This window comes from Chlorocebus sabaeus, chromosome 6, assembly GCF_047675955.1.
Source record: "Chlorocebus sabaeus isolate Y175 chromosome 6, mChlSab1.0.hap1, whole genome shotgun sequence".
NCBI classification, from domain to species: domain Eukaryota; kingdom Metazoa; phylum Chordata; class Mammalia; order Primates; family Cercopithecidae; genus Chlorocebus; species Chlorocebus sabaeus.
The window spans coordinates 1,272,597-1,395,393 of NC_132909.1; the positions used below are offsets into that span (position 1 = coordinate 1,272,597).

General features: G+C 44.5%; 5 protein-coding genes and 1 pseudogene across 6 annotated transcripts; 2 read left to right on the forward strand and 4 right to left on the reverse strand.

The window, feature by feature from the left end:
* Positions 1-6,839: 6,839 nt before the first annotated feature.
* LOC103235386 (uncharacterized) lies at positions 6,840-38,507 on the reverse strand. 2 transcript variants are annotated; one of them, XM_073015862.1, is made up of 5 exons: positions 38,213-38,507; positions 35,168-35,294; positions 30,837-30,932; positions 23,976-26,189; positions 6,840-7,600 (listed from the first exon to the last, which is right to left on the reverse strand). In XM_073015862.1, exons 1-4 carry the CDS (start codon positions 38,240-38,242, stop codon positions 24,559-24,561), a joined length of 1,884 nt encoding a protein of 627 aa, XP_072871963.1. In that variant the 5' UTR covers positions 38,243-38,507; the 3' UTR covers positions 6,840-7,600; positions 23,976-24,558. The 2 variants fall into 2 exon arrangements, with proteins under 2 accessions (XP_072871963.1, XP_072871964.1); XM_073015863.1 differs by lacking the exon at positions 35,168-35,294 and having other exon boundaries at positions 38,213-38,229.
* Positions 38,508-41,777: 3,270 nt separating this feature from the next.
* Positions 41,778-46,210, reverse strand: AURKC (aurora kinase C). The gene is made up of 7 exons (XM_007998281.3): positions 46,153-46,210; positions 45,659-45,704; positions 45,211-45,402; positions 44,753-44,891; positions 43,891-44,039; positions 42,238-42,412; positions 41,778-42,045 (listed from the first exon to the last, which is right to left on the reverse strand). Exons 1-7 carry the CDS (start codon positions 46,208-46,210, stop codon positions 41,875-41,877), a joined length of 930 nt encoding a protein of 309 aa, XP_007996472.3. The 3' UTR covers positions 41,778-41,874.
* A 2,089-nt stretch (positions 46,211-48,299) lies between these two features.
* Positions 48,300-75,874, reverse strand: ZNF264 (zinc finger protein 264). Its single transcript, XM_007998279.3, has 4 exons — positions 75,436-75,874; positions 73,395-73,521; positions 65,389-65,484; positions 48,300-59,700 (listed from the first exon to the last, which is right to left on the reverse strand). The coding sequence occupies exons 1-4, from the start codon at positions 75,466-75,468 to the stop codon at positions 58,073-58,075; spliced, it is 1,884 nt and encodes a 627-aa protein (XP_007996470.3). The 5' UTR covers positions 75,469-75,874; the 3' UTR covers positions 48,300-58,072.
* Positions 75,875-86,929: 11,055 nt separating this feature from the next.
* On the reverse strand, positions 86,930-88,834 carry LOC140711794 (small ribosomal subunit protein mS39-like; annotated as a pseudogene).
* A 6,642-nt stretch (positions 88,835-95,476) lies between these two features.
* On the forward strand, positions 95,477-103,884 carry DUXA (double homeobox A). Its single transcript, XM_007998280.3, has 6 exons — positions 95,477-95,543; positions 98,155-98,309; positions 99,178-99,289; positions 100,344-100,489; positions 102,508-102,613; positions 103,419-103,884. The coding sequence occupies exons 1-6, from the start codon at positions 95,519-95,521 to the stop codon at positions 103,487-103,489; spliced, it is 615 nt and encodes a 204-aa protein (XP_007996471.3). The 5' UTR covers positions 95,477-95,518; the 3' UTR covers positions 103,490-103,884.
* An 11,543-nt stretch (positions 103,885-115,427) lies between these two features.
* On the forward strand, positions 115,428-120,772 carry ZIM3 (zinc finger imprinted 3). Its single transcript, XM_038006321.2, has 4 exons — positions 115,428-115,442; positions 117,203-117,329; positions 118,614-118,712; positions 119,492-120,772. Exons 1-4 carry the CDS (start codon positions 115,428-115,430, stop codon positions 120,724-120,726), a joined length of 1,476 nt encoding a protein of 491 aa, XP_037862249.2. The 3' UTR covers positions 120,727-120,772.
* Positions 120,773-122,797: the final 2,025 nt, after the last annotated feature.

Consider the following 122,797-nt stretch of genomic DNA (forward strand, 5'->3'; position numbering starts at 1 on the left):
GGTCAAACTGTTTCTTTAACTTTTGAAAATTGTTCAATTTACCTACCCTTAAAGCCAGTAGATTCTAGGTAAGGCCTGGGGGCCTCTGGAGTTAGCCACACCCCCTTTTAACCATAGTGCTGTTAACCATAGTGCTCTTTGGTTATGCTGGAGAGTCAGTTCCTATTTGCACTTCTGCCTGGTGTGTCCTAGGCAGGCTGCACACCTAGTACATAATTAAAATCCCTTACTTACCAAGGTTTTCACCAAAAATAAAAGTTGCTAAGAGTTAACATTATAACATGTAACTGACACTACTAAAGAAACAATTTTACATGGAAGGAGTGTAAGAAAAGTAAATGTGTTTTTGGTTAAAAAAAAAAAAAAAGAAAAAGAAAATGATTATAAGAAGGCATGGGAATGTGGGCATTTTTTCTGCCTAAAGTGTTGAACGATTGTTTTAAGTAAGAAAAAAAATCTAAATATTTAAACAAGTTCTGGAAGTTTTATAAAAATTAATTGTAAGAGATTCTGTGTGTGAACACATTGGCTAAAGTTAAAGGGGTATTACTCAGTTTTTCCATAAATTAAACATTCATCTCAAAAAAAAAAAAGAATCTTACCTTATGGTTAAACATTAAAATTGGGTAAATAGGTCTATAAGGGTTTTTGTTGTTGTTGTTGTTTTGTTTTGTTTTGAGACAGAGTCTTGCTCTGTCACCCAGGCTGGAGTGCACTGGCACTATCTTGGCTCACTGCAATCTCCACCTCCTGGGCTCAAGCGATTCTCCTGCCTCAGCCTCCTGGAGTAGCTGGGACTACAGGTACCTGGCTAATTTTTGTTTTTGTTTTTGTTTTTTTTTTTTGAGATGGAGTATCACTCTCTTTCCCAGGCTGGAGTGCAGTGGCCCGATCTCCGCTCACTGCAAGCTCCACCGCCTCCCGGGTTCATACCATTCTCCTGCCTCAGCCTCCCGAGAAGCTGGGACCACAGGTGCCCGCCACCACGCCCTGGTAATCTTTTTGTATTTTTAGTAGAGGTGGGGTTTCACCGTGTTAGCCAGGATGGTCTCCATCTCCTGACCTCGTGATCCACCTGCCTCGGCCTCCCAAAGTGCTGGGATTACAGACGTGAGCCACTGCGCCCGGCCTAATTTTTGTATTTTTAGTAGAGACGGGGTTTCACCATGTTGGTCAGGCTGGTTCGAACTCCTGACCTCATGATCTGTGCACCTCAGCCTCCCAAAGTGCTGGGATTACAGGTGTGAGCCACCGCATCCGGCCATCTATAAGATTTTATTAAAAATTGGGTTTCACATTAATAGTACATTAATGTAAAGGTGAAATTTGGCTTATTTGGTATAAAGATCATACAAGAAGCATTATCAAATGTGAAATGGTGTTTTGTTTTCTTTGGATTATATTTGCATAAATGTGTTATTGGTATATGTTCCAAAATTATGGGAAACTCCTATAATTCTAATATGACTTAGTGTATGTTATTAATAATTATAATTGTTATGTAAAATTTTGTGTGCCACAGAACCAAATTTCCTTATCACTTGTGGCCTTAATAGTGGCTGTCCTGAAATTTTTTATCATCCATAGACAATTGTCTTGTTTTAATCATCTTTAGAAGATGGTTTATAATCAACTATAGAACTCCAGGCTGGGCGGGTGCAGTGACTCAAACCTGTAATCCCAGCACTTCGGGAGGCCGAGGAGGGTGGATGACGAGGTCAGGAGTTGGAGACCAGCCTGGCCAACATAGTGAAACCCTGTCTCTACAAAAAAAATACAAAAAAAGTAGCCAGGCATGGGGGCAGGCACCTGTAATCCCAGCTACTCGGGAGGCTGAGGCAGGAGAATCGCTTGAACCTGGGAGGCAGAGGTTGCAGTGAGCTGGGATTGCGCCGCTGGACTCCAGCTCGGGTGACAGTGTGAGACTCTGTATCCAAAAAGAAAAAAAAAGGGCCGGACACGGTGGCTCACGCCTCTAATCCCAGTACTTTGGGAGGCGAAGGTGGGCAGATCATGAGGTCAGGAGTCTGAGACCAGCCTGGCCAATATGGTGAAACCCTGTGTTTCCTAAAAATATAAAAATTAGCCGGGTGTGGTGGCGCAGGCCTGTAGTCCCAGCTCCTTGGGAGGCTGAGGAAGGAGAATCGCTTGAACCCAGGAGGTGAAGGTTGCAGTGAGCTGGGATCGCACCACTGGACTCCAGCTCGGGTGACAGTGCGAGACTCTGTTTCAAAAAAAAAAAAAAAAAAAGCCGGGGGGCCTGGGCATGGTGGCTCACTCCTGTAATCCCAGTACTTTGGGAGGCCGAGGCAGGCAGATCATGAGGTCAGGAGCTTGAGACCAGCCTGAATATGGTGAAACCCCATCTCTACTAAAAATGTAAAAAGTTAGCCAGGTGTGGTGGCACAGGCCTGTAGTCCCAGCTACTCAGGAGGCTGAGATAGGAGAATCACTTGAACCTGGGAAGTGGAGGTTGCAGTGAGCTGAGATTATGCCACTGCACTCAAGCCTGGGCAACAGCGTGAGACTCTATCTTGAAAAAAAAGAAAGAACTCTAGCAGGTGTTCTTAAATGCAGGTTTTCTGGCTGGGTGCAGTGGCTCACACCTGTAATCCCAGCACTTTCGGAGGCCGAGGTGGGCAGATCACGAGGTCAGGAGATTGAGACCAGCCTGGCCAACATGGTGAAACCCTGTCTCTACTAAAAATACAAAAAATTAGCCGGGCATGGTGGCAGGCGCCTGTAGTCCCAGCTGCTTGTAGTTCCAGGCTGAGGCAGGAGAATGGCGTGAACCTGGGAGGCGGAGCTTGCAGTGAGCTGAGATCAGGCCACTGCACTCCAGCCTGGGTGACAGCGAGACTCCAAAGAAAAAAAGCAGGTTTTCTGATAATTTTGGACATAGTGACATTAGAATAGAGGAAAAAACTTTTAGAACTCTCATAGAGAACGGAAATGTTCATAAGTATCAAACAGAAGTTAACTACATGGACTAAACTGAAGAAGTCTAATGTTTTTAACTTTGTTTAAAACATTGCTGGTCCTTTGTTTTGTTTTTCAGAGTCAAGGAAACTTTTCATTTGAGCTATTTGCAGCTTTTACTAGTTGAATATACTCCTGTGAACAAAATTTGGAAAGTATTTGTTTCTCTCTACCTGATTTCTCCAGAATTTGGAAACTAGTTGTGAGTATTCTTAACTTATGGCAATATAGTTATTTGCATAAATGCAATAAGAATCTGTTTTCCTTTATAACAGGACATAATTGGAGAAATTGGTTATTTTACCAAGGCTTTGACTAGAATGATGTGCTTTCCTTTAAGGAATCAAAGTTGACTTGTAGAGCCAATAAAAGCCCTTTGGGGAACTGGCCTCACACCTTGCCTACACAGTCCCTGTACAGAGTTTCTGACCTGTGGTTAAGTAAAGAATGTCACTTTCTCACAGTCCAGGAGCTCCACATTATCTTAGGACTTAAAAAGGAGAGGAATTTACCCAACTTATAGGTATTTGAAGGTACATACCCATGGCAGGGCTCAGCTTTAAAAAAGTCTTATCGGAGATTCTCTATGAAACAAAGTTCCATCAAAGCCAATTAAAAAGCCTATGTGGGCCGGGCGCGGTGGCTCATGCCTGTAATCCCAGCACTTTGGGAGGCCGAGGCGACCGGATCACAAGGTCAGGAGATCAAGACCATCCTGGCTAACGTGGTGAAACCCTGTCTCTACTAAAAATACAAAAAATTAGACAGGCGTGGTGGTGGGTGCCTGTAGTCCCAGCTCCTCAGGAGGCTGAGGCAGGAGAATGGCGTGAACCCGAGAGGCAGAGCTTGCAGTGAGCCGAGATTGTGCCACTGCACTCCAGCCTGGGCGACAGAGTGAGACTCCATCTCAAAAATAAAAAATGAAAAAAGCCTATGTGAAAAATAATTATTCTTGCTACACTTTATATAAATAATCAGACCAAGTATAATAAAGCAAAACAGGCTTACCCTAATTTGTCTTTAGTAAAAATGGGAAACTGGAGAGAGAAATATTGTATTTCAAGAACTATGGTATACTTGTTATTAAATTCTAGTCTCATTAGTTCTTTTTAAGTTTGTTTCTGTAATTTAAGCTAACTGCTTATTCCTGTGAACCAACATCTCTGATTGCTGCTCAGAAGAAACAAGAGGGATGGGTAATGTAAAAATCTGGATCAATATTCTAATTCTGGGCACATTATAATCAGCTAACAACCCCATGTCAGCTTAGTTCCAACAGTTGCTCAGTTCATGAAAAGCCTTCTAATTTAGTTTACTTAGAATAACTTTACTTATTTTGCTTTACTCTTGTGGAATATATTGCTGTTATACTCTTTGTGTAGGAATACAGGACAAGCTTACTGAATGTTTTCTTTTTATTCTTTTTTGTCTCACTCTGTTGCTCAGGCTGGAGTGCAGTGGCGTGATCTCGGCTCACTCTGCCTCTTGGGTTCAAGCGATTCTCCTGCCTCAGCCTCCTGACTAGCTGGGACTATAGGCACGAGCCACTACGCCCCACTAATTTTTTGTATTTTTAGTAGAAACGGGGTTTCATCATGTTAGCCAAGATGGTCTTGGTCTCCTGACCTTGTGATCCACCCCCCTCGGCCTCCCAAAGTGCTGGGATTACAGGCGTGAGCCACCACGCCCGGCTGGAAACTTCTGTTTTTAAAACTATCAGATCTGGTGAGACTCCTTCACTATCATAGCAGCGCAGGAAAGACCTGGCCCCATAGTTCAGTCACCCCCCACCGATCCCTCCCATGACACACGAGAATTGTGAGAGTTACAATTCAAGATGAGATTTGGGTGGGCACACAGCCAAACCATATCATATGGGGTCTCACTATGTTACCTAGGCTGTCTGTGAACTCCTAGGTTCAAGTGATCCTTCGGCCTCAGCCTCCCAAGTAGCTGGGACTATAGGTGCACACCACCATGCCCAGCTTGGAAATCAAATTTCAACATGAGTTTTGGTGGAGATGAACTATTTCCAAATCTTAGCATCTCCCTTACCTTATGTGTATAAGATGGGATTCACAAAACACACATAGAAGCACTTACATTTATTTGATTTTTAATATATGTACTGCTAAGGTGAGCACTTACTTGAGTTTTCAAAAATTAAAACCAGTAATTAATAAGGCTTGCCCATAAATAAGAAGAAACCAATCTTAAAAAAGAATTGCAAATAGTATACATAGATACCACCATCGCCTTTCAGACAGTAGAGCTTTGTGGTCTTCCCCTTGAGTTGGCTGGACTTAGTGACTAATTGTGGAAAGTGAAAACAGTAACTTGACAGGAGAAACCTGGCAGACAACCACCTAACCAAGTGATCAAGGTTAGCATCACTTAAGTCAATTTTTTTTTTTTTTTTTTTGAGATGGAGTCTCGCTCTGTTGCCCAGGCTGGAGTGCAGTGGCACCATCTCAGCTCACTGCAACGTCTGCCTCCCAGGTTCAAGCCATTCTCCTGCCCCAGCCTCCTGAGTAGCTGGGACTACAGGTGCCCGCCACCACGCCCGGCTAATTTTTGTATTTTTAGTAGAGACGAGGTTTCACTGTGTTAGCTAGATGGTCTCGATCTCCTGACCTCATAACCCGCCTGCCCCGGCCTCCCAAAGTGTTAGGATTACAGGCGTGAGCCACTGCGCCTGGCCCATTTTAGTCATCTTGACATCAAGTAACACCTACTATGATGATACAAGGAGGACACTTTGCCAATCTGATGTTCTTCCCCTTAACCCACAATTCTAGACTAATAATGAAAAAATAGACAAATGCAAATTAAGGGACATTGCATGATGAGTACTCCAGAAGTATGTAGATCATGAAAAACAAGAAAAGACAGAGCAACTGTCCCAGATGGAAGAAAACTAAAGCAATGAGATGATTAAGTGAAATGTGGTGTCCTGGACTGGATCCTGCAACTGCAGGACATTAGTGGAAAAACACTGGTGAAATCCAAATGCAGTGCGTAGTTCAGTTAGTAGTAGTAGTATACCGATGTTAATTTCTTAGCTTTGACAAATACGTCATAGACTTGTGACGTATTAACATGAGGTGGAGCTGCATGAAGTTATATAGGAACTCTGTAATATCTTTGCTTCTTTACAGCTAAAATTGTCAGAAAATAAAAAGTTTAAAACAAGAAAAGCAAGGAGAGACTTCTGGCATGGCAGCATAAGGAGCTCTGTGGGCCCACTCCCCAAGAAAACTGTTGAAAATTATTAAAAACAAAAATGAAAAAAAAAAAAAAACCAAAAAGGCACGTCTCTGGAGATAGTCCTAAGGAGATACATCAAATGAAAAAATATTTATTCAAGAGAATCTGTCCTTCTGTAAGAACTGTGAGAGTCAGTGGTATTTGAACCAAGACCATCTCTTTCCTTCAACCTTCCCAATTCAGTGATACGGAAACTATGCTTCACAGTGTTGCAGACAAGAACACAGGGCTCTCCCTCCCAGCTTCCAGACAGGGGGGCTGTCTTCTCAGCAGGGTGGGATGTCAGCACTTCTTATCTTGCCACCAGAAACTTGCTGAGGCTAAATCCATAGTGAGTGCAGCCCCAGAGGCAGGAGCTCCCTTCCTCCACCCGTCTAGTGTTGGTGAGATGAAGGCTCTTCCTTGGGCACCTTGATGCTGAGTACTGGGGATTCATCACACTTGCCCCACTGAAAGTCTGTAGTTGTGTACCATGACAGGGCAGCTGAAAAGACATGAGGCCACTGGCCACCCACTACCACTGAGCACTCAGTCCTCAAAGCAGGTATGTCAGAAGTGGACCATTTTTCTCACTCCCAGCTTTAGAGCCCAGATCCAGAGATACTGCCTGAGGGGACAAGCAGAGAACCTGGAAAGAAACATGTGGGGGTAGGCCAACCTGAGGTAGAACAAATATCAAACAGTTTGGGAACCCAAAAAGCCTGATTTTTTGTTTGTTTGTTTGTTTTTGAGATGGAGTTTTGCTCTGTCACAGAGGCTGGAATGCAATGGCATGATGTCGGCTCACTGCAACCTCCGCCTCCTAGGTTCAAGCTATTCTCCTGCCTCATCCCAAGTAGCTGGGATTACATTTTTGTAGTTTTTAGTAGAGACAGGGTTTCACCATGTTGACCAGGCTGGTCTCGAACTCCTGACCTCAAGTGATCCGCCTGTGTTGCCCTCCCAAAGTGCTGGGACTACAGGCGTGAGCCACCGTGCTTGGTCAAGCCTGATAAAAAGCTTTGGAGCAATTTATGCCTCTGGGTATTGTTGAAAGTGGTGTAATTCTGAACTCGCTTCTCAAACCACATCAGTGGTCTATGGTGGAAGAATCAAGAATACCCAGGCTCTCTGGTTACGAAGGTAAAAAATGGGTTCCAACCCTAAGATTCATCTGGAATCTGCTGCTTCCTCTTCAAGTCTCACTTCATAAGAAATCCTTTATAACCAGTGTTTGCTCCAGTCATCTTCTATTTTCATTCCCTGTAGAATCTGTCTTGTTCTCATGGAGTCAGGAGCAGAAATATATTTCGGGGCCAAAACCATGACTTTCAGTCTTGAACTGGAAGTTTCCCCTGAAGCCACAGGCTGGTTGCTGAGAGAAGAGAAAGGGAAATGGCCTTAACAGCCAGGGGTGACCCAACAGTCCTACAGTAACCATCCTATAGTAACAGTCCTACGGTAACAGTACTACAGTAACCATTCTATAGTAACAGTCCTACAGTAACCATCCTATAGTAACAGTCCTACGGTAACAGTACTACAGTAACCATTCTATAGTAACAGTCCTACAGTAACCATCCTACAGTAACAATCCTACGGTAACAGTCCTACAGTAACCATCCTACAGTAACAGTCCTACAGTAACATCTTACAGTTACAGTCCTACAGTAACTGTCCTACAGTGGTGCCAGGAGACCATGGGGATTTCGAAGCCTCATTATAAAATCCACTCAACATTCACTCTACAAATACTTCTTAGAGAAGCTGAGGGAAGGCACTTTGCAAGATGATGTAAAAGATACCGTGTTGAGCCAGTCCCACCTGGATTGTAGACATGTGGTCCAGGTAATGAGCCTCAGCTTGTATCAACCTTTCCCTTCTCATAGAGGCCTTTACGGAGCTCACTTTTTTTTTTTTTTTTTTGAAATGGGGTCTTGCTCTGTAACCCAGGCCGCAGTACAATAGCAGGGTCATAGCTCACTGCAGCCTCCACCACTTCCCAGGCTCATGTGATCCTCCCACCTCAGCCTCCTGAGTAACTGGGATCACAGGCCCACACCAACACACCCAACTAATTATTATTTTTTTTTTGTAGAGATGGGGTCTCACTGTGTTGCCTAGCTGAGTCTCCCAGGCTCAAGTGCAAATCTCTTAATCTAAAGTAGCGCCTCCTCCCCCAGCCAGGTGTGATGGCCTGTAATCCCAACACTTGGAGAAGCCAAGGTAGGAGGATCACATGAGCCCAGGAGTTCAAGACCAGCCTGGGCAACATAGTGAGACACCATCTCTGTGAAAAAATTTAAAAATTAGCCAGGTGTGGTGGTGGGTGCCTATAGTCCTGGCTACTTGGGAGGCTGAGGCAGGAGGATCACTTGAGCCATGGCGGTGTAGGCTGCAGTGAGCCATGATTGTGCCACTGCATTCCAGCCCAGGCAACAGAGTGAGAGAACCTCTTTCTTTTAAAAAAAAAAAAAAATAATAAAAATGTTTAGTCCCTCACCCCAATATTACTCTTCTATTTTTCTTTAGGACATTCATAACCATTTGAAAATATATTTTTATATCTTTACTAACTTTAAGTGAATTAACTCAACAAGTATTTGACTATCTTGTGATAAGTTCTGCTCTAAACAGTGGAGATACAGAGCTGGGCCTGCTGGTGTGTGCCTGTAGTCCTAGCTACTCAGGACGCTGAAACAGGAGGATCGCTTGAGACCAGCCTGGGCTATCTAGCGAAAGCCTGTCTCTAAACAAAAAAGCAAAAAGTCACAATGGAGACACATACATACCACACACACACAAATAATAATCCAAAACTCCTAAACAACATAGAAGGTTAGGAGTGTTGTGGAGATAAGACAAACTAGAGCAGATTAAGAATCAGTGAGAGTGGGATAAAACCAGTTGTGCAATACAGAGTAGTTGGGACAGGTCTAATAAGACAGTTAGTTAGGCCGGGCATGGTGGCTTGTGTCTGTAATCCCAGGACTTTGGGAGGCTGAGGCGGGCAGATCATGAGGTCAGGAGATCGAGCCCATCCTGGCTAACACTGTGAAACCCTGTCTCTACTGAAAATACAAAAAATTAGCTGGCTGTGGTGGCATGCGCCTGTAGTCCCAGCTACTCGGGAGGCTGAGGCAGGAAAATCACTTGAACCTGGGAGGCAGAGGTTGCAGTGAGCTGAGATTGCGCCACTGCTCTCCAGCCTGGGTAGCAGAGCAAGACTCCGTCTCAAAAGAAAAAAAAAAAAAAAAAGTTATGTTTTAGCTTGGACTTAGAGGAATTAAGGACTCGTCAAGTGGAGATCTGAGGAAACAGTGTTATCACTCAGAGAAAACACATAGGACAATGGAACTGACAGAGCATCCTGGGTGTTTGAGGAACACCAAGAAGCTTAGTGCGGCTGGAACTGACTATGCATGGAAGTTGGAGAGATAGATGGAAACAAATTGTGTAGTCTTTTATGCCAGTGTAGAGAGGTTGTCATATGTTCCTATGTGTTCAAAAATGTACCTGGGGTTTTTTGCAGTATGGTCTAGTAAGAAACTCAGACATGCAAATGATTGCCGGGAAGGAAAAATTTTACAGAGTTTTAGAAACAGTAGGCAAAACACATCCTGCAGGGCTATGTGAGAAGCACCAGGGTGGTATAGGAAGCAGAAGCAGAGGAGAAAGCAGAGCCCAGATCCTTTACTGTGTTTTCCACAGGAAAAGAAAGGCAGGGCTGGGTAATCAGAAGAGGATTTGCTAGTTTGAATAAAGTTGGTAGACTTTGGGGTCTAGGGGCTGTCCCTGTCTGCCTAGTACCTGGCCCTGGAGTCATTCGGGGGAAAAAAAAAAAAAATTGTCTCCTGTAGTGTAAGAGCCAGAGAGAGGAGATGATTCACACTAGGGGACTCTGGATTTGTTAGTATGCAAATAAAAGGCATGGTTCAGAGTGAATCATTTGCAATCTCTAAGAATCAGTTAACTCTAAATGACAAGGTCCCAAATTCCATAGCATCAAGAATGCAGAAAATAGAAAATACAGCTAAAACACTGAGAAATGGGTAGCCATCATGGGGTTTTGAACAGAGCTGTGATGTTATCTGATTTATGTTTTTTGTTTGTTTGTTGAGACGGAGTCTCGCCCTGTCGCCAGGCTGGAGTGTGATGGCGCGATCTTGGCTCACTGCAACCTCCTCCTCCCGGGTTCAAGTGATTCTCCTGCCTCAGCCTCCTGAGTAGCTGGGATTACATGCACGTGCCACCACGCCCGGCTAATTTTTTGTATTTTTAGTAGAGACAGGGTTTCACCATGTTAATCAGGATGGTCTCATCTCCTGACCTCGTGATCCACCCACCTCAACCTCCCAGAGTGCTGGGATTGCAGGTGTGAGCCACCGTGTCTGGACTGATTTATGTTTTAAAAGGATCACTCTGGGTACTCTATGGAAATTGGAATATGGGAGGGGCAAGAGGGAGAAGTCCTGTTAGGGAGCTCTGGCTCTTTTCAGATGTGCAAGGTAGAGGATAACTTAAGCCAATGTAGTGAGAGGGGAGGCGGTTTACCACAAGGTACAGATAACAGTAGATCAAGGAGAACAATGAGTCATTGAATTGATACAAATATATGGAAAAGTATGAATGGCTTTATGGGATGGATTGTTGTTTCTAAATCTATCCATTCCCCCACACGAGCTGCTCCAATGGCTCATCATGTTCACGATGATGCTGCTGATGTATCTTATATAAATGTTATACTAAATGTAGATGCTCAGTAAATATGATTGTTTTGCTGTAAGAGACTCTGGGCTAGGGCCAGAGCTTGGGTTCTACACAAAAGTATGAACTCATCAGGCTTCAGTTGCTCAGATGCTATACATTCTAAAGAAAGGAATGGCCCTTGGCCAGCTCCAGGAAGACAGTTCTCTTGAGTTTCTGGAATATTTTGCCTGGTAAGAGTAATTTTTAAGCCTGAGTCCATAGGCCTCGATGTATGGATTTGATGAGATAATTTATTCTAAGAATATTGTCACTGAAAAGGGGTCCCAATCCAGACCTCAAGAGGGTTCTTGGATCTTGCACAGGAAAGAATTCGGGATGAGTCCATAAAGTGAAAGCAAGTTTATTAAGAAAGTAAAGGAGCCAGGCATGGTGGCTCACGCCTGTAATCCCAGCACTTTGAGAGGCCGAGAAGGGTGAATCATCTGAGGTCAGGAGTTTGAGACCAGCCAGGCCATCATGGCAAAACCCCATTTCTGCTAAAAATACAAAAATTAACCAGGCATGGTGGCACATGCCTGTAATCCCAGCTACTCGAGAGGCTGAGGCAGGAGAATCGCTTGAACCCAGGAGGCGGAGGTTGCAGTGAACCAAGATCGCACCACTGCACTCCAGCCTGGGCAATAGAGCAAGACTCCGTCTCAAAAAAAAAACAAAAAAAAAAAAAGGAATACAGAATAGCTACTCCACAGGCAGAGCAGTAGTTTGGGCTGCTGGACTAAGGCTACTTATAGTTATCTATTGATTATATGCTAAACGAGGGTTGGATTATTCATGAGTTTTCCAGGAAAGGGGTGAGCAATTCTCAGAACTGAGGGTTCCTCCCCTTTTTTAGACCATAGGGTAACTTCCTGACATTGCCATGGCATTTGTAAACTGTCATGGTGCTGCTGAGAGTGACTTTTCGCATGCTAATGCATTATAATTGGAATATAATGGGCAGTGAGGACAACCTTGGTTTTGGCCATCTTGGTTTTGGTGGGTTTTGGCCAGCTTTACCACAAGCTGTTTTATCAGCAGGGTCTTTATGACCAGTATTTCGTGCTGACCTCCTAGCTCATCCTGTGACTTAGAATGCCTAACTTCCTGGGAATGCAGCACAGGTCTCAGCCTCATTTTACCCAGCCCCTATTCAAGATGGAGTTGCTCTGGTTCAAATGCTTCTGACAATATTCCTCATGGTGAATGCTGGATGTTACATGCCGGAGGCCCTGGGCCACGCTGCATGTTTGCTTTTTGCAAGGGCTGTGTGGCTTGCAAGGACCCTGCATTCCTATGTAAATGACTGTCCAGAAAAACCCCAGAAATGAATGCTTGAGTGAACTTCCCTGGCTTGTATTGTAACACCGACATGTTGTCACACCTCTTTGCTGGGGGAATTAAATGTGTCCCTCTGTGACTGTAATGGGAGATAACACCCAGAGTTTTGTGCCTGGTTTCCCGTGGACTTCACTCTATGTGATTTTTCCCTTTGGTGATCTTGGTCTATATCCTTTTGTTGTAATAAACTATAACCATAACAGCTTTTCTGAGTCTTGTGTGTACTTCTAACAAATCATGAAGCCTGAGGTTGTATGGGGGAGTAAACCCTGCATAATAGGTAACCTAAAATATCAAAATGATTAAGGCCATTCATCCACTTATCCATTTAGCAAATATCTGAATATCTAATACTGACTAGGAACTATGTGCATGGAACAATTAGGATAAAATCCATATTAACATCTGTGCTCTTTTGAAGCTGGAAATCTAGTTGGTGAGACAGTCAGGAGTCAGTAATCAAACCTAAATATATATGCACATGTATGCACACACACACACACACACACACACAGATATTTATGAAAGAATGCTTACGACCTAGCTGGGATGAAGGACAAATATGCACTACTGGACAAAGTGTGTGGTAGAAAAGCCCTATGGCAGGTGGGAAAAAAGAAACACAAAGTGAAAACAGAAAGGGCATAAATGCAAGATGAACGGTAATAAATTAGGCACCTCCCAGACCAGATAAAGCCCAAAGGATTGACCATGTAATGATTTGGGAGTTGTTTTTAGAGATGAGGTCTCACTTTGTTGCCCAGGCTGGTCTCAAATACCTGGGCTCAAGCAATCCTCCTACCTTGGCCCCCTAGAGTGCTGAGATTACCGTTGTGAACTACAACACCTGGCCATGATTTGGTTTTTATCCCAAGAGTTAAAGGAAGCCATAAAAAGTTTTAAGGAAATATAGTGGGGGCACAGGGAGGGGGAAGCAGAGCACTATTAAATCTGAGATGGTTCTCTGGTTTCAGCTTAGAGAATGAAGAGAAAATGTGGGTAAAAGGAGACTCAGTAATTGAGATGATAGATGATGATTGGATGGACTAGGAAGAGGTGGTAGAGTGGAGAGAAGTGGACATACTTGGGAGACATGTAAGAATTAAAAATGACGGGGCTGGGCACGGTGGCTCACGCCTGTAATCCCAGCACTTTGGGAGGCCAAGGCAGGTGGATCACGAGGTCAGGAGATGGAGACCATCCTGGCCAACATGGTGAAACCCTGTCTCTACTAAAAATACAAAAATTAGCTGGGTGTGGTGGCACGCACCTATAATCCCAGCTACTTGGGAGGCTGAGGCAGGAGAATCGCTTGAACCCGGGAGGCGGAGGTTGCAGTGAGCCAAGATCGCACCACTGCTCCAGCCTGGGGACAGAACGAGACTCTGTCTTAAAAAAAAAAAAAAAAAAAAAAGACAACTTTCTGATTGTACATGAGGGAAGGAGAGATTGAGGTATAACTATGCTGAGTTGGAAATTTCTAGCCTAGGTAACTAAACAGTGTCATGTAGTAAAGAGGGAAGACTGAAGTAGATCAAAGTCAGGGAGAAGCATTTTATTGATCTTCTTTACATCAGGTAAAGAATGAGGTATCTTTGAAACATCTATGTGAGGATAGCAAGAAGATAACTGGTAATTCAGGTCTAGAGCTGTAAGGATTGCTCAAGACTAGGGTATTCTGTTTTCAATGCCATCGAAGGAAGGAAGATAACTGAAGCCAAGGGCACAGATGCGGCCTGGGGAGAGGCCATATGAGGCAAAAGAGCCTTGGACAAAACCTTTAGGTGTTTCAACATTGAGTGGGCAGCTAGATATGGATGACTGCACAAAGAAGGCAGAGAGGAAGGGATTGAACGAGGAAAAAGATGTTACAGAGCCAAGGAAAGAGAACATATTTCAGGAATTATGAGACACAATCAAATTCTACTGATGGCCCAAGAAAGACAAGGACTTGTAATTTATAAGCATGAAGTCACTTCTGACCTTAGTCATAGTGTCAAAGTGGCATTATAGCAAGGAGTTCCACAAAGAGTAGAGGTTTGGGAAGTGGAGAGAAAAAAAGCAAGAAAGAGGTAATGGAGAAGTGAAAATATTACACAAAAAGGAAAACATCTCTAAAGAGGCTCCTCTGTTAAAGGAGGAGAGGGATGAAAGCACAAATAATCAAGTTGGAGAAACCCATACACACACAGGAAAGACCAGAGTGGTGGTGACTGACACTCAAGCAGAAGTCAGTTGTGCAAAGATAACTTAGAAAGGGTGAAAGTGACAAAAGAATATGCAGATTAAAAACAGGCTTGTAGGTGGCCATGATGATATCGAAGGCAAACGTTAGGAGGAAACTCAAGATTGCAAAGGAGGTGACCACTGCTTACGTGTGATTCCAGGGGATCAACAAGAGACAGAGTGAGAAGGGAACACTTCAAACACATGTCATTTTACCCAAGACCAGGGATATGGAATGGCACTGGGAAAGGCAAACAGGTATGTTGAGAGGCTGTACAACTGCAATGCCGTAGGTCATAAGAAAAGAGAGTTAATGCAGATGCCTGAGAATATCAAGAAAACAAATGACATAGGTAGGACTGGGAAATAATATACAGAAAGACATTTCTTGCTTCAAACCTCAAACAACTTGGAGAAATGACAGATCTAAAGTCTTGACTACTGAGATCACTGGGATCCCACCAACACATTGGTCCCTTGGATGTCTGGTTCCTAGTAATGCACCTAAACAGTCCTTCCTTGGCATCGATCCATCCTCCAATCCATGGTTCTATACCGTGTTGCCTGATGTACATACCCAGTACTCTAGAAATTACATGGAAATTACATGGTGAGGCCAACACATCAGGAGATACTGCCATTGAAGAGATACTTAGCTACACACACTTCCCAAGAAAGGGGCACACACCAGGCAGTGTAGGACCACATGTGGAAGCACGAGGATCAGAAAAACAGCAGGAGTTGGGGGAAAGCATGGGCAGGAACCTTTGCTGTGCTTTTGCAGGTAAGAATGGTCAAGACAAGATAAGCAAGCTAAGCAGGGTTAGGCTTGACTTTATTTATTTTTTTGAGACAGGCTCTCACTCTGTCACCTAGGCTGGAGTACAATGGTGCCATCATAGCTCACTGCAACCTCAACCTCATTTAATACTCCCACCTCAGCCTCCCAAGTAGCTGGAAGTACAGGCATACAACCACCATGCCTAGCTATTTATTGTGTATATATATATTTTTTGTAGAGATGGAGTCTCACTATGTTGCCCAGGCTGGTCCGAACTCCTGGACTCAAGTGATCCTCCCACTTCAGCTTCCCAAAGTGCTAAGACTACAGGCCTGAATTTCATTAGGGACTGTCCCTACTTGCTTAATATCTGACCCTGGAGTGGTTATGGCAGGAAGATAGTGGCTCCATGTGTGAGGCCTTGATAAAGGGGGTGGTAGAAGTGAATGGGCACTGAATTGTTGGGTTGCATATCAACAGCACATACCCAGGGGAGTCCTTTGCTACCACTTAAAATTAGCTAGTCCTGGGACGGGCAGTCTCTCAGGATCAGCAACGCCCCACTTGCCAAACAGCAGAATAGCCAGTACAGTGGCGCATGCCTGTAATCCCAGCACTTTGGGAGTCTGAGGTGGGAGGATTACTTGAGCCCAGGAGTTTGAGGCTGCAGTGAGTTATGATCACACCACTGCCCTCCAGCCTGGGCGACAGTGAGACCCTATCTCTAAACAAAGCCAGCAAAATAAAAACACATGTGAATACATGGATCTCCAATTAAAGTGAGGCAGAGTGGCTATGAATGTCCTTTCCAGCAGGTAAGAGCAAGGAGAGAAAGTATAAGTAGATAGTCTGTCTCCCAGGTCCACGCTCTTGACACTGCTCCAAAAGAGGCAAAAGAAACTGTCCATTTATGATTTAGCTGAGACCATCCAATTGTGAGATATGAAACACAGATTTTGCTAGGAGCAAAAATAATCCATCTCTTAGCAATCATTTAAAATCTTCAATCCTCAAAATTGAAATACATCACTGAGCATTGTAGAGCCTCCCCAGCTTTCCACAATGGAAAGGGAAGGCTGTCTGTGGGCCGGAGTCTGAGTACAAAGAGGAGTTACAGAGACCAGATTTCTCAAGGTCTCTAGCATCATGTCTCTCTCTGTAAGGGCCCTCTCAGCTGGAGCCAACTGCTCCCACTTCCTCCAAGTGAAACTCACAGACAGATCCATCAAAGTGATTAAGCCTGTAACAACATATTCTTTAATCTCAAATTATCCACATTTAATGATAAATTATGACGAACTCCATATTCTTCAACTATCTCTGTTGCAGCCAGAAGCTACAACTTTCAATAGCGAGAACAAAGAGTGGATGAGAAACTGACATACGTGCTAAGGAAAGAACACAGCATTTACCTACCCATCACGTTTGCCAAAATAAAGGCCAAGAAAGAGTGTATCTGCAAGTCAAACCACTTGAAGCCTATCTGTGAAAGATACTAGGCAGAGGCAAGATCCTTTCTCACAAGACTTCCTCTGTTCCCTGTCATCACTGAATTAAATCCTGGCCAGTTTGTTAAGTATTTTCACTGTGACTCCGATTTTTTTTTTTCTTGGTTACAATGGTTTACAGGTATATAAGCCTTCATCTCAAAGCTATGGCTTATTTTTGTTATAGAAAATTTTATTTGCTTAATGTTACAGAAACTTAAGCTAACTCAGCATTTTTCCATTTAAGTTACTGTGAAAAAGAGACAACACAGCAGGCCACAGACTGCTATTCTTTGATCTTGCAAGGTTCATCCTTGGCTGGAGTCTGGACTTTAGGTTTCGGGAGGTTTCCCATTGTTCCCAGTAATGAGAAGTAGCTCCATGTGCCTAAACTGTCTGTGCACATGTGGCTTATGCTGATCACCTATTCTTCTGGAGGTCTAGAACTGTGGTATGTGCTAGAAAGTGAGTCCAATATAAACTCGCAGCAATGGGTGCCCAAGACGACTTCCTGGAACACATCTCACACGTGTTGTTGTGAAGTCCCAGATGGAGCTTCAGTGAAGCACATCCTGTGTGATTTCATTAAGATTCTCGAAGATTGTGCCTGGTTTCCTCTGGACTTGGGTCTGAGCCTTTTCCTTTTACTGAGTTTGCTCTGGATTCTTTCGGTGTGGTAAATTATAGCCATTGAGTCTGACAAAATGCTGAGTCCTGTGAGTCTTCCCAGCAAACCACCAAATCTGGAAGAGGTCTTAAGGACTCCAGCCGTCATTCATTGTGATTTCTAAAATTGTGTACATAGGTCCATAAAAGTCCATGTAGATTATCTTTGAGGTCAAGGTATGCCATATATGGTGCCACCTATATGCACAGCTTTGTGGTAAATGCGCTGAGGGAACTGAAAATTGTAATAAAAAAAAATACCCTGCTGTGTATGGCCATTTACCAAAACACACATATATATTAAGGGTCTACTAAGGAACAAAAAAGAACGGGGCAGTGGTTGGACAGGGGGATGATAAAGGAAAAAGAAATGGCCACAATGTGTCTGGTTTGAGTAATGACAGAAATTAGGGGGATTCACTGATGTTCTTCAGGCATCTCAAACACACTTAAAACCACATGCATGCCTTAGCCCTTCTCTACTCCTTCTCCCCACCCTTTCCACACTTCCTCAAACCCAGACATTCTCCATCTTTTCTACAGTCACAATAGCTTATGCAGGCATTAAAGAGTGAGTCTGGTTTATCTCATTTGCTTGAAGGAATGGCCAAGATATACTGTCAAATAAGAATAGTAGATTATAAATAAATGAGCACAGTTTGACCCATTTTAGTAAAAATAAGTGACTAGGAAACAAAAACCTACCATATGAGAAGCAATGAAGTGGTTGAGGACATGGATTCTGAAGCCAGTGTAATGGCTTCCAATCCCCAAACCCAAATTTCCTAACTGTGAAACCTTTGACAAATTCCTTAGACTTTCTGTATCTCAGTTTTCTAATCTGTTAAAGGGCAGAAATAACTTTATGGAGCTGTAATAAACGTTAAAAGAGCTGATGCATCTAAAACATTCAAAACAATGTCTGATACACAGTAATACTTTATGTTTGTGTTCTCTTATGATTATGGGTGCATCCCTATGACCAAGGTCATGGCCACATGATACATGCATATAGGCTCAGTGAGTACAAATACAGAAAAGGTGTGGAAGGATGACCAATGGGGAATGACATGAGAAACATCCAACTTGGAGACACGGATTTAGGGAAACTCTGTAGATCATTGAGAGTAAAGTGTCTTCAGCGTGAATTAACTCACTCATGGGGTGAAGGACAAGTCAGAAAACAGCAATGATCACGATGGATGCTGGGAAGTAAAGCTGTTTTATAGACGGAAGAAAGACACAGACCCTACAAAGGAAAAAAGCCAGGAATTCACAGAGGCCAGGAAAGGACCTTCAAGTCAGAGATTTAGCAGTATGGAGGTCCAAAAAGAGAGTGAGGGGGTGAAAAGGGACCTTTCTGAGACCTGCTTAAGTCAGGCAACGGTGGTGGACGCCATTTAGTAGTATCTGGGGAGTAAAAGGAAATGTAAAGGGGTGCGGACAGTGCACAAAACAGTTACTCAGGGCATATGTGTGGAAGAAAGGAATAACCAGAACTTGATAGGCAAGGAAGGGTGAAATAGGTTGGAAATGAGGCTTGAGATCTGAATAAAGCTATAGATTATGGGAAAGAAGTTGGTTAATAAGGAGAAGTTAAAGACTAAACAAGAGTATGAAAGACAGAGGACACAGACAAATTTGGTTCGGGAAGGGTGCATGGCTCTAATAAAAAAGTGTAAGAGTGATTCTAGAAGAGGAATGACCCCTTCTCCATTGAGGATATAACACGGCTTACAGAGCTGGAGGATTTTACATACAACCTTCCCCTGGAGTATGTAACTCTGAATGCATACGTAGATCACCCTCAGTTATAAGATCTGTTGACAGAAATATTTAAGGAGTCCAATATAAAAGACTACAGGACTTCTACTCCTCCAGATAATTCAGGATTTCTATTCAAATATTGAGACAAACCACCAGAAAACCATGACTTTGGAATTTAGTTTTGTCTGTTTTCTGTGCCCTTTTAGTATTATAAACTAAGCAAAGAAATCAAAGATGTACAGAAGAACCAAATGGAAATTAAACAACTGAAAAATACAAAAACCAAAATGAAAATTCACTGGACAAGCTCAACAGTAGACTGCATATGACAGAAAAAAAAAAGAATCAGTGAGCTGAAAAAAAGTCAACAGAAATTAACCAATATGAAAAAAAGGGAAAAACAGACCAGAAAAAGGGGGTAAACATGAAAGCACAAGAGACCTCTAAGACAGTAACAAAAGATCTACCATTCATATCACTGGAGTTCCAGAGAGGAGAAAGAGTAGGGATGAAAAAATATTTCAAGAAATAATGGTTAAAAATTCCCAAATTTGGCAAAGGGCATAAACCTATAGATCAAAAAGCTGAAAAAAACCAAACAGGATACACACTCAAAAAAATTTCATGTCACACATCTCATAACCAAACTTCTGAATGCTACAAAAAAACCCAAAAAACAAACAAACAAAAAAACACTTTGAACGCAGGTTGATAAAAATGACACATTATGAACTAGGGAACAGCAGTTCAAATGGTAACAGAGTTCTCATCTGAAAGCACAGCGGACAGAAGGAACAAACATGTTTCTCAAGTACTAAAAGAACTGCAGACCCTAAATCCTGTATCGCACAAAAACATCCCTCAGGAATGAAGGGAACATAAAGACACTTTTAGAGACACCAGTAGACCGACTCTAGAAAAAAGGCTACAAGAAGTTCGCCAAACGGAAAGAAAATGTTAATAGAAGGTGGCTTAGAATTTCAAGAAAGAATAGTGGAATGGGTAAAGAGATCAACAAGCAATTCTTGCTCTGACTTTTGTAAAATATATTTGACAGTGGAAGCAAAAATTACGTTTTCCAACATGGTGCTCAATTTTGAAGAGGAATTACTTTAGACAATTATATTAACAGGCAAGGTAAAGGGACCAATGGAAGTAAGGTTTCTATACATCAAAGTGCTAAATTTTTCATACCATTAACTGTAATTATGTTACATATGTACATTATACTACTTAAAGCAACCACTAAAAAAATTAATACAAAGAAATATATTTTAAAAACACTACAAATATATCAAATGGAATTCTAAAAAACGTTCAAGACCAAAACACAAACAAACCAACCCAAAAAACTCAAGAAAGAAGCAACAGGAAACACAAAAAACCAAAAAACTAATCATAAAATAGTAGACATAACACTAACATAATTATTGTAAACTTTAAATGGTCTAAATACACCAATAAAAGACAGAAATATGCAAACTGGGGCCAGGCACAGTGACTCATACCTTTAATCCCAGTACTTTGGGAGGCTGAGGTGGCGGATCACCTGAGGTCAGGAGTTTGAGACCAGCCTGGCCAACATGATGAAACCCCGTCTCTACTAAAAATACAAAAATTAGCTAGGTGTCGTGGCAGGAACCTGTAATCCAAGCTACTTGGGAGGCGGAGGTTGCAGATTGCGCCACTGCACTCCAGCCAGGATGACAGAGCAAGACTCCATCTCAAAAAAAAAAAAAAAAAAAAAAAAGCCAGGTGCAGTGGCTCATACCAGTAATCCTAGCACTTTGGGAGGCTGAGGTGGGTGGATCACCCGAGGTCAGGAGTTCGAGACCAGCCTGGCCAAGATGGTGAAACCCCATGTCTGTTAAAATACAAAAAATTAGTCAGGCGTGGTAGCAGATGCCTGTAATCCCAGCTACTCAAGAGCCTGAGGCAGGAGAATCACTTGAACCCAGGAGGCGGAGGTTGCAGTCAGCCGAGATCACACCACTCCCCTCCACCCTGGGCAACAAGAACAAAACTCCGTCTCAAAAAAAAAAAAAAAACGCCAGGTGCAGTGGCTCAAGCCATAATCCCAGCACTCTGGGAGGTCGAGGTGGGCAGATCATAAGGTCAGGAGATCGAGACCATCCTGGCTAACATGGTGAAACCCTGTCTCTACTAAAAATACAAAAAAATTTGCCGGGTGTGGTGGCGGGCACCTGTAGTCCCAGCTACTCAGCAGGTTGAGGCAGGAGAATGCCGTGAACTCGGGAGGCGGAGCTTGCAGTGAGCCAAGATCGCGCCATTGCACTCCAGCCTGGGCGACAGAGTGAGACTCCGTCTCAAAAAAAAAAAAAAAAAAGATATGCAAACTGGATATAAAATCACAACCCACATATATGCTGTTCACAAGAAACTTACTCCAAATATAGTGATACAGATAAGGTTTTAAAAAATGATGAAAATGTATAAATCATGCAAACATTAACCCAAAATGTAAGAGTGACCACACAAATATCAGATAAAAACTGATAAGAGTATTAACAGGAGCAAAAAAGGACATTAGTTATAAAAGGGTCAATACACCAAGACTACTAAGCAAACCTATATGTGTATATATCAAACAACAGAGCTTTAAATTATGTGGAGCAAAAACTGATAGAACTTAAAGAAGGAATAGATAATTCCACAATTATAGTTCGGGACTTCAACATCCCTCTCTTGGCAATTGATAGAAATACTAGACAGAAAATCAGCAAGGATATAGGAGACCTAAATAACACCACCAACTAACAGGATCATACAAACATTTATAGAAACTCCACCCAATGACCAAGAACACACATTCTTTTCAAGCAGCTATATGAAACAAGACAGCCTATATCCTGGATCATAAGGAAAAAAAGTCAACAAATTTAACATCAAATGCAAAACAAATTAGAAATCAATAACAAATAGCAGGGAATACTCCAAATACTATTAAACAATATACTTCTAAATAATTCATGGGTTAGAGAAGATGTCTCAAAAGGAATCAGGAAATCTTAGAACTGAGTAAGATAATCAAAAACATATTAAAACTTGTGGGATGAAACTAACAGCACTGTAAGAAAAATGTATAGAACTTAAAGCTTATATGAAAAAAGAAAAAAGCCTCAAATCAATAACCTAAACATCCACCTCAGGAAACCACTGAGTCAAATACAACCAAAGCAAGTAGAAGGAAGGATACAATACGGATCAGAGCAGATATCAGTGAAATTAAGAACAGAAAGTGGAGAAAAATCAGTGATATAAAGTGCTATTTCTTTGAAATGATCAATGAAATTGACATATGTCTACCAAGACCGACAATAAGTGATACATTTCCAATATCAAGAATACAACAAGGAACGTAAGTACAGATCCTGCTGCCAACAAGAGGCTAAAAGGAAATATTTCAAAGAATGCTACAAATGAGAATATTTACATAAAATGAACACTTCCTTAAGAAAATCTATAAAAATTCATCCAATATGAAATACTCTGAATAGTTCTATACCTATTAAATAAAATAAATACATAATTAAAAAGCATCCAAAAGGAAAATCTCCAGGTCCCACTTGTTTGCTGGAGAATGCTACCAAACATTAAAGGAACAAATAACACCAATTCTACATATGATCTTCCAAAAAAACAGAAGATAATTCCTTCCAACTCATGTTAGGAGGCTAGTTATCATCTAGACATCAAAACCAAACAGTAACAGTTGAAGAAAAAAAAACTAGATTATCACTCATGAAATTAGAGGGAAGCTTCCTCAACAAAATACTAGCAAATTAAATACTGTAGCATAGTATACAAACAAAATTATACTCCATGAGCAAGTAGGGCTTATCACAAGGATGTGAGGCTGGTTCAATACTCGAAACTCAGTCAAGGTAACACATCAACTGACTACAGAAGTAACATGACATAATTAAATCAATCAGTGGAGAAAAAGCAAGTGACAAAATTCAACACTTATTAATAATAACCAAAAAATCCCAGCAAATTAGGAATAGAGAGAAACTTTCTAAACTTGATAGAGAAACTCTTTGGAAGAAACTTTCAACATCACATTAATGAGAAACCGAACATTTCCCCCCTAATATCATGAACAAGGCATGGATAACTTGTCACTATTTGTATTCAGTATCACACTGGAAATCCTACCTAGTGCAATAACATGAGAAAAGTAAATAAAAGGTGTACAGATGGGAAGCAAGAAATAAAACTGTCCCAAATTGCAAATGATATTTCTATGTTTAAAATCTTAAGGATTATTCCAAAGGAAATGGCAAGAAATGATGAGTTTAGGAAAGCTGCAAGACAGCAAAATAAGATGGAAAAAATAATGTTTCTGTATACTAGCCAACATCATATGAAAACTGAAACTTTAATCAATGCCATTTACAATCACGCAAAAAACTATGAAGCTATAAATCTTATTTTAAATGTGCAGGAGTTATACTGTGTAAACTATAAAACAGTAATGAAATATATCGAAGAAAATTTAAATAAATGAAAAGATATGCCATGTTCATGAATTGGAAGGCTAAGATGCCAATACTCAACATATTGATCTACAGGTTTAACTCAATTATATCAAAATCCAAGCAAGAATATTTGAAAAACAGAAAAATCAATCCTAAAGTGTATATGGAAAGTCAAAGAAACTAGGAATGCTAAATGAATTTTAAATAAAAATAAGAAAAAAGAAATCACATTACCTAATTTTGAGATTTACCATACAGCTATAGCAGTCGAGTAAACCAACAGATGGGAATCAAGAAAAATTCTGTTAAGTGTTCAAAACCCATTAAAAAAGGATTTTTTTTTTTTCTCCAAATCAAAGACTTAAACAGTCTTAAGTGGTGGAATAAAATGTGCGCATTCATGTGTCCTTTAATCCTTAAATATAAAAGTATTTCATAACTCAAGCCTTCATATTTCTCATAAAAACAATGCTTCTTAAGAAGAGACAATGTTGTAGAACAAAGACATTCAGTAAGTTTCCAGATCTTGCCTTACTAACTTTCCTGACGTGGGACAGAAACGTACATATGACAACAGTGTAAAAGAAGCAGTGTCTGCATTTCATTTTTTCTATGTCACCTCTTTTTATAAAAATTCCTGAGATAACACTGCACTGTAAACTAACTACAAAGATGGAGCTAAAGGTTTTCCTAAGTGCATAATAACCACTGGGTGTTTTTCCAGGATGAATTCAGATGGAGAATAAGGCTCGAAGCTGTGTGATTTTCTAATATGACTCCTTAGGTGAGAAATGACATTTGGCAACAGGAGGTTTTCTCACAGTGAAGACACTTGTGGGGTTTCTCTTTGGTATGTGTGATCAGGTGCCATGTAAGATGCTTCCTCTTGCAAAAGATTTTCCTCGGTGGTGACATTCAAAAAGTTTTTCCCCAATAGAAGTTCTTGGATGTTGACTGAGGTCTGCCCACTTGGAAAAGGTCTTCCCACATCGGTTACACTGATAGGATTTCTCCCAGTATGCATCCTTTGATGCTGAGTGAGGGATGAGCTGCGACTGAAGGCCTTTCCACATTCACTGCACTCATACGGCTTCTCTCCAGTGTGGATGATGGAGTGTCGAATGAGGTTTGTGCTCCAGCAAAATGTTTTCCCACACTCAATGCATTCATAGGGCTTCTCTCCACTATGAATCCGCTGGTGCCTTGTGAGGCCTGACCTGCGGTTGAAGGCCTTTCCACACTCCATGCACTCATAGGGCTTCTCTCCAGTGTGGATGCTGAAGTGGCGAATAAGGTCTGCCCTATTGCTAAAGGCTTTCCCACATTCTTTGCACTCGAAAGGCTTTTCTCCAGTGTGGGCCCTTTTATGCAAGATAAAAGTAGAGCAGTGGGTAAAGGCCTTTCCACATTCATTACACACATAAGGCTTCTCCCCAGTGTGAATCCGCTGGTGCCTCTTGAGGTATGATCGGTGGTTGAAAGCCTTCCCACACTCGAGGCACTCAAAGGGCTTCTCCCCAGTGTGGATGACATAGTGGTGAATCAGGGCTGCGCTCTCACAGAAGGCCTTCCCACATTCACTGCACTCATAGGGCTTCTCCCCGGTATGAGTCTGCTGGTGCCACATGAGGTATGACCTGTGTTTGAAGACCTTGCCACATTCGAAGCACTCGTAGGGGTTCTCACCACTGTGGATGATGTAGTGTCGAATGAAACCTGGCCTATCTCGAAAGGCTTTGCCACACTCTTTGCACACAAAGGGTTTTTCTCCAGTGTGGCTCCTGTTATGCAAGACGAAAGTGGAACGGTGGGTGAAGGCCTTTCCGCATTCACTGCACTTGTAAGGCTTCTCTCCACTGTGAATCCGCTGGTGCTGGGTGAGGTGTGACTTCCGGTTAAAAGCCTTTCCACACTCCATGCACTTATAGGGCTTCTCCCCGGTGTGGACCATGTGATGTTGCAGGAGGTACGTACTCTTGCTAAAGGTTTTTCCACACTCTGTGCATTCATAGGGCTTCACTCCAGAGTGAATCCTCTCATGCCGAGCAAGCAGACGTTTCTTGTTAAACACTTTTTCACATTCACTGCATTTAAAGGTATTTTCCTCTTCCTGAATCACTGGATTTTCACCTGATCCATGAGAGTCACAGTCACGGACATCATCTCCTAAGGAGACCTGATCCGGTATAACCCTTGAACACACACCATCAGCTGTCCCTAAACCATCATGTTTGGGGCTCATTTTTCCAGGAAGCTTCTCCTTTTGGGAATCTAACCCTGGTCTCAAGTGTTCTTCCTGCATTTCTGAAAACCCATCCTGATCCTTGGGTTGCCCCAACTGGGAGTCCCCTGAAGCTCCTTGTGTTAGTTGTCCCCAGAATGAGATTTCTTCAGACAAGGCTAGCTCACAGGTGGTAGGTTCTGGGTTCTCAGGTTTTCCTTTGTCACCTGAAAGAAATCCGATACACAAAAGGGCCTGTTAGTAATGTAAAAAGAGAAGAAACAAAATCACCACTTCAGTGAAAAAAATGAAGTTGTAAATGGTGCCTTTATGTCTGTTATATTTTGCCATCTTGAACCCCAGGTCTGTAATTTGTTTCTTTTCTTTTCCTTGGATTCCTGACTCCTTGAAAGGGAGACCAGGCAGAGAGACCAGGTGAGGGGACAAGGCCTAGGGTGAAGACACCGCCTCAATTCCAGACTGAATATTTATATAAAGGTAACTCATTATGGGTCCCTAAATAGTTTATCCTAAATAGATGACTCTGGCTGAGGTCTGGTGGCACCAGAAAGGCCAATCAGTGAGTAGAAGGTTAGATCTCTGAGCCACAAGATATCAGCTGAACTCTGGAAAAGGGACAAAGGCTGGAAACTTCACATGGCACTATGGGCAATATCTCGATCAATTGCGCTTGTGTAATAAAGCTCAATAAACTCTAAAAACCAGAGCTTCACTGAGTTTCCTGGGTTTGCAATGCTCTGTGTACATATTTTACACATCAATGCTGGGTGGGTAACAAGTCACCGAGAAAGCTTTGTGTTTGGAACACCCTCAGCCCCATATCCTGTGTCCTCTTCTAATTTGTATGCTTTGTCTGTAATAAACATAACTGTGAGCATAATAGACGTTAGAAAGTCTTGTGAATCTTTTTAGCAAGTTATGAAACCTGAGGGTGGTTTCAGGAAATCCCTGAATTTGCAGTCGGAATTAGAGTATTTGGGTAGACCTGACAAAGTCCTGGAGGACTGTGTCCTTCATCTTGAGTTTGGCTAATCCTGGGTAGAAAAAGATCAAGGCAGTTTTCCAGTAGAAGATACCCAGTGAAGTAAGTCCTACTGGTCACGAGAGAAAGTGGGAAAGACACTATAGCCTTAGGAGAGAGAATATGCAAATGAGCTATAGCGCATGAGAGGGTTGTGGTGATGAGAATCTAGGAAAGAAGAGGCACAGGGGAACTGATTCCCAACATCCTGACCTAGGTGACAGCTGTGAAGAGCAGTGCCACTCTCAGGACAGGGCTCATAAGGCAGAGGTACCACTCTGGCACAGACACGATGCCAACTGGGAATAAAGAAGAACAGAGAGCTCAGAAATCCCCTTGCACACAGATGGGGCTTTGGTAGATGGCAAGGAGGCACAGCACCTCAGTGGTGAGAGACTACTAAGGAAATAGAGCTAGAAAAACTGGCTACCCACATGGGGAATGGAAATATTGTATTCTATCACATTCTATACTCAAAACCAACTTCAGATTGATAAAGACTTAAATGCCAAATGGCAAGTTTTACAACTGACGATAAAATAAACAAGAATATCTTTTCAATATTAGGGTAACGCACCATTTTTTCCACAAGGCACAAAATCATTAATCACGTAAAAAAAAACATAAATCAGACTACACTATGTAAGGAACTCACTGAACAAAAGATACTTTAAAGAGAGTGGAAGGACAAAATTAAAAACTAGAAGAATATACCTGCAGCAAATGTAACTGATAAAAGATAGGTACCTAGAATGTATAAAAATCAAATAAAAAAGAGAAAGCCAAAGAAGTCAACTGAAAAATAAGCATTTATCACCAAATAACATCTCACAGAAGAAAATACAGACTGGCTCAGAATCGTGAAAGACACTAAACAACCTTACCAATGAGGAAAATGCAAATCAAGAGCACAAGAGATAATATTTTGTTTCCATTTGATCAGCAAAAATTGAGGGGCCTTATAGTTTCAAGTACTAGATAGGATATGGATCAATGGAAACTTCCAAAAATTCCTGAGAGGAATTTTTTGATATAGGCCCTTTAGAAAACAATGAGAATGATCTTGCAAACTAGAACATTTGCATAGTTTATAATCCAATTATGTCACTCCAGAAACATCAAAAATGTGCCCCTACACATGTGAAAGATGAACAACATATATAAATATCCACAGCATCACTGATATAAAAACGTAAACAATTAAGTGCTCAGAGAGTGAATGAATATATGAATATACTGTGAACCATGAACACTGAATTGTTGAATTTTCTTCAAGGATAAGGAAGTTGAGCATTTTTATGTTGAGTACAGAAAGGATGAAGTTACAAAACAAGCAGAATATAAGTGAAGAAAAAATGTCCATGAAAAGGTGTGATACAAACTCTTCAAAAAAACTGACCGTGGCCAAGGGCAAGACCTCTTCCATCAGGGGAAGAGAGAAGCTACCGATACGAGAGGTTGAGAGGAATGTGTAGGGACTGCTGATTAAACAATGTAAGTAGATGATACTGTCAACATGAAAACCTGCTGATACATCAGCAGTCACGTGCTGAGTGGCTGGGGAAATATTAACTGTCTGGAACAAGGTCTGAATGCTGGAGTACCCCATGCAGGACAAAGAGCTGACCAGAGGCACAAAGCAGATACAGAGATTAAGTTTTGGGAGTCTATTAACATGCCCTAGAAAAAAGATAGTAAGAGCTTAGAGTAAGAGCCTAAGGAGGCTGGGCGCGGTGGCTCACGCCCGTAATCCCAGCACTTTGGGAGGCTGAGGTGGGCGGATCACCTGAGGTCAGGAATTCGAGACCAACCTGACCAACATGGAGAAACGCCACCTCTACTAAAAATACAAAATGAGCCAGGTGTGGTGGCGCATGCCTGTAATCCCAGCTACTTGGGAGGCTGAGGCAGGAGAATCGCTTGAACCCGGGAGGCAGAGGTTGCGTTGAGTCAAGATCACGCCATTGCACTCCAGCCTGGGCAACAAGAGCGAAATTCCATCTCAAAAAAAAAAAAAAAAAAAAGGCAGAAGGATAGGTCTCATGGAGGTGATAGACGGATGAATTCAGGAGACATGCATGATGTGAAATCGAAAGGCTCTGGAGATAAGCTGGATGCAGGGACTCATGGAGGTGGAGGGGTTGACCTGTCTGAGGTTGGATCCAGTCCTCTAATCTGCCTGGATGGCAGAGCCATTCACTGAAACTTGCGAGGTGGCAGGAGCAAGCAAGATCACGGGTTCCTTGTTATGCATGTTGAGTTTTGTGCTTTCGGGATTTTCAAGTGGAGATGTGGCACTGAAGAAGGGACGATCTGGAAGAGACTCTGAAGGGCTGAATAGGGACTGCATAAACACTCAGGGTTGGATGAGCAGCTCAAGGAACCCATGCTCGCAAACGCCAAGGCTCTGCAGTGGCACCAATCCACACACCTGACAGATGGCCTCATGTCCTCAGCAGCCTGAGTGTGGGACAGAGGTCAAATGTCACCCTGAGGATTTTTGGAAAACAGGAGATATAGGAAGACATGGAGGAAGTACTGCTTCTTGGTGTCTCATTGACACTAAGGGAATGGGTGGAAGGAGAAGGTGGGAGAGGCTGATAGGCAGAATATAACTGGAAAGAGAACTTGGGAGAGTAAAACAGGCCCTGCTCCCCAGAGTTCAGAAGGAAATGTAACGTATCATCACTCATTAAGGTTTATATGACGTAACACTCATAGCTTACTTTGATAAGTCACTTACGTAACACGGCTCAGAATCTATGCAGTTTTATGCATTAATGTATCACATGATTACATCTTCAAACTGCCCAATGACATAAAAATAATGTTTTTCTTTTTTTTTTATAAAAATAATTTCTGGGCCGGGCGTGGTGGCTCACGCCTGTAATCCCAGCACTTTGGGAGGCCAAGACGGGCGGATCACGAGGTCAGGAGATCGAGACTATCCTGGCTAATACGGTGAAACCCCGTCTCTACTAAAAATACAAAAAATTAGCCAGGTGCGGTGGTGGGCGCCTGAGGCAGGAGAATGGCGTGAACCCGGGAGGCGGAGCTTGCAGTGAGCTGAGATTGTGCCACTGCACTCCAGCCTGGGCAACAGAGAGAGACTCCGTCTCAAAAAAAAAAAAAAATTTCTAATAGCATTTTTCAGGAACAGACTGAGTATAGTGGACTGAGTAGGTGCTCACCAGACCATCTGCTCTTCTCCTTGGACAGGCAGCTCAGCCACAATTCCTAGACTCATGGACCCAAGTACAGCCAAATGCCCAGTTCCCATGGGTGAAATGTGAGGGGAGGTGATATTTCTGGAAGTGGGTATGACGTCCCTTATTCCCTTAATTCTCTACCAGCAACAGGATGTCAGGACAACCTTAAAGCAATAGGTTGACGACAGAAGGACTCTAGGTCCTGAATAACTGTGGTACAGAGTTCCCTCCCAACCCACACAGACCTTGGTATGAGTGAAAAGAGTTTTCATATGTGAATCATTTAAATTTTGGAGTTTGTTGGATACAGCAGCTGGTGTTAACTTAGCCAAACTCATATACAAACTTCACTAGGGTCACAGAGTAGCTGACTGGCAAACCAGGTTTCAGGCACACAAGGTTGGAGCCCCAGGACCAATCTCAGTTCATACACCTCACTCCTCCCCAGGAGTGGGGACAAGTGTGACAGGGCTAGGAGGACGGAGAAACCACTAAGGGCTCCAAGGCTCCCAAACCCTTAGAGAAGCCACAGTGAGAAGCTTCCCAAGAGATCCCAGGGCCAGTGGTCTCTATCCAGTCTCAAGCCAGCAGGGACTCCGACCTCCCCAGATCTTGGCTCCTACCTGGACAGGTGTCTTGGGAGAGGTCTTCCTTCCTGGTCCATGGCTCCTGCCCATGTTCTAGGTGGCAGATCAGCTCAGGTTTGGGAACAGGACACCCTGTTTATGGAGAAAGAAAGTGGACACATGGATGTTGGTGAAAAGAAATAAAGACCTTCAATCCAGTCTGGGACTTCAGGATGGGGACCAGACCTTGGAATGAAGCTACACCTATCCATGGGAACAAAAAGTTAGCATGTGATCTGGAAACCAAGGGCAGGTCCTGTCATGCTGCCACAGAATCTCTGCTCCTAATAGTAAGTCAAAAACTAGTATTTATAGGCTAAAACCATGTCCAGGGGACTATGCCAAGCATTTAAATGCATGTCATTTCAAAAGTGAACAATATTTTTGGAATATCTTAGAGAAAAAGTGATACACTTTAAATATTAAATACTGATTCTTTTCATTCAAAACAAAGTATGTATCTTCATTGATCTAAGTCTTTTTTTTTTTTTTTTAAACATCCTAAGCAATGTTTTATAATGCTCTTCCTCTAAACCAAAGACTAAATGTGTCTGTTGCCCAGGCTGGAGTGCAGTGGCGCGATCTCAGCTCACTCAGCCTCCCGAGTAGCTGGGACTAAATGTGCGCACCACCATGCCTGGTTAATTTTTTTGTATTTTTAGTAGAAACGAGGTTTCACTATGTTGGCCAAGCTAGTCCTGAATTCCTGATCTCAGGTGATCCACCCTCCTTGACCTCCCAGAGTGCTAGGATTACAGGTGTGAGCCACCATGGCTAGCCGTTAAATGAGGATTCCAGTTGAGGATTTCCTCACGGTATACCCAGGAAGTCCATTATCATAATCAACACCATTTTGTTGACAAAGAAACCGGGCGCGGTGGCTCAAGCCTGTAATCCCAGCACTTTGGGAGGCCGAGACAGGCAGATCACGAGGTCAGGAGATCGAGACCATCCTGGCTAACATGGTGAAACCCCGTCTCTACTAAAAAATACAAAAAACTAGCCGGGCGAGGTGGTGGGCGCCTGTAGGCCCAGCTACTCGGGAGGCTGAGGCAGGAGAATGGCGTGAACCTGGGAGGCGGAGCTTGCAGTGAGCTGAAATCCGGCCACTGCACTCCAGCCCGGGCAACAGAGCGACACTCCGTCTCAAAAAAAAAAAAAAAAAAAAAAAAAAGAAACCCAGGCTCGGGGAGGTAAAGTGATTTGCTGAAGAGCACAGAACTGGTGAATGGCTGAGTCAATAAGGAAACCCAGGTCCTGCCATCTCTGTCTGTGCTGTTTAACCACAAAGCTCCACAACACTGCCCAGAAAGTGCCAAGTCAAGGCATGCCCCTGACAATAATCGTGATGAGGATGACGGTAACAGTATTGGTGGCAACAGAGATTGTAATGGCTCCCTGCACACAGCCTGGTCTCCCAGGTGCTGTTCTGAGCCCTTTTCATAAAATAACCCTTGACCCTGGCAACAGCCCTGGGATGTGAATAGGCTAAGTCCTCATTTGAACAATGAGAACACTGAGGCACAGGCAAGTTCAGAAACGTGCCCAAGGCCATGGAGTTTTTAAAGAGCAGAGCTGGGGCTGGACACCAGGGTTCTGGCTCCAAACCCTGCTCTCCCAAGCAATACACTATGGAGGAAACCAAGAGCACCAGAGTGGGTGGCAGAGGGTGGTGACGAGGCCAAGATGTGAGCTGGAGGATTCACTCTCAGGGACCAGTGGCCAGGGTGAGGGGCGGGTCAGTGATTCCAGACCCCAGCATTTAATGAACCATTCAAATATTTAAAAACTGAACGTCCTACTGTGATATGGTTACATAAGGATATTGACAGAAACTTCATATAGCAGCACAGTGGCTCACATCTGTAGTCTCAGCTACTGGAGAGGGTGAGGTATTAGGATCACAGTGAGCTATGATCTTGCACCATTGCACTGCAGCCTGGGCGACAAGAGTGAAACTCCATCTCAAAAAAAAAAAAAAAAAAATTCACAAAAGAAGAATTTTTACTACAAAAAAAATTCAGTGATGGTTTCACAAAATGAAGGTGTTTCATCTGTGCTGAGTAAGTTAAACTGGATGAGGGACTCATAGGAGTGGCTAAATTTTCCTTATTTGCTGAGGACAAGGATCCTGTGAGAAGAAATGGAGCACGAACACTGCCTGGAACAGGCCTGAGACGCCCAGTCAGTGCTCTGGGGATCTGGACTGGTAATTGTTTTTCTTTTTCTTTTTTTTTTTTTTTTTTGAGACGGAGCCTCACTCTGTCAGCAGGCTGGAGTGCAGTAGCGCGATCCCAGCTCACTGCAACCTGCGACTCCCTGGTTCAAGTGATTCTCCTGCCTCCACCTCCTGAGTAGCTGGGACTACAGGCATGCACCACCATGCCTAGCTAATTTTTGTATTTTTAGTAGAGACGAGGTTTCACCATATTGGCCAGGCTGGTCTCTATCTCCTGACCTCGTGATCCGCCTGCCGTGCCCTCCCACAGTGCTGAGATTGCAGGCCTGAGCCACCGTGCCTGCCTGGCCTGCTTTTCCTAAAAGTGACTCACTTGTTATTTTTCTTAGATTTCTTCAAAAATGGAATCCTTATCACTCTGGTAAATGGAAAATCCAGCGTCACTTGTCTTGATGGCAGGTAACCATAAAAAAGCAGCAATAAATCAAAACAACGTATACAAAAATTAGCTGGGTGTGGTGGCACCTGCCTGTAATCCTAGCTACTCAGGAGGCTGAGGCATGAGCAATGCTGGAATCCAGGAGGCAGAGGTTGCAGTGAGCCAAGATCACACCACTGTACTTCAGCCTAGGCAACAGAGAGACTCTGTCTCAAGACAAACAGTGCTGTTTGGTCCCTGTGAGCTCATGCTGCTTGTTCAGGGCTGTGAGCCTAAGGCTGCTCCCTCTGTAGAAAAGGAGAAGTTACCAACAGTTTGCAGGATATTGAGACTCAGCACTAAACCAGACTTTTCCTCAAATGCTAAGAAGCCAAGACGAGATGCAATAAAAGAACAACTTCCTTGGGGGTGTCTCAGCACCAGCTGAGGTAGTGTCTGTCCAAGCACTCTCTGAAAAAGAGCTTCTCAACCTTAGCACAACTGACATTTAGGTTCAGATAATTCTTTGTGAAATCGGGGGAAGAAGGATCTGTCCTGTGCATTACAAGGATGTTTAGTGGCATTCCAGGTCTCCACCCACTAGATGTCAATGTCATCATCTTCGTGTTAACCACCAAAATGCCTCCACATATTGCCCAGTGTCCACTGAAGCTCAACATCGTCCCTGCTTGAGAACCACTAGCTCAGAAAGACATGAACAAGGTAAAGGGAGGATGCTGTGGTGAGAAAGGGGCCTCCCCAAGATTCAGTGGTCAGGGAAGGGCTGGGTGAGGAGGCAATGGCGGTGCTGAGAAGCAGTGGCCATGTGAAATGCTGAATTACCCTGAGAACACTCATCAAACAGAACAGCAAATGCAGTCGCCTGAGGGGGGTGGGCACTGGGGGAAACAGCAAGAAGCCCAGCAAGGCTGCAGCAGAGTGACTTTAGAATCAAGACGACACGAAGGTGATGAAAGTGTTGTTTTGAATAACACCTGGTAGTACAGAAGGTCAAAGTCTCCTGGGGGCCTGCCTGACTCAACTCTTCTCGGAGAACACCCCACCACCCTTGACACCACAGACTGCGCTGTAGAGCAGATACACAAGCAACCAGGCCCACCCAGGCAGATCCTGCTCTGGAACTCAAAAAAAGAACTGCAGACGGAGGCCAGTCCATGCTGGGCAGTGGGTGAGAGATGGAGGTAAGTATGAGCTGGAGGTGGAGCAGCAGTTGCTGCCTCAAGCACGCTCCACAGAGGCCAGAGAAACAGACAAGAAATCTGGAGGGGAAGGAGGGGTCACAAAGAGTAAAACCTGGGGTTGTTATTCTTCCCTTAAACTCGCTGCGGCAGAAAAAACCATACAGAGGAGACAGTGACATGAGCAGACCCACACAGAGAAACTAGGACACTATCGTGGTGGTTCTCAGTTCCTACTTCAACCCTTCATAACATACAGCTGGAAATCCTACCTTTGGGGTCTGCAAAACACCCCATTTCCTTCCACCACCTTCTTCTCCTTTGGCTGGGAGCCAAAGAGTACACTATTTCTTGTCCAAAGTGATACAGGGAGACTGTTCAGGAAGAGGTGAGTGTAGAAAATGACTGAAGTTGTGGGAAGAAGGCAAGGCAGGTTTGAGAGGCCTTCTTGACCCATCAGGCCTGGAGTCAGGGGATGGAATGAAGAAGTGGCAGGTCCCCTGCATGGTGAAGCGGGGAAGGAAAGCCTTACCCAGAGATACCAGGAGCCCACAGTTTTCCAGCATCACCTCCTGGTACAGGGTCCGCTGAGCTAGGTCCAGCTGCCCCCACTCCTCCTGGGTGAAAGTCACAGCCACATCATCAAAGGTCACAGACACCTGAAATGTCAAATAGAGGTGTAGAGTTTGCCGTGGGACTGTCGTATGTGGTTTGCCGGAAAATGTGCAGCAAGATCAAGGCCCAAGTCACTGAGGACCTCTTGAGGGCCTAACTTTGTACCAGGCTGAAGAAGGAAGGCAGACATTGCTTTGGACAGATTACTGTAATGTAAAAAAGAAAAGCGTCCTATACAGGAGCCATCAGAGAATGACAGAAGACAATGGCAACAACTTGTGGACGGTGAGATGTAGACAATTACCGTTCGAGGACATCAAAGAAACGAGGAAATAATGACAATAATAGTAGCAATAATGTTGACAGCCACAGTGCCTGAGCCTCACTGGTCCAGCTCATGCTGAAGGCTTCACGTTCTGATTTAAAGCTACTACAACTCCCAAACTCTGAAGTCAGACTTCTCACGTTTGAATCCAAACTCGTGAAACTGACACTTGCCAGTTTTGTGACCTTAGGGACCTCATTTATCTCTGCCTCAATTTTCAGATTAATACAGAGTTCCCATTTTCCCAATAACAGACATGAGTTATTCAGAGCTTGATGGACTTTGAGATTTTATTAACCCTCCCACAGCCCCTGAAGTATTACTAAACACCACCGCCAATCACCTCCATGTCACAGTCACTGACCTGAGGCTAAGGGAGCTCCGCAGATTCTCCTAGTCTTTTGTGTTTTCTGTTTTTCGCTTGTTTGCTTTTTTCAGAGACAGGGTCTCACTCTATTACCCAGACAGGAGTGCAATGGCATGCTCAGAGCTCACTGTAACCTCGAACTCCCGGGCTCAAGCGATCCTTCTGCCTCAGCCGCCCAAGTAGCTCGAACTACAGGCATGCACCACTGCGCCCAACTATTTCCTTTTGGTAGAGCTGGGATCTTGCTATGTTGACCAGGCTGGTCTCAAACTCCTAGCCTCAAGTGATCCTCTCACCTCAGCCTCCCACAGCATTGGGGCTACAGGTGTGAGCACCAAGCCCAGCCAGAATTTCACATGTTATAAGCAGAGACAGAATTTTAACCCAAGTCCCTCTGCTTCAGGGTTTAATACTGTGACCCCAACAACCCTCCATCACCAAAGTGAATCTACAATACAGTTGTGAAGCATTTCTACATATTTTTGCTATTTAATCTACTTTAGTAGCTCCTGAAAATATCCCCAAAATGTGGGCAAAACCCTCATCACCAAATTCATGAGCGCCAAATGCTGGAGGAGTGGCAGTGCCTGGACCAGCTCATCCTCTCCCCTGGACCCCAGAGAGACTGCATAATGAACCATCAGCCTTTTCCTTCCCTGAGTCCTGCCAGCAGGTATCCCTAAGGCCAGTGTACTTCAGGACCAGGAAACTCAAGTGGCTAAGGATAACGCGGGCTGTGGTCACGAGAACCCCGGCTTATGACTGGCCAAAATGCCTCATGGGCTGAAGGCAGGATGAACATCCAAAAAAGACCACAGGATCTTGCCCTTCCAGGCCATGTCTCAGCAGGTGGGGATGGGGTAACCATGGAAACCTCACGAGTCCTCTTGGACCTCCTTAAACAACCAACACACTTTGCCTTTGTCTACACAGTCCTCTCTAATGGAATATCTGCCTTTCGCTTCCGATGGCCACTGTGACTTGCTGGAGAAAGACTGCAAAGTTCACCTCCAGGGCTTCTCAGTCAACTGACCGTAAAAAACAAAGGCTCTGGTGGTCCACACACTACATATGAATTTCTGTTACTTAAGTGCTGTGTGTCAGCAGGTAACTAAACAGGTTGGAGTCTTGACCTCCTCTTGTGTACGGCAGTGTTTATAATAGAATGTCACTTTAAGGAGATCAGGATTAAATGAGATGATAAATAATGTCCATTTCTCAGTTCACATCAAGGACTCAATGAAGGCCAACCCTTATAGTTCTTGTGTTAATATTGATGCTCTTTGTCTGCACAAAATCCTTAAGACCTCAACTCAGTAGCTGTCTAAAATTTTGCCAGATTCTTTATACAAAAACGTTAGACCAAGGGCAGGTGAGAAGGGGACTACTTTAGTCTGAACTGCCACGAAAGGCCGCTTCAAAGAAGTGACATTTGAGCAGAGCCAACAAGATATGAAAGGGTCTTGCAGGGATCTGAGGATAGCGTCTGAGGCTGAATGAACTGTAAAGGTGAAGGCTGAGGGATGAGAAAGAACTCTGAGTGATCATATTGGTGTGTCTGAAGGGCTGAGCCAGGGAGGAAAGGAAGGAAAGAAGGACAGAGGTGGTCAGCCATAGTGGACCGGGTAGGGACATGCAGGCCATGGCTGAGTTCGGATTATGTGTGTGACAGGAGTCCCTGGAGCGGAACTTCATTTATCCTTCAACCAATTATTGAGCACCTATCAGAGAGGCCTGACACTTTCAGCGGTGGAAAGCTGCAGAAGGGCTAAAAGTGGGGCATCGTATGTGATTGGTTAGGCTGAGCACGTATGGCTTTCTCTGCTTGGTCCTCTGCTGGAAGCGGAGTCAAAAATTAGAAGAACCGTCAGTTACTAATCAGGTCCTATTTGGGGCCTGCTGTTCCAGGAGTTACCGTTTAGCTTCCTGAAATGTCACCAGAGAGTCATCTAGCTCCTTGCAAGACTAAGTTAAGGCAGACTGGTTTCCAGAGTTGTTTAATGTAGAACAGGAGGTTGGTTTCCTGGGCAGGTGGCTACAAAAAATTGTACGTCACAGTCCTATAATCTATGTATAGTCTGGCTACTGTCCGCTTGAATATTCAGTCTCTCAGGTACTACCACGACAAACTAAGTGACGAGCATGCTCCACGTTTCGTAAACAAACAACACTACAAAGAGGAATCCTGTGGCTGTCTTGGCTTCCGGCCTGCCCAGGAGGCTTCCCCGAACTAGCAGAAAAGCAGCAAGGAGGAAACCTCGTCCACTCACCTGCGCCGGGTCCGTCAAAGCCGTCGCCATACTGGGACCCTGAGGCCCGAGCGGGGCGGGGGCTGCGGCGAGCAGGGCGGGTCTCGCGGGCTCAGCCGAGCCCCACCCCTTCCCTGTGCCGGGCGCGGTGACCTTGGCTGACAGTCGAACTCTCCCGTTACGGGGAGGCTCACGGTTCGCTCCGAGACGCGGAGGTCGCTGTCGGCCTCCTACCTGCTCATTTCCCCAGAGCCGCCAGGGAGGCGGCCACGGAACACCGCCCCCTCCCTACAGCCGGCGTGGACGGAACCGTCGCGCCCAAATTACGTCTCCATCCAAATGCCGGAAGTCCCGCCCCAAGCTTCGCGACCCACAGGAAACGCCGCTGTCCTGGACTATCATTGGCCCCAGGGTCCGCCGTCGCACCTGGCAGTGCCTTCTAGTTAATGTAGTTCATGTTCTAGTTAATGTAGTTCATGTTCTAGTTGATGTTCTCAACAAACCACCTGCAAAGCGGACCGATCCTGGGCCGGCAGACCTCAGTGTAAAAGCCGCAGCGGGCCTACAGCCCGGCTCAGGCCTGCCTGTGTCCTGGGGGCACAACTCGGAGGCCAGAGGCCAAGCGTGAGACCGTCTATTCTTGGCCGGAGGAAATCGAGCCCCAGGAGGCAGGGTCATTTGTCAGGGTCAGGGCCAGTGCAGAGACCCTGGACCAGGCTCCGGACCCTGACTTCCACCTTGCGTTTTCTCCCCTCCGGATCCTCTTATACAGATCAGTGGGCAGTCAGAGTAACCGAAGGGGGACGTCAGGCGGCGCGATGCGGCCGGCCTGGAATCCCAGCGCCTTGGGAGGCCAAGGGGGGCGGATCGCTTGAGCAACGTAGGGAGACTACCAAAAAAAAAAATTTTTTTTTTTTTTAAATAGCTGCGTGTGCTCGCGCACACCTGTGGTCCCAGGAGGCTGAGGCAAGGGGATCGCTTGAGGATAGGAGTTTGAGAGCTGTCTCCGCGACAGAGCGAGACCTCATTGGTACAAAAAAAAAAAAGTAGGCCGGGCGCGGTGGCTCACGCCTGAAATCCCAGCACTTTGGGAGGCCGAGACGGGCGGATCATGAGGTCAGGAGATCGAGACCATCCTGGCTAACACGGTGAAACCCCGTCTCTACTAAAAATACAAAAAACTAGCCGGGCGAGGTGGCGGGCACCTGTAGTCGCAGCTACTCGGGAGGCTGAGGCAGGAGAATGGCGTGAACCCGGGAGGCGGAGCTTGCAGTGAGCCGAGATCATGCCACTGCACTCCAGCCCGGGCGACAGAGCCAGACTCCGTCTCAAAAAAAAAAAAAAAAAAAATTATATATATATATATTTATATATTTTATATATTAAAATATATATATATATATATTTTGAGTCAGGGTCTCGCTCTGTTGCTCAGGCCATAGTGCAGTGGTGCAATCACAGCTCACTGCAGCCTCAAACTCCAGGGTTCGAGTGATCCTCCCACCTCAGCCACCCGAGTAGCTGGGACTACAGGCACACACCACCACGCCCAGCAAATTTGGGGTTTTTTGTTTTGTTTTGTAGTTTTTGTAGTCAGAGTTTCATCATGCTGCCCAGGCTGGTCTTGAACTCCTGAGCTCAAGTGATCCACTCACCTTGGCATCCCAAAGTGCTGGGTTTACAGGCGTGAGCTACCACATCCAGCCTGCTCAAAAAAACTTTTTTAATTAGCTGAGCATCGTGGCGCACCCCTATAATTCCAGTTACTCAGAAGGCTGAGGTGGGAGGATCTCTTGAGCCCAGGAGGTCAAGGCTGCAGTGACCTGTAATCACACCACTGCACTCCAGTCTGGGCAATAGAGCAAGACCCTATCCGGCTGGGACACGTTGCAAATGCACTGTCTCTCTTGGAGCTTCTTTGGCCAAGCTCTGTCTTCGCATGGTCCAATCACTTTTGCTTTTGGTATTGGTCCAGAGCCCCGGTAGAGTGGATTTGCCATTCCTTGATGTGGGGAATTTTGGAGTGGGGGAGCTCATGACTCCAACTTTGAGCATGATCAGTTTGAAATGTCTGTACAACCACAAAGTGTCTGTGTCACAGCAGTTCAATCTCTGACTGAATATTGGGAGAGAAGTTGTGCCTGGACATAAAAATTTGGAAGTTTTTGGCAAACACTGTTATTTCAAGTTATGATACTGGACAAGACCACAAAAAAAAAAAAAAAAAAAAAAAAGTGAGCATAGATGGAGAAAGGAATGGAAAGAGGTGAACATTGTTAAACAAAAATTACAGGAGGCCATTGTTTTGGAGCTCCTACAGTAGGCCCCACCGACCAAACCAAAATGGAATCTCTCATGCTAAATGTCATCTAATCAAACTGAAGCTTTAAGGAAGCAGACAGATCCCAGTTTTTCCTAAAAGCAGATTTCAGTCTACCTGAATTAGTGAAATTAGGAAGTCCCCTCTGCTTTAACCCTTAGAAAAAAAGTAACCTGTTAACCAACTTTTTTTTTTCTATTGTTCTACTTTATTGTTCCCACCTTACAAAACTCAGTGTTCTGCCATTGTCCAGTGGGAACCCTAATTTCTATTGTGTAGAACAGAGATTGCCCCAATTCATGAATCACAAACAAAAGCCAATTAGATATAAATTTGTTGTAATTTTGGCCTTTTGACAACCCTGAACTAACTGGTTGCAAACAAAAAAGCAACAAAGTCATGTTAGGAGCTATAACAATCTTTCAAGAATTATATTATACAGGCTGAAATTCCAGCACTTTGGGAGGCTGAGGCAGGCGGATCACCTGAGGTCAGGTGTTTGAGACCAGCCTGGCCAACATGGTGAAACCCTGTCTCTACTAAAAACACAAAAATTAGCTGGGCGTCGTGGCGGGTGCCTGTAATCCTAGCTACTTGGGAGGCTGAGGCAGGAGAATCACTTGAACCCGGGAGGCAGAGACTGCAGTGAGCCGAGATCATGCCACTGCACTCCAGCCTGGGCGAGAGAGCAAGACTCCACCTCAAAAAAGAAAAAAAAAAAAGAATTATATTACACAAAACTTTAGTAGTCTCCATTGGTGACTGTTTTTTTTTTTTCTTCTCATGACTATGAAGTTTAGAGAATAAAATCCAGCTTTCAATGATTTGACAAATACATTATGGTTATGAAAATGGAAACAGTGTATACAGAAAATGCCCTCCAGAGATTTAAAAGTGGAGGAAGTATCATGACAGGATGTTAACTGGGTGGAAATGGAGATGGAATCAATTTCCTAGAAGGTATTATTTATAAATTGAGATTATTGAGTGATGTGGCTTAATTAGCATACAAGCTGTTAACACTGTTATCCATCGCTGACAATACTATTTTACCCAATTTAGAAGAGAGTCATAATTCTCCAAATATGTATGACCCTTAGGACTAGTTTTGGCTTTGGATGCAGAACAGATATCAGATGCTTACTGTGGTAGTCAGTTTATAATGGTGCAGGGAGCAGCTGACACATGAAACTCACAGAAGTCTCATACTAATTTACACAACTATGAAGCGCTGCTATGAAATGATTCAGCTTTTATTAATTAGCATCTTACATCTTAAAAGAGAAAAAAGATAAAGGCAAATGAGGTGGCAGAGCCAGGAGAGCTCCCTGAACACACACAAAGGAACAGAGGCAGACAGGGCTCAGGAAGCCATTTGAGCACAGGGAGGCAGCACCCTTCGGGAGTGGACCTGAACCCAGGGGTGCTTCAGGATCTGGGCCAGGGGCAGTCGCTCCAAGGGCTGGTATCTGAGAAGCTTGGAAATCAAGTCCCGGGCCCCCAAAGGCATTGATAGTGGAAACCTCACATCTACCTGATGAGGCCAGGAAAGAAGAAAGAGAAGTCTGGTTAATTTCTTTGGTCAATGTTCTCCCTCTTCTTTGAGCCTTGTTAAGGCGTTGTTCTGGACCACAGCAGACAACCCTGTGTGTGTGCCCCAGTTCCCACAGCCCAGCAGCCATCACTGACCAGTTCCCCCACGAACGCCCAAAGGTGACTGTCCCACCTTGAGGATGCGTCTGTAAGTCTCACTGTGGGAGGTGCTCTCAAAGGGTGGATATCCCACCAGCAGCTCATAGCAGAGCACTCCAATGCACCACAAATCCACCTTTTCATCATATGTTCTCCCCTCAATCATTTCTGGGGGCAAGTAGTCCAGTGTCCCACACATCGTCTTTCTCCTAGAGGAAGGCAGAAAAGGGAGTAAGTACGAAGCAGAGGCCCAGGATGAGGGAAATTCTCCTTCCCCAGCTTTCATTGAGATGTGGAGACCCTAGGACAGCCTGGAAAGTCTCTCCCAAGCACAGGAGTTTGGAGAGATTAATTTTTAACATGGATCAAGGTTCGGAGAAGGTAAATACTGGGACGGACTATTCATAAATCCATATTTTGGAAGTATAATGATTTAGCTCATGCTCCACAATGTTTTCACAGAATAGTCTCAGCATTAAGAAAGATCTAGAATAAACTGATGGTGATAGTGTATCAATGAGAACCAAGTAAATAAATTATGGTAAGAAAATTTCTGTATGAAAATTATTCATACAGAAAAATGCACTGCTGGAATTGTGGAGCAATGACTTTCTTTTTTTTTTTTTTTTTTGAGATGGAGTCTCACTCTGTTGCCCAGACTGGAGTGCAGTGGCGCAATCTCGGCTCACTGCAAGCTCCGCCTCCCAGGTTCACACCATTCTCCTGCCTCAGCCTCCCGAGTAGCTGGGACTACAGGCGCCCGCCACGACGCCCGGCTAAGTTTTTGTATTTTTAGTAGAGATGGGGTTTCACTGTGTTAGCCAGGATGATCTCAATCTCCTGACCTCATGATCTGCCCACCTTGGCCTCCCAAAGTGCTGGGATTACACTCATGAGCCACCACGCCTGGCCAGCAATGACTTTCTTTACATGCAAACTTACTGGTATAGTTATATATTAACAAAGAACAGAATATAAAAGGTTTGATTGGATCACATTATTTAAATTTACAAATACATATTAAGTATATGTGTTTGAAAAAGGCAGCATAGGCCAGGCGTGGTGGCTCATGCCTATAATCCCAGCACTTTGGGAGGCCAAGGTGGGCGAATCACCTGAGGTCAGGAGTTGGAGACCAGCCTGACCAACATGATGGTGAAACCCGTCTTTGGAGTTGCAGTGAGCTGAGATCACACAATTGCAATCTAGCCTGGGCAACAAGAGCAAAACTCTGTCTCAAAAAAGAAAAGAAAAGAAAAGAAAAAGGTGGTATTTCAGCCAGGCGTGGTGGCTCATACCTGTAATCCCAGCACTTTGGAAGGCCAAGGTGGGCGGATTACCTGAGGTCAGGAGTTCGAGACTAGCCTGGCCAACATAGCAAAACCCCATCTCTACTAAAAATACAAAAATTACCTGGGTGTGGTGGCACATGCCTGTTATCCCAGCTACTTGGGAGACTGAGGCAGGAGAACCGCTTTAACCTGGGAGGCCGAGATTGTGCCCCTGCACTCCAGCCTGGGTGAAAGAGTGTGACTCCGTCTCAAAAAAAAAAAAAAAAAAAAAAGTAAAAGGCAGTATTCCAATACAAACCCCAAGTTCGTATCTAGGTTTTACACATGGACACATGAAATACATTAAATTGGGTCATTCCTAACTGGTACTCAGAACTCACCACCACCTGACCTACCTCAGGGAGGGGGTGTGCACAGACCAGCCAAAATCTGCAATCTTCACCTCACCCCTGAACCCCAGCAGCAGGTTCTCTGGCTTAATGTCTCTGTGAATCACTTTCTTCTCATGGCAGTAGGTCAGGGCGTCTGCCAACTCCTCTATTATCTGTGGGTGCAAAGAAAAGTCACCCTGAAAGTGAAGCCTGCCACAATTTCCGTCTGAGGTGGAACACTCATCATGAATTGAATGATTGCAGTGGAATCTTTTTGGTCCAGCAACTAATTGCACCAGTTACTGGTGTGTGGGGTGTGGATTTCCTCTCCTTTTTATGTGGTCTTATAGGATGGATGGTAAAATGGACACAGATCCTCCCTGTTGTCCTAGCACAGCAAGTAGCCAGATACAGAAGCTACACTGAGCCACTCAGATGATCTCTTACAGGACTTGAGGCCTGAGGAAAGGAAACAGAAACAGGAGGAAAGATGGAAGACCGCTCATCCTGGCAGAGCAAGCTGACTGGACCATTGCTGCTGGGAAAATCATTGCCATGATTCCCTTTCCAGCACCCTCTAGAAATCTCTTTGTACCTATCTCTAAACCAGTTCTAGCTGTTTATTCAGTGAACTCCTTCACAGGCTTTCAATATGTTTCTTTACATAAGGCAGTGGAGTTAGATTCTGTTGCTTACAACCAAAGAATCCAAACCTATACACAGTACTTCTTAATATTCTGGAGATGCAATGAGGTTAATTAGGGTATCCAAGGATGAAAGTAAACTTTTCAAAAGGCAATCTGGACCCTCCTGACAGCCACAAACAGAGCTCCCACCAGCCCACAATAAACTCATAGACCCCAGAGCCTCCAGTCCCCCACCTCACCGTGGCTGTGCGCTGTTCATCTAATTTCTCGCTTTTTTGCAGCTCCTTGTAGAGCTCCCCCCTCGGAGCATATTCCAGAATCAGGTACACCCGGCGTGCATCATGGAAATAGTTATACAAGCGCAGGATATTGGGGTGTCTGAAGGATTAATGTTAGAAGAGTCAGATTTCTCCCTGAGGCCTATCATATGATGCCACTGTCACTGCCTGGTCACACAACTGGCAAATTATGCTGGGACCAGAATAACAACAGCCCTATCTGGGAGCGAGTGAGGGGAAAACAGAGAACAAGAACCAGGATTCGACTGTCTGACCCAGGGTGGGAGGTAGTGTAAATGGAATGAGCTGCAGAGAAAAGTCTTCAAGGTATAAGTGAAGGGTTTACTTGGGGTTACTATTTGGGGAAAATGCTGGGCTCTGACGTCAAAGATGAAAGAGGAAGCAGAGACTGTCCTTACTGTAGATGCGCCTGGATCTCAATTTCCCGGCGCAGCTGGTGCTCCAGCCCTTCCTTCTCTATCTGTGACTTGAAGAGAACCTTCAGGGCCACAATGAAATGGCTTTCCTTGAGCCGAGCCAGGTACACATTCCCAAATTTCCCCTTGCCCAGGGGACGCCCGATTTCAAAGTCATCGATTGTGAGGCACCGCCTGAGAGGAGAGGAAGAAAAGAGCCTCAGCTTGGGAGGTAGGGTAGGTGGAGGGACAGTCAGGGACCCCAATGCTTTCCTTCCTCTTTCACTGTATCCTTCCTCTGCCGCTTTCCCTTCTCACACGGGCCTAGTCCTATGTTCCTCAGGACAGTAGTTCTCGGTCCCAGGAGCCAGCACCCCACACACCCAGCCTGTCCTTCATCCCCACGTCCCACCTCCCTTCCTTTTCCAGATACCAAACCCAAGGGGCTCACATGGCTGGGCTGCTGGGCTGCTGGGCTGTTTGGTTTGCTGCAGTCACTGAAAGAGAGGAAAGGAGAGGGGAGGGAAGGAGAAGGGGAGACAAAAAGAGGGGAGGGGAACAGTAGAGGAAGGAGAAAGGGGAGGAGAACAGTGGAGGAGGGAAGAGGGAGCGAGAGGTGAGGGGAAGAAGGGGAGGAGAAAAAGAGAGGGAAGGGGAAGGCAGGGGGAGAGAAGGCGGGGAGAGGCGGAGGGAGAGGCAAGGGGTTAGAAGAAAAAGTAAGGTAAGGGAGGGAGGGGAGGGAGAGGTGAAGAGGCAGAGAGAAAGGAAGGGGAGGGCAGAGTAGGGGAGGGAAAGGTGAGAGAAAGAATGGGAGGGAAGGGAGGGAGTGGGTAGGAAAGGAAAGGGTTGGGGAAGAGAGATGTCAACAGATGTGTCTTCTGCGCACCCGACCCCTGGCCCAGTCCCCAGCCTTTCCCGTGTCCTTTCTCCGGCGCTGGCTCTCACCCGCTTCGCCTGCAGGCTGAGCTCTGCCCAGCTGCACCGCAGCTTCGGGGGAGCTCATGGGGAGAACAGGTGACGGCGCGGACGCCTTCCTGAGCCCTCTGGATGGCTGTTCCCTTTCACAGGGTCCTGAAAGGGGTTGGGGGTCACTTTCTGGCTGATGCGCTTCCAATCCTGCTCGTCCTACGGCCTCAAAGAGGTCCCAGACACACACAGCCTCGGGTATCCGCAGCGTCGTGAGCAGCCGTGGCTGCGCGGCCTTCTTTTATACCCGGCGCTGCCCGCTCAGAGAGGTACTTCCTGGCTGACTCCCATTGGCTGAAATTCCTGACGCCATCGGAAGTGCGCCCAATAGAAAAGACAGAAATGGGAGTCTCCGCCCAGGGCCCTCTGGTCGGGGCGGAACTAGAGCGCTGCGGCCGGGGCTGTGCCCTGAAAGCGAGGCCCAGGGGTGAGGCCCGAGAAGGAAGGAGGCAGAGGGTGCGGAGAGGCGGTGATGGGAGCGGGCTAGAGAGCATGAACAATGCATACACCCACAGGGTGCGCATGCATCACCTAGGAAAGAGCTGCGATGCACGTGGGAATGAACAGACGGCCACTCCTGACATGCTGGAGCCTCGTGCAGCCCGCGACCCCAAAACCACCTTGCTTCAAGGTCACGTCCGATTCAGGCCACTCTCCAGGGTCACCGCGATGGGGCTCCCTGAAGCCTGTGGCTATGCCTGCTTACAGCCAGGACGCCATGAGCCGAGCTCACTTACCCCTCTCCTCCCACTCGCCAAGTATTTGTTGGACCCTGTAATCAGTTTGTGGTTTTGGCCTTAGATCGTAAAATCAGCCCCCACGTATTTATTTGTTTAGCAAACACGTAAGTTTCAAAAACATTTAAAATTGAATTCTTTTAGACAGGGAACATATCTTGCAGAAATATAATTGAAGGCCTGGCATGGTGACTCACGCCTGTAATCCCAGCACTTTGGGAGGCCGAGGCGGGCGGATCACTTGAGATCACCAGTTCGAGACCAGCCTGGCCAACAGGGCGAAACCCCGTCTCTACTACAAAAATTAGGTGTGGTGGCACATGCGTGTAATCCCACCTACTCGAGAGGCTGAAGCAGGAGAATCGCTTGAACCCGGGAAGTGGAGGTTGCAGTGAGCCAAGATCAGCAAGGTCCCATTTGTCAAAACATCAGAATAAAAACACATGCTGAGCCAGGCGAGGTAGCTCATGCCTGTAATCCCAGCACTTTGGGAGGCTGAGGCAGGAGGACCACTTGTGCTCAGGAGTTTGAAACCAGACTGGGTAACACAGATCTCATCTCTAGATTTAAAAAAAAAAAAAAAAAAGGCCGGGCGCGGTGGCTCACGCCTGTAATCCCAGCACTTTGGGAGGCCGAGGCGGGCGGATCACAAGGTCAGGAGATCGAGACCATGGTGAAACCCCGTCTCTACTAAAAAATAGAAAAAAAATTAGCCGGGCGCAGTGGTGGGCGCCTGTAGTCCCAGCTACTCAGGAGGCTGAGGCAGGAGAATGGCGTGAACCCGGGAGGCGGAGCTTGCAGTGAGCCGAGATTGCGCTACTGCACTCCAGCCTGGGCGACGGAGTGAGACTCTGTCTCAAAAAAAAAAAAAAAAAAAAAAAAAAAAAAATCAGCGGGGCATGGTGGCAAGCACCTGTAATCCCAGCTACTCAGGAGGTTGAGGCGGGAGGATCACCTGAGCCCAGGAGATTGAGGCTGCAGTGAGCTACGAATGCACTGCTGCACTCCAGCCTGGGTGACAGAAGTTCATTAAAATCACCTGGCCAGTCAACACAAGGCCCATGGCTCATAACACTTCCTGAAGAGGGTATTTCTTCTCCTTGGAGCAGTTCAGTTGAGCCCACACAATTTTAAGATGTGTAACATGCCTGTGGCAAAGATTTAAAATCTTTAACCCTCAAAACCCAAGGACACCACTGAGCATTCCAGAGGCACTCCAGCTTCCCACAATTGAGACAGGAAGGCCATGCTGCAGTATGATAAAAAGGGGTGCTATGCAATTCCCACGAGCCAGATTCCCATGGGTCTCCAGCATCCTGTCTCTGTAGGGGACCTCTCGGTCGGAGTCAGCTGTTCAGCGCCTCCAAAGTATAACTCAGACACCCATGATTCCAATAACATACTCTTTAATCGCAAGTTATCTGCATTTAATAATGCAGAAATTATTATAAACCCATATTATTTAAATCTCTCCCCAATGAAGCCATGAACTAGTTTCAAAAGCAGCAACAAAAGGATGACGAATTGTTTACACATATACTATAGAAATACACATTGATCTGGCAATAACATCTTTACAAAGGTGAACAAAGGGAGTACCTGCAAGATGCACCACTTGTAGCCATATATATATATATTCATACACGTGTGTGTATATATATATCTTAAAGTGGTCCATATATACACATACATACACACACACACACACACACACACACACACACACACACACACACACACACAGTGAGCGAACAGACCAGGTCCTTTTTTAAGACACTTTCTCTGTACCTTTTCATCACTAAATTAAATCTCTAGACTAAGTTGTTCATAACTTCCACTGTAACTTAAGATTTTCTTTTTCCTGTTAACAAAACTGAGGAAAGGAGGATTTTTTTTTTTTTTTTTTTTTTTTAAGACAAGAGTCTCACTCTGTCACCCAGGCTGGAGTGCAGTGGCATGATCTCGGCTCACTGCAAGCTCCGCCTCCCAGGTTCAAGTCATTTTCTTGCCTCAGCCTCCCAAGTAGCTGGGACTACAGGCATGCACCACCATGCCCGGCTAATTTTTCACTTTTGTAGAGACGTGATTTTGCCATGTTGGCTAGGATGGTCTCAAACTCCTGACCTTAAGTGATCCACCTGCCTCGGCCTCCCAAAAGTGCTGGGATTACAGACGTGAGCCACCGCGTCCGGCCTGAATTTATTATAATCATTATGTAAGCCTTCACCACAAAGTCATGACCATTATTTTTTTGCTGAAAAAAAAAATTATTTGCTTAATGTTACATAAATTTGACTTATATAGCATTTTAGTACCATTTAACGCACTGTATAAAACAGCAGGTTGGAGACTGCTATCCTTTTTGAGTTTGCAAGGTTCACCCTTGCTGGAGTGTGGGACCTTAGATTTTGGGAGGTTTACTACTGCTCCACCCACCCAAAACAGGAGTAGCACAGTGTCCTGTTTTTCGGTGCTTTTTCTCCCGGTCCCCAGCTGAAAAGGTTATCCCCTTTCCAGCTGAAAAGGTTATCCCCTTTTCAGCTGAGAAGCTGAACCCCTGCTAACCTTCTGGAAGTCTAGAATTGTGGGATGTGCCAGAAAACATGCCCAATAAAAACCCTGGCACAGAGTCTCTAATAAGCTTCCCAGTGGACATACAGCATGTGTTGTCATAAGTACCAGATGGAACTTAATATGGCACTTCCTGTGACTTCACTGAAACAAGACTCAAAAGATTGTGCCTGGTTTTCTCTGAATTTCAGTCTTCCCTTTACTATTCGCTTTGTATTCTTTTGCTGTAGTAAATCATAGCTGTTGAGTATGACAGAATGCTGAGACCTGAGTCTTCTCAGCAAATCGTCAAACCTGGGGGTGTTCTTGAGGATCCTCATTCATAACAATTTCTAAAATCATGTACATCTGTCCAAAAAAGACCAGGTAGGCTGGGCGTGGTGATTCACGCCTATAATCCCAGCACTTTGGGAGGCTGAGGCAGGAGAATCACTTGAACCCGGGAGGCGGAAGGTGCTGTGAGTCGAGATCGCACCACTGCACTCCAGCCTGGGTAACAGAGGGAGACTCTGTCTCCAAAAAAAAAAAAAAAAAAAGCCCAAGTAGATTATCTTTGAGGTCAGGTATGTCATTTATGGTGCCACCTATATGCACAGCTTTGTAGCAAACATTCCGTGAGGGAACCAAAAACTGCAATAAAGGCCGGTGCAGTGGCTCATGCCTGTAATGCCAACACTTCGGGAGGCCGAGGTGGGTGGATCACCTGAGGTCAGGAGTGTAAGACCAGCCCGGCCAACGTGGTGAAACCCCGAGTCTACAAAAAATACAAAAATTAGCCGGGTATGGTGGCCCAGGCCTGTAATCCCAGCTACTTGGGAGGCTGAGGCAGGAGAACTGCTTGAACCTTGGGGGATGGAGGTTGCAGTGAACTGAGATCGCACTACTGCACTTCAGTCTGGGTGGCAGAGTGTGAGATTCCATCTCAAGCAACAACAACAACAAAATTGCAATAAAAATGCTTTGCTGTGTGTGGCCATTCACCAAAACACACACATATATGGAGGGTCTACTAAAAAAAGGTGGCATGACAGAATGGGGCAGTGGCTGGATGTGCGGATGAGGTAAGAGAAACAGAGGTGGTTGCAATGTGGCTTGGGCAACAAGGTTCAAGTCTGGGAAATTCACCCTGATCTTCAGGCACTTCAAACACTCCTAACGCCAGATGCACGTCTTACCGCTTCTCCTTTCCCACTCCCCTTTCCTCAAACCCAGATGCTGTATTTTCTACATAGTTACAACGGAGATTGCACTCATTAAAAAGTGGCTTCGGTTTACCTTCCTCAAGCTGAAGAAACAGCCAAGATGTCAAATGAGAGCAACAGATTACAGCACTGTTGAATCAACGTCGGTAAAAATGGTGACCAGAAAACAAACCCCCCATATGAGAAGCAAGACAGTGGTTAAAGACATGAATTCTGAAGCCAGCCTATGTGGCCTCCCATTCCTAAATCCAAACGTAACTGTGTAACCTTGGGCTCATTCTTAACCCGAGCCTGTCTATATTCTGCTCTGCAAAATGGAGGAAACAGCATTACTACCACACACAGATGCTGTAAATGTTCAAAGAGCTGATGCACGTAAAACATTCACAACAATGTCTGACACACAGCCACACTATGTTTGCTTGCTCTCATGAGAATTATGGGTTCATCCCCACGGCCAGGGCCATAGCCACACGGACATGCATACAGGCTCAGTGTTTACAAACGTAGAGAAAGTGCAGAAGATGCCCAGTGGGCCACAGACATGAGAAACATCCAGTCTGGAGACACAGATTTGGGAAATTCTGTAGATCATCAAAAGTAAATGTCTTCAGCGGGAACCATCTCATTCACAGAAATCACAGCAAGTGAAAAAGCAATGACCAATGATGGATTCTGGGAAACAAAAATGTTTAAGAGTTGGAAGGAAGACACAGACCCTCTGGAGGAGAAAGCAACTTTCAGAAGCCAGGAAAGAAGCTTCAGGTCAGAGCGGTGGTCAGCAGTACAAAGTTCTAACAAGGAAGTAAGAGGACAAATGATGGAAGCCCTCCTGTGGCTGTCTGTGGAGTGAGAAACGAGAAGGGGTGGGGACAGGTAGTGTGCAGAACAACTACACAGACCGTGTCTGTGGGAGACAGATGAAATGGGCAGAGACTGATGGGCAAGTGGGGTGGAACCCATTTGGGGATGAGGATAGAGACTTGAACACAAATACAGATTATGGGGGAAAAATCTGGTTATCAGAGACCAGTTAAAGACTAGGCGAGGAAGTATGACAGAGAGCCCAGAAAGACTGGGCAGGAGGTGGGAAAATGTGCCCAATAACAAAAGGCAAGAGTGATCCTGGAAGAGAGGTGACTCCTTCCTGAGGACACAACAAGGCTTAAAGAGCTAGGGAACTTTACAAACGCTCCATGGAGAACATGACTCTGAACAATCTGCAGATCACTCTCAGTTGTGAGATCTGTTCATAGAAATACTGGTGTAGCACAACTCAGAAGACTGTGGACTTTCTATTCCCCCAGATAGTTTTAACATTTCTATTCAAATGTCAAGACAAACAACCAGAGAACCATGCCTTTGGAATACAGTTGTCTATTCTCTGAGAGTCTTTCTTTGGCATTAAAAAATAAGCAAAGAAACAGAAGGTGCACACACGAACCAAATGGAAATTAAACAACTGGAAAATACAAAACCAAAATGAAAACTCACTGCACAAATTCAACAGATTACGCATGACAAAGGAAACAACCAGTGAGGACCATGGAAGGTCAGCAGAAATTAATCAATATTAACAACGGAGAAAATAGACTGGAAAAAGAAAAAAGATGAGAGCCTGAAGGACCCATGGGAGTGTAAAAAAAGATCTGCCATTCATGTTACTGAAGTCCCTATAGAGACAAGACTGGGGGTGAAAAAATATTTGGAGAAATAATAGTTGAAAGTTCCCCAAATTTGGCAAAAGGCATAATCCTGTAGATCAAAAAGCTAGGCAAGCACCAGGGAGCACCGAATAGGATACACTCAAAAAATTCCATGCCACGCACATCACAGTCGAACTTACGAATGCTACAGACAGTGAAAAACACTTTGAATGAAGCTCGACAGAACTGATGCATTACAAAATAAGGAATGAGTATTTGAATGGTAGTTGGTTTCCTGTATTAAACCATAATGGACAGAACAGAGAGACACATTTCTCAAGTCTAAAAGAAAACAACTGCCAACTCTGAATCTTATATTCCACAAAAATAATCTTTGGGAATGAAGGAAATATAAAGACATTTTTAGAGGAAGGAAAACAAAGAACATTTGTTACCCTAGAAGAAAGATTAGTAAGGTCAGTAGTGTGTAACAGAAATGAAATGCTAATAGAAGGCGGCTTGGGATTTCAAGAAGAAGGAATGAACAATGGAATGGGTAAAGAGGTCAAGAGACAGGCCGAGGCAGGGTGATCACGAGGTCAGGAGTTCAAAACCAGCCTGAACAACATGGTGAAACCCTGCCCCTACTAAAAATACAAAATTAGCCAGGCGTGGTGGCGCATGCCTGTAATCCCAGCTACTCAGGAGGTTGAGGGAGGAGAATCGCCTGAACCCAGGAGGCAGAGGTTACAGTGAGCAGAGATCGTGCCACTGCACTCCAGCCTGGGCAACAGAGGGAGACTCTGTCTCTTTATCTAAAAAAAAGAAAAAGAAAAAAAGAAAAAAAAAAGACGTCAAGAGACAATGCTTCTCACGATCTTTTGTAAAATATGTGTGATAAAGCAAAAATTACATCTTGCGGCTGGGCGTGGTGGCTTACACCTATAATCTCAGCACTTGACATTAATCTCACTCGGCATTAATTACACCTGTAATCTCAGTACTCGGGAGGCAGAGGCGGGTGGATCACAAGGTCAGGAGTTCAAGACCAACCTGGCCAAGATGGTGAAACCCCGCCTCTACTAAAAATACAAAAATTATCCGGGCGTGGTGGCAGGCCCCTGTAATCCCAGCTACTAGGGAAGCTGAGGCAGAGAACTGCTTGACCCCGGGAGGCGGAGGTTGCAGTGAGCTGAGATCATGTCAAAGCACTCCAGCCTGGGTGACAGAGCGAGACTCCGTCTAAAAAAAAAAAAAAAAAAAAAAAAAATTACGTCTTGCAATATAGTGCTCAATTTTTGAAGAGGAATTACTATTACTTAAGATAGTTACATTAACAGGTAAGCTAAAGGAACGTAATGGAAGTAAAGTGCTAAACTGCTGATACTTAATCAGCAATTACAATATTAAAATTGCATCAGCAATAAAATTATCAGTTAAATTGCTGATAACTTACTAAACTGTTGTAAGTTATATACTTACACTGTAATAGAACAATCACTAAAAAATGCAGATATATACAGACAGTCCCTGACTTACGATGGTTCGACTTAGTACTTAGCTTTACAGTGGTGCGAATGCGACATGCATTCAGAAACCACACTTTAATTTTTATTCAAAATTCTTTGTAGTAACTTTATTATAAAGTAGGCCTTGTGTTAGATGATTTCACCCAACTGCAGGCTAATGTAAATTATCTGAGCATGTTGAAGGCAAGATTGGCTATGATGTTCGGTAGGGCAGGTGTATTAAATGCATATTTGACGTATTATTTTCCACTTGCAATGGGTTTATTGCGACATAACCCAATCATAAGTCAAGGAGCATCTATACTAAAAAATACTACTACATATATATCAAATCAAATTCCAAAAAAAAAAGTTGACGTAATCTACAGGAAGACTAGTAAACTACCCTAAATAACAAAGAAAGGAACAATAAAAAAGGAACACAAAAATCATTTAAGGGCACACTTAGGCCCTAAAATATCAGTAATTATTTTAATTTAAATGATTTCAATATACCAATTAGGACAGAAATATGCAAAATGAATTTTAAAAAGCATGGCCTGAGTATACGCTGTTCAAAGAAACTGACTTCATAAGTAATGATACAGGTAAGCTTTAAAATAGAAGAAATATTAACCATGCAAACATTAATCAAAATATGCAGGAGTCATTATAAGAATATTAGATAAAGTACTGACAAGACTATTAAAAGACAGAAAAAGGACATCACATAATGATAAAAGAGTCAATTCACCATGAAGACTTGGCAAACCCACATGTACATGTACCAAACAACACAGTTTTGAACTTTGCGAAACAAAAAGTGATAGAACTTAAAAGAGCAACATACTTCCACAATTATGTTCAGGACTTTTTGTTGTTGTTGTTGAGACAGAGTCTTGCTCTGTTGCCCAGGCTGGAGTGCAGTGGTGAGATCTCAGCTCACTACAATTTCTGCCTCCCAAGCGATCCTCCTGCCTCAGTCCCCCAGTAGCTGGGATTACAGGCACACGCCACCATGCCTGGCTAGTATTTGCATCTTTAGTAGAGATGGGGTTCTGCCATGTTGGCCAGGCTGGTCTTGAACTCCTGACCTCAGGTGATCCGCCCGCCTTGGCCTCCCGAAGTGCTGGGATTACAGGTGTGAGCCACCGGGGGCTCCCCGCCTATGTTCAGGACTTCAACACCCCTCTCAGTAAGTGACAGAAATGCCGGACAGAAAATCAGCAAGGAAAGAGCTGACCTGAATAACAATGAGCAGGATCGCAAAGACATTTACAGACACTCCACCCAGTAACAGTAGAACACCCATTCTTTTCAAGCAGCTGTACGGAACAAGATAGACCCTATCCTGGGTCATAAAAAAAAAATGTTAACACATTTAAAGAGTCAGATCAAACAAAGAACAAATTAGAAATCAGTAACAAATATGCCAAACACCAGAAAATTAAACATACTATTAAATAATTCATGGCTAAGAGAGAATGTCTCAAAAAATAAAAACTATTAGAATTGAGTAAAATGTAATGAAAACATTAAAACTTGTGGGATTAAACAGTGATATGAGGCAAATTTATAGAATGTAATGCTTACATTAAAAAAAGCAAAAAAATCTCAAATCAATCATCTAAAAACCTACTTTGAAAAGTTACAAAGAGCCAAAGCAAGTGGAAGAACACAATACAGATCACAGCAGAAATCAAATAAATCAAGAATAGAAAGAGACAAATCATTAATATAAAGTGCTAGTTCTTTGAAGTGAGAGATGAAGCAAAAATTACATCTTTCAGCATGGTGCACAATAAAACTGATAAATGTCTAAGAAGACTCGATCATAAAACGAGTATGTACATTTTAAATATTAAAAATAAAATGATATAAGTGCAGATCCTGCTATCAAAAAAGAATAAGGGAATGCTACAAATATAGATGAAATATTCCTTCAACAGGACAGACTATCAAAATTTATTACACAAGAAATAGATACTTTGAATAGTTCTACCTATCCAATAAAATAAATATGTAATGTAAAAGCTTCCAGAAGAAAAATCTCCGGCCCAATGGTTGACTAGAGGTCATAAAACGTGACAAGAACAAATAACACCAATTCTACACAGTCTTCCAAAAATTAGAAGAGAACTCTTTCCAATTAATGTTGAAATGTCAAGATCACCTAGACATCAAAACCACACATAAGACATTTAGAACATAAGAAACAAAAGAAAAAAGAAACAGAACTACACATCATTAGCCAATAAATTAGAGGAATATTTCCTCAACAAAATACAAACAAAGGGAATGATGTCAAATGATATTATACTCTACAAACAAGTGTGGTTTATGCTAAGGATGCAAGCCTGGCTCAATATTCAAAACTTGATCAAAGCAATACATTCTATCAAAAGGATGTAGAAGCAAAATAGCATGATGACAACTGGTGGAGCAAAAGCACTGGACAAAATTGAACACTCATTCATAACAACACAGAATCTCAGAAGACTGGGAACAGAGGACATTTTTTAAGCTTATAGAGAACATGTGTTTTATAAAACTTACATTATACTTTATGATGAAAACTGAACATGCTGTGCCCTCTGGCTCATGCCGTAATCCCAGCACTTTGGGAGACCCAGGCAAGCAGATTGCTTGAGCCCAGGAGTTCGAGACCAGTCTGGGCACCATGGTGAAACCCTGTCTCTACAAAAAAATACAAAAATTGGCTGGGCGTGGTGGTGCGTGCTTGTAGCACCAGCTACTGGGGGGTGGTGGGGGCTGAGGTGGTGGGATCACATGAGCCGGGGAACTTAAGGCTATGGTGAGACAAGATTGTGCCACTGCATTCCACCCTGGGTGACAGAGCGAGACCCTGTCTCAAACAAAAAACAAAAAAAACCAAAAAACTGAACATTTTCCCCCTATTATCAGGAACCAGGTAAAGATGGCCTTTCTCACTATTCCTATTCAACGTTATAATGAAAGTCCCAGCTTGTGCAATGCAATAAGACAAACAAAAAGGAAATAAAAGGTATACAGATAAGATGAAAGATAAAAAATGGTCTGTATTTGCAGATGACACTTCTATATAGAAAAGTCCAACGACTCTGTCAAAAAAAAAAAGCTAAAAATAATAAGTGAACTCAGCAAGGTTGCAGGGTAGCAAAACAATGTCCAAAAAATTATATTTCTGTATACTACCAAAAATTGTGTGCAATTCAAAGTTCAAACATCAATGCCATTTACAATCACTCAACTTACACACAAACAAAAAAGCACACTAGGATGCAAATTCTAACAAAAATGCATAGGGATCTATATGCTGAAAATTTTAACATTAATGAAATACTTTGAGGAATGCTTAGCTATTATAAATTAAGAGACCTACTCCTGAACTCATGAACTACAAAACCCAACATAGTAAAGATACCAATTCTTAACAGATTAATCCACAGATTTAACTCAATTTCTGTAAAAATCTAAGACTGTTTTGTAAATACGTACAAACTAATCCTAAAAATTATATGGAATGTCGAAGGAACTCGAAATGCTGTCAATTTTAAAGAGCAAAGAAGAATCACTTTACTCAATTTAAAAATTTACCATTGACATTTTGAGCTACGTAATTTTTTAAAATTTAAAAAATAAAAATTTACCATATGGCTACAGTGATGAAGTAAACCAAAAGATGGGCATCAAGAAAAAGGCCTGAGTGTTAATATGTGTATCCTTACTGACTTAAACATGAGTATTTCATGGCTCAAGCCTCCTAAGTTGTCATAAAATTACGCTTCTCAAGAGTAAGTACTATTGTGGAACACAAAAGATGTGCGATTAAAGTTTGCAGACTTTTCCTAAACAAACTATTATGACACTGGATAGCAATAAATGTACACACAAGCACAAAAAGGGTCAAGGCCCTTTACCTTGAAACATTTCCCTTCCCCCAAACACATTAAGAAATCTGTGACAAAGCACCATAGGCTTGGCAGAGAAGTCTGAAAAGATCTGTGCTTGCATTTCATTTTTTCTATGTCTCCCCCTCCTTTTAAAAATAATTCCTGAGATAACATTGCACTGTAAACTAAGGAGAAAGATGCAGCTGAAGGTTTTCCTATGTGCACAATAACGACTGGGTCTCTCCCCAGGATAAATTATCAGATGGAGAATAAGGCTCTCGACTGAATGAATTTCTAATATGACTCTTCAGATGACCAGTAATATTCAGCAACAGGTTTTTCTCACAGTGAAGACACTTGAGGGGTTTCTCTTTGGTATGGTTGATCAGACGCCGAGGAAGATGTTTCCTCTGGCAAAACATTTGCCTCAGTGGTTACATTCAAAAAGTCCTTCCCTAAAAGAAGTTCTCGAAGGGTAACTGAGGTTTGTCCACCTGTAAAAGGTCTCCCCACATTTGTTACACTGATGGGATTTTTCCCAGCATGCATCCTTTGATGCTGAGTGAGGGATGAGCTGCGACTGAAGGCCTTTCCACATTCACTACATTTATACGGCTTCTCTCCAGTGTGGATGATGGCATGTCGAATGAGGTTTGTGCTCCAGCAAAACGATTTCCCACACTCAACACATTCATAGGGCTTCTCTCCACTATGAATCCGCTTGTGCCTCGTGAGGCCTGACATGCGCGTGAAGGCCTTTCCACACTCCACGCACTCATAGGGCTTCTCTCCAGTGTGGATGCTGAAGTGGCGAATGAGGTCTTTCCGATTGCTAAAGGCTTTCCCACATTCTTTGCACTCGAAAGGCTTTTCTCCAGTGTGAGCCCTTTTATGCAAGATAAAAGTAGAGCAGTGGGTGAAGGCCTTTCCACATTCACTGCACACGAAGGGCTTCTCCCCAGTGTGAATCCGCTGGTGCCTCTTGAGGTATGATCGGTGGTTGAAAGCCTTCCCACACTCGAGGCACTCAAAGGGCTTCTCCCCAGTGTGGATGACATAGTGGTGAATCAGGGCTGCGCTCTCCAAGAAGACCTTCCCACATTCACTGCACTCATAGGGCTTCTCCCCGGTGTGAGTCTGCTGGTGCCACATGAGGTATGACCTGTGTTTGAAGACCTTGCCACACTCCAAGCACTCGTAGGGATTCTCACCACTGTGAACAACATAGTGCCGGAGAAAACCTGGCCTGTGTCGAAAGACTTGCCCACATTCTGTGCACACAAAGGATTTTTCTCCCGTGTGTCTCCTGTTATGCAAAACAAAATTGGAGCGGTGGGTGAAGGCCTTTCCACATTCACTGCACTTGTAAGGCTTCTCTCCACTGTGAATCCGCTGGTGCTGGGTAAGGTATGACTTGCGGTTGAAGGCCTTTCCACACTCCATGCACTCATAGGGCCTCTCCCCAGTGTGGATCATGTGATGTTGCAGGAGATGTGTGCTCTTAATAAAGGTTTTCCCACATTCTGTGCATTCATAGGGCTTCACTCCAGAGTGAATTTTCTCATGTCCAGCAAGGAGGTGTTTCTTGTTAAATACTTTTCCACACTCACTGCATTTAAAGATATTTTCCTCTTCCTGAATCATGGGATCTTTACCGGACTCACATGAGTTATGGCTGTGGACTGTATCTCCTGGAGAGACTTGCTCCTGTCCAATTGTCGAACACACACCGTCAGCTGTCCCTAAACCATCACATTCAGGGCTCATTTTCCCAGGAGGCTTCTCCTGGGGATCTACTCCTGGTCTGAAGTGTCCTTCCTGCATTTCTGATAGCCCATCCTGATCCTCGGCTTGCCCCAACTGGGAGTCCACTGAGTTTCCTTCTGTCAGTTGTCCCTGAAGTGAGATTCCCTCTGACAAGGCTGGCTCACAAGTGGTAGGTTCTGTGGTCTTAGCTTTTCCTTTGTCGCCTGAAAGAAATCCAGCACACAAAAGGGCCTGTTAGTAAAGGACAACATGGAAAAAAGAGTATTACCGTTTCTGTGAAAAACCGTAGATAAAAACATTGCCTCTGTGTCTGCTATTTTCTGTATCTCAAATTCTATGGTTTGTAATTTCTTTCTATCCTGGTCCGTGGACTCGGGATATTCTGAAAGGGAGACCTAGGGGCACAGGCAGAGTCAGGAGACAATGCGTCTGTCCGTGGAGTCACCTTCACAATTACAGACTGGACCTGGGTAGACAGCATAACGATGACACTGTGCGTGGTAAGCTTCCTCTGGGCAACTAAGCGAGGACACGCTGTCTTGCTACGAGAACACGAGGAAGGAGCACCTAATAAGCCCACATGGAAGACAGGAAGAGAGTAACAAAAATTAATCCCCAAAGAGAAGTACGCTTTTTGTGTGAAGTTGTGGAAAGTAACCTGTAAACACTGAGTATTTCCAAAATGTTTTTCCTCATGGTGGGACCCAACAGCCCCATCTGGCAGTTTATGCAAACAGGTAACTCATTGTGGACCCCTCCACAGTTTACCCTGATCAGGTTAAGGTCTGGACACACCAGAAAGCTAAGCCATGTGATTAGAAGGTTAGGGCTTAAGTCATAATGTAAATGCTGAATGTCTGGAAAGGATGGCATGCTGGAGACCGAGCCACACAGGTGATGAGACAATCAACTGTGGTTATGTAATGAGGCTTCAATACAATTGTGGACAACGAAGAGCTGGTGAGTTTCCTGGGTTGGCAACACTCTAAGCTCATATTGCCATATGCCAGACTGGGGCACAGTGAGTTCCTGAAGACACTAAGGCTTTGTGTTGGGAACCTTTCCAACCCAACATTCTGTGTCACTTCTAATTTGTTCCCTTTGCTGTAATAAACATGACTGTAACTAAAATAGGTTTTAGGGAGTTTTCTGAGTCTTTTTAGCTAATTAGTGAACCTGACAATGGCTTTGGGACCCAAATTGTAGTCGGTGTCAGTAGAGTTGGACAGACCTGGTAGTCTTAGAGAACTGTGTCCTTAACCTTGAGCTTGGCTAATCCTGGGTAGGAAGAAATCAGTTATCCAGTAAGAGGTGCTCAACGAAGTGAGTCCTATGCTTGTGAAGAAGAGTTGCCATAAAGAGAAAGCGGGCGGGAAGGACACTGTAGTCTTAGGAGACAAAGCACAAAGAAACTGCAGGATGGTGTTGATGACAATCCAGCGACAGAGGGGAGATTGATTCCCATGATTCCAAGCTGGGTGACAGTGAAGGTCGTATGACTGATGTTACTATCACTCCAAGGCTCATAAGGAAAGAGTTAAGAGGACCTGGCTTGACACAGAGTCTCGTGTGCCTGAGGAACAGCCTGGAGAAAAGATGAGCACCACACACACGACCAATGGCCAGGCTGCTGTGCATGGTGCTCATCTGTTCTTTCTTTTTTTTTTTTTCTTGAGACGGAGTCTCGCTCTGTCGCCCAGGCTGGAGTGCAGTGGCGCAATCTCAGCTCACTGCAAGCTCTGCCTCCCAGGTTCACGCCATTCTCCTGCCTCAGCCTCCCAAGTAGCTGGGACTACAGGCGCCCAACACCATGCCCGGCTAATGTTTTGCATTTTTAGTCGAGATGGGGTTTCACTGTGTTAGCTAGGATGGTCTCAATCTCCTGACCTCGTGATCCGCCCGCCTTGGCCTCCCAGAGTGCTGGGATTACAGGCGTGAGCCACCGCACCCAGCCTGTGCTCATCTTTTCACCTCAGCCCCCCAAAGCCTGTAATCCCAGTGCTTTGGGAGGCCGAGGTGAGTAGATTACTTGAGCCCAGAAGTTCAACACCACTCTGAAAAACACAGCAAGCTCCCATCTCTCAAAAAATTGTTTAAAAACAAAACCAAAAACACAGTAGCCAGGCATGGTAGTGTAAGCCTGTGTAGTCCCAGCTGCTCTAGAGGCTGAGCAGGGAGGATTGCTTGAGCCCCAGAATTCAAGACTGCGGCAAACTATGTGCCACTGTACTATAGCTTGGGCAACAGAGCAACACCTCGTCTCTTAAAAACAAACAAAAAAACTCCAAATACACATGATCAAGATGAAGAAAATTATATAATCTTATTTGAAGACAATAAAGATGATCTACATCAATGAAGAATTTAATAATATGAACTCACAATTTGACCCAAATTATATAAATTCAATATAAATCCCTGTAAAATACCAACTATACTTAATTACAGAACTTGATGGTCTGTTAAGCAAACGAAGCTAGAAAAATTGGGTAGCCACATGGAGAACGAAAATAACTGCATTGCTATCACACTATATATTCCAAATCAACCTCACTGAAAAAATGTCAAATGCCAAGTTTTAAAACTTTTAGAATAAAATATATTTTTAATATGGAGGTAAACCAACATTTTTTATACAAGACAAAAAATCATTAATTATATAAGAAAAGTTGCAAGTTAGACTACAGTAAATTAAGATGTTCTGGTGAAAGATACTTTAAAGAGAGTAAGAGGACAAAATTAAAACCTAGAATATGTTTTTCAGCATATATAAGTAATAAAAGGTAAGCATAAGAAATGTACAAAGAACCCCTACCAAGCAAACAGAGAAAGGAAAACAGGTTAATGGAAATAGGCATTTATCATACAATAAAAAATGATTTGTATTTTCACAGAAGAAAATATAAATCAACCAAAAATCATGGTAAGTTGCTAAAACATTACAGCAGTGAAAGAAAGGGAAATCAAGAGCACATGAGACTACTCTGTGTCCATTTGATGAGCAAACATTGAGAAGCCTTATAATGGAAAGGGTATGGATCAGTGGAACCTCTCACTTTTCTGGTTAAGTGCAAATTGGCATAGGCGCTTTAGAAAACAAAAGTAATGATCTTGCAAACTTGAGCATTTGCATAGCCTACAAACCAATAATTTCACTCCAAGAATTATCAAAAAATGCTCGTCCACAAGTGGAAAATGAACTATATATACGAATGTCCACAGCATCATTGTTTTTGTGAATGAAACGTAGACAATCATTATTATTTTTTGCCTCTGCTTCATGGTCTCTTATGAATTACTTTTATTTATTTATTTTTTTGACACAGGAGCTCACCGTCACCCAGGCTGGAGTGCAGTGGCCTGAATAAGATCACTTCAGCCTTGACCTCCTGGGCTCAAGAGATCCTCCCACCTCAGCCTCCAGAATAGCTGGGACCACAGGCCTGAGCCACCATGCCCAGCTAATTTTTTTAATTTTGCAGAGACGGGGTCTTGCCACGTTTCCCAGGCTGGTGTTAAACTCCTGAGCTCAAGTAATCTTCCCACCTCAGCCTCCCAAAGTGCTGGGATTATAGGCATGAACCACGGTGCCAGCCAAATCTAGGCAATTAAATGCTCACATACTAAACAAATGTATCAATTAATATACAAATGTATCATAAGCCACAAGCATTTATTTTCTTCAAATGTAAGAAACTTGAGGCCGGGCACAGTGGCTCACGCCTGTAATCTCAGTACTTTGGGAGGTCAAGGCAGGTGGATCACCTGAGGTCAGGAGACCAGCCTGGCCAACATGGTGAAACCCCATTTCTATTAAAAACACAAAAAATTAGCTGAGCATGGTGGCACGCGCCTAGAATCCCAGCTACTCGGGAGGCTGAGGCAGGAGAATCACTTGAACCTGTGAGGCAGAGGTTGCAGTAAGCCAAGATTGCGTCACTGTACTCCAGCCTTGGCAACAACAGCAAAACTCCATCTCAAAAAACAAAACAAACCAACCAAACAAAAAAACACAAAAATTAGCCGGGTGTAATGGCGTGTACCTGTAATCCCAGCTACTTGGGAGGCTGAGGCACAGAGACTGCAGTGAGCCAAGACAGCACCACTGCACTCCAGCCCCAGGCTACCTAAACAAAAAGAAAAGAAAAAAGAAAAAACAAGCGTATTTTTCTGTTGAGTAGAGAAAGGATGAAATCACAAAACAAGCAGAATACAAATGAAGAAAGGATGTCCATGAAAGGAAGCGTCATCTAGACCCTGGTATAGGAACTGGCCATGACTGGGGCAAGAGCTCTTTCAGTAAGGAAAAGAGAAGTTGAGATAAACATTTAAGGGCTGCTGATCAAGCAATACAGGACGGTGGACTTTCTTTTCAACATGAAAGCCTGCTGACACATCCGCACTCACATGCTGAGACATCTGTGCCTGGAGATGAAAACTGTCTGGTTGGCTGGATGCAGGGACTCATGGAGGTGGAGGGGTTGACCTGTCTGAGGTTGGGGCCAGTCCCCTAATCTGCCTGGATGGCAGAGCCATTCACAGAAACTTGGGAGGTGGCAGGAGCGAGCAAGATCATGGGTTCCTTGTTACGCATGTTGAGTTTTGTGCTTTTGAGATTTTCAAGTGGAGACGTGGCACTGAAGAGGGGACGATCTGGAAGAGACTCTGAAGGGCTGAACAGGGACTGCACAGACACTCAGGGTTGGATGAGCAGCTCAAGGAACCCATGCGGGCAGAGGCCAAGGCTCTGCAGTGGCACCAATCCACACACCTGACAGATGGCCTCAGTGTCCTCAGCAGCCTGAGCGTGGGACAGAGAAGGTCAAATGTCACCCTGAGGTTTTTGGAAAACAGGTGATATAGGAAGACATGGGCGAAATACTGCTTCTTAGTGTCTGACTGACACTAAGGGAATGGGTGAAAGGAGAAGGTGGGAGAGGCTGATAGGCAGAATATAACTGGAAAGAGAAATTGGGAGAGTAAGAAAGGCCCTATTCCCCAGAGTTCAGAAGGAAATGTAACAGAGCATCACTCTTTAAGGTTAATGATGACATTTTGATGAGTCACTTACCATGGCTCAGAAACTATTCGGTTTTATGCATTACTGTATCACATGATAACATCTTCAAACTACTCAATGACATAAAAATGATTTCTAGTAACACTTTTCAGGAACAGACTCAATGTAGTGGACTGAGAGTAGGTGTTCACCAAACCTTCTGCTCTTCTCCGTAGGCAAGTGGCTCAGACACATTTCCCAGACCCATGGACCCATGACAAATGCCTAGTTCCTGTGGGTGGAATGTGACGGGAGCTGGTATTTCTGGAAGTGGGTGTAACTTCCCTTATTCCCTCAATTCTCTGCCAGCTCGAGGATGTTAGGATAATCTTAATGCAACAGGCTGATGACGGAAGGAACCTGGGTCTTGAATAACTGTGTAGTACAGAGCTCCCCACTGACCCACACAGACCCTGGTATGAATAAGAGTTATCATATGTGAACCACTGAAATGTTAGTCTGTCTGATACAGCAGCTACTATTAACTTAGCTGAAGTTATAAATAAAGACAGGAGATCTTGACCACATAGCAGGTGACTGGTAAGCCACAACTTCAGGCCCACGCAGTTGGAACCCCTGGACACATCTTAGTTCATAAATCTCACTCCTTCCCAGGAATGGTGACACTGTGACGGGGTTGGGAGGTCAGAGAAACCACAGGTCAAAGGGCTCCATGGCTCTTAAATGGAACACTCTACTGTGATACAGTTATATGGAGTTTAATATATAGAGAGGCCACAGTGAGAAGCTTCCCAAGAGATCCCAGGGCCGGTGGTCTCCATCCAGTCTCAAGCCAGCAGGGACACCAACCTCCCCAGATCTTGGCTCCTACCTGGACAGGTGTCTTGGGAGAGGTCTTCTTTCCTGGTCCATGGCTCCTGCCCATGTTCTAGGTGGTAGATCAGCTCAGGTCTGGGAATAGGACACCCTGTTTATGGAGAAAGAAAGTGGACACATGGATGTTGGTGAAAAGAAATAAAGACCTTCAGTCTAGTCTGGGATTTCAGGATGGGGACCAGACCTTGGAATGAAGCCGCTCCTGTGCACGGGAACAAAAAGCTGGCATGTGACCTGGAAACCAAGAGCAGGTCCTGTCATGCTGCTGCAGAATCTCTACTCCTAATAGTAAGTCAAAAACTAGTACTTATAGGATATAAACACATCCAAGGGACTATGCCAAGCATTTAAATGCATTATGTCATTTCAAAAGTGAACAATATTTAGGGAATACCTTAGAGAAAAACTGAGGTATTTAAACATTAAATACTGACTCTTTTCATTCGAAACAAGGCATGTGATTTCACTGATCTAAGTATTTTTTTTTTTTTTTTGCATCCTAAGAAATGTTTTATAACGCTCTTCCTCTAGACCCAAGACAAAATGAGGTTTCCAGCTGAGGATTTTCTCACAGCATCCCCAGGAAGTCCACATCGTGATCAACACCATTTTATTGACAAAGAAACCCAGGCTCACAATGCTGCCCAGAACGTCCCGGGTCCAGGCATGCCAACGACAGTGATTGTGATGAGGATGACAGTAACAGTACTGATGGCAACAGGATCTCAATGGCTCCCGGCATACAGCCTGGTCTCTCAGGTGTTGTTCTGAGCCCTTTTCACGTAATAACTGTATTAGTCTGTTCTCACGCTGCTACTAAAGATATATCAGAGACTGGGTAATTTATAAAGAAAAAGAAGTTTAAGGGACTCAGTTTCACAAGGCTAGGGAGGCCTCACAATCATGACACAAGGCGGAGAAAGGCACGTCTTACATGGCAGCAGGCAAGAGGGCATGTGTAAAGGAACTCCCTTTATAAAACCATCAGATCTCACGAGACTTATTTGCTATCATGACAACAGCACGGGGAAAACCCGCCCCAATGATTCAATCACCCCCACGACACATGGGGATTATTACAATTCAAGGTGAGATATGGGTGGGGACACAGAGCCAAACCCTATCAATAACTCTTTACCCTGGTAACAACCCTGGGATGCAGATGTGGTAAGTCCTCATCTCACCAATGAGAACACTGAGGCACAGACAAGGTCAGTCATTTCACCAGGCCACACAGTTTTTAAAGAGCAGAGCTGGGGCTGGACACCAGGGTCCTGGCTCCCCTTCCAAACACTACACTAAGGAAGAAACTACTAGCACCACAGAGTGGGTGGTGGGTGGTGATGACGACGCAGAGATGTGAGCTGGAGGAGTCATCCTCAGGGACCAGCAGGCAGGGGGAGGGGCAGGTTCAGTGATTCCAGACCTATGAAGCTGTCCTTTGAGGGTTGTGGTTTTTTCTTTTTTTTTTTTTTTTTTTTTTTTTTAAGTAGAAGTCCTCTTTTTATGAAATGCTGGTGAGAGTAGATACTATTTGATGTTTCTGTAAATGTCCTTATATAACTGTCACAGCAGGACGTTCAGTTTTTTAAATTTTTAGTGGTTCATGAAATACATTTGACTATATGTGGAGAAACAAGGAACATAATGAATCTGGTTGGTTGCTCCTAAGTTAACTGGACAAAGTAATGAAAGAAAATGATAAACTCAGGGATTCTAACTCCCGGCTTCAGAAGCAGATACTAAGCCTCAAATCTGCTAAGATTGCCCTGAGTCTTATCCCCTGTAGAGAAAGAGCTGAAATTGTGAGAAAGCAGACATAAGCTCGTCATGTGAGTGGCTGACCTGCAACAAAAGGTGCATGCACAGCCTCACCAGGTGTCTACTGTTAAAGTGAGGGCACTGATAGGAAAAGAATGGGACCCTGACACTCGGAATAGGGATGTGTGGGAGGACCCTGATGAAGCTGGGGACGCTGAGCTTGTAAACTCTTTTTGAAACTTTTTTGCCAGAAGAAACAGCTTCCCCATCCCCAGTAGTGGCAACATCCCCTCCCTGGCTCATGCTGCCATCAGCCTTTCCACCTTTGTCTGAGGAGATCAACCCTGTGCTGCCTGAAGCAACAGTGATGGCCTCCCCTGAGGCAGTTGCCAGGCAAGATAACGTTGATTCTCCTCTGGCACGCCCAACACCTTTGTTTGCTTCTAGACCTATAACTAAAGTCCTGGTGGGCCCACAGAGGTGAGGTTCAGAGTGTGACCCATGGGGAGGTGAGCTGCACTTGAAAGGAATTGAGTTTTCTAGTTTATAGAAGCAACAATCTGGAGAACAGGCATGGGAATGGATATTAAGGGTGTGGGATAATGCCGGAACGAAGGAACATACAGATGGATCAGGCTGAATTTAATGATTTGGGCCCACTAAGTAGGGATCCTGCATTTAATGTTGCAGCTTGGAGAGCTAAAAAAGGTTGTAATAGCTTATTTGCTTGGCTAGCTGAAATATGGATTAAAAGATGGCCCATCATGAGCGAGCTGGGAATGCTCGATCTCCCTTGGTCTAACGTAGAGGAAGGGATCCAAAGGCTCAGGGCGACTGGGATGGTGGAGTGGATTAGTCACTTTAGACCTACTCATCCCAGCTGGGAGGGTCCAGAGGACATACCCTTGACCATTGCCTTGGGAAACAGATTTGCGAGGGCAGCACTTGCATCTTTGAAGAGCCCTGTAATTGCCAGATCTAGCAGTGGGAACTGCAGTCACTCACCTACAAAAATTTAGATACATTGGGAATAACTGGATCCCCAGGTGGCAGGGGCCAAGTGGTGGCACTCAACCATCAAAGGCAAGGAAGGCATAGCTATCATAATGGACAGCAGAGACAAAGCAGCAATCAGAACAGTCTGACTTATGTAGACCTCTGCCATTGGCTAATTAATCACGGTGTTCTTTAGAAGTGAAACTGACAGGAAGCCTACTGCAATTCTACTTAATTTATATAAGCAGAAAACTTCCAGGTCGAATGGACAAAAGACTAATTTGAATTACAAAAGCAGAGAATCGTGGCCGCTCCTCTATCAATTTCCAGACTTGGGCCAGTTTACAGACCCAGAACCCCCTGAATGAAGGGGAGGTCAGGTCCCTTGAGGAAGGACCCCACTACACTACTGACAATTTATGCAGTTAATTTTTCTCCCATCCTTCCCTAAGGAGACCTCTGTTTTTTTTTTGGTTTCTTTTTTGAGACGGAGTCTCGCTCTGTTGCTCAGGCTGGAGTGCAGTGCCGCGATCTCAGCTCACTGCAAGCTCCACCTCCTGAGTTCACACCATTCTCTTGCCTCAACCTCCTGAGTAGCTGGGACTACAGGCGCCTGCCACCACGCCCAGCTTATTTTTTTTGTATGTTTTTAGTAGAGACGGGTTTCGCTGTGTTAGCCAGGACAGACTCCATCTTCTGATCTTGTGATCCAGCCGCCTCAGCCTCCCGAAGTGCTGGAATTACAGGCGTGAGCCACCACGCCCGCCAGAGACCTCTGGCTTTTTACCAGCGTAACTGTGCACTGGGGAAAGGGGAATGATCAGACATTTCGGGGACTACTGGACACTGGCTCTGAGCTGACGCTGATTCCAGGGACCCAACACGTCACTGTGGTCCTCCAGTTAAAGTAGGGGCTTTTGGAGGTCAGGAGTTTTAGCTCAGGCCCGACTTACAGTGGGTCCAGTGGGTCCCCAGACTCAACCTGTGGTCATTTTCCCACTGCCAGAAGGTCTAATAGGCACAGACACGCTCAGGAGCTGGCAGAATCCCCACACAGGCTCCCTGACTGGTAGGGTGAAGGCTACCATGGTGGGAAAGGCCAAATGGAAGCCATTAGAGCCGCCTCTACCTAGAAAAATAGTAAATAAAAAACATTGTTACATCCTTGGAGGGACTGTGGAGATTAGTGCCAACATCGAGGACTCGAAAGACGCAGGGGTGGTGATTCCCGTCACATCCCCATTCAACTCTTCCATTTGGCCTGAGCAGAAGACAGATGGATCTTAGAGAATGACCGTGAATTATAGAAAGCTTACCCAAGTGGTGGCTCCAATTGCAGCTGCTGCACCAGATGTGGCTTCATTGCTTGAGTAAATTAACCATCTCCTGGTACCTGGTGTGCAGCCACTGACTTGGCAAAAGCCTTTTTCTCCATTCCTGTCCATAAGGCCCACCAGAAGCAATTTGCCTTCAGCTGGCAAGGCCAGCAATATACCTTCATGGTCCTACCCCAGGGGCCTATCAACTCTCTGGCTTTGTGTCCTAATCTTATTCAGAGAGACCTTGATCGCTTTTTGCTTCCACAAGATATCATACTGGTCCATTACATTGATGACATTATGCTGACTGGATCCAGTGAGCAAGATGTAGCAAACACACTGGACTTACTGGTGAGACATTTGTGTGCCAGAGGATGGGAAATAACTCTGACTAAAATTCAGGGACCTTCTACCTCAGTAAAATTTCTAGGGGTCCAGTGGTGCGTGGCCTGTTGAGATATGCCTTCTAAGGTGAAGAATAATTTGCTGCATTTGATCCCTCCTATACCCAAGAAAGAGGCACAATGCCTAGTGGGCCTATTTGGTTTTTGGAGGCAACACATTCCTCATTTGGGTGTGCCACTCTGGCCTATTTATCGAGTGACCCGAAAGACTGCCAGTTTTGAGTGGGACCCGAAAGACTGCTGTGCAAGCTGCTCTGCCACTTGGGCCATATGACCCAGCAGATCCAATGGTGCTTGAGATGTCAGCGGCAGATAAGGATGCTGTTTGGAGCCTCTGGCAGGCCCCCATGGGCAAATCACAGTGGAGGCTTCTAGGATTTTGGAGCACAGCCCTGCCATCTTCTGCAGATAACTACTCTCCTTTTGAGAGACAGTTCTTGGCCTGTTACACTATGGGTCATCAAGTCCAAGCAACCTGAACTGCCTACCATGAACTGGGTGCTTTCTGACCCAGCTAGCCATAAAGTGGTCATGCACAGGAGCATTCCATCATCAGATGTAAGTGGTATATATGTGATTGGGCTCAAGCGGATCCTGAAGGCACAAGTAAGTTACATGAGGAAGTGGCTCAAATGCCCACGGACTCCACTCCTGCCACCCTACCTTCTCTCCCCCAGCCTGCACTGATGGCCTCATGGGGAGTTCCCTATCATCAGCTGACAGAGGAAGAGAAGACTAGGGCCTGGTTCACAGATGGTTCTATACGATACGCAGGAACGACAGCTGCAGCACTATAGCCACTTTCTAGGACATCCCTGAAGGACAGTGGCAAAGGGAAATTTTCCCCGTGGGCAGAACTTCGAGCAGTGCACCTGGCGTGCACCTTCCATGGAAGGAGAAATGAGATGTGTGATCATATACTGATTCACGGGCTGTAGCCAATGGTTTGCCTGGACTCAGGGACTTGGAAGAAGCATGATTGGAAAGTTGGTGACAAAGAAATCTGGGGAAGAGGGATGTGGATGGACCTGAGTAGTCAAAAACTGTGAAGATATTTGTATCCCATGTGAGTGTTCACCAACGGATGACCTCAGCAGAGGGGGGTTTTAAAAATCAATTGTATAGGATGACCCATTCTGTGGACACCACTCAGCCTCTTGCCCCAGCCACCCCTGGTCATCGCCCAATGGGCCCATGAACAAAACGGTCATAGTGGCAGGGATGGGGGTTACACGTGGGCTCAGCAACGTGGACTTCCACCTACCAAGGCTGACCTGGCTACTGGCACTGCTGAGTGCCCAATTTGCCAGCAGCACAGACCAACACTGAGCCCTCAATATGGCACCATCCCTCAGGGTGATCAGCCAGCTACCTGGTGGCAGGTTGATTATACTGGACCTCTTCCATCATGGAAAGGGCAGAGGTTTGTCCTCACTGGAACAGACACTCTGAATATAGGTTTGCCTATCCTGCACGCAATGCTTCTGCCGAAACTACCATTCATGGACTCATGGAATGCCTTATCTACCATAATGGTATTCCAAACAGTATTGCCTCTGACCAAGGCACTCACTTTACGGCTAAAGAAGTGTGGCAGTGGGCTCATGCTCACAGACTTCACTGGTCTTACCATGTTCCCCATAGTACTGAAGCAACTGGATTGACAGAAGGGTACAATAACCTTTTGAAGTCACAATTATGCCAACTAGTGACAATACTTTGCAGTAGGCCATGTATGCTCTGAATCAGCATCCAATATATGGTACTGTTTCTCCCACAGCCAGGATTCATGGGTCCAGGAATCAAGGGGTGGAAGTGCAAATGGCACCACTCGCCATCACCCCTAGGGATCAACTAGCAAAATTTTGCTTCCTATTCCCACGACATTACATTCTGCTGGCCTAGAAGTCTTAGTTCCAGAGGGAGGAATGCTGCCACCAGGAGACACGACGATTCCATTAAACTGGAAGTTAAGACTGCCACCTGGACACTTTGGGCTTTTCCTACCTTTAAGTCAGTAGGCTAAGGGAGTTACGGTGTTGGCTGGGATGACTGACCCAGACTATCACGATGAAATCAGTCTACTCCACAATGGAGGTAAGGAAGAGTATGCATGAAATACAGGAGATCTATTAGGGCATCTCTTAGTATTACCATGCCCTGTGATTAAGGTCAATGGGAAGCTACAACAGCCCAATCCAGGCAGGACTACAAACGGCCCAGACTCTTCAGGAATGGAGGTTTGGGTCACTGCATCAGGAAAAAAACCATGACCTGCTGAGGTGCTTGCTGAAGGCAAAGTGAATACAGAATGTGTAGAAGAAGGTAGCCATCAATACTAACTACGACCAAGTGACCAGTTGCAGAAATGAGGACTATAATTGTTGTATTTCCTCCTTCTTTTATTAAAAATATGTTTGTGATGTATACACTTGTACTAAGAAAACATCTGCATTTTATTTCCTTTATCATGTGACATAAGATTTATTGACTTCATATCAGCATTTAAGTATTGTTACCTTTATGTAATAGCACTTGGGTTGGGGATTAGTGTCTTTCAGCTGCATGAAGGATAGTTTGTATTATGTTAGGCATAATTATTTTTGTCTTTATTTGAAGATTATGTATGATCTCAGGAGATGTGCATGGGTTCAAGTTGACAAGGGATGGACTTGTGATGGTTAACACTGTGTCAACTTGATTAGATTGAAGGATGCAACGTATTGATCCTGGGTGTGTCTGTGAGGGTGTTGCCAAAAGAGATTAACATTTGAGTCACTGGGCTGGGAAAGGCAGACCCACCCCTAATCTGGGTGGGCACCATCTAATCAGCTGCCAGCAAGGCCAGGATATGAAGCAGGCAGAAATCCGTGAAAAGACTAGACTGGCCTAGCCTACCAGCCTACATCTTTCTCCCATGCTGGATGCTTCCCGCCCTCGAACGTCGGACACCAAGTTCTTCAGCTTTGGGACTTGGACTGGCTTCCTTGCTCTTCAGCTTGCAGATGGCCTACTGTGGGACCTTGTGATCATGAGTTAATACTACTTAATAAACTGTCCTTTTTATATATATCTATTCTATTAGTTCTGTCCCTCTAGAGAACCCTAATACAGGTGGCCACTCTTGTCTTGAACTCGCTAAGGCAGAAAAAGCCATAGAGAATAGACATGACATGAACAGACCCAGAGAGAGAAGCCAGGACACCATCGTGGTGGTTCTCAGTTCCTACACCAGCCCCTCATGAGGCACAGCTGGAAATCCTACCTCGGAGTTTGCAAAACACCCCATTTTCTTTTACCACCTTCTCCTTTGGCTGGGAGCCAAAGAGTACTCTGTCTTTAGCCCAAAGAGATACAGGGAGACCAGACAGGAAGAGGTGAGTGTAGAAAATGACTAAAGCTGTGAGCAAGAGGCAAGGTAGGTTCTAGAGGCCTTCTTGTACAGCCAGGCCTGGAGTCAGAAGGTGGAATGAAGAAGTGGCAGGTCACCTGCATGGTGAAGCGGGGAAGGAAAGCCTTACCCAGAGACACCAGGAGCCCACAGTTTTCCAGCATCACCTCCTGGTACAGGGTGCGCTGAGTTAGGTCCAGCTGCCCCCACTCCTCCTTGGTGAAAGTCACAGCCACATCATCAAAGGTCACAGACACCTGGAAAGTCAAACAGAATTAGCAGTATTGGCCTTTCAGCTGCTGAATGTGATCACAGATTGTGCTCCACTGGAAAAGTTGTACAGTGATGGAGGCCTGAATCACAGAGCACCTCCTGAGGGCCTAGCTCTGTGCTGGGCTCGAGAGGTAAGGGAGATGCTTTGAACATAATAAGGAGAGAAGTCTCCTATTTAAGAGCCATTAGAGAATGACACAGAACAATGGAAACAACTTGTGGACTGTGAAATACAGAAACTAAGGGCTTTAAAACGACAAGGAAATAGGGAAATGGTAATAATAGCAACAAAGGTTACAACAGCAGGACCTGAGTCTCACTGGTCCAGCTAGGTGCATGTCCCATGTTGAAGGCTTCACATTCTGTGTTACAGTGACTAGAAGTCCCTAGCTCCAAACACTTGAAACCGACACTTGACAGCTGTTACCGCAAAGACATAATTTCATTTCTCTGAGCCTTGATTTCTAGATCAATACAATAATACTTCCTTCCCACCAGTAACAGTTGTTAATTTAAAGAGAAAGTATTCAATGCTCAGTGTGCTCTGGGATTTTATTAATCCTTCCACAGCCCCTGCAATCAACGCCATCATCACCTTCACAGTCACTCGATGCTAAGGAAGTTCCATCAATTCACCCGGTCACATATCTCACCACCACAGATAGGATCTAAACATGGGGTGACTATGACTCACAGTCTAAGAGTGTAACTCCAACACTCCCCCAACACCAAAGCAAATCTAATGTGATGAAGTTATAAGCATTTCCACTCATTTCTGACATTAAGTCCATTTCAATTAGCCCTGAAAACGTATCTGTGGGCCAGGCATGGTGGCTCATGCCTGTAATCCCAGCACTTTGGAAGGTCGAGGTGGACGGATCACTTGAGGCCAGTTGAACACCAGCCTGGCCGATATGGTGAAACCCCGTCTCTACTAAAAATACAAAAATCAGCCAGGTGTCGTGCTGCACGCCTGCAACTACTTGGGAGACTGGGGCAGGAAAATTGCTTGAACCCGGGAGGCGGAGACTGCAGTGAGCTGAGATTGCGCCTCTGCACTCCAGCCTGGGCGACAAAGCGAGACCCTGTTTCAAAACAAAACAAAAAAAGTATCTGTGAACACGGGCACAAAAAGCTCAGCATTCCTCACTGACCCCACAGAGCGGCACTGGAGGGGCTGCATCTACCCGGGGAATGACAGGCCCCAGAACAGCTTCCCATGCCCTCCGGGATCTCCCTGGGTCTCCCAGACCCCCCAAGGAAATTCCACAGTGAACCAACCACCAGCCTCTTTCCTTGCTGGGTTCCGACAGAACTTGTCTCGGACGCCAAGATACTTTGGAGCCACGGAACACAAGCGGCCAAGGATAATGCAGGCTGTAGCGATGAGAGTAACGGCATATGACAGGCCACAATTTCTGTACTAGCTGTGGATGGGTAGAAAGTCCAGGAAAAGACCACACACTCTTACCGTCCATGTCTCAGCGGCCGCAGGAAACCATGGCAACCTCACACACCCTCCTGAGCCTCCTTAAACATACACCTTGTCTCTGTCCACGCATTTGTCGGCCTGCTACTGCCCTGCCCTGCCCTTCCCCTCTCAGGCCCCCAATTCCATGCTGGAATGAGACCTGGTTCACCAGAGAGAATGCTTGCAGTCCAAGGATGACGGGAGTCCCCAGAGCAAGCATCATTCACTCAACCACCTACGGAGCTCTTTCCAGTAGACCCAACACCCTTTACGGCCAGGTATAAATTAAGTGGCAAACCAGCTCCACACACTAAAGCGAACGACGACTGCGAAGACAAATATAGGGGATACCTGGGCTCCCACCCATTTCGGGAACCGCCTCCGCGCTGGCAAGGCGGTGGCAACTGCGAAGCCACCGTCCACTCACCTGGGCCCGGTCCGTCAGCACCGCTGCCGCCATCACGTCAGCCCCCGGGCCGCAGAGCTGGGACAAAGGACCCCCGGGCGGCTTGACGGACCCCACCTGTGCCCGGCCCTGGCCGGTTGCCCGGGGCTTCCAGGCGCGTTCGGGGCCGCCGCCGCCTCGGTGGCAACCGCGTTCCAGACCCAGGGCGCCGCCCCTGGCGACCGCGGGGCTGAAGGGCGGGGGAGGAGAGACCGCGGCTTCACGACGACCCAGGAGCAAGCCCCTGGAGGCGGTCAGGCTCAGTCAGGCTCGTACAAAGGTGCGGCGGGGATTCCTATCCTCCTCCCCTGCTCGGTCCTGACTAGCGACCTGCAAAGCGGTCCCGGTTGCGGCCCTCAGCGGCTACAGACGCCTTCAGACAGAAGGGCAGAGGAAAATGGCGTCCCCGGCGAACAACCCGGAAGTCCCGCCCCCGCCGGCGTGGGGCGTCGGAGTCGTTCCCGTCCTAGGCCGTCATTGGCCCAGCTCCCGCCGCACGCATAACGCACGGCCTTCTAGGTAGTGTAGTTTTCCTGATGTGCTCGCCAATGGGAGGAGCGCTTCAAGGCTCAAGTTTTCCTCCCAGGGAAAGGCACTCCAGGACCCGAGGAGACGCTCCAGACCCGCCTCTTCGGTGGGCACAACTCGAGGGGAAGTTGATGGAGGGAGGGAACCGAGGGGTAAGGGTTACACTCCATTCTTCTCTCGGGAAAATCGGAGCTCGGGAGACAGGGACTTCAGGGCACAGGCAAAGGCGCAGAACTGGGTCCTCAGCTCGCCTGGCGACTGACCCCCTTTCAGATCCCCCCTCCCCGAATCATCATCTTGGAAAACACAAAAAAGTAGCCTAATGACTGAGTGGAAGCCCTGCCCTGACACGTTGTGTGCGCAAACTGCCCTCTTTTGGGCTTTCTTTGGACGAGTGCAGCCTCCATGTGATGCAGGGAGTCATGTATTTGGCCCAGACCACACAAAACGTGGATTTGCCCACTTCTGAGGTGGGGAGGCTGCAAGTGGAGGAGGCTCGGAGGCTCAGGATGGTTAGTTTGAAATGTCTACAGAACCACAAAGTATCTCTGTCACAGGCAGTTCAACTTATGACTGAATGTTGGAAGGTTTGAGCATGGATGTATGAATTTAGGAGTTATCTTACACTGTTATTTCAAGTCATGATACTGAGTGAGACCATCAAGGCAATGCATGTAGATGGAGAAGAGAACACACAGAGCATGAGCCAGGGACCAAGTCTACATCATTAAATGGTTGATGACAGTATTACCAGAAAGGCCAGGCCTTGCATCTGGATCCTGCTGTTTGCTGCACAGAAGGCCAATCAGTGAGACAACGAGTATTGTCAGGGATGAAGACTTTATTCGGTGCTGCAGCTGAGGAAAATGGGAGATCAATCTCAAATCCCTTTCCTCAACTGACTAAAACTAGGGGTTTATACATCAGGGAAGAAGTGTAACTATGTGTGAGAAAACAGGAATTAGGAAGGGGTAAGGAAGAGGAATGGGTCAACAGGCAGCAGATGGTCAGTTAGGCAATCATGATGGGTAAGGGGTATAGCATCTCGTTTTCCAGATGTGGTAATCCAGTAAGTTTCAGTTTCTTTATACTATCTGGGAAGACTGATGCTTGGTTTCCTGAGAAAGGAAATCAGATAAGACAAAAGTGTCTCGAGTTTTAGGAATGGGAGGCTCAATGTCTATAATGTGTTTATTCAAAAGAAATCATAAATATCAATTCTATGGGACAATGGAGCTGGTTTCTATTTATCAATTCCTTGATCATGGGGAATCTGGACATGATCTTTCTGGCTGCTTTATGCTGAGGAGGGGTATTGTGGGTGGCTGCATACCATTGATGACTACATGGCCACTCAGATGAACTCGAAGGTTAATCTAACACTATAGTTTTCTTTTTTTTTTTTTTTTTGAGATAGAGTTTTGTTCTTTCACCCAGGCTGGAGTTCTGTGGCACGATCTCTGCTCACTGCAACCTCTGCCTCCCAGGTTCAAGTGATCCTCCTGCCTCAGCTTCCTGAGTAGCTGGGATTATAGGTGCCCGCCATCACACCTGGCTAATTTTTGTATTTTTAGTAAAGATGGGGTTTCACCATGTTGGCCAGGCTGGCCTCGAACTCCTGACCTCATGATCCACCCACCTCGGCCTCCAAAAATGCTGGCATTACAGGTGTGAGCCACTGTGCCCAGCAGCACTATAGTTTTCTTTGGGAACACAGTTTTTCTCTCTCTAGTCCCTGACTTCCATCAAAGGCAAATCATAGCAGGAACAACCTACCTGCAAAACAAGCTTCAGTCCCACCATACTTATCCAAACAAAGTACAGCAAGAATCACTGTTTATACAATTCCTCCTAAATTGGCTTTGCCAGAACCCTTCACAAGGAATCTCTCAGACTCGACATCCAAAGACCTCTCAAGCCCAGCCAAAGATCTGTCTGCACCTGCAAATACCTGCATGAATTGGGTGAAACCCCCTTTTCTTGAGGCCCCAAAACATCTTGAGGTTCCTCAGCCTATCAGAAAATGACACTGTATTTACTACAGGCCAGGAACCCTGCAAAGGAACTGTGTACACAAGATATGAGGCCAGTCCTTCCAAGAGCTCCCATCAGCTCCATAAAGTCAGTCTTCTTTTTTTTTTCCCGAGACAGAGTCTCGTTCTGTCACCCAGGCTGGAGTGCAGGGGCGCTATCTCAGTTCACTGCAAGCTCTGCCTCTTGGGTTCACGCCATTCTCCTGCCTCAGCCTCCCAAGTAGCTGGGACTACAGGCACCCACCACCATGCCCGGCTAATTTTTGTATTTTAAGTAGAGACGGGGTTTCACCATGTTAGCCAGGATGGTCTCAATCTTTTGACCTTGTGATCCACCCACCTCAGCCTCCGAAAGTGCTGACATTACAGGCATGAGCCACCATGCCTGGCCCATAAAATCAGTCTCAATTCCTCAAAGCAGTCTCTCACCGTCAAAAATATGCCATTCCTGTCAAAGCCTTGGGAAAATACCCAGTGCCTACAATTGTGTTATAAAATAACATGGATTTTAAAAAATAGAGGTAGGGTCTTGCTCTTTTACCCAGACTGGAATGTAGCAGCATGATCATAGCTCACTACAGCCTCAAACTCCTGGGCTCAAGCAATCCTCCTGCCTCAGCCTCCCAAGTAGCTAGAAAACAGATTCTTGTTGAACATATGCTACACCTAGCTAGAAAACAGATTCTTAGTGAACATATGCAAACAACCACATTGCCATGAATTAAGAATATTCACAAATAGTTTCTGAATTCTGGAGAAATCAGGCAGAGAGAGAAATAGCCCTCAAATTTTGTTTACAAATTTATATTCAATTGTTAAAGGCTATAAATAGCTCAAAAGAAAAAAAAGTTTCATAGAGACAGAAAGATTTACAAAACTTTCTCCTGACTCAAAAACAAAACAAAAAGAATCAGCAACATTTCAAACACACACACAAAATAATAAAATAAATTCAGTCCTTGAAATAAATATCTGTGTTTGTGTGTGTGTGTGACCTCAAGTGATCCACCCACCTCAGCCTCCCAAAGTACTGGGATTGCAGGTGTGAGCCACTGCACCCGGCCAAAATAAGCCTTTTTTACTGTATTTGAAGATTAAAGATGGTTTAAGGTGACAAGGGGTAGAGTATGATTGCCAACTATATGTGTAAACTTGTTTAGGCAGTACTACCCAGAAATTTTATTAAATACTGACCAGGATATTGTTATGAAGGTATTTTGTAGAAATGATTAACATCTACAATCAGTATTATTTTGATAATGTAGGTGGTTCTTATCTAACTAGTTGAAAGGCCTTAAGAGAAAAACAGGGTTCTCTGGGGAAGAAATTCTGTCTCAAGACTGCACCTTCAGCTCCTGTCCACGTTTCAATTCTGCTGGCCTGATCTGTAGCCTACAGATTTGGGGCTGGCATGCCCGGCAATCACATAAGCCCATTTCTTTTTCTATCTTTTTTTTTTTTTTTTAATTTTATTGTAGGCCAGGTGGGTGGCTCACGCCTGTATTCTCAGCACTTTGGGAGGCCAAGGCAGGCAGATCACAAGGTCAGGAGTTCAAGACCAGCCTGGCCAACATAGTGAAACCCCGTCTCTACTAAAAGATACAAAAAATTAGCCGGGCACGGCCGGGCACAGTGGCTCACGCCTGTAATCCCAGCACTTTGGGAGGCCAAGGTGGGTGGATCACAAGGTCAAGAGATCGAGACCATCCTGGCCAACACAGTGAGACCCCATCCCTACTAAAAATACAAAAAAAAAAAAAAATAGCTGGGCGTGATGGTGGGTACCTGTAGTCCCAGCTACTCGGGAGGCAGAGGCAGGAGAATCACTTGAACCCAGGAGGCATAGGTTGCAGTGAGCTAAGGTAACACCACTGCACCCCAGCCTGGGCAACAGAGTGAGATGCTGTCTTAAAAAAAATAAAAATTAAAATTTAAAAAAAGGCATATTTCTGTCTATTCAGATCAAATCTTGTATGGCTCCTTTATTATATCATATTACATATGGTGGGTTACCTATGAAGGATGTAATATGCATATGGCTCCATTAATGCAATATTAAATTCTATGATATTGGATATTGTCCTCTGCTTGTGTAAGATAATGTCTGTTCTCAGGAAATTTAAACGAAATATTTAGGAAGAAAAAGTGTAAACCTCTTGAATGATTCAGAAAAATACAAATCAATGGATAGTGGGAATAGAAAAAATGATAAAGCAAATGTTATATTAGCAATTAATAAATTTGGGTGAAGGGTATACAGAGTTTCTTTGTGCCATTCTTGCAGCTATTCTGTAATTCTGAAATTGTTTCTGAATACAAATTTATTATGTATATATATGAAGAGGGAGGACTTCTCTTCACCTCCACTGCTATCATCATCCTAATATGACCTATAAAATCTCTCTTCTGAATTCCTGTAATAGCTTCCTAACTGTTCTCTCTGCTTCTGTCCTAATCCAACTGGAGTCTGTTCTTGCAGCAGCCTGAGTGAGCCTTTGAAAATATGTAGCAGGTAGACTCTAGGATGACCAATGTGGGCCCCATAACCCTTGCCTCTTGGTGTTCAAGCCTTCGTATGACTTGTATCCTTGAGTGTGGGCCTGACCTGTAACTTGCTTCTAAACAAATAAAATATGCCAAAGATGCTGGGATATACATGACTATGTATTCATGATTATGCTATATAAGATAGTAAGGCCTATCTTGCTGGATTCTCTCCCTCCTCTGCAGACTTGATGAAATAAGCAGCCATGTTGGTAGACCTACATATTCATCTGCAGGCAGGTTTTAGGAGCTGAGGGTAACCTTCACCAACAGCAAGAAATTGAAGACTTCAGTCCTACAACTGTAAGAAAGTAAGTTCTAGTGGTAACCTCAATGAGTTTCAAAGTGAATCCTTCCCCAGTTGAGTCACTCATGAGACCCCAGCCCTGACTGACATTTTGAGTGCAGCTTTGTAAGGTTTTGAAGCAGACAACTCAGTTAAGCTGTGACTGAATTCCTGAAAATCTGAAATAATGTGTTTGTGTTGTTTTAAGCCATAACACTTTTGGTGTCTTTTACACGGCAATAGAAATATAATAGAAAACATAAATTTGGAATGTGTCTTTGTGCAAGTCATGACTTCAATGGCTCCAAACTCAGAGTTAAAACAGTCTCTTACTGCCTGTAGCTTTAATCCACACTAGCCTCCTGTTTCATGCATTCACTGGATATATACTTGCTTATTTATTTTTTAAGATTAAAAAACAAAAAATGACCAGGCGCGGTGGCTCACGCCAGTAATCCCAGCACTTTGGGAGGCCGAGGAGGGCAGATCACGAGGTCAAGAGATCGAGAACATCCTGGCCAACATGGTGAAACCCCGTCTCTACTAAAAATATAAAAATTAGCTGGGCATGGTGGTGCATGCCTGTAGTCCCAGCTACTCAGGAGGCTGAGGCAGGAGAATCGCTTGAACCCAGGAGGCAGAGGTTGCAGTAAGCCGAGATCAGGCCACTGCACTCCAGCCTGGCGACAGAGTGAGACTCTGTTTCAAAAGAAAGAAAGAAAAAAGACTAAAAAAGTAGAGATGGGGGTCTTAATATGTTGCCCAAGCTGGTCTTGAATTCCTGGCCTCAAGCAATCTTCTCATGTTGGCTTCCCAAAGTGCTGGGATTACAGGCGTGAGCCACAGCACCCAGCCCTGGATATTATACGCTTGCTTTAAAGCCTATGCCAGGAAATCCACTTCCTACCCCAATCTCCACATGGTTCAGCCCCTCTTCTCCCTATAGACTTTGGTCTATGTCACATTCTCAATAAGCTCTTTCCTGATCATTCTAATGAAAATTGCAAACAGACAACTCCCCAGACTCTGACACCCTGATCCACCTTACTCTACTTTTCCTTCTTTTTGTTTGTCATAGCACTGATTAACTTCTCATGTCTATTTGTTTATTATAATTATTGTTTCTCTTCTCTTCTCTTCTCTTCTCTTCTCTTCTCTTCTCTTCTCTTCTCTTCTCTTCTCTTCCCTTCTCTTCTCTTCTCTCTTTTCTTTTCTTTCGAGGCAGAGTCTCACTCTGTCGCCCAGGCTGGAGTGCAATGGTGTGATCTTGGCTCACTGCAAGCTCCACCTCCCGGGTTCACGCCATTCTCCCACCTCAGCCTCCCGATTAGCTGGGACCACAGGCGCCCGCCACCATGCCCGGCTAATTTTTTTTTTTTGTATTTTTAGTAGAGATGGGGTTTCACCGTGTTAGCCAGGATGGTCTTGATCTCCTGACCTCATGATTTGCCCACCTCGGCCTTCCAAAGTGCTGGGATTACAGGCATGAGCCACAGTGCCCGGCCAATTATTGTTTATTTTCTGACTTCTCCTCCTGAATGTTAGCTCCATGAGGGCAAGGGTCAGTGATGATTTTGTTCACTGCTGGATCCCAAGTTTTGTTTTGTTTATTGAGACAGGGTCTTGCTCCGTCACCCAGGCTGGAGTGCAGTGGTGCGACCTTGGTTCACTGCAGCCTTCATCTCCCAGGCTCAGTCGATCCTACCACCTCAGCCTCCCAAATAGCTGGGACTACTTGGAGCTGTGCCACCATGCTCAGCTAATTTTTATTTTTGTTCTTGCAGACGGGCTTTTGCCATATTGCCCAGGCTGGTCTCAAACTCCTGGGCTCAAGCAATCTGCCTGCCTCGGCCTCTCTAAGTGCTGGCATTGCACATGTGAGCCACCATCCCTGGCCTGTATCTGTAGTCTTTTAAACCATGCCCGGCACATAGCAGATACACTAGAGATACCTCAGTGAGATCTAATGGAACCCTGGCTCACAATCTTGAAAAATGATGGACTGAAAAATTCTCTCTGGGAAGCCAAGGCAGAAAGATTACATGAGGCCAGGAGTTTGAGATCAGCCTGGGTAACATAATGAGACAACATCTCTACAAAAAAAATGAAAAAGTAGCTGGGTATGGTGGTGCACAACTGTCCTCCCAGTAACTCAGAAGGTTGAGGCTGGAGGATCGCTTGAGTTTAGGAGGTTGAGGCTGCTGTGAGCTGTGATAGTGGCACCGTATTCCAGCCTGGATGACAGAGGGAGATGCTGTCTCAAACAAAAAACAACAAAAAAAAAGTTGTTAAGAGCTAAGTATGGTGGCTCACACCTGTAATCCCCAAAACTTGGGAGGATGAGGTGGGAGGATCACTTGAGCCCAGGAATTTCAGGCCGCAGCGAGCAATGATCCTGCCACTGCACTCCAGCCCAGGCAACAGAGCAAGCTCCAACTCTTAAAAAACATGTTTAAATAAAAAAATTATATTAAAGTTATCTTTGTTACTTTTGTATTTTACATGTGTGGTGTTGCTTTGCATAAGCTTATATTTAGGATGTCAAAAGGCTTAAGATAATCTGATTTATTAAATGTGTAAGTCTTACAAGATAATCTAATTTATTAAATGTGTAAGTCTTACTAGTTTTACAAGAGTAGCTCAAGGGCTTTTCTATTTTATTAAAGGTCATTCTGCTGCCCAGGATGTTGTTGCAGTGGAGTGACCACAGTTTTCTGCAGCCTTGACTTTTTTTTTTTTTTTTTTTGAGACAGTCTCTCTCTGTCACCAAGGTTGGAGTGCAGTGGCGTGATCTTGGCTCACTGCAACCTCTGCCTCCCGGTTCAAGTGATTCTCCTGCCTCGGGCTCCCAAGTAGCTGGGATTACAGGCACCTGCCGCCATGCCCAGCTAATTTTTTTGTATTTTTAGTAGAGACAGGGTTTCACCATGTTGGCCAGGCTGGTCTCAAACTCCTGACCTCGTGATCCACCCACCTCGGCCTCCCAAAGTGCTGGGATTACAGGCGTGAGCCACCGCGCCCGGCCAACTTTTTAGGCTGAAGCAATCCTCCTACCTCACCCTCCCAAGTAACTGGGACTGCAGGTGTGTACCACCATGCCTGGCTAATTTACTTTTTAGTTTTTTGTAAAGACAGGTTCTTGCCGTGTTGCCCAGTCTGGTCTTGAACTCCTGGGCTCAAGTGATCCTCCCACCTCATCCTCCCAAAGTGTTGGGATGACAGGCATGAGCCACCCACACTTGGCAGCTTAAGAGCTTAAAAATGACATTATAAGACTTTGCAAGAGCCCAGGTGTGGTGGCTCACGCCTATAATCCCAGCACTTTGGGAGGCCAAGGTCAAGATGAGAGGATCTCTTGAGCCCAGGAGTTCAAGATCATTCTTGGCAACATAGTGAGACCCCATCTCTCCAAAAAAAAAAAAAAAAAAAAAAAAGAAGAAGAAGAAAAAAGAAGACTTGTAAGTCTGTCATGTTATACCATGTTACACGTCTGAAGAGCTGAGAGAACCTATTGTCCTATTTGTACGACAACTTTGAAATATCTACCAGGACCCACAAATGATATCCGTATTCAGTAAGTAAATTTCAACTATCAAATGTATAAACCAATTGGACATTGACCCAGAAACAAAGAAGAGTAAACGATTTTAACAGAAAAATACTAAATCTATAAATGAATTTTATCCTTGTTTGTTATATTTGAGGATTTAAGGAAAAATGATTTTTCTACATAAATGTAATGCTCTCAATATTAATTACAACTTAACTAAGAAACGATGTTTTTCCCACATCCCCTTAGACGTCAGAAACTCCATTGACATCTGGCAACATGAGAAACACTCAGTACGTATGAACTCAATTTAAAAAATGAGTCTCAGAACTTTGGATTTCTCAATTTTCTCATCTGAAAAAACAGAGGTGGAAATCTCCACTTTAGGTTTTTTGTTTTTAAGTTTTCAAATTTTGTATGGAATATTAAATAAAAAGGGCTTGGCACATGCCTAGAAAATAATAAATGATATTTATATTTCTTGGTGCCTTAAAAGTCTGGGGGTTGAGGGAGGAACAGAGTCCTGGCATCCCCAAATGTGCATGTACACCTCCAAAATTGGTGCAGGTACAACATAAAGCCTCCAAAATTTACAAGCCCTAACAACCTCAAAGACTTAGTCCCACGCCTCCTGGAGCATGATGGAACCGGGCAAGCAATGGGTCAGAGTCATGGTCCAGGGATCATTTAGCAAAATCGAGAGACTTTTTTTTTGTTAACACGTATCCGGGAGGGGAGGTGCTACTGGTGTTGATGGTGTTGTGATACCTCAGTTCTTATCTTCTTAGTTTAAAAGAACTTAAACAAGAGTCACACAGCAAGAGATGGAGCACAGAGTAATTTATTGTAAAGCAAAAATAGTATTTTGAAAATTAGGTGAAAAATAGACAATACACCCTGAGAGAGAGAATTCAGGCTGGGGTGCTCCTAAGGATGAGACAGTGAAGACTGGTGTTAGGGGATTCCCTTTGTGGGAGACGTCCACGATTATTCATGAGGATGTGGGAAGAGGTGCCACTAATAAGCATGTTCTGGGTGCTCTGCTGGGTGCCCAGGTGCAGTAGCTGTACACACTTGTTCATACGTTGCATGTCTCATTAGCATCTCCCCCCATGGGTGTGTTTTTAACTTTTTTTTTGTTTTGAGATGGAGTTTTACTCTTGTCGCCCAGGCTGGAGTGCAATGGCGTGATCTCGGCTCACTGCAACCTCTGCCTCCTGGGTTCAAGTGATTCTCCTGCCTCAGCCTCCTAAGCAGCTGGAATTACAGGCATGTGCCACTACGCCCGGCTAATTTTGTATTTTTAGTAGAGATGGGGTTTCTCCATGTTGGTCAGGCTGATCTTGAACTCCTGACCTCAGGTGATCCACCCACCTCAGCCTCCCAAAGTGCTGGGATTACAGGCGTGAGCCACCGCGCCCGGCCTGTTTTTTACTATTATAATGAGCAAAGGGTATCTGAGGACAGGTAAAATCAAAGTGCACATTGCTCCTACAGGGGAAATTCCCTGCTGAAGATAGCTTTGCTTGCATGAGCTGAACTACAGTGTGAATGCTGAGGCTTATTGTGTTGATTGTATGGACTCCATGGTTGCTGTGTCCTAAGGACACGATCACTCCTTGACTCCCTATCCTGCCTCACTGGTATGTCCTAAAAAGAGGCCAGTGATGCCGTTAAAGTTCTTAAAGTTCACAGGATGTCCCACCGAAACCAAAAATTATCCATCCCACGATATCAATAGTGCCAAGATTGAGAAACTCTGGGTTAAAGGAAAGTAACAAGAAAGGATTGGCCGGGCGCGGTGGCTCACGCCTGTAATCCCAGCACTTTGGGAGGCCGAGGTGGGCGGACCACCTGAGGTCGGGAGATCGAGACCATCCTGGCCAATATGGTGAAACGCTGTCTTTACTATAAATACAAAAAAATGAGCCACGTGTGGTGGCACATGCCTGTAGTCTCAGCTACTCAGGAGGCTGAGGCAGGAGAATCACTTGAACCCGGGAGGCAGAGGTTGCAGTGAACCCAGATCACGCCACTGCAGTCCAGTCTGGTGACGGAGCGAGACTCCATCCAAAAAAAAAAAAAAAAAAAAGGATTAGGTAAGGAGAAGCAGATAAGAGTTTAGAGCTATAGGCTACTTAATGGTATCTTTAAAACCTTCTTTCTTCTTCTTTTCTTTTCTTTTTTTTTTTTGTTGCCCAAACTGGAGTGCAGTGACAGGATCATGGCTCACTGCAGCCTCTGCCTCCCAGGCTCAAGCCCAGCAGCAGGGACAGGGCAATCACACGAGGATGGCAGCATGAGGTCAGCTCACCAACATTGTAGGTGTGCAGGCTTATGCTGACGACAAGAGCCATGGACCTCACCATGTGTCTGAAAACGGCAATGTTGCTACTTAAATGCTAAACCTTTAATGGTGTATTAACAGATGGTTATTAAGTAGCAAATTAGGAGCTTAAATCTACCTAAGTCAGCTGTGTACTGACTGTATCTCACAGTGACAAATTCACCAAATCTGTATCTTGTCTTCTCTAAAACAATGTTAAATATTAGCATATCTCAGTTCTCTGGTGTGATTCCAGCAGCTATGGTGAGGCCATTGTTGCTCCTGAATCTCCACTTTCATTTGCCTTCACTGTTGCGGTCACTGTCACTGCTGCTGCTAGTATCACTGGCACTCGTCAATGCAGCTAAGTTGCTAGGGCTTCCTTTTGTTCCTGGTTGTTTGCAAAGTCAGTCATTATTCTCTGGGTGAGGCCCTCACCAATACGTAAGCTGAAGGCACTTGCCAGCTTGACTACCTCAATGGCCTGGGAAGGGCTGTTAGACACTCTTGCACTGCCCATAAACTCATTCAGCAACTCATTTCTAGGGATCTTATTAAGCTTCCTAAAAAGCCCCAACATTTTCCAGGCTTCCTGGATTCTCCCAGCCCTTAAAAAGAGGACAGCTGGCTAGGCGCAGTGGCTCACGTAGGTAATCCCAGCACTTTGGGAGGCCAAGGCGGGTGGATCACCTGAGGTCAGGAGCTCGAGACAGCCTGGCCAACATGGCGAAACCCTGTCTCTACTAAAAAGACAAAAATGAGCCAGCATAGTGGTGGACGCCTGTAATCCCAGCTACTCAGGAAGATGAGGCAGGAGAATCGCTTAAACCCGGGAGGCGGAGGTTGCAGTGAGCAGAGACCACGCCATTGCACTCCAGCCTGGGCGACAAGAGTGAAACTCTGTCTCAAAAAAAAAAAAAAAAAAAAAAAAAAAAGAAAGAACAAAAGGACAGCTATACAGTTGAGAGAGATAGTTGGTCAATTCAGAGCAGTGTGTCTGACAGGCTGGCTTTCATACGTAGATTTGATAGCAGCAGCAGCAGTCAGCAAATGCCACCTGAAGCTCTGGTGGGTGCTTATCCATCGCCATGAGTGTCAGGATCTCTTCTCTCAGGTCGTTGCAGGAGGTGTGACCATATTCTTTACTATCTTTCCAAGTTTGAGGAATCACTTCCAGCCGATTGGCCACAGCCCATCCTCGAAGATCTATCAAAGTTTGGGAGTGGGGGAAGAAGGCTGAAGGTATCAGGTCCTCATACCACTTCAAAGGTGACATCAATTTATTCCATTAGACAAATCAAATTGAAGAACTTGGAATAATAGAAATTATGCCGATTATCAGGTCCAGTGAATTTTCGGTTGTCTCCAGTATTTAAAAGGCCATGTAGCTGGGTGCGGTGGCTCACACCTGTAATCTCAGCACTTTGGGAGGCCGAGACGGGTGGATCATGAAGTCAGGAGATCGAGACCATCCTGGCTATCACTGTGAAACCCTATCTCTACTAAAAATACAAAAAAATTAGCCGGGCGTGGTGGTGGGCGCCCGTAGTCCCAGCTACTTGGGAGGCTGAGGCAGGAGAATGGCGTGAACCCGGGAGGTGGAGCTTGCAGTGAGCTGAGATCACGCCACTGCACCCCAGCCTGGGCAGCAGAGCGAGACTCCATCTCAAAAAACAAAACAAAACAAACAAACAAACAAACATGTATTTGGCAGGCAAGTTCTAGATCTTTGAGAGATGATGAGGATACTCTCATGGCTTACTATAAAAACATCATCATCCAGGTCCTTTGGAGAAAATCTCTTTCCTATTAATTCATTCCTTATATCATAGACAATGAAGGGTGATCCATTTGAAGGGCTTCCAGGCTTATAAAACAGCTGAATAAAATGAGTGTTTTTTTTCAAATGAGTGGTTTTTTTCATCCATCCCAGTTCTCCAGGAGACACCAGCAGGTGTCCTATAATTCAAATCTGATGCTATCAACTTGAAGCGTCAGATCCCGCAGGTTGAGGACTAAGTCCCGTAAAATTGCCCTTCACTTCAGATGCCAATCACAATCACCAGGTTGTGGCCTGTGCTTTTAACCAACTACACTAGAATTGGTGTTCCCACAACCACCTAGAACTCATTTCTAGAATGGCTCATAGAACTCAGGGAAAACTTTGCTTATGTTTACTGTTTTATAATAAAAGATATCACCAAGGATACAAACAAACAGCCAGATAAAAAAGATACATGGGGCAAGATACGTGAGAAGAGGTGTGGAGCTTCCATGCCCTCTCCAGGCACACCTAATGTGTTCAGCAATCTGGAAAGCTAAAATCTTGTTGTCCAAGAGTTTTTATAGAGCTTCATGTTGAGCCACCCTATCCCTTCCCCTTCACAGAGGTTGGTGAGTTGGGCGAAAGTTCCAACTCTCTAATCTTTCTGGTGACCAGTTTCATCTTGAGTCTGTCTAGGGGCTCCACTCTAAGCCATCGCATTGGTATAAACTGAGATGTGATCAAAAAGTCATTAAAAATAACAAAAGACATTTCAACACACAGGAAATTCCAAGGGTTTTAGGAGCTCTGTGATTGAAATCAGAAAGTCAAGCCTACTCGAGTTTGGAGAGGCTAACACTGGATAGTGTGAGCACCAATACAATGAGAGAAATAGATTATAATGCAGCTGATAAAAATCCTCCAGTCCATGTGACTTCTAAAATAATTAACTTAAAAAGGATGGGATGGGCTGGGCGCGGTGGCTCACACCTATAATCTCAACACTTTGGGAGGCTGAGGCAGGTGTATCACCTGAGGTCAGGAGTTTGAGACCAGCCTGGCCAACAAAATGAAACCCCATCTCTACTAAAACAACAACAACAACAACAACAACAACAACAAAACAAAAACCAAAAAACAAAATTAGCTGGGTGTGGTGGCACATACCCATAGTCCTAGCTACCTGGGAGGCTGAGGCAGGAACCACTTGAACTTGGGAGGTGGAGGTTGCAGTGAGCCGAGATCGCGCCACTGCACTCCAGCCTGGAAGACAAGAGTGAGACTCTTTCTCAAAAAATAAAAAAATATATATATATATAAAAAAAAGAAATAAAGAAAAAGAAAAAAAAAAAAGAAAAAGGATGCGTGGGTAAAGTTCTTTACAGGAGTGTCAACTTACAAGTATAAAATATAAAGAAGTAATAGAAATAGAATCCCCACAAGCAGTGATCACAGATTCAAGGAATAATTGTCAATGGAGGCTAAAACTAGAGGGTGAAGTGGGGGGACTTAATATTATTCAGACATTGCAAGGAATTGCCCCACAAAGTACTTATTAATTACAAAGAAGAAAGAGTGGAGAGATCTAGTAGACACTATCTTAACCAAGTAGTCAAAGTTCAAATCCCCCAAATGGACAAAGTGTATACTTAGGGGCCACCTCATAGGACATAATATCATTGGCAATTCTGGGGCAAAATAAATATGTTCATTGAATTATTGTTTGAACTTTGGAAAAGGTATACATTTTTCACAATAAATAACTTGTCCTCCAAATCTCCAATATACTGAATACCTGATATTGGGCAAATTACATGTCTTCTTGGGCCTCAGTTTCCTCACATTAAAAATACAGAGATAATATTATTACTTGCCCGCTTAATTGTAAGGTTTACAAAAAGAAAATACACGGTTAATAACTTAACTCAGGGCTCAGTAAATGTTTGCTATTTGGAATAAACTGATGCGAGGCTACACACAATCTCTACTTACCGTTTAGCATGAAGATACTAAAAAAAAAAAAAAAAATTGTTTTAGTGTTAATACTGGTCAGCTGTGCCTGAAATTTTTCTTTTTTTTTTTCTTTTTTCTTTTTCTTTTTTTTTTTTTTTTTGAGACAGAGTCTTGCTCTGTCGCCCAGGTTGGAGTGCAGTGGCGCGATCTCGGCTCATTGCAACCTCCACCTCCAGAATTGCTTTAATCTCAGCCTCCTGAGTATCTGAGACTACAGGCGCCCGCCACCAAACCCCGCTAATTTTTGTATTTTTAGTAGAGACGGGGTTTCACCATGTTGGCCAGGCTGGTCTCGAACTCCTGACCTCAGGTGATCTGCTCAGCTCGACCTCTGAAAGTGCTGGGATTACAGGCGTGAGCCACTGCGCCCGGCCTGTGCCTGAATTTCAAAGAGAGGAGGGTAAAATGAGGCATGCCCCTTCTCCTTCCTATCATGGCCGAACTAGTGTTTCAGGTTAACTTTGCCATGCTCTTAGCTGAGACGAGGGGTCCGTTCAGTTGGCCGGGAGCTTAGAAGGCGATTTTTGGTTCTAGGGAGAGATGCAGAGTTAGGACAACAGGAGAGACGCGAACCCGGACAGCAACGCCTACCTGACATCCACCGCTCTGGCAGGGCGACCACGCGGCCGGGGCCCGCCTGACCGCAGGTCTCAGGCCGCTGCAGCGCTAGCAGCCGCGGGAGGGGGACCCAAACGTCAGTGGCCCCAGAATCAGGACCCTGCCTTGCTCCAGCATCTCGCCAGCCCTCCCTGCAGTCACTGAGCGCAGCGGAGAACAACAGCCTGGCGCGCCCCGCCCCCTCGCGCCCCGCCCCCTCGCGCCCCGCCCCCTCGCGCCCCGCCCCCGCCCGGGGACGCATTTCCCTTGCCTGCACCCAAGCCGGTAAAAGGGCAGACGTGGCAGCTCAAGGCACCTGCGCCCAGCAGGTTGCAGGCCCCACTCTCCCAGGGAGACCAACATACTTGCGGAACCGCACAGAGAGGTGAGGCTAAAAAGAGGTACCGGTGATGATACCTGGGCTTTTGAGGGCACGGAATTGAGAACTGGAGTGAAACATACAAATAAAAGGACATAAAAGCTCATCAAGGTTTCTTTGTGTTGCTGACAGTGTCGCACAGGTCAGATACTCGCCCTGCAGAAAGGTCAGGTCAGGAATTTAGGGTGCAGGATGACTTCTGATTATTCCCCAGAGGCACCACCTGTGCACTGCTGGCCTTCCTTCTCCACGACTTCACCTGCATTTTGATGTACAATTTTAAAGCTTCTCGATATGGAATTGGAAATGGAATCCTGTGTCTTTTGGGAAACATTTACTAAAAAGCATCCCATCTTGTTCTCCGTTTTCAGGAAGTTCACTCCTCCCTGTCAGTACTTTGACTAGACAATTAAAATAAACATAGATCCAATTTAGAAGAATGCTATAAAGATACAAAAACACATAAAAACAAAATATTATTTTAAAATACTGAATTAAGAAAACACTTGCAGTACCTAGGACAAATGCAGCATAATATTTAAGTCTCAAAGAAATATTCTACCTAAGAAAGAAGCAAAGAATCTGAAAGCTAAGAAAAGAAAAATAAAATATGGCAAATACATTTGATTAAAGGTGTTCAAACACACTAGTACTCAAATTAAAAATAAAACAATGAAATATTATTTCCAGCTCTAAAATTTATAATGATTGAAAATTTGATGGCTGGGCATGGTGGCTCATGCATTTACTCTCAAAGCACTTTTGGAGCCCTAGCAGGTAGGATCGCTTGAGCCCAGGAGTTGGAGGCTGCAGTGAGCCATGGTTGCACCACTGCGTTCCAGCCTGGGTGACAGAGTAAGACCCTCTCAAAACAAATAAATAAATAAACAAATACATACAATTTAAAAAAGAAAGAAAAGCATTTTAAATAACGAAACTGAAACAGGTCAGGGTCACTGGTGTCATTGTCTAAGGTGTTATCTAAGCTTGTGGTCTCATGACCAAGAAAATTAAGCAGTGTGGACACGAACGGTGAGGTTGGAGCAAAAATAGAAGCAGAGAGTAAAAGGGCGATTGCCAGGGCTTGGGTGAAGGGGAAATGGGGAAATGTCAGTCAAGAGGTACAGATTTTCAATTTCGCAAGATAAATTTTTGGGGATTTAACGTACATAGTGACATTATTTGACATATGTACATAGTGACATGTGACATAGTTAACAAACCAGAAAAAAATTTTAAATGGTATGTTCAGAAACGAAAAAACAATACTACTTGACATTTGCTAAGAGGATAGTTTTTTTTTGTTTTGTTTTTTTTTTTGAAACGGAGTCTCACTCTGTTGCTCAGGCTGGAGTGCAGTGGCGTGATCTCGGCTCACTGCAAGCTCCGACTCCTGGGTTCACACCATTCTCCTGCCTCAGCCTCCCGAGTAGCTGGGACTACAGGCACCCATCACCATGCCCGGCTAATTTTTTTGTATTTTTAGTAGAGATGGGATTTCACTGTGTTAGCCAGGATGGTCTCAATCTCCTGACCTCGTGATCCACCCACCTCGGCCTCCCAAAGTGCTGGGATTACAGGCGTGAGCCACTGTGCCCGGCTGCTAAGAGGACAGATTTTTATTTTTTGCTACAAGGTTAGATCTTAAGTGTTCTTCTGCATGGGGGAGAGAAGGATATTTTTTTAAACAGTGTTCTGACCACACACACACACACACACACACACAGGGTGTAATCTGAGGTGGTTAATACATCAATCAGCTTGATTTGATTATGGTAACCATATCATATTATATGTCTATATCAAAATTCAAATTGTATATTTAAAATATGTATCTTTTTTGTCAACTGTACCTCAATAAAGCTAAAAAGTAAATATAAGGCCCAGGACGGTGGCTCACACCTGTAATCCTAGCACTTTGGGAGGCTGAGGCAGGTGGATAACCTGAGGTCAATAGTTTGAGACCAGCCTGGCCAATATGGTGAAACCCCATCTCTATCAAAAATACAAAAAATTAGTCAGATGTGGTGGCAGATGCCTGTAATCCCAGCTACTCGGGAGCCTGAGGCAGGAGAATCACTTGAATCTGGGAGGCGGAGGTTGTAGTGAGCTGAGATCGTACCACTGTACTCCAACCTGGGCAACAAGAGTGAACCACTGTCTCCAAAAAAACAAAAATACAATATTTAATTGGAGTAAATATAATATGATGTAACATATATGCACACACATAAAGGGTGTGATTTGAGGTGATAAATACATCAATCAGCTTGATTTGATTATGGTAATTATATCATATGTGTATTTCAAAATTCAAATTGTATATTTAAAATATATATCATTTATATCATTTTTGTCAACTGTACCTCAATAAAGCTAAAAACTAAATGCAATATTTAATTGGAGTAAATATAATATAATGTAATACATATGTACACATACACAAAGGGTGTGATTTGAGGTAGTAAATACATCAATCAGCTTGATTTGATTATGGTAATTATATTATATGTGTATATCAAAATTTAAATTGTATATTTTAATATATGTCATTTTTGTCAACTTTACCTCAATAAAGCTAAAAAGTAAATACAGTATTTAACTGGAGTAAATATAATATAATGTAATATATATGTTATATAGTATATCAATATTATATTGTTTATTATTATCATATATTAATATAATATATTGAATAATAATATATTATAATTTATTATAATAAATTTTCAATATTGTGTCAATTAATTTAAAACACATTTATAATTGTAATATCTAATGTTCAAGTAGATGAACATATAATTTGTATCAAAATATAAACATCAATATAAACAAACAGCAGAACATTGTGCTCTAGATTTCCAGACAAATTTGGTGAAAAAACATTGTGACGAAATATCATATATAGAAAAGAAAAACAATTTATCATTGTTTTAATTAAATAAAGTGTAAAATTTTCCTGTTAAATGTTATTTCATGTTATTTTCCTGGTTCAAAATTGTTTCTCAAAAATGGCTTGATATCTGGCCAAATTGTATTTGTGGATAGTCAAATATATCAATAAATGAAATTCATATCACTTCACTATGTGCTTTTAATAACATTTGTAAAATTACACAAATATATACATGTAATAAAACTTTCCCTTTTATCCTGCAGTATTGTAGATTACAGCTATAAAAGGTGGCAACCACCAGCCAGCTTCCCTCAAGACTGATCAATGACTGATCAATGACTGGTCAATAGTGAGGCATTTTTTTCAATGCACAGGTACCCTCACTTGCATAAGTTGCAGGGTCGTGCCTGTGCAGGGTAGGATCTTCTCTCTATTTACAATTTTTATGTTTCGTTAAGATGGACTTTTTACATTACTTAAAATATATATTGCATTCAAATATTATTTATCTTGATCATAGAATTTTTAGCACCCCCTTAAATTTTGTTCCTGTCTCACTAGCCTCACTCTTATTTGGTACTAATTAGAAATAACACTTTTAATTTAATAAACAGAGGCCACTATGTCAAAAAATAGGCGGAGAGCATAAAAACCCCATTTACAAAAGAATAAATGTGTATCATAAGCATTGAAAAAATATGTATAAGCAGAATAGTACTCAAAAATATTCTTTTTTTAAGAAATTGGGAACTATTGCAAGCTTGTCTCCCTGTTCAGATTCCAGTGATTTGGGAGGAATTTTTTTCCCACAAGGGGGTTAGGGGAGCCAAGGAGCATGACTCTGTGTATTCGTGAGTTGGCATGGGGCAAAATGTTCTTGTGATGGCTTAAGTGTAGGGGTTGATAATAATTTATACATTGGTGTAAATTATTAAATATCCATTGACGAAAAGGAGTTCTATCGAGTCCTTTTTAGATTGACGACATGTTTCTAGGGAGTAATAAAATTACTAAGGGTGGAACGAGAGATTTATGTAAATGGTTTAAAAAAGTGGGCGGGGCCACCTGGCTAAGCATATAAAACCCAGCACTGTGCAGAGTGACTTGTCTCTCAGACGGTGGCTCAGCCTTCAGGACTCTCTTCCAGCATGGCCGAAGACACCTCTTCACACAGTAAGTTCCCTTGTGCTTGACTGAGCGTTTGTTGGCTTGGGGGAAAAGTCGGGCTAAAAACCTAGTGGTCTTGTCAGAAGTTGTGAGAGTTCCATCTGTAAACTTTAAAATAACTGTATCTGGATAAGGGAAAACCAGTTTCTCCGATGTGATATTATGAAAACAGGCTGCTTTCAGTGCATTTGAGCATTGGGAATTTCAGAAAGGTACAGATATTCAAGAAACTAAATAAGACATATTTGAGCTTCAGGTGGGAAGAGAGGAGGAAGGAGCAAAAAAGAAAAAAAAGGAGAGGGAGACAGATACTAAAAGAAAGCAACTATGGGCCACATCACAAAGTTTAGAGCTCAAAATATCCTTGGAATCAAGGATTCCAAATCTGGAAAGCACTTTCCAGATTTCTCTCTACAGAACGTTTGCACTTTTCTCCTGAACTTTGGACTTTATCTCATCACCTACGTGTCTCTAACAGGAGTCTCAGACTCCACGTGTTCCAAACTGAGCTCCCGATGTTCACATCTAAACTATTCCTCCCACTATTTTCTCCAGCTCCGGAGGTGACACGTCATGCCTCATATCTAGAAAACACCCCTGACTCCATTTTTTTCCTCATAACATAATCTAGTCAGGCTGGACATTCTGATGGCTTTAACGTTCAAATATTTAAGGAATCTGACCATTTCTTGGTCCATCTCCTTAGATGATTGGTCCATTGCATTAGATTATTGCAGCCTTCTCCTAACTGATCTCTCTGCTTCCACCAACCTATTCTCAATGCTGTACCTTATGTGATGTTGTTAAACTGTTGATTAAATTATGGTAGCCAGGTGCGGTGGCTCATGCCTGTACTCCCAACACTTTGGGAGGCTCAGGTGGGCGGATCACGAGGTCAGGAGTTCGAGACCAGTCTGGCCAACATGGTGAAACCCTGTCTCTACTAAAAAATTAGTAGAGACAAAAATTAGCTGGGCGTGGTGGTGTGTGCCTGTAACCCCAGCTACTTGGGAGGCTGAGGCAGGAAAATCATTTGAACCCAGGAGGCGGAGGTTGCAGTGAGCCAAGACTGCACCATTGCACTCCAGCCTTGGCAACAAGAGTGAAACTCTGTCTCAAAAACAAAAAAACAAAAAACAAAACGATGGATCAGTTGTGTGAAACTGAAGACAGGGACAAGCATTCAAAGATCAAACAAAAAAGCTGTTGGGCTTTTAACTGAATCTCTAGCATCTCTAATAACTTTTCTTGTCATCTCAATTCACTAAGTCTAATTCTGTTACAAAATGGTATGTTCCAAAATGCTTTCCAGATTTGGTTATTTCAAGGGGATGTCCTATCCAGAAAATTATGTGATGTTGTGTTTTTTTTTTTTTTTTTTCCTATTGGAAAATTCTACTGAAAGTATGAAATTCTTTTTCCAGTTAGTTTTGTCCTCTCTGTGGTGTTTTTAAAAACATCTTGGAAACTGATACTGTTTGCCTGCTATTGCTGTTCGCAATGGAGCAATGGAGCAAAGTAAAAAAATATGCTCCAGCCAGGGGTGGTGGCTCATATCTGTAATCTCAGCACTTTGGGAGGCCAATGCTGGGGGATCGCTTGAGCCCAGGAATTTGAGACCAGCCTGGACAATGTGGTGAAACTTTATCAAAAAGTAGAAAAATTAGCTGAGTGTGGAGGTGTGCACCTGTAGTCCCAGCTACTCCAGAGGCTGAGGTAGGAAGATCACCTGAGCCTGTGGAGGTGAAAGCTGCAGTGAGCCATGATTGTGCCACTGCACTCCAGCCTGGGCAACAGAGTGAGATCTGGCCTGGGAAAAAAAAAAAAAAAAAAAAAAAAAAAAGCACCAAGGAATATTTTGACCTGAAAAACTGAAAGCGGTTGAAATGGTCCATTGTATCACAAACTCTTCATTTCTATGGCTTCATCACTATGCCATATCACCTGCATTATTGACTTATATTGTTTCTAATCCATATGAACAGAACACATTGTTTTTCTTAAAAAAATTATTGGTATTTTTATGACATACACATTGTTTTTTTGTTTTGTTTTGTTTTGTATTCTTTTGTTTTTGTTTTTGTTTTTTTGAGATGGAGTCTCGCTCTGTCACCCAGGCTGGAGTGCAATGGCATGATCTCAGCTCACTGCAACCTCTGCCTCCCAGGTTCAAGCAATTCTCCTGCCTCCGCCTCCTGAGTAGCTGGGATTACAGGCACATGCCATCACGACTGGCTAATTATTTGTATTTTTAGTATAGATGGGGTTTCACCATGTTGGCCAGGCCGGTCTCGAACTCCTGACCTCATGATCCACCCACCTTGACCTCCCAAAGTGCTGGGATTACAGGTGCGAACCACCGTGCCCAGCTCACAATGGTTTTTAATGGTTTTACAAAACAGAGGATCCCTGACTTCTTAGGATGGCATTCAGATGAGCTTAAGAAGTTGAAAAATCGCCATTGTGTGTTCAAGAGCTCCACGATTGTACGAGGGCAGTTCTTCCCAAGTGGGTTCCCGTGGATTTGGGAAGAGGAAGAGAGAGACTAGCTTGAACCTGAAGTTCGAATATATAAATTAAGCTATCACATGCTGCTTCTTTTGTAATCTTCCTACAGAGACGGTAACAACAAATCACAGGCGCAGTCGCACCAAATTCACAGAAGATCAATTGAAAATCCTCATTAATACCTTCAATCAAAAGCCTTACCCAGGTTACGCTACCAAACAAAAACTTGCTTTAGAAATCAATACAGAAGAGTCCAGAATCCAGGTAAGTTTAAGTTCGGTATCTCCAGGACTGGAAGTAGAAAGGCAGGAGGGAGAACCATTAACAGAGCCCGTACTATGTACCCATGTGCTGAAGGTTTGGTGGGGAGTATCTCAACGGACCCTCAATAAACCCACAAGGTGTTGGTTGACCAGCTAATTTTTTTTTTTTTGTATTTTTAGTAGAGACGGAGTTTCACTATGTTGGCCAGGCTGGTCTTGAACTCCTGACGTCATGATCTGCTTGCCTCAGCCTCCCAAAGTGCTGGGATTAGCCACCCAGCTAATGAATAATAAAGGCATGAGCCACCGCGCCCAGCAGGCTAACTTTTTTTTTTTTTTACTTTTTTGTTTTTAGTAGAGATGATGTTGTCACATTTTGTTGCCCTGGGTTTGAATGCCAAGTCTTGACCTAAGACTAGGTAGATGGGCCAGGCGTGGTAGGTCATGCTTATAATCCCAGCATTTTGGAAGCCAAGACAGGTGGATCACCTGAGGTCGGGAGTTCCAGACCAGCCTGACCAACATGGAGAAACCCCATCTCTACTAAAAATACAAAAATTAGCCAGGCATGATGGCACACACCTATAATCCCAGATCCTTGGGAGGCTGAGGCAGGAGAATACTTGAACTTGGGAGGTAGAGGTTGCAGTGAGCCAAGATCATGCCACTGCACTCCAGCCTGGGCCACAGAGTGAGACTCCATCTCAAAAAAAAAAAAAAGAAGAAGAAGAAGACTTGGCAGAATGTGACAGAAGTGAGTAATAATCCTGGGCTTAGGCCCAATAAGAATTGTTCACTTTGGGAACAGGCAGTGATGTAGCTTAAATGACACTAACATGTAATTCTCTCCTTTTCTTTTCCTCACTTAGATTTGGTTTCAGAATCGAAGAGCTAGGCAGAGATTCCAGAAAAGACCAGAAGCTGACACTTTAGAGTCAAGCCAGAGCCAGGGGCAAGATCAACCTGGTGTGGAGTTTCAAAGTAAATAAGCATCTCAGTTCTGTTCCCCAGCAGAGCTTCTCTACGGTGAAGCCAACTGCTACTTTGAAAAAAGAATGTCTCTTCCCTGACAACCTCCTATTCAGGGTCTTATGGTGGCAAAGGGTTCATCGTACCCTAGAAGTTCTCCCCTACCCTCTTCCCAGGCCTTCTGAGTGTTTCTCTTGTCTATTTTCTATTTATTTATTTATTATTATTATTATTATTTTTGAGACAGAGTCTCGCTCTGTTGCCCAGGCTGGAGTGCAGTGGCCGGATCTCGGCTCACTGCAAGCTCCGCCTCCCGGGTTCACGCCATTCTCCTGCCTCAACCTCCTGAGTCGCTGGGACTACAGGCGCCCGCCACCTCGCCCGGCTAGTTTTTTGTATTTTTTAGTAGAGACGGGGTTTCACTGTGTTAGCCAGGATGGTCTCCATCTCCTGACCTCGTGATCCGCCCGTCTTGGCCTCCCAAAGTGCTGGGATTACAGGCGTGAGCCACCACACCCGGCCTCTATTTATTTATTATTTATTTTATTATTATTATTTTTTGAGACGGAATCTCACTCTGTCACCCAGGCTGGAGTGCAGTGGCTTGATCTTGGCTCCCTGCAACCTCTGCCTCCTGGGTTCAAGCAATTCTCCCACCTCTGCCTCCCAAGTAGCTGGGATTTACAGGCAGGCGCCACCACACCCAGCTAACTTTTGTATTTTTAGTAGAGATGAGGTTTTGCCATATTGGTCAGGCTGGTCTTGGAACTCCTGACCTCGTGATCTGCTCCCTCAACCTCTCAAAGTGCTGGGATTACAAGCGTGAGCCACTGCGCCCCGCCTCTTGCCTACTTTCTCCTCGAGTCCAGAAGTCCAGACATATCATCCCATGTCTCCTCTAGTACCTTCCACTTAGAAGGAACCTGGGACAAGACCCTCTCAGGAGGAGTCAGTGGGATCGAAATTGGATGGAGAGTGACAAGTTTGGGTTGTGTGTTTGAATATGTGAACAGACTCTTGAAATATTCCTTGACCGCCTCCCTCAATCTTTCCATGCCCTCCCTAGGTAGAGAAGCCAGACGGTGTCGTACCACCTACAGCACCTCTCAATTACACACTCTCATCAAGGCATTTGTGAAAAACCCATACCCTGGGATTGATTCCAGAGAAGAACTTGCTAAAGAAATCGGTGTTCCAGAGTCAAGAGTCCAAGTGAGTGATAAGTGTGGCTGTCCCATCTCCTAGGGATGTAGGTATACAGGAAGGGAAGCCACATGGGCCTCAGGCGGTTCCTCATCATGCTGGGCACAGTTCAGGGTCTTTCACAGCTAGCTGTTCCCTGTCTGCTGGCTTCTACCCCCAGGTGCCCACAGGACTCAATCTCACATCCCCTTCTGGTATTTTCTGTCTGTCCTGAGCAATGTTGTATTCCTTGGGCCCCGAACAGTGCGTGGCACGTGACACCCAGTGAGAATTTGTTGAGTTAGTGAATACTAGTTAACATGGCATATAAGCCAGGCATTTAGCTAAAGCCTTTTTTTTTTTTTTTCCCACGAGATGGGTACTCACCCTATTACCCAGGCTAGAGTGCAGCGGTGACATCTTGCCTCACTGCTGCCTAGACCCCTGGGTTCAAGTGGTTTTTGTGCTTTGGCTGCCTGAGTAGCTAGGATTACAGGTGTGTGTCACCACGCCCGGCTAATATTTTTTGTGTTTTCAGTAGAGACAGGGTTTTGCCAAGTTGCCCAGGCTGATCTTGAACTCCTGGCCTCAGGTGATCCACCCTCCTTGGCTTCCCAAACTGCTGAGATTACAGGGTGGAGTCACCGTGCCCAGCCTATTTGACCAAAGTCTTTATGTCTACCGTATCCTTCAGATCTTCTAAGTATGCCCTGAGGTTAGAATTATGAGGTCCAGGCTGGGCGCGGTGGCTCACGTCTGTAATCCCAGCACTTTGGGAGGCTGAGATGGGCAGATCACCTGAGGTCGGGAGTTCAAGACCAGCCTGGCCAACATGGTGAAACCCCGTCTCTACAAAAATACAAAAATTAGCCGGGCGTGGTGGCGCACGCCTGTAGTCCCAGCTACTTGGCAGGCTGAGGGAGGAGAATCGCTTGAACCCGGGAGGTGGAGGTTGCAGTGAGTAAAGATTGTGCCGCTGCACTCCAACCTGGGCAACAGAGCAAGATTCCGTCTTGGAAAAAAATAATTACGAGGTCCACTTTAGACATTTAACATTTAGCTCAGAGAAATGTACCAGACTGTCCGAGGATTCATTCCTGACACATCTTAAAACGGAATAAAATTGTCAGACTGCTGTGTAGGATGTGTGTGCGTTTAAACCAGTGCTGCCTCCTGTAAGCAGGACATGAATGCACATTAGTGGTTCTGATGGTTCTTTCCTTTTACCTCCCTCATCTTATTTTCATTTTTCATTCTCTCCTTTCATTTTGCATTATTTGGAGCATCTAGTATGTGCCAGGCAGTGATTGCTATGGTTTGAATGTTTGTCTCCTCCAAAACCAATGTTGAAACTTAACTGCCATTGTAACACTATTAAGAGTTGTGGCTGGGCACAGTGGCTCACACCTGTAATCCCAGCACTTTGGGAGGCTGAGGCGGGCGGATCACTTGAGGTCGGGAGTTCGAGACCAGCCTGACCAATATGGAGAAACCCGGTCTCTACTAAAAATACAAAAATTTAGCTGGGCATGGTGCTGCATGCCTGTAATCCCAGCTACTTGGGAGGCTGAGGCAGGAGAATTGCTTGAACTTGGGAGGTGGAGGTTGTGGTGAGCCGAGATCATGCCACTGCACTCCAGCCTGGGTGACCAAGAGAGATTCAAAAAAAGAAAAAAAAAAGTGTGTGTGTATATAAATATAAAAAATATATACGTACACACATATATAATGTATATGTATATATTATATATATACGTGTATATATAATATATATATATATCTTGGGTTGGGCACAGTCAAGTGTGCCTCTAGTCCCAGCTACCTGGGAGGATTGCTTGAGCCCAGAAGTTCAAGATCAGCCTGGACCACGTGGTGAAACCTTGTCTCTACAGAAAGTTTAAAAATTAGCCTAGTGTGATGATACACACCTGTAGCACTAGCTACTCTGAGACAGACAGAAAGAAAGAAAAGAAAAAAGAGAAGAAAGCAATCATGAGTTTTACACACATCCTTTGTTTAAATTAAGTTTCTTTGTCTTACCCACTTAGATTTGGTTCCAAAATCGAAGATCTAGATTACTTCTCCAGAGAAAAAGGGAACCTGTGGCTTCCTTAGAACAAGAAGACCAGGACAAGATTCCTGAGGAACTGCAAGGTAACTAGCCTGTTGTTGCAATGTGGTTCACAAGCAGAGCCCTTGGATGTCCAGTGCTTCGTCCTGGTGGAGCCGACAGCTGCTCTGGGAGGTGGAGGATATTCCCACCCAAGTGCTCCACGGTACCGTGGGATTGCTCACAGTCCCCAAAGACTCTTCCCAGGCCCGTGGACCTTCTAAAGAATCCACTGCCCACTTTCCAGCTGGAGTCCAGCAACCCCACGGATATAAATTCTGTTCACCGATGTAGCCACAGTGCCTGGTGCAAAGTAGATGCTCAATACACTTCTGTTGAAGGTGTGATTGAGTGAGCAGAGGAATGAATCCTCCTGTGTGGTCTGCCAGGGACAGCAGGGGCATGGCTTTCTCAGGAGGTAGTAGGTTCCATATTGGATTGAAAAGGTGGGGGCCGGGTGCGGTGGCTTACACCTGTAATCCCAGCACTTTGGGATGCCGAGGTGGGCGGATCATGAGGTCAGGAGATCAAGACCATCCTGGCTAACATGGTGAAACCCCATCTCTACTAAAAATACAAAAAATTAGCCGGGCATGGTGGCAGGCACCTGTAGTCCCAGCTACTCGGGAGGCTGAGGCAGGAGAATGGTGTGAACCTGGGAGGTGGAGCTTGCAGTGAGCCGAGATCGCACCACTGCACTCTAGCCTGGGCGACACAGCAAGACTCCGTCTCAAAAAAAAGTAAAAGAAAAAGAAAAGAAAAAAGAAAAGGTGGGAAAAGGTTGACTTCCATGTTTGTGAATATAAGCTGACCTCTTATATTCTTTCTCCTATCTTTTTTCCGCCTTAGGTACAGAAGATATACAAAATGGCACCAACTTCAGTAACGACTCTCATTTCTCTGGAGCTAGAATGTGGTGAACATAGTCAAGTTCAGTGTACTCGATATTATCCATTGGGCCCCAAATCTCTCTCACACTCTTCCTGGGAGTCTGTCCTTCTGTTGAAACTGCAAGCTAAGCCTTCTGAAGATGGTAAAGGACTTGGCCCCATGTGGTGGCTCACACTTGGAATCCCAGTACTTTGGGAGGCCAAGGCAGGAAGATTGCTTGAGCCCAGGAGTTTGAAACCAGCGTGGACACCTTATAGGAATACTCTGTCTCTATTATTAAAAAAGAAACAAAATAAATGAAAAGGACTGTAGGAGGCAGAGACAGGTACAGGAGGTACCACACTACCCTGTCGACACAGCCTAGATCCAGAGTTTAGCAGACCTTGAGGCAATGAAAATAAACTTGGTAATTATCTTTTTTCAATCATCACAGTAATTATTCATTTGGACAAAAATCACTTGATGTCGGAACCTTAAAGTGACACTGCTCTGTCTGTGGAGTAGCCATTCTTTTATTCCTTTGTTTTCTAACAAATTTACTTTCACTTAAAAAAAAAAATCCTTAAAGTTCGAGGAAGAACGAGATATATACCTCATCTCAAAGAATCTACTCACACACACTTATTCATTGCAAAAGGAAAGTCAGTAATATGGCAGTGGAGAAATATGCCCAACTCCACCTTAACCGCGTGGCTGAAAGTCACAGTAATGGCACAAACCAACGTGAGCGGCTTCCTGATATGGTACAGGAAGAAGGCCACAGTCTCTTCTGCATGTTACTGACAAACAGTGGGTGAGCCGAAACTCATAATTAGGCAAAGTCAAGCAAACACAAACTCGGGATGACAGACTGCAAAGTAACATCCATGTACTCTTCAACAACGGATTGATCAGGGCTACTCCGGAGGCTGAGGCGGGAGGATTGCTTGAGGCCAGGAGTTCCAGATCAGCCTGGGCAACATGATGAGACCCCATATCTACAAACAAGTTTTTAAAAAATGAGCCAAGGCCGGGCGCGGTGGCTCAAGCCTGTAATCCCAGCACTTTGGGAGGCCGAGACGGGTGGATCACGAGGTCAAGAGATCGAGACCATCCTGGCTAACACGGTGAAACCCCGTCTCTACTAAAAAAATACAAAAAAACTAGCCGGGCGAGGTGGTGGGCGCCTGTAGTCCCAGCTACTCGGGAGGCTGAGGCAGGAGAATGGCATAAACCCGGGAGGCGGAGCTTGCAGTGAGCTGAGATCTGGCCACTGCACTCCAGCCCGGGCGACAGAGCGAGACTCCGTCTCAAAAAAAAAAAAAAAAAAAAAAAAAAAATGAGCCAGATGTGGTAGTGTGCATCTGTAGTCTCAGCTACTCAGGAGCCTGAGGCAGGAGAATGGTTTGAACACAGCAGATTGAGGCTGCAGTGAGTTATGATCGTGCTACTGCACTCCGGCCTGGGCGACATAGCAAGTTCCTGTTTCCCAACAATGACAACAACAACAACAGCAAAACAAAAAACAAACAACAAATCGATAGAATAATGACAATAAACATGGAGAAAAAGTAGGCTGACTCAGGAAATACTTAGAAAGCACAGTCATACCTCGCCAGGCATGGAGGCTCACGCCTGTAATCCCAGTATTTTGGGAGGTGGGTGGATCATGAGGTCAGGAGATTGAGACCATCCTGGCTAACGTGGTGAAACCCCGTCTCTACTAACAATATTTTAAAAATTAGCCAGGCGTGGTGGTGGGTGCCTGTAGTCCCAGCTACTCAGGAGGCTGAGGCAGGAGAACGGCGGGAACCCGGGAGGCGGAGCTTGCAGTGAGCTGAGATGGCGCTACTGCATTCCAGCCTGGGCCACAGAGTGAGACTCCGTCTCAAAAAAAAAAAGGTACAGCCATACCTCAAAGACATTGTGGATTGGGTTCCAAACCACCACAATAAAGCAAATATTGCTATAAAGCAAGTCACACAAATTGTTTTGTTTTCTTGTGAATATAAGGTTACATTGGCTGGGTGTGGTGGCTCATGCCTATAATCCCAGTACTGTAGGACATGGAAGGGGGAGGATCACTTGAGCCTAGGAGTTGTGAAGTCAACCTGGGCAATATAGGGAGATCCTGTCTCTACTTAAAAAACTAAGCTACATTTACACTACACTATAGTCTAATAAAGTGTGAAATGGCTTATGTCTAGGAAACAAGGTACATACCTTAATTTTAAAACACCGCATGCCGGCTGGGTGCCGTGGCTCATGCCTGTACTCCCAGCACTTTGGGAGGCTGAGGCAGGTGGATTGCTTGAGCTCAGCCTGGACAACATGAAAAACCCCGTCTCTAAAATAAAACAAAAACAAAAAAGCTTGATGCTCTTATTTGTAGCTCAATTATTTTTTAAGAAGAAAATATATAAAAATACTTTATTGCTAAAAATACTAATTATCTTAGCCTTCAGGGAGTCATAACCTTTTTGCTGGTGAAGAGTCTTGCCTCGATGTCGTTGGCTGCTGGCTGATAAGGTTGGTGGCTGCTAAATATTGAAGTGGTTGTAACAATTTCTTAAAACAACAATGAAATTTGCCACGGTAACTGACCCTTCCTTCCACGAAAGATTTCTCTGTAGAATGCGATGTTGTTTGATAGCATTTTACCCACAGTAGAACTTCCTTCAAAATTGGAGCCAATCCTCTCAAACCCTGCCACTGCTTTTTTAACTTCGTGCATCGATATTGTCTTAGGACAATTCAGGCCCCTGAGTTGTCTTAGGAATTTTCTTTGCTAATCATTTGTGAAGACACTGGGATGAAGGTTGGGTTAAACTTTTGAATTTGAAGTAGGCCAGGCATGGTGACTCATGCATGTAATCCCAGAATTTGGGGAGGCTGTGGCAGGTGTATTGCTTGAGGCTAAGAGTTCAAGACCAGCCTGGGCAACATGGCCAGACTCCATCTTGACAAACAAATTTTTCAAAAAAATTTGCCAGGTGAAGTGGCACATGCCTGTGGTCCCAGCTACTTGGGAGCTGAGGTGGGAGGATTGCTTGAATGCAGGAGGTCGAGGCTGCAGTGAGCCGTGATTGCACCGCTGCACTCCAGCCTGGGTGACAAAGAGAAACCTTGTCTCAAAAAAAAAAAAAAAAGACTTTGAAGGAAAGTGACTTACAGGGAAAGAATGTGAAGAAAACATTGGAGGCCAATGCGGTGGCTCACACCTGTAATCCCAGCACTTTGGGAGGCCGAGGCGCTTGGATCATCTGAGGTCAGGAGTTTGAGACCAGCCTGGCCAACATGGTGAAATCGCGTCTCTACTAAAAATACAAAAGATTAGCCGGGCGTGTTGGCGCACGTCATTAATCCCAGCTACTTGGGAGGCTGAGGCAGGAGAATCACTTGAACCTGGGAGACAGAGCTTGCAGTGAGCCAAGATCACGCCATTGCACTCCAGGCTGGGTGACAGAGTGAGATTCTGTCAAAAAAAAAAAAAAAAAAAGGAAAAAAAAAAAAGAAAAAAACATGGGTAGTTTGGCTAGAGCATAATAGATTTTCTGGTTTTCAAAAGTTTGAATTGCAATGAAGAAGCTGTAATGTACCACTTTTGCAATTTTCAGTAGCAAATATGCACATAGAGAAACAATAAAATTGACATATTTGAGTACCTTTAAAAAAACACTTTATTTGCTTATCCATAGAAGCAATTCCTCATCTGTTCAAGTGTTTTTGTTTTTGTTTTTTAAATTTTTATATTTTCACAGAAACTGGTCTTTCTTTTTTTTTTTTTGAGACAGAGTCTCGCACTGTTGCCCAGGCTGGAGTGCGGCACGATCTTGGCTCACTGCAAGCTCCGCCTCCCGGGTTCAAGCAATTCTCCTGCCTCAGTCTCCTGAGTAGCTGGGACTACAGGCGCCTGCCACCGTGCCTGGCTAATTTTTTGTATTTTTAGTAGAGACAGGGGTTTCACCATGTTAGCCAGGATGGTCTCGAACTCCTGACCTTGTGATCCGCCTGCCTTGGCCTCCCAAAGTGCTGGGATTACAGGCGTGAGCCACTGCGCCCAGCCTAAAACTTTTTTTAATTAAAAAATATTTCATCTGTTCAGGTTTTATCAGCAGATTGCAAAAATTCAGTCACATCTTCAGGCTCCACTTCCAATTCTAGTTATCTTGCTATTTCCGCCACATCTGCAGTCACTACTTCCATTGAATTACTAATATATTTTTTAAAAATAAAGATGGGAGTCTCGCTATGTTGCCCAGGCTGGTCTCAAACTCCTGGCCTCAAGCAATCCTCCCACTTTAGGTCCTAAAATGCTGTAATTAAAGGCATACGTCACTGTGCCTGGTCTCCATGGAATTTTTGAACCCCTCAAAGTCATCCATGAGGGTTGGAATCCACTTCTTCCAAATCCTGCTCATGCTGATATTTTGACCTCTTCCCATGAATCACAAATGTTCTAAATGTGGCATTTAGAATGGTGAACTGTTTCATGGAGGTTTTCAATGGACTTTTCCCAGATCCATCAGAGGATTCCCTCTCTATGGGAGATATGTCTTTATGAAATGTGTTTCTTAGATAACAAGACTTGAAAGTCGAAATTACTTCTTGACCCACGGTCTGCAGAATGGATGCTGTGTTAGCAGGCATGTACACAACATTCATCTCCCTGTACATCTCCATCAGAGTTTTTTTTCCTTCAACTGAAATTAAGATTGATCCATCAGCTCTTGAGTGATCAGATACACACACACACACACACACACACACACATATATATATATATTTGAGACAGAGTCTCACTCTGTCGCGCAGGCTGGAGTGCAGTGGTGTGATCTCAGCTCACTGCAAGCTCCACCTCCCGGGTTCACGCCATTCTCTTGCCTCAGCCTCCTGAGTAGCTGGGACTACAGGTGCCCGCCACCATGCCCGGCTAATTTTTTGTATTTTTAGGAGAGACGGGGTTTCACTGTGTTAGCCAGGATGGTCTTGATCTCCTGACCTCGTGATTCTCCTCCCTTGGCCTCCCAAAGTGCTGGGATTACCTGGCCGATACATTTTCAAAGAGCAATGATATTTTGTGTTTGTGTGGTCTTTTGCTTTTTTCTTATTTTTCTATTTTTGTGTTTAGGTTTGATGAGCAGTAACATATTTTTATTATTTATTTATTTATTTACTTATTTATTGTGTTTGCAGGCTGAACATCTGGGATCTGAAGAGCAGTAATGCTTTGAAGGGAAACTTTTCTTTTTTTTTTTTGGTCTGAGAAGTAGTTCTCAACAGTGGACTTAAAATATTCAAAATCATACTGTAAACAAATGTGCTATCACCCAGGCTTTGTTGTTCCATTTACAGAGCACAGATAGAGTAGATTTAACATAATTCTTTTCTTTGTTTTTTTGAGACACAGTCTCACTCTGTCACCGGGGCTGGAATGCATTGGTATGATCTTGATCTTGGCTCACTGCAGCCTCCACCTCCCAGGGTCAAGCGATTCTCTTGCCTCAGTCTCCTGAGTATCTGGGCCTACAGGCATGGGCCACCATGCTCGGCTAATTTTTTTTGTGTTTTTAGTAGAGATGGGGTTTCACTATGTTGGCCAGGCTGGCCTGGAACTCCTGACCTCAAGTGATCTGCCTGCCTTGGCCTCCCAAATTGCTGGGATTAGAGGCGTGAGCCACCGCACTCGGCCAGCGCAATTCTTAGAGGCTTTAAAATCCTTTAAATGGTAAGTGAGCATTGGATTAAACTCAGTCACCAGCTGCATTAATTTCATGTAAAAGAATCATCCTGTCCTTGGAAGCTTTGAGGCCAGGCATTGACTTCTCTCTACCTATAAAAATCCTAGATGGAATCTCCTTCTAATAGAAGGCTTTTTCATCTACATTGAAAATCTGCTTTGAGCCAACTGCAGTGGCTCATGCCTGTAATACAAGCATTTTGGGAGGCTGAGATGGGAGGATCACTTGGGGCCAGGAATTTGAGACCAGCCTGGGCAACATAGTGAGACCTTGTCTCTAAAAAAAATAAAACATAAAAAAGGCCAGCACAGTGGCTCAGAAAAAAAAAAAAAAGATGTAAATCACTCCACCCCTTTCAGTTCACCCTCAGGCTTGCTCTGTACCTCAGGCTGGAATGCAGAGGTAAGATCCTTGCTCACTGCATCCTTGACCTCTTGGGCTCAATTGATCCTCCCATCTCAGCCTCCCAAGTATCTGGGACTACAGGAGTCCACCACGGTCGCTGGGATTCAGGTGTGAAGCACCGGGCTGGCTGGGTCATTTTCTTTTTCTTTTTTCTTTTTGGTTTTCTTTTTTTTTTTTTTGAGATGGAGTCTCCCTCTGTCACCCAGGCTGGAGTACAGTGGCACGATCTCGGCTCACTGCAGTTCCCACATTTTGGGTTCAAGCGATTCTCTGGCCTCAGCCTCTTGAGTAGCTGAGTAGCTGGGACTACAGGTGTGCACCACCACGCCTGGCTAAATTTTGTATTTTTAGTAGAGACAGGATTTCACCATGTTGGCCAGGCTGGTCTCGAACTCCTGACTCCAGGTGATCTGCCTGCCTCAGCCTCCCAAAGTGCTGGGACTACAGGCTTGAGTCACCGCACACTGCCAAGGGTCATTTGCTAATACGAGCTTTGGATACCTCTTCTCCTGGGAAGAGGTCTAGTCCGGTGCATCCTGTCCCATGAAGTCTGGTTTAATCTCTCAGAATTCAGTTGGACACTCAATTTTGGAACATCTCCATGTCTGCAGGCAAGGGCAGGTAGCCTGTGTTTAAATTCAACACCCAGACTAGGGTGGGGCTGGATTGGCATGTTGATCTCATTTTGAGAGTATTAGTACCACTGAAGAGATTTTGCCGGTTGGAGATTGGAGCCTGAATACTTTCTGTCGGGTGGAGAGCGCTTTAAGACATTATTCCACCTCCGTTGGTCCTATTTCTTTTTTCTCTTCTTTTCTTTTTTGTTTGAAATGGAGTCTCGCTCTGTTGCCTGGACTGGAGTGCAGTGGCACGATCTTGGTTCACTGTAGCCTCCGTCTCCTGGGTTCAAGCGATTCTCCTGCCTCAGCCTCCCAAGTAGCTGGGATTACTGGCACGTGCCAACATGACCAGCTAATTTTTGTATTTTTAGTAGAGACAGGGTTTCCCAATGTTGGCCAGGCTGGTCTTGAACTCCTGTCCTCCCAAAGTGCTGGGATTACAGGCATGAGCCACCGTGCCCAGGCAATTTTTTGTTGTTTTAATGTATTTTCATCCTCTGACCTTTGGATAATGTTTTCCATGCTTTCTATTTCAAAGTTAAGATAAAAAATTTTTACTTGTAGGAACTTAAAAAAATTTCCATTGGAAACAGATTGGGCAGATTGGAAAATTAAGCTTTCACAATCACAATTTTTGTGAGAGTTCATTGGGTCTTGGAGAAGTCGAGGAAAGAATTGGGAATTGAAATTTCGACGTGGCCTGATAGGACCAGGTGGGGCTTTTGACTGGAAGTGAGTGTTTTGAGTTGTTTCTTGACTGGATTATGATGCGGAATACAGTGGGGAGGGGGCCAATTAAGTTTTAGTCATTCGTCTAGCTTTTCAGTATACATGTGTTGATCCTCCGCGGGGGCCTGCTGTGCACTGCTCTGACAGGCGTTCCACCGGGGCAACTGCCTACCGGGAGCTCTCTCAGGATCCCCATCGCTCAAGCTGGCCAGAGTCCCCCGAAGGGATGCTCTACTGGGCAGGCACTTAAGAGCTCTTAAGACGCGAGTCTGCCGACGCTCCCGGCTGAATAAAAAACCTCTTCCTTCTTTAATCCAGTGTCTGAGGAGTTTTGTCTGCGGCTGGTCCTGCTACACATATGCCTTTTCATTTTCAGTCCCTTTCAGAAGAAAAGACCACAGGCATCAGAAATCAATCAACTTGCTAATTTATGCCAGATTCCAGTGGAGGTAAGCTGATTTTGTTTCTTCCTGAAAAAGCCAAATGTCTGGGTTTTGTTTCTTTCTTTTTCTTTTTTCTTTTTGTATTTTTACTTAGTTTCATTTTTCTACCTCTCCTATTTGCTGGAATAAGCCAGATGTTTTACATTGGTACGTTAGATTTTTTTTTTTTTTTTTTTGAGATGGAGTCTCGCTCTGTCACCCAGGCTGGAGTGCAGTGGCATGATCTCAGCTCACTGCAACCTACACCTCCCAAGTCCAAGTGATTCTCCTGCCTCAGCCTCCCAAGTAGCTGGGATTACAGGCGCCCGCCACCACAGCCAGCTAATTTTGTGTATTTTTAGTAGAGTTGGGGTTTCACCATGTTGGCCAGGCTGGTCTCGAACTCCTGACCTCAGGTGATCCACCCGCCTCGGCCTCCCAAAGTGCTGGGATTATAGGCGTGAGGCACTGTGCCCAGCCTAGATTTTTTTTTAATTGTCATATTCAGAAGTGATTCTCCCAGGACACCCAAAATTATTTTCGTGGTCCTCCAATCCTCAGCATTATTGCTGGCCCACAGCTACTTCTGAAAACTTTTTTTATTGACAAATAATAATTGTGTTTATTTATGGGGTACAATGTGATGTTTTGATGCATGTTTACATTGGGGGACGATTAAATCAAGCTAATCAGTCTTTTTTTGTGGTGAAACCATTTACAATTTACAATTTACTTTTTAAAAAGTATATATATTTTTTGTTTTATATATATGTATAAAAGTATATATATTTTTGAAAGAATATATATAGTTTTTTGTTCCTCAAACTTTAATAAACATTAAAGTTGTGCCCGGCAAGTTTACTCTTTTTTAAAACATATCTACTTATTTAAAACTTTATTCCTGGCTGGGTGTGGTGGGTCATGCATGTAATCCCAGGATTTGGGGAGGCTGAGGGTGGGGGATTGCTTGAGCCCAGGAGTTTGAGACCAGCTTGGGCGACATAGCAAGATCCCTTCTCTACAAAAAATAAAAAGTTAGCTGATGTGGTAGCATGCGCCCATAGTCTTAGCTATTCAGGAGGCCGAGGTAGGAGGATTGCTTCAGCTGGGGATTTTTAAACTGCTGTGAGCCAGGATCACACCACTGCACTCCAGCCTGGGTGACAGAATGAGACTCTGCCTCAATAAAATAAAATAAAAAATAAAAACTTTATTATTTAAACAGAGACAGGGGTTTCACTATGTTGCATAGGCTGGTCTCAAACTCCTGGGCTTGGCTGGGTGTGGTGGTTCACGCCTATAATCCCAGCACTTTGGGAGGCTGAGGTGGGTGGATCACTTGAGGTCAGGAGTCTAAGACAAGCCTGAACAACATGGTGAAACCCTGTCTCTACTAAAAATGCAAAAATTAGTTGGGCGTGGTGGTGCGTGCCTGTAATCCCAGCTACACGGGAGGTTGAGTCAGGGGAATCCCTTGAACCCGGGTGGCAGAGGTTGCAGTGAGCCGAGACTATGCCACTGCTCTCCAGCCTGGGTGACAGAGCAAGACTTGATCTTAAAAAAAAAAAAAAGTAACTCCTGGGCTCAAGTGATCCTCTCACGTTGGCCTTCCAAAGTGCTGGGATTATAGGTGTGAGTTACCACGCCTGGCCCAAATCTACTCTTTTAGCAAACAATTACCAATGATCCAGCTATCCCACTTATGGCAAAGCTGAGGGACTATCTGCATCCTGTGTTCACTGCGGCGTTATTCATCATGACCACAGCTGCTTCAGGATTCATGGCTTCTGCTCTCAGCCTTCCTCACTGTGCTCTAGCTGATCTGATGCTTGCTACATCGTCTTTGCACAGGCTTGTTTGTTTTGTTTTGTCTTTTGTTTTGTTTTGTTTAGCTTGAGTCTTGCTCTGTTGCCCAGGCTGGAGTGCAGTGGCATGATCTTGGCTCACTGCAATCTCCACCTCCCAGGTTCAAGTGATTCTCTTGCCTCAGCCTCCTGAGTAGCTGGGATTACATGTGGGCACCACCACGCCCAGCTAATTTTTGTATTTTTAGTAGAGATGGGTTTCATCATGTTGGCTAGGCTGGTCTTGAACTTCTGACCTCAGTTGATCTGCCCGCCTTGGCTTCCCAAAGTGCTGGGATTACAGGTGTGAGCCACCGCACCTGGCGACAATTTTTTAAAATTTTAAATTAAATTTTTTTTTTTTTTTGTAGAGATGGGGTCTCACTATGTTGCCCAGGCTGATCTCAAACTCCCAGGCTCAACCAATCTTCCCATCCAGCTGGGATTACAGGTTCGAACCACTGTGCCCAGCCCTGTTTTTTTTTTATTTCAATAGTTTTTGGGGTATAGGTCGTTTTTAGTGACATGGATGAGTTTTTTTTGTAGTGAATTCTGAGATTTTCACACACCCATTACCTGAGCAGTGTACTGTGTACTCAGTATGATGTCTTTTAATAATATAACTTATTAATGTTGGAAATTCTAAGCAATTTCATTGATAAATAGTCCTGCCTCCTCACCACCTTGCCCTCCAAAAACTTTTATACGTATAAATTTTAAATAACTGCCTGTATTCAGAGGCAGTTATTTAAATATTCAAATAACTGCTCCTACCTACTATTGTTATGTTTTTTGCTTGTGTATGAAAAATCCCCAGACACTGAAAAGGGAGAGAACGGATATTTCAAGGTGTTAAACGTGCTGCGTGTCAGTGAAATCTATGTCAATGTTAAGTTTTCAGTGTTTCTATTTGCCTCACTTTTAGGAGTGATCAGAAAAGATTAAGATCTTTTTTTTGCTGTTGTTTAACTGTTTTTCCATTCATTTCTCGTAGTGTCTGCTTTATCATTTTGCCATTATCTGGAGGCAAAACCATGTATGACTGGTAGATTTTCCTTAAGGATTTCACCTTTTATCATTATGTTGTACTTAAAAAACACAAAACATGCATTTTTTCTTCCTACACTTGATCTTAGCCAAAAGACAGAGAAGTGACTGAAGTCTGTTTTTTCCAATAATCATATTGTGACTTCTACTTTTTTCTGTGCATTTTTACAGTGTTAGCTGATAATTTTAATATTAACTTAATTTATATTATTTTGTGTGGTTCTATTATATACCACAATACAGTTGTGCTTTACTTTTGCATACTACAGGAGAATACTTTTTTTTTTTTTTTGAGGTGGAGTCTTGCTTTGTTGCCCAGGCTGAAGTGCAGTGACGCAATCTCGGCTCATGGCAACCTCTGCCTTCCGGGTTCAAGTGGTTCTCCTGCCTCAGCTTCCCGAGTAGCAGGGATCACAGGCGTGTGCCACCACACACAGCTAATTTTTGTATTTTTAGCAGAGACGGGGTTTCTCCATATTGGCCAGGCTGATCTCAAACTTCTGACCTCAGGTGATCCACCTGCCTCGGCCTCCCAAAGTGCTGGGATGACAGGCGTGAGCCACCGCGCCTGGCTATGGAGACATTTTTTATTGTCACAACTGGGTGTTTGCCTGTTTACTACTGGTATTTAGTGGGTGTAGGTCAGGATTACTGCTCGACATCCTGCAGTGAACGGGACAGCACCTCACAACAGAATAATCTGGTTCAGTATTCCAATAGCCCAGAAGTCGAGAAGCCCTTGCTTATATCAATTGATAATATCTTCCCTTTGATTCCTAAAGTTATAAATTTGTCTGTTTAAAAAAATCCTCCCTCCCTCCCTCCCTCCCTCCCTTCCTTCCTTCCTTCCTTCTCTCCCTCCCTCCCTTCCTTCCTTCCTTTCTCTCTTTTTTTTTTGAGGTCTCGATAGGTAGCCCAGGCTTGTCTTGAACTCCTGGCCTCAAGCAATCCTTCCAGTGTCCCAAAGTGCTGGAGTTTCAGGTATGAGTCAATGTGCCCAATATTTGCTTCTATTTTTTAAAAAATAAATTAATAAGTGAAGATGTAGTTAGCCTGGGTGTGGAGCAGTCTACATTGGGTGATCCCCAAGTTCCAAAGCAATTCTGCTGTTTCATGGTTCGTTTCTATTTTCCCTCAGATCTGCCTTCCCAAGACTTTACTGACTGGTAAAGAACAGGAAATGAGCAATTCCCAGGTGAGTTTTTCAAACAAATCTAAATGCTCATAATGAACAAACATATGACCCATGGTCCTGTTGCTCAGAATTAACCTCCGCTAACCTTTTGGCATATTTTCCTCCTTCCTTCCATACTTTTATTAAAAGGTAACACACACTCTACTTCCTCCTTTCCTATCAAAGCTAAAACATTTCAAGTAAAGCTCAAGGCCGGGCACGGTTGCTCGCACCTGTAATCCAGCGTTTTGGGAGGCTGAGGCAGGTGGATCGCTTGAGTTCAGGAGTTTGAAACTAGCCTGGGCAACATGGTGAGATCCCATCTCTACAAAACTTAGCTGGGCGTGGTGGCATACACCTCTAGGCTAAGCTACGCTGGAGGCCAAGTTGGGAAAATCCCTTGAACCTGGGAAGTCGAGGCTGCAGTGGGCCATGATCGTGCCACTGCACTTGAGCCTAGGCGACAGAGTGAGACCCTGTCTCAAAAAAAAAAATCTTGGTTAGAGAAACACCAGGGGTTTGGTCTAGGTCTTGCTACTGGCTGCACAGAAAGGTAATGACTGAGACAATAGGTATTGCCAAGGAAGAAGCTTTAATCAGCTGCCCTAGCTGAAGAAATGGGAGCTCAGGCTCAAATCCATCTCCCAGACTCACTAAAACTAGGGGTTTATACAGCACAGAAGAACTGTAACAATGTGGCCAGGCGCGGTGGCTCACGCCTGTAATCCCAGCACTTTGGGAGGCTGAGGCAGGCAGATCACGAGGTCAGGAGATTGAGACCATCCTGGCTAACACAGTGAAACCCCATCTCTACTAGCCACCACATCTGGCTAGTTTTTGTATTTTTAGTAGAGGTGGGGTTTCATCATGTTGGTCAGGCTGGTCTTGAACTCTTGACCTCGGGTGATCTGCCTGACTTGGCCTCCCAGAATGCTGGGATTACAGGCGTGAGCCACTGTGCCCAGCCTATATTTAAAAAATAATTTCTAATAGAGGCAGGATGTTTTAAAGAAAAACAGAAAAAAAAATAAAATTTTCTTTTTTTTTTTTGAGACAGAGTTTAGCTCTTGTCACCCAGGCTGGAGTGCAGTGGCGTGATCTTGGCTCACTGCAACCTCCCTCTCCTGTGTCAAGCGATTCTTCTGCCTCAGTCTCCTGAGTAGCTGGGATTACAAGTGCACCCCACCACACCTGGCTAATTTTTTTGTATTTTTAGTAGAGACGGGGTTTCTTCATGTTGGCCAGGCTAGTTCAAACTCCTGACCTCAGGTGATCACTCTCCTCAGCCTCCCAAAGTGTAAGGATTACAGGTGTAAACCACCACACCTGGCCAGAATAAAATTTTCTTTGAGACGGGGGTTTCACTATGTTCCCCAGATAGCCTCAAACTCCTGGTCTCAAGCAATCCTCCTGCCTTGGCCTTCCAAAATGTTGGGAGGACAGGTGTGATCATATGACACCATACTCGGCCTCTGGCTTACTCTAAGTAAAAGATGACAACGTGGATTAACGAATGGTGGAGAAGATGGAAACTAATGGCTGGGTCTGAGATTAAGGAAGTAAAATTGGTGGGACTAGAGGGTAGGGAAAGATGGCAGTGTCATGAGTAGGTCTAAGGTTTATGGTTCATTGGCAAGATCCTCTGGGCACAATTTATTTTTGTCCAGAGTAGAGCAAATTATGGACATGATTAAAGCTTGGTTCAGCAGAAATAAGTTTCTGTATCCCCCGCCGCAGGATTCAATGGCATTTTTATACCGATTGGGAATCTGTTGTTACAGGAAAGAGTGACCTTCGAGGATGTCACTGTGAACTTCACCAAGGGGGAGTGGCAGCGGCTGAATCCGGAACAGAGAAACTTGTACAGGGATGTGATGCTGGAGAATTATAGCAACCTTGTCTTTGTGGGTAAGGACGGCTTCCCGGGCAGCACACAGACACCCCATGGCGGGCCGAACAGGGTTGGCACGGAGGTGCTCCTCACTTTGCATATATTTTTGTAGAGCCGGGACTAGGGTGAGGCAAGTGAAATGTACCAGGTGCTGCATTTAAGGAGCCCCCATCCTCAGGGTCGTGCAAGTGCCCGGAGAATGAGTGAGGGTCTCTGTAAGTTTTGTGGGCTGGATGCCCCACCCATCGCCCTACCCTGGTCTTGATTTTTGGAAAAGCTTTATCCTCCAAGAAGAAAAATCATTTCCTTCCTTCCTTCCCCCACTCCCTCCTTTCTTTCTTTCCTTCCTTCCTTCCTTCCTTCCTTCCTTCCTTCCTTCCTTCCTTCCTTCCTTCCTTCCTTCTTTCCTTCCTTCCTTCCTTTTTCCCTCCCTCCCTCCATCCCTCTCTCCCTTCCTCTCTCTTTCTTTCTCTCATTTCTCCCAATGCAGTCTGGCTCTGTCACCGAGGCTGGAGTGCAGTGGTGCAATCATAGATCACTAGTCTTTTTTTGTTTATTTTTGGAGACAAGAGTCTCACCCTGTCGCCCAGGCTGGAGTGCAGTGGTGTGATCTCTGCTCACTGCAACCTTTGCCTCCCAGGTTCAAGTGATTTTCCTGCCTTAGCCTCCCAAGTAGGTGGGATTACAGGCGCACACCACCATGCCTGGCTAATTTTTGTATTTTTTGCACAGATGGGGTTTCTCCATGTTGGTCAGGCTAGTCTCAAACTCCTGACCTCAGATGATCTGCCCACCTCAGCCTCCCGAAGTTCTGGGATTACAGGCACGAGTCACTGTGCCTGGCGTTACTGCAACATTGACTTGGGGACCTGGGCTCAAGCCATCCTCTCACCCCAGCCTCCTGAATAGCTGAGACCACAGACGTGCACCACCACACGTGGCTTTGGTTTTGTAGAGACTGGGTCTTGCTATCTTCATGTAACATGTAACATGTTGGTCTCAAATTCGTGCGCTCAAGTAATTCTCCTGTCTCTGCCTCCCAAAGTGCTGGGATTACAGGCATGAGCCACCATGCCCAGCCCAGAAAAAGCATTCTTTGTTTAGTTTGACTGCTCGTGTGCATTCCCTCAAACTGTCCATCCACACAACTCCCCACAACCAATGGCACATACCTGCACACTGACATACAAATGCTCACACTCATAAATATTTACACATGTATACACAAGCACTCGTATACACTCACACACTTGCACAAACAACTCACACATCCACAAACACCAAGGTATCTTCCATCACAGGACGAGAGGAAACCACCAAACCCGACGTGATCTTGAGGTTGGAGCAAGGAAAGGAGCCATGGTTGGTGGAAGAGGAAGTGCTGGGAAGTGGCCGTCCAGGTAGGTGACCAGAGCACTGTGTGTCAGTGTTGCATGGAAGCCAATTCAGTGTTTCTAAATGATGAAGTCATTTGGCAGCAAGCAGGGCCGGCTGTGACTTCCTGGGAGTGCTGGAAGAAATCTCCAGATATTTTTCTCCACCCAGAAATGTTCTTTACATTCTTCTCTGAGTTTTCCTTTGCAGGCAAACTTTCTTTTTTTCTTTTCTTGAGACCGAGTCTCACTCTGTTGCCCAGGCTGGAGTCCAGTGGCGCGATCTGGGCTCACTGCAACCTCCGCCTCCCGGGTTCAAACGATTCTCCTGCCTCAGCCTCCTGAGTAGCTGGGATTACAGGCGTGTTCCACCACGCTTGGCTAATCTTTTGTATTTTCAGTAGAGACGGAGTTTCGCCACGTTGGTCAGGCTGGTCTCGAACTCTTGACCTCAGGCGATCCACTCGCCTTGGCCTCCCAAAGTGCTGGGATTACAGGTGTGAGCCACCATGCCTGGCCTGGCAAACTCTCTTTCTTAATCTCCCTCTCCAAGGTATCCCTGGGCTCTCACCTGCTCCCTGTGCACTAGGTCTACGCTGCTCAGTCCTTTACAGATAGACATGTGATAGCTTCGTGTAACATTAGTTCACCTAGAACTCTAACAGAGCTGACATTAACTTTGGTTTCTCATAGACATTAGGTTTGAAGCCAGAATGATCACCACAATAGATGTTTATGGCATTTTATTCCAAGCGTGTGAGTGGAACATTTTACACGGGACATTTTTTTTTTGTATTCCATTTTAGAAAAAAACGGGGATGTTGGAGGACAGATTTGGAAGCCCCAGGACGTGAAAGAGAGTTTCGCAAGAGAAGTCCCATCAATCAATAAGGAAATGCTGACTACGCAGAAAGTCATAGAACCTACCGGATCTAAGAAAATACTTCGACTGGGCATAGATAATGTTTCTTCCAGACTCAGATTCCTTGAATGTGACCCGTTTGAAAGGCATTTGAACCACAATTTACATTTGAAAAGCTATGTACAAAATGATTCTCACAACGATAATGGATACAGAAAATTAGTTGGTGAGAATCCATCCAAATTTGTAGGAAACCAGCTTAAATGTGATGCCTGCAGAAAGTTATTCGGTTCAGAGTCACGCCTTCAGAGTCATCTGAGGCAGCATGCCGGTCAGAAATCCTTTGAATGTCGTCGCTGTGGAAGAGCGTTCGGGAAGAAGTGGAAGCTTGATAAACATCAGAAAACGCATGCAGAGGCGAGGCCCTATAAATGTGAGAAATGTGGAAACACCTACAAGCAGAAGTCAAATCTCCTTCAACATGAGAAAGTGCACACTAAAGAGAAACCCTATCAATGTAAGACATGTGGAAAAGCCTTTTCTTGGAAATCATCCTGCATTAATCATGAGAAAATTCATAATGCCGAGAAATCCTATCAGTGTCATGAATGTAAGAAATCCTTCAGGCAGAACTCAACCCTCCTTCAACATAAAAAAGTTCACACTGGACAAAAACCCTTTCAATGTGCGGACTGTGGAAAGGCTTTCATTTACAAGTCAGATCTTGTGAAACACCAGAGAACACACACGGGAGAGAAACCCTATAAATGTAGGGTATGTGAGAAGGCCTTTTCCCAGAAATCCAATGTCATCGATCATGAGAAAATTCACACTGGGAAGAGAGCTTACGAGTGTGATCTATGTGGAAATACCTTCATCCAGAAGAAAAACCTCATTCAACATAAAAAAATCCATACTGGGGAAAAGCCCTATGAGTGTAATAGATGTGGAAAAGCCTTCCTTCAGAAGTCAAACCTTCACACCCATCAGAAAACTCACAGCGGAGAGAGGACCTACAGATGTAGTGAATGTGGAAAAACCTTCAACCGGAAATTAAACCTCAGTTTGCATAAAAAAACCCATACTGGACAAAAACCTTATGAATGTTCCGAATGTGGTAAAGCCTTCGCTGACAAGTCATACCTTGTTAGGCACCAGAAAAGAATTCACTCCAGATAGGAGCCCTGTGCACTTAAAAACACGTGGGAAAATATGGTTACCTGGAATTGTCACCCCAGAATTCATGTTGAAATGGCCTGTAATTTGGAGGCTGTTTTTGAAGGTAGCGAGGCTTTACTATGCACAGTGTCCTTTGAACACCGATTTGGCATCTTCACTCAGCAAATATTTATGAAGTATAAATATTTACTCGATGCCTTTTGTGTACCAGGGACTCTTAAACACTGAAGATGTAGCAATAAACCAAATGTGCTAAAAAGCCCTTATGGAGTTTTTTTCCAGTGAATAGTGACCAGTGGTATCCATATCTTTAAAAACGTTTAAAAGACTGTACTTTTCGCGAGGCCTGGTGGCTCAAATGCCTGTAATCCCAGTACTTTGGGAGGACGAGGTGGGCGAATCACCTGAGGTCAGGAGTTCAACACCAGCATGACCAACATGGTGAAACTCTGTTTCTACTAAAAATACAAAAATAGCCGGGCGTGGTTGTGGGCACCTGTAATCCCAGCTACTCAGGAGGCTGAGATGGGAGAATCACTTGAACCTGGAAGGCGGAGGTTGCAGTGAGCCGAGATTGCACCCTTGCACTCCTGCCTGGGCAACCGCATCTGGCCTACATTTCTTTTTTCATAGTACGTTCCTTCTTTTCCTCTTAAATGCTACAAATAATGTATTTTTTAAGCACCTCATACGTGTGTTTCTGGTTGCTCTTCTCTTCTTTCCCACACCAACTCTGCCTAATTTTGCCCCGTTCATTATATATCACCAGGCTCTTCTTATCTCTTTGTACACACAAAACCCTCTCAACTTCCATTTATCTACTCACATGGCCATTTTTAAAAATCGTTCTTTACTCCTTGCTGAATTCAGTCTAATACATCACCCACTGATACTGGGTACATCATAGGCTCTTTAAGGCTTGGCCACCGGGAAATGGACATTTATGGGGATGGGTTTATCATCTTATTCATATTAATAACATGAGCAACATCTTACCGTGCTTTTGAATTCACAAAAATCACACGGATATTTAATATACCGCATTTTTCATATAACCCTGATGTTATGCCCTGAAATTATTGGAAAATGGTAAATACAGTTGATTTGCTGCATAGCAAATTTTACTAGTAACCAGTCGCAAACACATGTGGAAGCCAGCCAATGGTATATGTATTGGTTAGGTTATTTTCATAACTTTACAAAGGAAAACTATTCGCCCCCTGCTTTCTTTTTGTGTCCTGACTGAAAATCATGGAATGCTTTGACCACTCTCACCAGCCAAGCTGCAGGTTTTTCCCAGAAGGCTTGAATCCAAACCAGAGCCTGAAACAATCCCGGGCAACTGACAGAGGTATTTAGGTTTAGGTTGCTGCCCAAAACACTAAAAGAAACTGGTCCCCGCCCTCGACCAAATTCCTTATAAACTTATATAAACTCCATACCCTGACCCTCTCACTGCAGTGGACACACCAAGGTAGACCATCCTCCACCTTTTTTTTTAGACAGGGTCTTTGTCACCCAGGCTGGAGTGTGATCATAGTTCACTGCAGCCTTGAACTCCCGGACTCAAGTGTTCCTCCCACCTCAGCCTCCTGAGTAGCTGAGACATGCCTGGAAAATTTATTTATTTATTTTGAAATGGAGTTTTGCTTTTGTTGCCCTGGCTGGAGTGCAGTGGCGTGATCTCGGCTCACTGCAACCTCCATCTCCTGGGTTCCAGTGATTCTCCTGCCTCAGCCTCCCGAGTAGCTGGGACTACAGGCACCTGCCACCATGCCCAGCTAATTTTCTCTTTTTAGTAGAGATGGGGTTTCACCATGTTGGTCAGGCTGGTCTCGAACTCCTGGCCTCCGGTGATCCGCCTGCCTTGGCCTCCCAAAGTGCTGGGATTACAGGTGTGAGCCACTGCGCCTGGTTGCTAAATTACTTTTTGTAGAGACAGGGTCTTGATATATTGCCCAGGCTGACTTTGAACTCGTCTGCTCAAGCAGTCCTTCCACCTTGGTCTCCCAAAGTGCTGGGATGACAGGCATGAGTGACAGTGCCCAGCCAGTTGGCCATGCTTTTTCTC

What these genes read in the sequence shown, in the direction of transcription:
- LOC103235386 (XM_073015862.1), bottom strand. Translation starts at nt 38,242, where the DNA reads ATGGCGACGGCTTTGACGGACCCGGCGCAG. An exon ending in CTTTGACGGACCCGGCGCAG is followed by an intron (nt 35,295 to 38,212) that starts GTGAGTGGACGA and finishes TTGACATTTCAG; the next exon opens with GTGTCTGTGACCTTTGATGA. An exon ending in CTCCCAAGACACCTGTCCAG is followed by an intron (nt 26,190 to 30,836) that starts GTAGGAGCCAAG and finishes GATTTCTTTCAG; the next exon opens with GTGACAAAGGAAAACCTGAG.
- AURKC (XM_007998281.3), bottom strand. Translation starts at nt 46,210, where the DNA reads ATGAGCTCCCCCGAAGCTGCGGTGCAGCTGGGCAGAGCTCAGCCTGCA. An exon ending in CAGCCCAGCAGCCCAGCCAT is followed by an intron (nt 45,403 to 45,658) that starts GTGAGCCCCTTG and finishes CTCTCCTCTCAG; the next exon opens with GCGGTGCCTCACAATCGATG. An exon ending in GTGCACACCCCCTCCCTGAG is followed by an intron (nt 42,413 to 43,890) that starts GTAGGTCAGGTG and finishes GCCTTCCTCTAG; the next exon opens with GAGAAAGACGATGTGTGGGA.
- ZNF264 (XM_007998279.3), bottom strand. Translation starts at nt 75,468, where the DNA reads ATGGCGGCAGCGGTGCTGACGGACCGGGCCCAG. An exon ending in TGGGCTCCTGGTGTCTCTGG is followed by an intron (nt 65,485 to 73,394) that starts GTAAGGCTTTCC and finishes CTCCATAAACAG; the next exon opens with GGTGTCCTATTCCCAGACCT. An exon ending in CTCCCAAGACACCTGTCCAG is followed by an intron (nt 59,701 to 65,388) that starts GTAGGAGCCAAG and finishes GATTTCTTTCAG; the next exon opens with GCGACAAAGGAAAAGCTAAG.
- DUXA (XM_007998280.3), top strand. Translation starts at nt 95,519, where the DNA reads ATGGCCGAAGACACCTCTTCACACA. An exon ending in CGAAGACACCTCTTCACACA is followed by an intron (nt 95,544 to 98,154) that starts GTAAGTTCCCTT and finishes ATCTTCCTACAG; the next exon opens with AGACGGTAACAACAAATCAC. An exon ending in CAGAAGAGTCCAGAATCCAG is followed by an intron (nt 98,310 to 99,177) that starts GTAAGTTTAAGT and finishes TTCCTCACTTAG; the next exon opens with ATTTGGTTTCAGAATCGAAG.
- ZIM3 (XM_038006321.2), top strand. An exon ending in TAGCAACCTTGTCTTTGTGG is followed by an intron (nt 117,330 to 118,613) that starts GTAAGGACGGCT and finishes CTTCCATCACAG; the next exon opens with GACGAGAGGAAACCACCAAA. An exon ending in GCTGGGAAGTGGCCGTCCAG is followed by an intron (nt 118,713 to 119,491) that starts GTAGGTGACCAG and finishes ATTCCATTTTAG; the next exon opens with AAAAAAACGGGGATGTTGGA.